Raw genomic sequence first — 129020 nt, 5'->3', positions numbered from 1 at the left:
AATGTTGTCATATACTGTAAAATAAAAAAAAAAGTGGGCACACCCCAAAATGCCACAAGTGTAAGTGCCCCCTGTAAAAAAACAGCCAGTGTCCTGGAAAATTCTATGCCAAAAAAATCACATAAATGCCACTCGCAGCACCCCAATAAATGCCACAAACAATTATGAGAGTGGAGCGGTTTGGCAAGTTAGTTAATATGGTGTCTGAAATGTGAGATAGATAAGCGGGGCAGCCACTTCTCTACCAGGAGAAAGTCGGGACTCTTACAAGATCAGATTCTCTCTGCGAAGATCCAGCTTGGGTGGGGAGTCTTCTAGGTTAATAAGACTGCCTATCTCATGCCCTCAGACTGCAGACAGCCGGGTTCTTTCTCCTCGCCAGTATAGAGCAGGGTACAGGATGGCAGGGTGAGATTCCCATGACACAACCCTCAGAGGCTACCCTTGGTAGATTTGCTCTTCAGTGATCCCCACATCTAACTCAGTCTATGCATTGTCTGTGACATAAATGGGGGCTGGCGGCTAATTTCAATAGTTCAGCCAGGCCCCTTTTTTTGTCTATGCTTTAGCCGTGACACATAAGGGGGCTGGGTAAGTGTAATTTTAATAGCTAAACCAGCTCAGTTTATGCATTGGCTGTTGCACATAAGGGGTTTTACTGACTGCAATTTTAAAAGCTAAGCCAGTCCTCTTCACTGTCTAAGCAGTGGCAATAACACAGAAGGGGACTGGCTGTGTAAGGGGATGAATGAGTGAGGAGACACACACACTAATGCTTAAATTGAGTGTCTATAAATTATCGCCATCTGCTGACCAAAGATAAGAAAGCAGAGAAAATTACACTAGTAGGAACCGAAGAGCGAAGGACACGTCACCCAAGGAAAGAGATTAAAGGAGACCCCAGGTCAAGTGATAGCTGTGGTGCAGTTAATAATTATAAAAATCCCAGGAAGGCAGAGAAGGGGAGGAGTCGGCGCCAGGACCTGTAGCAGCACGGACATGTGAGCAGTGGAGTTGGCTTATAGCGACATTACGAGAGACCCAGACCCGAGTGAAGACTCGAGAGATCAGACCCTGAGTTGAGACATGAGTTTGGAGATGAGTCACGTGAGCAGAGACAGAACTGGGAGAGGTGACTGTGCTGCAGAAGAAGGACATTTGTGTGAGCTGCAACCCCCAGTGCAAGCATACGTTACAGAGGAGGGATCGGGGCCATGCTTCAGGAAATGGAGGTGGTCAGTGTGACGGGTGTGCCAAGTGGCCCATCCATATGGGACTTGCGACCTAACGAGGAGTAACGTAGACTCCTGATGAGGCATCTTGTTAGCGAGTGACGCCAGTGACTGGCTCGTTAGTGACGGTGACGCACCCTATATCTTCACAGCGTGTCCAGGTTCATGCAGTACACATCTAGCTAAAAAAAAAATCACCGAAAAATGATGTACTTACCAAATATATAATTTAAAATTATTTATTATTTACTGTATATAAAAAAATTATTAGGGAGACTAACAACATTAAATAACATTAATTATAAGGGGGGGACTAGTACCTTACACTGGCAAAACACCATCTGATCCTACCTTGCCACGGATGTTGTCACCTTATAGTGCCCTATAATGGCATACTTGAGAATTAGGGATCCATAGACAATTATTTAAAATCAATTTATCATAATTAACCGAAATAAGAACGGTAGTATGTTATAATATACATAGAGAAAAGTGCCAAGGTCCTATGTGCAAGGTATTGATATGGAAAATGAGGTACTAGAAAAGAGAGTGCCAACAACACGTATCAAACAAGAAGGCCGTAACACAATCCTATTGGAAGCTATTCAACATGCAATCATACCAGAATGGTTTATACAGTGGGGCAAAAAAGTATTTAGTCAGTCAGCAATAGTGCAAGTTCCACCACTTAAAAAGTTGAGAGGCGTCTGTAATTTACATCATAGGTAGACCTCAACTATGGGAGACAAACTGAGAAAAAAAAATCCAGAAAATCACATTGTCTGTTTTTTTATCATTTTATTTGCATATTATGGTGGAAAATAAGTATTTGGTCAGAAACAAAATTTCATCTCAATACTTTGTAATATTTCCTTTGTTGGCAATGACAGAGGTCAAACGTTTTCTGTAAGTCTTCACAAGGTTGCCACACACTGTTGTTGGTATGTTGGCCCATTCCTCCATGCAGATCTCCTCTAGAGCAGTGATGTTTTTGGCTTTTCGCTTGGCAACACGGACTTTCAACTCCCTCCAAAGGTTTTCTATAGGGTTGAGATCTGGAGACTGGCTAGGCCACTCCAGGACCTTGAAAAGCTTCTTACGAAGCCACTCCTTCGTTGCCCTGGCGGTGTGCTTTGGATCATTGTCATGTTGAAAGACCCAGCCACGTTTCATCTTCAATGCCCTTGCTGATGGAAGGAGGTTTGCACTCAAAATCTCACGATACATGGCCCCATTCATTCTTTCATGTACCCGGATCAGTCGTCCTGGCCCCTTTGCAGAGAAACAGCCCCAAAGCATGATGTTTCCACCACCATGCTTTACAGTAGGTATGGTGTTTGATGGATGCAACTCAGTATTCTTTTTCCTCCAAACACGATAAGTTGTGTTTCTACCAAACAGTTCCAGTTTGGTTTCATCAGACCATAGGACATTCTCCCAAAACTCCTCTGGATCATCCAAATGCTCTCTAGCAAACTTCAGACGGGCCCGGACATGTACTGGCTTAAGCAGTGGGACACGTCTGGCACTGCAGGATCTGAGTCCATGGTGGCGTAGTGTGTTACTTATGGTAGGCCTTGTTACATTGGTCCCAGCTCTCTGCAGTTCATTCACTAGGTCCCCCCGCGTGGTTCTGGGATTTTTGCTCACCGTTCTTGTGATCATTCTGACCCCACGGGGTGGGATTTTGCGTGGAGCCCCAGATCGAGGGAGATTATCAGTGGTCTTGAATGTCTTCCATTTTCTAATTATTGCTCCCACTGTTGATTTCTTCACTCCAAGCTGGTTGGCTATTGCAGATTCAATCTTCCCAGCCTGGTGCAGGGCTACAATTTTGTTTCTGGTGTCCTTTGACAGCTCTTTGGTCTTCACCATAGTGGAGTTTGGAGTCAGACTGTTTGAGGGTGTGCACAGGTGTCTTTTTATACTGATAACAAGTTTAAACAGGTGCCATTACTACAGGTAATGAGTGGAGGAAAGAGGAGACTCTTAAAGAAGAAGTTACAGGTCTGTGAGAGCCAGAAATCTTGATTGTTTGTTTCTGACCAAATACTTATTTTCCACCATAATATGCAAATAAAATGATAAAAAAACAGACAATGTGATTTTCTTGATTTTTTTTTTCTCAGTTTGTCTCCCATAGTTGAGGTCTACCTATGATGTAAATTACAGACGCCTCTCATCTTTTTAAGTGGTGGAACTTGCACTATTGCTGAATGACTAAATACTTTTTTGCCCCACTGTAAATGGTGGTCCAACAATGTAAGACCTCATCATTTCTATATATCGTTTCTAATTAGCTGTCATTTTTTATATTTACCATAATTAACTTGACGTGTTTCCCCTTTTTGTTTAAGCTTCCTCAGGAGTATAGATTAGGCAATTTCCTAAATATTGACTTGGTCTGCTGGGAGGACACGGTTATGGTTGGTGGTATTATTCGGGGGCCCTACATAGATGATACTGTGAATAGGTGACTCTGCCTCCTTCAACAGATTTGTCCAGGAGCTAAACACTAATAACATTGGTTTAAAATTCACATGTGAAATTGATCCCAAATCCGTACATTTCTTGGATATAAACATCGAAAAGGATGGCAATGGACGAGTGCAAACCCAAATCTTCCAAAAGCCAACAATTTACTTAGGTGGGATAGTCATCACCTCGTTTCCCTCAGGAGGGGGGATCCCCAAAGGACAATATTTGGGGGCTGCGTACGTCCTCCGTGAAGCTCTGCCCACTGCCGCACCTCCTCTGGTCAGCTCCGCGTATGGCTGCATGAGTCCTGCATACCCAATCTTTACCATTAGGTACGCAGGCCATGCCGATGTATGCGGATGCCCCCGCATGTGTCGTTTTGACAGTGCAGTGACCTGCGCCGAACGCAACAAGTTGCATTTTGGTGCAGTTGCCTCACTGTCAAAACGACGCTTGCGAAGGCATCCGCATACATCGGCATGGCCTGCGTACCTACTGGGTAAAGATTGGGTATGCAGGACGCATGCAGCCGTAGGCGGAGCTGACCGGAGGAGGTGCGGCGGTGGGCAGAGCTTCACGGAGGACATACGCAGCCTTCCGCAGCACCTCCATCCGCAAATGTGAAACCAGCCTAAGCAAGTCTTCACTTCAGTCTATGCATTGGCTGTAACACAGAAGGGGGCTGGCTGAGTGCTTATTTCAATAGCAAAGCGAGACTGTTCTGTGCTTATGTACTGGCCATTATGAAGAAATGGGTTGGCTAACTGCTTATTTCAATAGTTAAGCCAGCCTCCTCTGTCTATGCATTGGCTCTAAATCAAATGGAGGATGGTTGTGACTGCAATTCCAATAGCTAAGTCAGCCTCCTCCTCTGTCTATGCATTGGCCATAACACAGAAGGAGCCGACTGCTTATTTCATTAGCTAAGCAAGATTCCTTCTGTGTCTATGTATTGGCTGTGACGCAGAATGGGGCTGGCTGACTCTGCATTTCAATAGTTAAACCAGATTGTTTCTGTGTCTATGCATTGGCAGTAATCTACAAGGGGGCTGGCTACTAATTTCAATAGTTAGGCCAGCCCACTTTTCAGTCTATACATTGGTTGTAACGTACATGGAAGATGGGGAGGGGGTTGACTGCAATTTCAATAGCTGAGCCAGCCTCTTTCTCTGTCCATGATCGGTGACATAGAAGGGGTCTGGCTTAGCTGTTGAAGTCAGTCAGCCCCCTTCACACTGTACTGTGGGAATTGGATCTGCTGGCACCTGAGAACACCTTGATAGGTAAAGATTAAGGCAACTTTGGAATTTAAAGTATATTTGTTAAGTCAATATTTTTACATCACAGAAAAAGTTAAATATATATTTTTTGGAAGTGGTCATTCCCTTTAAGAAATGAAAGCTGATCTCTGGCTGCTATGTAATATGCACTAATATGAAATGTATTTGGACAGCGGGGCCGATATAATATAGCAGATGGCGCGGTTATTATTGACCACTGTTACAGCGATCGATATATAGGAGAGCGTTTGGGGGTGATCAATGCCGATTACCGGCCACGCACGTCTGCCATTAATGAATAGCGTGTTTGTATGGGGCGGGCCCATTTGCCGCTTATCTGGATTAATTCTACACGCCATTGATCTGTTATGGGGATTCCCCTTTAAGTGATTACGTTATTGATCTGTATCTGGTGGTATATGGACGCTCTACATAAAGGAAACTCTAGCCCGACAGCTGAGGGCTACACTGTTTGTGCACTTGGCAAGTAAATTGGATTAAAAAGCGATCTGCATTTGTGGTGACATTTTATTGAAGGCTAAATGTTCAGGAGATGCGATACTAACTCGATTCCCGGTGACAGGGGGGAATATTCATAACCGCATTAAGGTCACAGAGGAAATGTTATTGTGTGTAAGGACGAGCTGTAATATCAGGAGTATGCTACTTAACCCCTCGTGTGCCGGAGACCGCCGGTGAAGAGGATGAAACCCTGGTACCCGGCCATTGTCCTGATCTTATACAGTCGGACGCTGTATACTTCGATGTAGACAAAGGGGGGCGCCACTGTTCAAATATTGCCATAAAATTATTGCCATAGTTGTGGAGGGGCCCATGGACAGATTCCTGCAGGCCATGCTTCCAAAATGTAATATCCAACCATGGGCATGGCAACCATGGAGCCTGACAACGAAGGAGGCCTGACAACTAAAGAGGACCATCTCTTTTCAGACTTACAATGCAGTTTTTGATGATAATGTAAAGGGGCAACAAACATATTGTATAACTGAATGATATGAATGAATGATTTGTGACATCACTTTAATTTTTTCTCTGCTGTGATATCATGTGCGCATTATACCAGGATGTTGTAACGTGTGCATTATAACAGGATGTGACATCATGTCACATCTAGGTATAATGCGCACATGATGTCACATCCTGTTATAATGCGCACATGGTATCACATCCTGGTATAATGCGCACATGATGTCACATCCTGTTATAATGCGCACATGATGTCACATCCTGTTATAATGCGCACATGGTATCACATCCTGTTATAATGCGCACATGGTATCACATCCTGGTATAATGCGCACATGATGTCACATCCTCGTATAATACGCACATGATATTATACCTGGATGTGACATCATGTGCGCATTATACCAGGATGTGATACCATGTGCGCATTATAACAGGATGTGACATCATGTGCGCATTATAACAGGATGTGACATCATGTGCGCATTATAACAGGATGTGACATCCTGAGCGCATTATAACAGGATGTGACATCCTGAGCGCATTATAACAGGATGTGACATCCTGAGCGCATTATAACAGGATGTGACATCCTGAGCGCATTATAACAGGATGTGACATCCTGAGCGCATTATAACAGGATGTGACATCCTGAGCGCATTATAACAGGATGTGACATCCTGAGCGCATTATAACAGGATGTGATATCCTGAGCGCATTATAACAGGATGTGACATTATGTGCATTATACCAGGCTGTGACATCCTGTGCGCATTATAACAGGATGTGACATTATGTGCATTATACCAGGATGTGACATCATGTGTGCATTACACCAGGATGTGACATCATGTGCACATTATACTAGGATGTGACATCATTACTTTTTTCCTATGCTGAGAAGTCACTGGCGCATGGTGAACGTTCTGTGTATGATATCATGTACAGTGATGTAATGTGCACATTCCTGAGATGATCTGTGCACTTACACCACTGTGCATGTCAAATTACTAGGCCATTAATCCTGTACTGTGACATCACTGTGTGCATTCTCTGTACTGTGACATTACAGTGTGCAATTTCTCTGTACTGTGACATGTGTACATTATCCCAGTACAGTAACACTATTGTTCGTGTAATTACACTACTGTGACATCACAATGAGTATTATCCCTGTACTGTGCCATCACTGTTTATTATCCTACTAGACTGTGGCCCGATTCTAATGCATCGGGTATTCTAGAATATGCATGTCCCCGTAGTATATGGACTATGATGATTCCAGAATTCGCGGCAGACTGTGCCCGTCGCTGATTGGTCGAGGCAACCTTTATGACATCATCGTCGCCATGGCAACCATTAAGACATCTACGTCGATACTGTGCCCGTCGCTGATTGGTCGAGGCGTATTCGAGGCAGACTGTGCCCGTCGCTGATTGGTCGAGGCAACCTTTATGACATCATCGTCGCCATGCTGTGCCCGTCGCTGATTGGTCGAGGCCGCCAGGCCTCGACCAATCAGAGACGCGGGATTTCCAGGACAGACAGACAGAAAAACCCTTAGACAATTATATACACTCACCGGCCACTTTATTAGGTACACCATGCTAGTAACGGGTTGGACCCCCTTTTGCCTTCAGAACTGCCTCAATTCTTCGTGGCATAGATTCAACAAGGTGCTGGAAGCATTCCTCAGAGATTTTGGTCCATAGTGACATGATGGCATCACACAGTTGCCGCAGATTTGTCGGCTGCACATCCCAAAGATGCTCCATACAAGGCAGGATGGATCCATGCTTTCATGTTGTTTACGCCAAATTCTGACCCTACCATCCGAATGTCGCAGCAGAAATCGAGACTCATCAGACCAAGCAACGTTTTTCCAATCTTCTACTGTCCAATTTCGATGAGCTTGTACAAATTGTAGCCTCAGTTTCCTGTTCTTAGCTGAAAGGAGTGGTACCCGGTGTGGTCTTCTGCTGCTGTAGCCCATCTGCCTCAAAGTTCGACGCACTGTGCGTTCAGAGATGCTCTTAGGCCTACCTTGGTTGTAACGGGTGGCGATTTGAGTCACTGTTGCCTTTCTATCAGCTCGAACCAGTCTGCCCATTCTCCTCTGACCTCTGGCATCAACAAGGCATTTCCGCCCACAGAACTGCCGCTCACTGGATTTTTTTTCTTTTTCGGGCCATTCTCTGTAAACCCTAGAGATGGTTGTGCGTGAAAATCCCAGTAGATCAGCAGTTTCTGAAATACTCAGACCAGCCCTTCTGGCACCAACAACCATGCCACGTTCAAAGGCACTCAAATCACCTTTCTTCCCCATACTGATGCTCGGTTTGAACTGCAGGAGATTGTCTTGACCATGTCTACATGCCTAAATGCACTGAGTTGCCGCCATGTGATTGGCTGATTAGAAATTAAGTGTTAACAAGAAGTTGGACAGGTGTACCTAATAAAGTGGCCGGTGAGTGTATATAGATACTGTTACATCACTGTGTGCATTATTTTTGTACTGTGACATCATTATGAACATTATTGCTGTACTGTGCCATCACTCTGTTTATTATCCAAGTACTGTAATATCATTTTTCACATCATTACATTACTATGACATCACTGTGAGCATTATCGCTGTACTGTGCCATCACTGTTTATTATCCCAGTACTGTAATATCATTGTTCACATCATTGCAGTACTGTGACATCACAATGTCTATTATCCCTGTACTGTTCCATCACTGTGTGCATTATTTTTATACTGTGACATCACTGTTTATTATTCCTGTGCTGTGACATTATTATGTTTATTATTCTTTAATTATGACATTACTCTATGCATTATCTTCCATAGTTGATGATGAACATGGATACATGCTTATGTTATAGAGGGTCCCATTCCAACCTTTTGCTGGGGGGGGGGGGGGGGGGGGGCATGATTTCTAATTACACCCTTGAATATTCACTAAATATATAGGCCTCTAATGGCTTGATGTACAGGTAGAGCTATTGGACTGTCTTGCCAGAAAGTTCATTGATTTCTTAGATGGAGAATGCCATCTTACTCGATGCCCGGAGTATTGGTGCTGGAGCGCCCCCACGCAAGGGCAATGGGGTACTCGGCACCGGGTCCTTCGGTTCGCAGTGGGGATGTCACGGTGGCCCGACCCGGTCCGTGGCCCTTTGAGGGACGTCCAATAAAGAAAGGAGTTTTTATGGTTTTGGGAAAGGTCTTTAAAGGGGAAGTGTTCGTAAAGCCACCTGTGGTATTCGGTCAGGGTGACCGACGCTGCTTAGGGGTCCGCTGGGGTGATGTTATGGCAGCTTGATGGTATACCTTCCCACAGGTGAAGTGTATCCCCAGGGCTTCCCAGAGTGTAGATGGTGGATGATGTAAGGCGCAGTGAATAACGAGGACACAAGGTTGCAGTCTCTTTACCTTTACTGAAGGCTTCAGTGTCCTCAGTCCAGGGCACCGGATCACAGGGTAGGCAGAGTCTGGCCGGTCTGAAGGCAAATCCAGAGTCTCCTTGTCCAGGTGGAATGCAATAGCCTTCCTATGCGCCCAGTAACACAGTAGGTTCCCACTTGCATAAGCTCTAATAAGGTCCTCACTGTTATTACTCTTCTCTCTCTGTTCCCCGTGGTCGGATAGAACAAAACCCGTATGACTGATGACCTGATTGTATTCTTTTGTTTTCTGGTCCATGCATGGATATACAAACAGATGTGCTTGTATGCTACAGGTACAGGAGTAGACTAACTTCACTGCAGGGTTAATAGCAGGATTCGGTAGGGGCTTTACAAGGGTCATAGGTCACCAGGGTAATTTTGCTGATATCTAGTAAGGACATGTGCTCCTAATGGTTTCCAAACAAAGCTCCAAATACCAGACAGATTTCTCCAAGGGCAAACAAAATATCCATCATTAGGGCTGAGCATCTGGATGAAGAGGGTCAGGTGAGGTAAGGTGGGATGGTCAGTGGGGCATCTAAACATTAAAGAGGAGCTGTCACTTTCCATATGTTTTGGGGTCTTTACACCAAGGTAAAAAAAGGTCACTGTTCTCCTGAATTTGGGGCAGCTTTGCTTTTGTTCCTGCACCTCTCCATTCCTGAGATGCCGTGCTTTTTTCCCTGTATATAAAGCTTAGCTTACTTTGCTTAGCCAACTAGGCGTAATCCTGAAGAAGACGCCCATAGTGGGATATTAAGGATCACACCCACTTGGACAACAAGACCACATTTATATACAGGAAATAGGGGGTCATAATCTCCGGAACAGAGAGGCTCATGAAAGAAGAAACATCGCCGGGTTCAGGGGAACGGCGGCATTTACACCGGGTTAAAAAAAAAACACATATGACCATGATATCTGACGTGTCACTTTATGTGGAATCTTTCAACATATCCCAGTGATTTTGAGATTGTTTTTCTCGTGACACATTATATTTTATGATAATGGTACATTTAGATCAATATGTTTTGCGTTTAGTTATAAAAATATCAGAAATTTGACAAAAAATTATTAAAATTAGCAATTTTCAAGCTTTGAATGATTATCCCTTTAAGGCCACGTTCACACATTCAGTATTTCACATCAGTATTTGGGTAAAACCAGGAGAGGAACAATCAGAGGAAAAGTATAATAGACACACGTCACCACTTCTGTATTTATCACCCACTCCTGGTTTTGGCTTCCAAATCCTGATGTAAAATACTGACCAAATACTGACAGTGTGACCGTGGCCTTACTCAGACAGTCCGACCACATAAAACAGGTAAATGACATTTCCCTCATGACTGCCTTCCATCAGCACCATCTGTACAATGTTCCTTTGATTGTTCGGATGTTAGAAGGTATACAGTTGTAGCAGTGATTTTTCATGGAAATTTACAAAACGTGTCTTTTAGGGACCTGTTCAGTTTTAAAGGGACTTTGGGGGTCCTATATACTGGAAACCCCCCAAAAGTGATACCATTTTAAAAATCACACCCCCAAAACATATTCAACACTGTTATCAAGCAGTTTATTAACCCTTCAGGTGCTTTTCAGGAATTAATGGAAAGTGACATGACAGGAAAGAAAAATGTTATTTTTACCACCTAAATGTCACTAACTTCTGAACTATCGCCGGCAGACTCTAATGCCATGGCAACGATCAGGACCACACAATCATGATGACATTGTGCCAATGGGTTTAAAGCGAAAGTCCCCACACTCTGTTAACCATATAGATGCTGTAGTCACTACTGACAGCAGCATCTAAGGGGTTAAACATTGTGACTGATACAGCAGCAAAGTGTAGAGCTGAACGCTGCGGTATTTTCACCCGTCGGGGGGGGATGCTATTCACTTATATCTCTGGTTAGGTTTATGTCGTATTGGTGGTCACTAAGGGGTTAAAAAAAGGTCTCCGCTGTGAACAAATCCAATTTATTAGACAGGCCGACTGATCATAAGCAGATATGAGAAATCCAGTGATCATCTGTAATCTGTGAAACACCAGCCAGTGTTTCCCTGCAGCGCTTCCGCTGGAGAGATGATGTATTGCAGGATGCCTGTTGAGATCAATGGGTTGTCTGTATAATGAAGGACAGGTCGCATCCTCCAGAGCGAGAGGCGCTCTTTATAGCCGCTCATGACTCTGGCCAAGGATAAGGACCCTAAAAAGAGGAACCCCCCTCTAAGACACAATGGTGGTCACATAGGATGTCACTCCAAGGGCAAATCTGCAAAAAAAATACTGATTAGAATATAATTTTCCAAAAGAGGAGAAATCAAGGGCTTTTGTTCCCCCTGGTGATGGGATATTATAGGTGGGGGGCAGCCGCTCATTTTCCCTGTAGTGGTGACCATATAATACTGGGTTGCGCTGAGTCCGCTAGTATTGTATCGGCTATCCATACTAGATTTTCTATTCCTCATAGGGGGTACTAAATGGCGCCCTCCCCTCCGTGACGACCACATGCCCTTTAATGCTTGTAATGTACAATTCTGTGTCTTACTATATGTTCACCTACCAGTAATAGCTTTGTCATTGAGACGGTATCAGTGGGGATCCAGGAGCTTAATAGAGGGGTTGAGGGTCTCATCTGAACACCGCATGCCTTCAAAATGCATACATCTCCAAATCCCTCTGACGTCCCTCTATGACGGACCCCTAAAGATCTGGCCATCTTTACAGAAGCATAGAGGTAAAGGACTCATTTGGAAATGTCGGCGTCCAATCAAATTGCATTTCATTAATTTTCTGTCCCCCTAAAATTATCGAATCCAAAATCTAGAATCTATACAGTAGGATTGGGGTCAGCTGGGAATGATGCCTCCGTAATGTGCCATCGCTCTGGGCCGGCGAGAGTTAATGCGGCAGCAGTGAGAGGGGACGCGGCAGTCTGTGATATGTCACATAAATCTGGGGAGATTATTCCATCTTCCAGTGATGTCAGAATAATTAGTAACACACAGACATTACTTACGGGAGCATTACCCGTCCCTGGAACCTGCGCTGCCAGCGTCTGTGCTCTTCACACACAGCGTCAAGGACTTTACAGCACCATATACAGCCCGGATGGGCATCTATAACAAGCCTCGATAATGCCCCAATGTGTGCCACCTTACATCGAGGTTCCCGGCTGCTCTGCGACCTGGTCGTGAATGGCAGAATCTGGTAACAGTTTGCAGGGTTCGCCATGGACGCAGCCGGATAGAAACCTATTAGATTGTGTCCCATGAGATAAGCGGCAAAGCTGTGCTGCAGCAGCCGCTTATCCCCCAGTATATTTTATATCTATGATACTCCATTTATGATAACTCCATTCCTTTACCGGTGCATCCTCATTTCACTGCAGAACAAAATAATAATAATCTATGGCGGCCATTGTCCACTCTGGAAATAGCAAGACCTCGCACTATTCTCGCGTCATTCTGGAAACTAGGGGGTGGTCACAGCAGTAAGACCCCCGTGACTGGAAAATTGTGGAATCCACGTATACTATTTATCAACTCCCATATAAGTAGATTTGTCATTCAGATCTTAAAAAGGCCGGCATTGCCGCTATGGGAAACGTAATGGCGGCCATATTGATAAGCACTCTTTTAGCGTCATTGAAGTACCGTAATATGCAGGTCACAGCAACTAGTCACCCTGACTGGACATTGTTGGCAACGCCATATGCCAGCTATACACTCTCATATTGGTAGGATACAGTGGCCTCCTGCTGCTATGGGAACCATAATGGCAGCCATTTTGATTGGCACTCTTGTAGCTTAGTTCTAGTAATCGATGGGAGTCACAGCTGTTAGACCCCCCTGACTGGACATTGGTGGCAATTCATCCGCCCCTGTATAGTTCTCATTCTAGTAGACTTGCCATACAATAGCTGAACATTGCTGCTATGGGAACCATAATGGCGGCCATATTGATTGGCACTAGTCTAGCTTCATGTAGGTAATTTGCAGGTCATAGTAGTTAGACTGGTCAGTGTTAGCAACACCTTGTCATTTATCCACTCCCATACAGGAAGAATTGAGAGCTGTACAGCAGCTGAGTGCTGCCGCAATGGGAACCATATTGGCAGCCATATTGATTGTCACTATTCTAGTAGGTAGACCCCCTGTCTGCACATTGACAGGCTGTCCTTTATATACCAACAATGTCTTTCCCGAGACCGCCACTGAACACTGTAACTAGGTGGCAGTGCCATTCAGAGCGGTTGCTATGGGAACCATAATGGCGGACATTTTGATTTTCATCCAACTTTCTAGGAATATTTAACAGGTCGACTCAAGGACTGGTCATTTTTTATACCATGTTCTTGTCGAGTCTGGCCTGATGTGATGTTTATTTACGTCGGGCATGCTGGGAGTTGTAGTTTTATAGTCCAGATCTACAGTCTGTTCCCTATTTCACCTCAGGATTGTACATGATATAGTGACGTCAGCGACATAGCGTTGGGCCGAGCGGGCCTGAGATTTTGTCTTGAAGTGACCTTCCATCCTTTTCCCCTTTGTAGTGTTGGGGTCAGAGCCTGTAAGTTCTCAGGTGAGGGCAGCGGGCTTCAGTGACTACCTCCACGTAGATGTGCGTGCTCGCCATACACAAACTCATTCCCACAGAGAGCAAACCGCTGCCAGTATCTGTTACTATAGTAACAAGATGAGACTGCGAGATGGGGGGAGCGGACGCCGCTCGTGATGAGGGAGCAGATTAACCAGCGCTGTGTGAGTCTGAGGACAAAATGCAACGTCTTAGCGGCGAGAATTAATGGGGCAATATGTACGAGAGGGGACGCCATTGGGGTATAATATGGAGGGACTGGTGATAGGGGACAGACGAGAGGCTTTGTGGTTTACGGATCCGTGATATGGTGCATGTAAATCCCGATAGGCTCACAGAGGTCGTTTTTCCCACATGCGGAAAAAAATTGACATGTCCCGTACATATAGTGCTGCAAAGAAGCCCCCCAAATGTAATAGGAAACCGTGTGGACCGTGTGTGGCACGACTTTCACTTTTGATAATGTGATAATTGCCGGGGGCAACACCATTTTATGACCCCATATTTAGGTACCTGCAAAATGGTGGAAGGATGTGCCCACACAATCCCCATGATGGTACACGAGGCTGGCATCTACATTGGGTGGCTGCCAATGTATAGAGAAAGTGTAAAGCATCCGCTGCTGCCGTCTGCGTGCCATCCGCCGACCCTCTTGAGGACGACGTCCTTCACTGTAATCGCTGCCTAATGAGGCAACCTGCTGGATGTACAATGGCTTCAGTCTCATCGGGAACACGAGGATCCAAATATTTTTCATCTTTTTAAAATAAGGTAAAATATAGATTTGGATAGCTGACATCTCATGGGGTGAGGAGGAAGAAAAATGGATGCAAAAAAAAAAAAAATAATAGAAAGAATAGATGCAGGCCGCCAGTGTGTACGGCGAGACCCTCACAAGACATCAACCACATGATGGATCTTGCTCCTCGTCCCAAATCTGTGCATAAACATGACACCCATTGTTACGTGGAAAAAGTTACACAATTTACTAATCTACTTTGTGTTTCAATTTTTCCAAAGTCTTCAAATTCCTTGATTGTTGTCAGTAAATGGAAACTTTCTTGCACACGACCAAGGTCACAATGTGTCCTATAAATATGCACTTTACATAGCTGGCTATTAAAGCTCTGTCCTGACACGTGATGAGGATGGGATTTTGCCATTAAACAGCAAGCAGAGATTTTGAAAATGGCAAAAAAGTTAACGTTTAGCAAGCAGCCCATGTAGCAGTGCTAGGTAGGACAGGGTAAGCGTAATGTGCAACGGCAGACAGTGTGTGCATCATATAATGTACAGGCGACAGAGCCTGTGTGTGTGATGTGCAGGCGACTGAACCTGTATAAGTGATGTACAAGCGACAGAGCCTGTGAGTGCGTGATGTGCAGGCGACTGAACCTGTGTACATGATGTACAAGCGACAGCGCCGCGGCAAATTTTAGGCCACACCTCTGACCACACCCATTCATAACTCGCCACACCCATATCCACGTCCCAACCACACCCATTTAGCACTGCTGATCACACTGTTTCACAAAGAATAATTATAAACAAAAAAATATGGCCACACAGTGCTCCATACTGTATAATGGCCACACAGTGCTCCATACTGTATAATGGCCACACATGATGCTCCATACTGTATAATGGCCACACATGATGCTCCATACTGTATAATGTCCACACATGATGCTCCATACTGTATATTGGCCTCACATGATACTTCGTACCATATAATGGCCACACATAGCTACTCCTACACACGCGGCTGCGCTCCGTGCACACGCGCTCCGCTCCATACACCTCGTATACACGCGGCTCCGCTCCGTACACCTCGTACACATTTAGCTCCGCTCCATACACCTCATACACACACGACTCCGCTCCGTACACCTCATACACACGGCTCCGCTCCGTACACCTCATACACACACGGCTCCGCTCCATACACCTCATACACATTCAGCTCCGCTCCATACACCTTTTGCCTTTTGAAAAGATTTTTTATAATTTTTTCTATTTTTTCTCTGGTGCCCCCTTAGGGTCGGCGCCCTAGGCGGCCGCCTAGTTCGCCTATACGTTCGGGCCGGCCCTGCATGATGTGCAGGCGACAGAGCCTGTGTGTGCGTGATGTGCAGGCGACAGAGCCTGTGGGTGCGTGATGTGCAGGCGACTGAACCTATGTACGTGATGTACAGGCGACAGAGCCAGTGTGCCTGATGTGCAGCCGACAGAGCCTGAGTATATGATGAGCTGGCAACTGAACCTGTGTGCGTGATGTGCAGGTGACAGAGCCAGTGCACGTGATGTGCAGGCGACTGAACCTGTGTACGTGATGGGCAGGCGATTGAACCTGTGTACGTGATGTACAGGCGACAGAGCTAGTGCGTGTGATGTGCAGCCAACAGAACCTGAGTGTATGATGAGTTGGCGACTGAACCTGTGTGTGTGATGTGCAGGCGACAGAGCCAGTGTGCATGATGTGCAGGCGACAGAGTCTGTGTGTGCGTGATGTGCAGGCGACAGAGCCTGTGTGCGTGATGTGCAGGCGACTAAACCTGTGTACTTGAAGTGCAGATGGCAGAGCCTGTATGTACGATGTGCAGGCAAAAGAATATTGCATGTAATCTGTAGGTAGCAGGGCCCTGTAGGATCTATGTGTTGGCCTGTGGCTTTGGGCAGAAGGGGATATGTAGCAGAGCAAGGTAGGACAGGGTTAAATCCTAGCAATGAAGGTCTTGATTAGATGAACCTGCCTAGCTTTAACTAAGAACCAGGGCCTGTGTTCACTAAGTGTGTCAGTCTGCTGGATGTAGCAGAGTGGAGTGTGCTGCTGGTGAGTGACCAGCCAAGATGTCAGCTATAGATGGGAGAGAGACGTGCCAGTGTCTCTCTCTGTATGTAGACTGCAAGGGTCAGCTAGGAAAGCTGAGCAGTCTGTGAGCGGGATCTGCAGAGAAATATGTGGAAGCTGCAGCCTGTTCAGTGTGAACTGTGCTCGGAGTTGAACACTTCTGTTTGGTGCTAAAAGTTGCTAGAGCTCAGGTTGAAGGTGATACTGAGACTGGTGGGATTGTGCCTGTTCTTTGCTTGACATTTTCTCTGGGAGAAAGAAGTGTAATGTGTTTGGGTGAGTCTGCACTGACATGTGCCCTGCTAAATGAACGGTTTATTTGCTGTGATACCTTTGTACCCAGAAGAGGATATATTTGATTTTCAATCCCTTGGAGTTTTATGAAAGCAATAAAACTGCACCTGTTTGGACAAAACCACACTGCCTGTGTGACAACTACATAAATGCCTAACTGAGGGAGTGAAACCCTACAATATATATGTATATACTCCTCGAAAATGAAATTGCAACTCCACTGCCGGCAGCTCCTGTGTAATCACCGACCAATGAGGTGCTGTATGGGAGACCAGTCCGGAGAGGCTGCAGCCATGGGAGCACGTTTAGGCCACGCAGGCGGCTCACAGGAGCACATGCAACATGCGGGCTAGTGTTGTCATGTTGAAAAATTGCTCCTGGGACACTTCTCTCATTAAGGTTTTCATGGTGTTTCCCACATGTTCTCAAGACCAGTCTTTGGCTATCATTGCATATAAGACTCATCAGTGAAGAGGACTGACCGGCATTCCAGCCTCAATTGCCATATTGCTCTGCACCATTATAGCCTTTGAGAGCGGCCCAGTGAGGTCAATGGCCTCATGTAGGCGGATGTCCAGCTCGTAGCTGAATGTTGTGTAGACATCTTCTTATGGTTTGTGCAAACCCTGTGTATTACATATACAGTAATTGCACTTGCTGCACAGAAATGATCACTTACCATCATTCCTCAAATCTGACTAAACCACGTGAGCAATGCCATGAACAGGCCTTCACGATGGACCGTCACACCAGTCCTACTTCCATGATCATGATTTTGGGTGACATAATGTACAGTAGTTGGACCCCTCTCTAGTCTTCATTCCAGGAGCACTAACAGCTCGGCCTTACATTGATTTGTTGGTGGAACCTGTGGTGCGGCCTCATCTCCAAAGTGTCCCTCAAACCATTTTTCAACATGACAACATCAGGCCGCATGTTGCTTGTGCTCCTGTGAACGGCCTGCATGGCCTAAATGTGTTCCCATGGCTGCAGCGTCTCCAGGCTTGTCTCTTATCGAGCACATCTGGAACGTCATTGGTCAGTGATTACTCAGGAGCTGCCAGCAGTGGATCTTGATGATTTGCTCGAGTGCATTAAGTGACAGAACTTTCCCAGATGACGATTAATAACCTCAGTGATAGCAGCCGAGGCCAGAAGTGCCTCACTCCATGACTTTTCACACACACACACACACACACACACACACACACACACACACACACACACACACACACACACACACACACACACACACACACACACACACACACACACACATAAAATATGCATCCACGGTGACAATTCTGTTGCTGCGGCTCCTGATATATCGCAGGAGGGCTATACTTGGCTATGACGTGTGATTGATATTTTTGATCATTTTAAGTAAACAGGATGAAACAGATGTTGGTGCGAGAACTGCTCTCCCTACATAAGTGTATGTGTTAAAACATCCATTCATTATCAATTTCCTGGGGGTCATTGAATACTTTTACTTGGGGAGGGGGGTCCAATCAAAGAGTCCAGAGGAGGCCCAGGCCTCAAAACAAAAGCCACCACTGCTGTACATTCTTCTTATCAGGGCAGCCCAGGAGGCAAATTCCGACCCTCCTGCTGTGGATCTGACCTCGAAGAGGCCGGTATTATTGGAGTTATCCTGAAAATGGGAAAATAATGGACAAAGCGTAAAATAGAGAATTACTAAGAAGTGAGGAGTAATTTCCGAAAATGAGAGGTGCGACTGACTTTTAAGTTACTGTTTATGGGGCATCGCATATGGTTTAGGCCTTTTTAAAAATTTCCCTTTTTTTTTTATTAAGTTTTACAATAAAAGGTAAAAAAAAGTTTAGGAAATACTGCAAAGTAAACTCAATGTAGTGCCTGTGAGCTAGAGGTGACACTCAAGCGGGAGGTAACAGGGAAATACTAGTGACCTATATTAAAACTGTCATAGCTTACAAAAAGGTCTGGCTATACTTAGACCCTCTGTAATAATAAAAGACCCCAGATCAGACAAATTAAGTAAAAAATGCCCATACTCGGTGTCCTACCTCAAAAGGTTCCGTTCATGGTAATCTAATTACGCTGCATTCTTTCATTGGAACCCACAGTGATCAGCTGCAATCAGAGTAAACATGGAAAAAAAGTGTTTTATTTCCCTGCAGTGCCCCCACAGGAGAAATGGAGTATTACATCATTATCATCAAAGTCAGGCGCTGTCTATGTGAAATATGGATGCACAGGGTCCTTAAGAGCTTGTAGACCATGATCTTGGACTTGGAATTTTACCTTGGAACTTAGAATTTTTTGACATTTTTTTTTGTAAACCAGGACAGTCGCTAATTTACAATATTGAGTTGAGTGGCATTGATTCCCAGATGTCTCACTTATGCAGCATGTAGATCGTCGACATAAGGTGACAGATGGTGTAACAGGCTAATGCTGCTATATTCTGTCGCTCCTTAACTATTATATTTCCCATATAATGGCAATGGACGTTTCACAGCAGCACAAAGTATTTAAGGAAGTTAAGTGTGCAACTGATATGGAATATGGAAGAAACGCTGACGATACTGATGAGAGACGCAGAAAGGAGAGATTTCGAACGAATGATAAAATCACAAGCAAAACAGCAGCACAGAGCATTTCAGAAAGGCAGTGACCTGATTTTGTTGGAGACTGTGAATGTTATGTTTGGTCAGAGCTGCTTTTCGCACCACCAGTGAGGTCACGATATGTTAGAAGCCAAGAGCCCTGCAGCGCAGAGTATTTCAGGAGTGGAAACATGAAACACAAGACTATGGTTCACGCAATGATAGGTGCTGGATTCACTAACAGCAACCACTAGGGATACATTCTAAATAAGCCAATATTATTTAGGGCCCTACATTTTTGGCCACACACCAGTGACTTTTTATATTGGTGGCATTTCCTGAGGGTTTTCTTCTCCATTTACCTTCCTTGAAATCTACAGGTGACTGGATATATGAATCTTCTAAGACACTTATGTCTCCTCCTTCCGAGTACGATTTGCAAGAAAACAAACAAACAGGAAAACAAGTGCAGTAAAGTAAAGAAATGACATCTTCACAGCAGCACAAAGTATTTCAGGAGAATACATTACAAGTATGATGACGACAGTGACCTGTCTAATTGAAAAAAAAAAGAAAATACACATACAAAAGATCGGAAGCATTTCCTCAATTTAAATCTTTTTTTAAGTAACAAAAAACGAGAGAAAAAAAATAAAAACAGGAAGCAATAAGTATATGCAATAAAGTGCCATGTGTCTAGTCAGCCAGGCCCACAGGAGGAGGAGGTGAGCTGTAACTGTAACTATTTTTAATAGTAGATTCTGTATTATCAACTGTATATAGAGGTCTTATCAGCTATTGTACAGGAGGAGGAGGTGAGCTGTGACATCACCTGTTGTGAATGGTGGATCCTGTGTTATCTACTGTATATAGAGGTGTTATCAGTCATTGCACAGGAGGAGGAGGCGAGCTGTGACATCACCTATTGTGAATGGTGGATCCTGTGATATCTACTGTATATAGAGGTGTTATCAGTCATTGTACAGGAGGAGGAGGTGAGCTGTGACATCACCTATTGTAAATGATGGATCCTGTGTTATCTGCTGTATATGAGGTGCTATCAGTCATTGTACAGGAGGAGAAGGTGAGCTGTGACATCACCTATTGTAAATGGTGGATCCTGTGTTGTCTACTGTATATAGAGGTGTTATCAGTCATTGTACAGGAGGAGGAGGTGAGCTGTGACATCACCTATTGTAAATGGTGGATCCTGTGTTATCTACTGTATATAGAGGTGTTATCAGTCATTGTACTGGAGGAGGAGGTGAGCTGTGACATCACCTATTGTGAATGGTGGATCCTATATTATCTACTGTATATAGAGGTGTTATCAGTCATTGTACAGGAGGGGGAGGTGAGCTGTGACATCACCTATTGTGAATGGTGGATCCTATGTTATCTACTGTATATAGAGGTGTTATCAGTCATTGTACAGGAGGAGGAGGTGAGCTGTGACATCACCTATTGTGAATGGTGGATCCTATGTTATCTACTGTATATAGAGTTGTTATCAGTCATTGCACAGGAGGAGGAGGCGAGCTGTGACATCACCTATTGTGAATGGTGGATCCTGTGATATCTACTGTATATAGAGGTGTTATCAGTCATTGTACAGGAGGAGGAGGTGAGCTGTGACATCACCTATTGTAAATGATGGATCCTGTGTTATCTGCTGTATATGAGGTGCTATCAGTCATTGTACAGGAGGAGAAGGTGAGCTGTGACATCACCTATTGTAAATGGTGGATCCTGTGTTGTCTACTGTATATAGAGGTGTTATCAGTCATTGTACAGGAGGGGGAGGTGAGCTGTGACATCACCTATTGTGAATGGTGGATCCTATATTATCTACTGTATATAGAGGTGTTATCAGTCATTGTACAGGAGGGGGAGGTGAGCTGTGACATCACCTATTGTGAATGGTGGATCCTATGTTATCTACTGTATATAGAGTTGTTATCAGTCATTGTACAGGAGGAGGAAGTGAGATGTGACATCACCTGTCATGAATGAAGGATCCTGCATTATCAGCTGTATATAGAGGTGTTAACCATCATTGTTATTAGGTATCTGATGATAATGAGCCTACAGAAAAAACTCGTCCTAAAATGACTGGAAGTAATAGCCGCAGTGTGCAGTGTGCAGTGTGAAAAGAGCAAGATTACTACCGGTATTTGTTTTTTGCTTTTTAAATAAAGATTGTGATAGGAAATATATATTTAATATAAAAACCTGGTCATTTTCTGATGATGCATTGCCTTTAAAAAAATAATAATAAAAAGGGGTAAAAGAGAAGTTAGCGAATTTAGATATTGGCTGTTATGGGCAGACAATGACAATGCAGAGGTGGCATTAGAGGAATGCCAGGCAGAGTGCAGGAGGGCAGAGGTTGGGGGTGGTGGTACGGCTGCACTCGATTTTTACTGAGCTGGTCATTTCGGCCGTTACACATATATTCAGCCCGGACACAAAATCGCTGGACTGATTAATAGATGTGTGAGTATTTCAGTTAATCAATAGGAGGATTTATAACGTGAGCTGACGGATCTATGTACTATTGTGGTGAACTTGTGACTTGACTGGAGCGAGACAAGCTGAGATTCTCTAATACATGGTGCAGTATTTAAAGGGGATGTCCATGTTTGCACATGCTGTGCAGAGAGCTATGAATGAAGAAAAGATTGGTGTGCACTAGGGTTAAGATAAGGCGAGGTGCTGGTGTAGAGGACTGGAGTGTCCCAAACACTAAGACTAAATTTAATACACCGCACACTCTAAAAGTATCATATGAAAAAAGTGAATTTATTGAAGTGCTTTTAGATATACTATTCAACAATGCAAAGTTTGCGACCAGAAGTCAAACTGACAACGTTTCGACTCTTCCCGAGTCTTTGTCAAGAGGTCGCTGGAAAGAACAAAACATGTATGAACAATTGTACAACATGAGTATAAATACAAAGATCATTATGTTCACAATCGTCGCACACAGAACCCAAAGAAGAGAAAAAACAAGAACATATACAAATATATACATATATACACGACATAGCATTATACAGGTATTGCCTCCTGTCACGGGTGAGAGAAATCCCCCCGTTGTAGGTGCGAGTGAAGATCCGCGTGATTGGAGGTGATCTCATGATAGTTCAAAGGACGGTAGGCACGAGAGGATACCGATGTGAGGTTTACCTTAGCAAGGTGAATAGTGGTGTGGTACGAAAGATATCCTTGTAGCGTATAGATAATCTATAAGGAATAAAGAATGTTAGTAGGGGTTCTAGATGTAGGACAACCTATAGTCAAATATTGAGAAAATTACCTTGCATAATATTTAATTTATAATAGACGGATAGCCCTGCTTAGTGGTACTGTAGATACAATCTGCCAGGAATATATAGGAAAAAATGAATGATAAGACAGAACACATAATGAGTCATGTATAGTGCTGGTGCCGGTAATTGTACCTGTCAGAGCCGGTAAGGGTACTTTATGGTATAGTAGAGGCCCAGAATCAATTGCGATAGTCCTATTGTGCCACAGGATGAAATCTGTAGAGAAAGCACCTAAATGTGCAGAGAGCTATGGCAGACACGGCTGCTTTCTTTCTGCCTGCAGGTGGATATTGCAGCTTTATTGAAGCAAAAGTACCTAAACTGCAATACCACACATAATCTGTGGATGCGGGGGGCACCGTTTCTGGAAGAAAACAACCGTGCTTTCTAATCCTCTATACTACCTTACCCACATGAAGTGAGGACGCCATACTCTACTGTATGTAATACTACCAGGTCCGTGCACCAAGAGTGGCGTTACCCTTTAATGAACTCTTACTTCCATAAAAGAACAGGAGAAACGCTGATCTGGAGGAACAAAGTGATGAAAAGCGAGAAAAAAATACATAAAAGCGGCTTCAGAATCAATCAACCAGCCAATTTCTCAGAAAATGTGATTGATTTTCCTAAAATGGAAGTGAGCAGCTTTTCAAAGAATTTGCAAGTTCTGAAGAAAAAAAGTGGAAAAAAAATAAATTTATATGAAACCCCAAGTAAAATTTTTATGGAGGTGATATTTTGTACTCTGGACACAGCTCAGTGCTCGGTGGCACTTTATTAAAGGGAATGTTCACCTTCAGCCAAGTAGCCGACGGCGAACTTCTCTTACTCAAAGTACAACCATCTGCACAGGAAAAAAGTGCCCAAAGGGCAGGTACTACAATGACCTTTTAAAGAGTATTGCAGTGCTACCATCATAAATGGCGCAATTTGTAGTATTATAAGAATGTAGCACTGGCATACAGTATACAAATAATACCACCATAAAATGTCCCAGGAAGGCCGCTAAAGAAAAACAGCCACACAGTGCAGAAATAATACTATAACACACTATCCAAACAGTATAGCTATACAGAACCTAAACAGCATACCCCTGTATACACTGTACAATTAATACACCTATACAGTACCCATGTAACACCACCATACAATATACAGATAGTACCACTAAACAGTGTTCTAAAGAAAAACAGCCATAAGGTGCAAAAGTAATAATACTATAACACACTATCCAAACAGTATAGCTATACAGAACCTAAACTGAATACCCCTATATACAGTGTGCAAGTAATATTCCTATACAGTACCCATGTAACACTGCCATACAACATACAGGTAATACTGCTAAACAGTGTTCTAAAGAAAAACAACCACAGTGCTGAAATAATACTATACCACACTATGCAAACAGTACAGCTATACAGAGCCTAAACAGCATACCCCTATATACAGTGTACAATTAGTACACCTATACAGTACCCATGTAACACCGCCATACAATATATAGATAACACTGCTAAACTGTTTTCTAGAGAAAAACAGCTATAAGGTGTAAAAGTAATAATACCACACACTACCCTAATAATAAGGCTATACAGAACCTAAATAACATACTTCTGTATATAGTACACATTAACATAGCTATACAGTGTCCATATAATACTACCTAATGCGCCTTATGCAGTGTCCTAATAAAACAATGACACGGTGTACAATACTACCAGACAGCACCCAAATAGTATGGCTATGCACAACCCAAATAATATGCCTCTATTTGCCATTACATTTAATACAGTGTTACCATACAAAGTGCCCAAATAAGACGGCTAAACAGTATTGTAAAGAAAAACAGCCACATAGAGCACAAGTAATAATACCATATAGTACCCAAATAATATGGAACCTGAATGTTGTTCACTGCAGTGCCATATTAACACAGTGCCCAGATGGCAGTACCATATAGTCCTCAAACAATAACACCATACAGAGTTCCAGTAAGAGTGTTCTAGCATGCATGAATAATACCGCTACACACTGCCCATATGATAGCACCAAACAGTGGCTACAAAATAATGCTATATGGTCTGATGGTGCTGATAGACCAAGAACATATAATTAGCATTTACTTTCCTGCGCTGTCAGTATCTCAACAGGGCAGGCCATGGAAAGAGGGGCATCCAAAAATGAACCAAAAATGTTTCAACCAATCGGATGCTTCCATTTCTTTAATCTTTACTCTTAAAATGACAGCAGCATTCTCACTAGTTCCCACAGGAAAAATATCAGAATGGGATGTCAAAAGGGTCATAAAAAAAAAAACAGCGCCAGTTCAGTTTCTGCCAAGGTCAGCTTCACCAGTGCTCCTCCCTCTGGACTTATTTTTACACGTGAACCTAAATATTCCCAAAAAAGGGAAGCTTTAAAGGATGACACCATTAAATGCATTTATAGGTAAAAATCACAAAATCTTTAATTGGGGTTTGGAAAAGTTGGCATCTTTAGAGTTAAGAGCTCCTTAAAGGGGCATTACTGGGATTGTATTCCCAGGGCATAAAAAATGATAAAAAGCTGAAAAAAAAGAAAATGAAAAAATGACTGACCCCTATGAATAGATGTCAAGTATGGGGGACATCAGTCGGGGGACCAGTGTGGCCTCTGCCATGGGACAGATTGCAAGTTCCTGGGCTCAGCTTGTGAATAAGGATGTGCCAGCAGGGGATCAGAGGTCAGGCAGAGATAGCAGCCCCCCACCTCTGACCCTCAATATACATAACCCCAGGCATCGTGCTGGTCCTCACAGCAACAGATGTAAAGCAAATTGATTTTGGGAGGAGGCGCTGCACCCGTATCAGTTACCACCAACTGTTAATCCCCTGGATCTCAGCCCCGCTGCCTGTACACAGAAATCCGACCCTAGGAAAATGGTGCCAACGGGACGGACAGCACTCAGATTATGATGTCACTGATGATGTCATCGGTGCGGACATCAATACGAGCAGACCTTTCCCTCCCATCTCTCTGGGGAAATCAGCTCCAGTGCGGCACAAAGGAGGCCTTTATGGGCTAGTAAATGTGTGCTTCAATTTTCCGTAGAAGCTTTTTATTACCTTTTTCGTTTGCTGAGTGCACAATGGATGAAACAATGGCCGGCAAATCCTATATGGTTGAGGATTTACAATCCGGTTTCAGATGTGGGGCCCCTGTGTAGAGGAGAGGACGGGGGGATACACAATATTAGTGGATATTTGCCCATCAATCCGTCCCTGCCCTACTCACCAGCCTTGCCATCTCTACCTTCTGTCGCCCCCTACAGTCTGGGGCGGTGTCAATAAATTGCAGGACCTGGTCCAATAAATGCAGGACCTTGTCCAGGAGACACTTTGGTAGTCCGTGGCCACTAGACAGAAGCCACCTGTTACCTGATGGCGTCATCAGCTCATGTTGTGATTAACCATCATTGTTGAGTGACACACACGACATCGCGCCAGGCCGGCTGGTCAATAGGAGAGCCGTGGGTTCCGGGAGGCAGGAGACGGCTCGCAGGCGGCTCCCATCCGGCGCCCACGGACTACTGACCTGGTTTCTATGAATTTATTCACTCATTTCTAATTACAAACTTCAAAAAAAAATTGAGCAAATCTGAACAAAAAGCAACTAACCCGCAAGTAACCCATTTTGACGACGAAGATTTTGATACAGAAAATCCACAGTCGGAAATTTGCTGGACATGGGCAACGGAGAGTTTCGCATTAAAGCCCTCAGTCCTTTGTGCCGCTATTCCCCTATTGGATCATGAGTGTGGCAGAGACCCTGGACTGAAGGGGGCGCCATAACTGGCGGATAATATACCCCTTACCCAAGGGCCGATTCTGACATCAGCACTTGGAGACAGGGATGTCCCGTCCAAAGGAAAGATCTAACGGGCAGAAAAAGGCTGTTTTTACCCCTATTTATCGGCGCCCGCTAAGGAACCTTTGGGCTACGCTGTTTTTTTTGTGCTGTAACCCACACAGGAATGTAAAAAGGAAAAAAATTCCTTGTGGTTACAGTTTCCAGCAGGAATCCACGAACCATCCAAGAACCATTCTGCAGGTCCTATAATTTACACCCTGGGATTATCCCAGGCCCGCGCCGTTTATACTTCTGCAGCTCGGGTGTTGTAGTCCACCCCGGTCTGGAGGTCTCACTGCGGGAACCTTTGTTCTCTGCAGATTTGGCCAGATTCCCCCTTTTCTTCCTCCGGCACAGTCACGGCCCCCGTGGTTGTAATTGCTCAGGAATAACCTGCTATGACCATATTGGGTGAAAATCTGAAACCAGCTGATATTTGTCTTGGCTCGCGGCCCGCTCCTTGGCCTGGAAGATTTTGGGAAAGAGACCTATGTTTTGCGGGCTAATTTTGGAAGAAAGTTGTAGAGGAGAAGCAGACTACAGCCCCCTCTCCTCCCACTGGGAACAATATGAAGCGATCTCCTCCCGAGCATCGCTCCAGGTTTAGGTTACCTCACCGTAACCTAATTCCTGAGGCGGCTGGGAGAGACGGATCCACCGGTAAACCTGGTGTAAACCTGTCGTCCTACCAACATAGTGGGATAAGGGGCTGCCCGATACCTCCGATGCCGCTTATCTCTACAGGTACCATGACATGGAACAGCTCACAGGAGGATCTCACGCCGTCTGCAAGATCCACACACATTAGATTATCGGCAGATCCCATCCAACGCCAGGAAGGCTAGGAGCGGAAGACGTTCCAAAAGCCTGATACTATAAATATGACCGATTAATAGGAGATTTCCTATAGGGCAGATATTTAGGGTCATATTCTGCACAGGGACAATTGGGTATTGTAAGGTAGAAAGGCAGGTTACAGGGGAGTACTAGACGTCCGCTAATCCAGAAAGTAGGAAAATCTGACGCTGCAATATGATGTGTACATCATGCGACATCAAACACGATAGATGATAGATAGATAATAGATACATAGATGATAGATAGATAATAGATACATAGATAATAGATAGATGATAGATAGATAGATAGATAGATAGATAGATAATAGATAGATGATAGATAATAGATAGATGATAGATAATAGATACACAGATAATAGATAGATGATAGATAGATAGATAGATATAGATGGATGATAGATAATAGATAGATAGATAATAGATAGATAGATAATAGATAGATGATAGATAATAGATGATAGATAGATAGATAGATAGATAGATAGATGATAGATAATAGATACATAAATAATAGATAGATGATAGATATATAATAGATTGATACACAGATAATAGATATATGACAGAGAGATGATACATAAATAATTGATAGATATAGATAGATGATAGATAGATAGATAATAAATCGATGATAGATAATAGATATAATAGATAGATATAGGACAGATAATATATAGATAATAGATGATAAATAGATGGATAGATACATTGATAGATAGATAGATAGATAGATAACAGATAAAAAGAAAAAAAGAGAAAAGCAGCAGGCAACAATGTATCTGGGTGCCGTGCCTCCAAGGCAGCAACCAATCCTCTAGATAATAGATAGATAGAAAGATAGATAATAGATAGATAATGATAAATAGATTATAGATAGATAATAGATATAGATAAATAGATTATAGATAGATAATATATAGATAATAGATATAGATAGATAGAAAAGATAGACGGATAGATAATTGATAAATAAATAGATGATAGATAGATAGATAGATATAGATAATAGATATATAGATAAATAGATATAGAGATAGATATTAGATAGATATTAGATAGATGATAGATAAATGATAGATAGATGATAGATAGATAGAGATAGACAATAGATAGATATAGATATAGAGATAGATAGATGATAGATAGATATAGAGATAGATAGATGATAGATATAGAGATAGATAGATATTAGATAGATGATAGATATTAGATAGATAGATCGATAGAGATAGATAATAGATAGATATAGAGATAAATAGATATAGAGATAGATATTAGATAGATGATAGATAGATATAGACAATAGATAGATATAGAGATAGATACATATAGAGATAGATAGATAGATAGATAGATAGATAGATGATAGATATTAGATAAATGATAGATAGATGATAGATAGAGATAGACAATAGATAGACAATAGATAGATATAGAGATAGATGATAGATATAGAGATAGATGATAGATATTAGATAGATACCGTAGATAGATGACAGACACCAGTTATTAGAGCGCACGGAGCTGTGATCGGGTGCAGGACTCTATGACTGTTCTGCTCTGTAGATATTAATACTGTGACGGATACACAGAAGGTCCTGGGATATGCAAGATCAGACAGTGATTAATGGAAGAGCGATATTTTTCTCTTCCACATTCCAGACTCTTTCTCTGAGCACAAGGAGCCATCACTGAGGTCGTACACAGGGAGAAGCTGTGTACAGTGCACACAGAAGCATGAGCCATCACACTGTATAATGTACACCAGTGATTTATCCCTCTGCCCGGACAAACACTGGAGATGGATGTCCCTTTAAGAGCACATTCACATAGTGAGAATGCAGCTCGAGAAGTCTCTCAGAAAAGCTTTAGTTGTTTAGGAAGGATGACTTTTGAGAGCCTTAGTAATTGTTTTTGACAAAGGAACATACAAAACATTACATAGCACGGGGCACAAGTCAGAACCAGGAGGTCAGGATTGGAGGATGGTCAGAGAGCGCGAGGTCAGAACCAGGAGGTCAAGACTGGAGGGTGATGAGACAGCAATAGGTCAAAACGATGAGGTCAGGACAGGAGAGTGGTCAGAGAGCGCTAGGTCAGAACCATGAGGTCAGGACTGGAGGGTGATCACACAGCAATAGGTCAGAACCAGGAGGTCAGGACTGGAGGGTGATCAGAGAGCACTAGGTCAGAACCAGGAGGTCAGGACTGGAAGGTGGTCAGAGAGCGCGAGGTCAGAACCAGGTGATCAGGACTGGAAGGTGGTCAGATGGCCCAGGTCCGAGCCAGGAGGTCAAGACTGGAGGGTGGTCAGATGGCACTAGGTCAAAACCAGGTGGTCAGGACTGGAGGGCGGTCAGAGAGTGCTAGGTTAGAACCAGGAGGTCAGGACTGGAAGGTGTTCAGATGGCACAGGTCCGAGCCAGGAGGTCAAGACTGGAGAGTGGTCAGATGGCACTAGGTCAAAACCAGGAGGTCAGGACTGGAGGGTCGTCAGAGGGCGCTAGGTTAGAATCAGAAGGTCAAGACTGGAGGGTGGTCAGAAAGCGCTAGGTCAGAACGAGGTCAGGATTGGAGGGTCGTCAGACGATACAGGTCAGAACCAGGCGGTCAGGTCTGGAGGGTGGTCAGATGGCACCAGTCATAACCAGGAGGTCAGGTCTGGAGGGTGATCAGACGGCACAGATCAGAACAAGGAGGTCAGGTCTGGAGGGTGGTCAGAGAGTGCTAGGTCAGAACCATGAAGTTAGTACTGGAGGATGATCAGAAAGCGCTAGGTCAGAACGAGGTCAGGACTGGAGGGTCGTCAGACCACACAGGTCAGAATCAAGCGGTCAGGTCTGGAGGGTGGTCAGATGGCACTAGGTCAGAACCAGGAGGTCAGGACTGGAGGGTGGTCAGAAAGCGCTAGGTCAGAATGAGGTCAGGACTGGAGGGTGGTCAGATGGCACTAGGTCAGAACCAGGAGGTCAGGACTGGAGGGTGGTCAGATGGCACAGGTCAGAACCAGGAGGTCAGGACTGGAGGGTGATCAGACAGCACAGGCCAGAACAAGGAGGTCAGGACTGGAAGGTTGTCGAACGGCACAGGTTAGAACCAGGAGGTCAGGGCTGGAGGGTGGTCAGACTGCTCCAGGTCAGAACCAGGAGGTCATCCCTGGAGCGGAGGCTGTAACTGAATCGGATCAGAAGCTGCAATGTGGAAATGGTCATTGCCCTTAAAAGAATTGTTGAAAAAATTTCAACTACCGTTGTTCATAAATACCCTTAATTAGATTTTTGGAATGGCTTCTGACCCGCTCTCCTCACCAGTGCCATGGCACATAATGAACAATGCGGGTTGATTAATACTGGGCTGTTTTATGGACTTGCTGAATTCCATATAATTACTACAAATATTCGGGGCAGCTCGTTTGTTTGCAGATATACGAGGTGGTGACAAGTTTATGCATAATCCTATCATAAAATCCTGTTTATTGGCTCATAATCTGGATCATAGCGGCATCTTTATATTTTTAACAAAAACTGATGTTATGACCTACAGATCCATTATCCGGAGGTTAGCACCGATCTAATGCGTGGGCGGACAAGCTCCAAGCACAAGAAAGCTTCTCATTATTGGTTTCTGCATGTCACCATTTTAAGTAGTATAATCCCTCACATAGACCAGAGAGGGCGCTTGTTACTGAAGTTGCAGGTATTGGGCAGTTTTATAGGGAGTCATTTAACCAATCGGTATGGGACGAAATGCAGCAGAACCAATGCAGGAACCGGAAGAGGATGCAACTCAACCACAAGAAAGACTCAAAGATTGGGGAGGCCAAGAAACTTTCATAAAAAGGTTTATCAACGGCTCCCCCTCCGAGGCCTTATTCCTGACACCACCAGAGCAGCCGATGTGACAAGAACTGGATCTTTGCTGGGCAGGAAATGATTTGAGCCAGGGTAGTCATTGGGCTGCGTAATCTATAGGATCCTCTGTTTTTTTTCAGCAATTGGCATGGTCCTTGTTTCAGGGTGATCCCCAGATTGTGGTCACCAAAATAGTCCCCAGTTTGCAACTGAATGAGCAGTGATGCTAAAATAATGTAGAAATGGACCAGGAAAACCACACTGACAAGAAAACAGAAGGTTCGTGGGTCAGGGAGACCAGGAACGGGCAAGAAGCTGTGACATTGAGATAAGGAACGGTCAAGGTACACAAAGAACATAAAGTACAGGAACAGGACAGGCGATGGAACCCAGAGCATAGAGTACAGGAACAAGACAGGAGCTGGAACCCAGAGCATAGAGTACAGGAACAGGACAAGCGATGGGACACAGAGCATAGAGTACAGGAACAGGAACAGGACAAGCAATGGAACACAGAGCATAGAGTACAGGAACAGGACAAGCGATGGAACACAGAGCATAGAGTACAGGAACAGGACAAGCAATGGAACCCAGAGCATAGAGTACAGGAACAGGACAAGCGATGGAACACAGAGCATAGAGTACAGCAACAGGACAAGCAATGGAACACAGAGCATAGAGTACAAGAACAGAACAGGCAATGGAACCCACAGAATAGCGTACAGGAAAAGGACAGGAGCTAGAACCCAGAGCATACAGTACAGGAACAGGACAGGCGATGGAACCCAGAGCATAGAGTACAGGAACAGGACAAGCGATGGAACCCATAGCATAGAGTACAGGAACAGGACAGGAGCTAGAACCCAGAGCATAGAGTATAGGAACAGGCAAGCGATGGAAGCCAGAGCATAGAGTACAGGAACAGGATATGAGCTGGAACCCAGAGCATAGAGTACAGGAACAGGACAAGCAATGGAACCCAGAGCATAGAGTACAGGAACAGGACAAGCAATGGAACTCAGAGCATACAGTAGAGTACAAGAACAAGACAGGAGCTAAAACCCAGAGAACAGAGTACAGGAACAGGACAGATAATAGAATCCAGAGTATAGAGTACAAAAACAGGACAAGCGATGGAACCCATAGCATACAGTAGAGTACAGGAACAGGACAGGAGCTAGAACCCAGAGCACTGAGTACAGGAAAAGGACAGGTGATAGAACCCAGAGTACAGAGTACAGGAACAGGACAAGCAATGGAACCCATAGCATAGAGTACAGGAACAGGACAGGAGCCAGAACTCAGAGCATAGAGTATAGGAACAGGCAAGCAATGGAACCCAGAGCATAAAGTACAGGAACAGGACAGGAGCTGGAACCCAGAGCATAGAGTACACGAACAGGACAAGCAATAGAGCCCAGAGCATAGAGTACAGGAACAGGACAAGCAATGGAACCCAGAGCATAGAGTACAGGAACAGGACAAGCAATGGAACCCAGAGCATAGAGTACAGGAACAGGACAAGCGATGGAACTCAGAGCATACAGTAGAGTACAGGAACAGAACAGGAGCTAGAACCCAGAGCATGGAGTACAGGAACAGGACAGGTGATATAACCCAAAGCATAGAGTACAGAAACAGGACAAGCAATGGAACCCATAGCATACAGTAGAGTACAGGAACAGGACAGGAGCTAGAACCCAGAGCATTGAGTACAGGAAAAGGACAGGTGATGGAACACAAAGCATAGGGTACAGGAACAGGACAAATGATGGAGCCCAGAGCATAGAGTAGAGGAACAGGACAAAAAACGTATCAACTAAATACCCTGTTTTTTTCCATTTTTTGACTGGCACTTGCCCATTACTGTGATTTTTTTTACAACAGAGTATTTTTGACCTCATTGTGCTCTTTTGTGTCTTCAAGTTTCTTGGTGGTGTAAACATGTTCCTACAGACTTGTTCAATGTGCAAGTAGCCCATGTGTTTCTGGTTCTATAATTGTTCTCTTGTTTCTACAAGACTGGGGAGTCCACCACTCCTTTGTGGGTAATTTGCACTAAAGCTGTTCCATCTAGCAGGTCCACAAGGATATTCTCTCTCTGAACCCTGCTTATACAGGTACTATACAGATGATCAGGTTTTTAAATACATCAGATAGGGATTATATATATTAGTTAGGACTGCTCTATTATGGGTATACCTTGACGATTGGTGGAGCAGCTTAGTATACATTTTTTTGCAAAAAAACGTATCAACTAAATACCCTGGTTTTTTTTTGTTTTTTTTCCCATTTTTTGACTAGCACTTGCTCATTACTGTGATTTTTTTTACAACAGAGTATTTTTGACCTCATTGTGCTCTTTTGTGTCTTCAAGTTTCTTGGTGGTGTGAACATGTTCCTACAGACTTGTTCAATGTGCAAGTAGCCCATGTGTTTCTGGTTCTATCAGGAGCATAGAGTACAGGAACAGGACAGGTGCTGGAACATGGAGCAAAGAGTACAGGAACAGGATAGATGGTGAAACCAGGAGCATGAAGTACAGGAATAAGACAGGTGCTGGGACCAGCAGCATAAAGTACAGGAACAGGATAGGCGGTGAAGCCAGGAGCATAAAGTACAGGACTATATATGAGGATCCTGTTTTTAACACTAAATTCTTTAATCTAAGAGACTGAATATCCCAATTGTTGCTAATGCATAAATAATCCTATAGTGGTGGGGGGCACTCCTAGTTAATCAATAGTCAGGGAGCCATCAGAAAGCGACTGCCATCCCTCCAAAGCCATAATCTTATTTAAAGAGCATCAATTACTCCACATTTGTCTTCCCCGATCCTGGACAAGGAAAATCTTATTATGATCTGTGTCGCGGGCATGTCATTGCATCCCATTATTGCATGTTAGCACAAGCTTCAAGGGGCCACACATGATGCAATGCAACCTTCAGCAGGACATATGGTCTACAGCACCTTCGGATGTCGCCGTGCCTAATGTTTCCTATGGAGAATGATGGCTCTCGGGCACACTCTCATGGGGCAAAAAAAAAACGATTATGAAAACATCATATGTGTCCACAAATGGTAGAATAAAAAACTGCAGCTCGCCACATGAAAAACAAGTCTGCTCAATATTGGCCTGTGTAAAAGGAACCGAAAGATGCCCCGGCGGACCATCTCACGTGTATGGGGGGTCCCAAAAGTAAATGTTGGCTTCTCGCAGGAAATGACTCGCTGCCAGAAGGGGCTTTGCATTGTTCATGGCCTTCTCTCAATGAGGTGAAGTCTGGAGGCTATAGCCCTGCTCCTGTACCCAAATGTCCTACCAACTCCCCAAATCCAGAGTCAGCCCCCAAATACGAGTGTGGCCATGATGGATGGAAGGATTTGCCAGCAGCAGTCGGGAAAAGCTCATGTGTAGGGTGGTAGAGATGAGCCGCGTCAGGATGGATCTGAGCCGGGAGGTGACATAAGAGCGGGGGCTAATTACATCACTGGATTTACACTGGCGCTGGCATCAGCCGTGACTACATGGCGCTCTTCTGTCCCAGCTCCCGCAACCTCTACTTCTCTCATACACAAACACACTGAGAGGAAATGGCAAAAGCTAAAAATACTATGCAGCATAAAACCCAACGTAATCTTGATATCCTTTCCCAGTGCCGGAGTCAATGAAACAATGCAAGATTATCATTAGCCACAAGCTGGGAATCAATGGCTCCTTCATATCAATGGATCTCTATTTACTTTGTCACTTCCCCCGGCATTGTTACTGGGGATTGTGCGAGTATATAAATTACATAAGTGTTTACGGCTGTCGGGCAGGACACATACCACAACACTGCAGGACTATCGGCGCTCAAGTCCCTGGTCTTAAAGGACCCCCAATAATGTATAATCATAGAGGGGGGGAACGGGAAAGGAGAATCAGCTCACCCAAGTTGCAGCATGGATCCTGCTGTCTGATTCGCAAGGACAAGTCTGGGAATGGCTGAGACAAAAAAGAGGATTGAAAGTCCAGTGAGGCAGCAGGTCTATACCATAAAATACAAGCTTAATGTAGAAACATGAATTAAAAGTGCATGACAGTTCCAATGTGACTGAAATGTGCGTAATATGGTAGTGTGCGTAATGTTTGGTATAATTCATTGGTTGTATTGTAGGATGTACTCACTGTTTGATGTATATCAATTACTGTGGCCACTCTAGATACAATCAGGTGAAGGTGTTATAGCATGTTGCCAGCTACAATGCCTTTGATCATTTAACCACCCCCTGGTGTGCTGGCCCCAGCTGCCAAATTCTCCCCACCCTGGTCCCATAATCCATCTCTTCTGACCCAGCAGTCTGGACTATAAATGTAGAACCATCCTTAGGGGGGCACGCTAGTGGGGGTGCACGCGTCACATAAGCAAAGCGTCACGGAAGATAAGCGTCGTGATACCGCAGTTATTTCATGGCAGTTAGTCAGGGCAGGAGTCAGGTAACCCACACTCTGTTTTCCCTTCTCACCATGTGCTTTATTCCTATCCTCCTATGCTCCCTTGCAATCCACATTCACCGCCCAATTTCCCCTCCACCACGACTCATATACATCAGCTCCTCACTGCTTCCATCTCCCATGTACAGCTCCCATGCACTTCTCACCTTCCTGAAAAACCTCAGCCCATCTTACTCAAACACACTGCACAAAAAAACTACAAACATTTAAAAAAACTACTTGCTTTTTATCTTGTTACTCCTACTGATTTCGGGGGACATATCCCCCAACCCCGGTCCCCCATCCCCCAACCTCAACTGCTACCCTATCTCATATCAAAACCATACTAACCTTATTAATATTACTTGCACTCCCTCACCTCTCCCTTTCAATTGTGCCCTTTGGAATCCACGGTCTGTATGTAACAAGCTCCCTTTCCTGCACAACTACTTTCTGAACAACTCTCTCAATCTGTTGGCCCTCACTGAAACCTGGATCCAAGACTCTGACACTGTCTCCCCTGCTGCCATTTCCCATGGTGGCTTACAATTCTCCCATTCCCCAAGACCCACTAACAGACCTGGTGGTGGAGTCGGCATACTCTTGTCCCCCCAATGCACGTTCCAGGTTATACCCCCAGTTTCTTCACTTTCATTCCCTTCTTTTGAGGTCCACACCATCAGGCTCTTCCGTCCCCTCTCCCTCAGAGTAGCGGTCATATACCGGCCCCCAGGCTCACCTACCCACTTCCTGGACGACTTCTCAGCCTGGCTGCCGCACTTCATGTCCTCAGAATTACCAACCCTTATCCTGGGAGACTTCAACATTCCCATTAACAGCCCCACGTCCACATCTGCATCCCAGCTTCTATCACTAACCACTTCTCTCGGCCTCTCACAGCTCTCAACCTCTGAAACACACAAAGACGGTAACACCCTGGACCTGGTCTTTGTCCGGCTCTGTTCAATCCCCCACCTAGATAACTCACCACTTCCCCTCTCTGACCACAACATTCTCTCCTTCACACTCACAATTCCTCGCCCACCCCAGCACTCTCCTACCTACCACACATTCAGAAATCTACATGCTATTAATCCTCACACACTTTCAGACTCCTTACACTCATCACTGTCCCCAGTCTCCTCTTGTTCCTGTCCTGATCTGGCTGTACATTACTTCAACGACACTCTTAGAAGCACCCTAGACCAAGTAACTCCCCTCACCCTCAGAACCTCCAAACACAGAGTGAAACAGCCCTGGCTCACATCGCAAACCCGATTTCTCCAGCGATGCTCCAGGTGTGCTGAACGCTTATGGAGGAAAACTCGCACCCCAGAAGACTTCTTGCACTTCAAATTTATGTTAAGGACCTATAACTCTGCCCTTCACCTTGCCAAACAGACCTACTTCACCACCCTGATCTCCTCACTATCCAACAACCCCAAGAAACTTTTTGACACATTTCACTCCCTCCTCAGGCCAAAAGCACAAGACCCTATCACAGACATTTGTGCTGATGACCTGGCCTCCCACTTTATAGAGAAAATAGATAACATCCGTCAGGAAATCCGCTCCCAGACACCAAGTGCAATGACTTCCATTCCTCCCTGCATCTCCCCTGGCTCACTCTCCACATTCGATCCCATCACAGAAGAAGAAGTCTCCAAGCTCCTCTCCTCTTCTCGTCCGACTACATGCACCACCGACCCCATTCCCTCACACCTCCTCCAGTCTCTCTCTCCAGTCGTCACAACTCACCTAACTACAATCTTTAATCTCTCCCTCTCCTCTGGCATTTTCCCCTCCTCCTTCAAATACTCTATCATTACTCCATTACTAAAAAAACCCACCCTTGACCCATCATGTGCAAACAACTACAGACCGGTCTCCAATCTACCCTTCATCTCAAAACTCCTGGAGCGCCTAGTCTACTCCCGCCTTACCTGTTACCTCTCCACTCATTCCCTCCTAGACCCTTCACAGTCCGGGTTCCGCCCCCTACATTCAACAGAAACTGCACTCATCAAGGTGACCAATGACCTTCTGACAGCAAAATGTAACGGTGACCACTCTCTGCTCATTCTCCTCGATCTTTCTGCAGCTTTTGACACTGTTGACCACCCTCTCCTACTCTCTAGGCTCCAGTCACTAGGCATTAAGGACACTGCTCTCTCCTGGTTCTCTTCCTATCTTTCTGACCGCTCTTTCAGTGTTCTGTTCTCCGGCTCCACTTCATCTCCTCTTCCTCTCACTGTCGGGGTACCTCAGGGCTCAGTCCTTGGCCCCCTTCTCTTCTCCCTCTACACAGCCCCAATTGGACAGACCATCAGCAGATTTGGCTTTCACTACCATCTTTACGCTGATGACACACAACTATACACATCAGCCCCTGACCTTACCCCCGCTGTACTACAGAACGCCACTGACTGTCTGTCTGCAGTCTCTAACATCATGTCCGCTCTCTATCTGAAGCTCAACCTCTCCAAAACTGAACTTCTTCTGCTCCCGCCTTCTACTAACCTCCCTAAATCTGACATTTCCCTCTCCGTGGGTGGCACCATAATAACACCTAGGCAGCAGGCACGCTGTCTGGGTGTCATGTTTGACTCCGATCTCTCCTTCACCTCCCACATACAATCTCTTGCCCGCTCGTGCCGCTTACACCTAAAGAACATCTCTAGAATCCGCCCTTTTCTCACCATGGAGACAACAAAAACTCTCACTGTCGCCCTAATCCACTCCCGCCTGGACTACTGCAACTCTCTTTTAATTGGCCTCCCCCTCACGCGACTTTCCCCTCTCCAGTCTATCCTTAATGCAGCAGCCAGGGTCGTCCATCTGGCTAATCGTTACTCGGACGTGTCAGCTCTTCGCCAGTCATTACACTGGCTGCCCATTCATTACAGGATACAATTCAAAGTACTTGTTCTCACCCACAAAGCTCTCCACAGTGCGGCACCCCCTTACATCTCCTCCCTCATTTCTGTCTATCGGCCTAGCCGACCGCTGCGCTCTGCAAACGACTTTCGACTAACCTCTGCACTAATCCGTACCTCCCACTCCCGACTCCAAGACTTCTCCCGTGCTGCGCCAATCCTCTGGAATGCTCTACCCCAAGATATTAGGACCATCCACAACTTGCATAGCTTTAGGTGCTCACTCAAAACTCATTTGTTCAGAGCGGCCTATCACGTTCCCTAATCAGTCATTTTATGTTTGTGTGTGTGTGTAGCCCATTCACTATCTCATCTACCCCCACCCCCTGAAGATGGCTGGACCATCATTGTAAATACACACCTGTACTTTGGATCTCCCCACCTCATTGTAGATTGTAAGCTCTCACGAGCAGGGTTGTCTTATTTTGCTTTATTGCTGTATTGTTAACATTGTTACCTATGACTGTTGTGTTTGAAACTGTTAAACTGTAAAGCGCTGCGGAATATGTTGGCGCTATATAAATAAAGATTATTATTATTATTATTATTATTATTAAATGTGTCAGCTCCTTGGAGCCTTACTCATGGTTATGGGTGTCTAATGGAATAGCAGGGAAGAAATAGGGATGGGGTGGGGAATCTTACATCACCCTATAGGGCAACCAACTCAACCCTAACCCCATAGGGGCATCTTACATAACCCTACAGAGCAACCTACTCAACCCTAACCCCATGGGGGCATCTTACATAACTCTATAGGGCACCCTACTCAACCCTAACCCCTTGGGGCATCTTACATAACCCTATTATAGGGCAACCTACTCAACCCTAACCCCATGGGGGCATCTTACATAACTCTATAGGGCAACCTACTCAACCCTATCCCCATGGGGGCATCTTACATAACCCTATAGGGCAACCTACTCAACCCTAACCCCATAGGGGCATCTTACATAACCCTATTATAGGGCAACCTACTCAACCCTAACCCCATGGGGGCATCTTACATAACTCTATAGGGCAACCTACTCAACCCTATCCCCATGGGGGCATCTTACATAACCCTATAGGGCAACCTACTCAACCCTAACCCCATAGGAGCATCTTACATAACCCTATAGGGCAACCTACTCAACCCTAACCCCTTGGGGCATCTTACATAACCCTATTACACTGTCATGTCAATTAAGTAATTCATTTTATGATTCTTATGATGTAAGTTGTGCTGCTGTGATACCATAATTTCCCACGGGATCAATAAAGTGTATCGTATCGTATCGTATTATAGGGCAACCTACTCAAACCTAACCCCATGGGGGCATTTTACATAACCCTATAGGGCAACCTATTCAACTCTAACCCCATGGGGGCATCTTACATAACCCTATAGGGAAACCTACTCAACCCTAACCCCATAAGGGCATCTTACATAACCCTATAGGGCAACCTACTCAACCCTAACCCCATGGGGGCATCTTACATAACCCTATAGGGCAACCTACTCAGCCCTAACCCCATGGGGGCATCTTACATAGCCCTATAGGGCAACCTACTCAACCCTAACCCCATGGGGGCATCTTACATAACCCTATAGGAAAACCTACTCAACCCTAACCCCATAAGGGCATCATACTTAACCCTATAGGGCAACCTACTCAACCCTAACCCCATGGGGGCATCTTACATAACCCTATAGGGCAACCCACTCAACCCTAACCCCATGGGGGCATCTTACATAACCCTATAGGTCAACCTACTCAACCCTAACCCCATGGAGGCATCTTACATAACCCTATAGAGCAACTTACTCAACCCTAACCCCATGGGGGCATCCTGCATTTTCAAAGGCAATGGGCTGACTGTATGTGGAAATACAATACTATAGTCACAGTCCGAATACAGAAATTTTATATAACAGGATACACCTACGTGTCTAGGTAAAGACTTTGTACCCAGGCCCGACAGATTTAGTCGATGCCTCTGAGCGAGGGTCCTCCATGGGTCTAGCATTTCCCCAGATACATGGGTAGCAGATTTAATCTCTGTCTACTAAGGTTCCTATTTGTCCCATAGGTGCCAGGATGATAGTAAAGTCGTGCTCTGTATGCCTGATAGTAAGCGCTGGGTGCCCAATCTCGGGGGTATAAAGGAACTTATAGGATGTGTATATTAATTGTCTTCCGCATTTGTTGACAAAACTTGTTGGATTTCATAGAATCCTCAGGAAAACCGGGATCGGATGGTCTGAAAATTACCTTTTATTACATAGGTTTTTCCATAGAGAGAAGTATCACCAGGGGTGTAATAGCCGCCCAGCTCCATCTGTTGAAATAATATGGATGTGCAGGTTTGTATTATATATTTCTTTATGATGCCGCTTTTCTGGCATGCTGGGAGTTGTAGTCTTCCGTCTGGTTCCGATCACTGTCATACAAGCCTGGTGCACTTTGCCTTTGTTAAGATTAGCACCCAGATCGCTCTTGATGAGTGACTCTCACTGCGGTGCATGCGGAGGGTCAGTAGAGACTGGTGTAGGTATCAGCGACCCCTGATAAATTGGGGAATTTTTTTTGCAGAGCTGCAGGAGAATGGAGCCTCTGTCTTCGAAGCAGCCCCCTATAGCACTGGAGAGGGTCACATATTCAGCCCCAGGCAGTAGGAGACATTATGGACAATGGAGGGCTCAAACATATAACCCGGGCCCCTCCCTGCTGTATTGTGCAGGGTCATGTGCTCGGCCGCCCAGACTGACTAAGCTGTGCAGAGCTGGAGGGTCCGGCACAATGGCTGCGATGTGCTCATCTGTATCCACAGGCCTATGGGAATGCAAAGCTGTGATACACATCTTATAGGACCATCCGCATGTGTGACGCCTCTGTGGAGGTCTTAGGCGGCATTGGTGGAGAACCCATAGGTTGGACCAACAATCAGATTTACACTATGTTCCAAATTATTATGCAAATTACATTTTTCTCAGATTTTCCTAAAAGGTCGGGGCAAATGACAGTCAGTCTAATAAAAGTCATCACCCGTTAGATTATACATTAAATTTTATTGAGAAACCTCCCAATGATAACAGTATAATCTCCAAAATGAATAAAAACTCAAAATGCACTGTTCCAAATTATTAGGCACAGTAGAATTTCTAAACATTTGATATGTTTTAAAGAACTGAAAATGCTCAATTGTGGAATTTGCAGCATTAGGAGGTCACATTCACTGAACAAAAAAGCTATTTAACTCCAAAACATCCTAAGAGGCCAAGTTACATGTTAAAATAGGAACCCTTCTTTGATATCACCTTCACAATTCTTGGATCCATTAAACTTGTGAATTTTTGGAGAGTTTCTGCTTGTATTTCTTTGCATGAAGTCAGAATTGCCTCCCAGAGCTGCTGTTTTGGTGTGAACTGCCTCCCACCCTCATAGATCTTTTGTTTGATGATACTCCAAAGGTTCTCTATAGGGTTGAGGTCAGGGGAAGATGGTGGCCACACCATGAGTTTATCTCCTTTTATGCCCATAGCAGCCAATGACTCAGAGGTTTTCTTTGCAGCTTCAGATGGTGCGTTGTCATGCATGAAGAAGATTTTGCTCCTGAAGGCACGTTTCTCCTTTTTATACCATGGAAGAAAGTTGTCAGTCAGAAACTTTATGTACTTTGCAGAGGTCAATTTCACACCTTTAGGAACCTTAAAGGGCCCTACCAGCTGTTTCCCCATGATTCCGGCCCAAAACATGACTCCTCCACTCCTTGCTGACATCGCAGCCTTGTTGGGACATGGTGGCCATCCACTACTCCATCCATCTGGACCATCCACAGTTGCTCGACACTCATCAGTAAACAAGACTGTTGGAAAATTAGTCTTCATGTATGTCTGGGCCCACTACAACCGTTTCTGCTTGTGAAAACTGTTTAGCGGTGGCCGAATAGTAGGTTTATGCACCACAGCAAGCCTTTGAAGGATCCTACACCTTGAAGTTCGAGGGACTCCAGAGGCACCAGCAGCTTCAAATATCTGTTTGCTGCTTTGTAATGGCTTTTTAACAGCTGCTCTCTTAATCCGATTAACTTGACTGGCAAAAACCTTCCTCATTCTGCCTTTATCAGCACGAACACGTCTGTGCTCAGATTCAGCCACAAATCTCTTCACAGTATGATGATCACGCTTAAGTTTTCGGGAAATATCTATTGTTTTCATCCCTTGACCAAGGCATTGCACTATTTGATGCTTTTCAGGAAGAGAGAGATCCTTTTTATTTCCGATATTGCTTGAAACCTGTGACCTGCTTAATAATGTGGAACATCATTTTTAAGTAGTTTTCCTTTAATTAGAATCACCTGGAAAACTAATTATCACATGTGTTTCAGATTGATTTCAGTGATCCATTGAGCCCTGAGACACAATACCATCCACGAGTTTATTTGAAAAACAAAACAATTAAATCTTTACGACACTGAAATCCAATTTGCATAATAATTTGGAACACAGTGTATATAGCTGGAATATCCTTTTAAGAAAGTAACCCCTCATCCATTATGGGGTTGTCCCCCAGTAACTAGATGATTGACCCCCTCACTGACACACAGTAGTCAGACCATTGATTTTAATGGTTGACTAAAATTCTCAAGAGCTATTTATTGTGGCAGCTCTGCTCCGACTAAAGGGGGTATGAGCGCCCCCATATAGAGGTCTTTTACAAGGGGCTGACTTTTGACGAAGCATCCTCTGATAAGCTGGTCACGTCCCTCTCTCCTGCTGGAATCCATAGTGATCGACTCAGATCTGTGGGAAAAACCCAGCAAAAAGGAATCAAATGTGCGTCCACTGGAGAAGGGAAGCGTCCCACTCACCTCCCACAGAAATCCCGGGCCCCCTGAGGCAGACACAGGCTTTGTGGGCCATTGGGCTACTATGAGGGGCCTGTAAATCACACTCATTTACTACCGCTATATGCATGTGTTTTGTACAACACCACAGAACAGGTTGGTGCCACGATAACAAAGATCACAGTAATGAATGTAGGAGTCCCGTGTGGTCTCAGCGGAGTCGTCTAATATCTAATAGGGGGTCTGACCCACCCTGGTCCCTGATGAGTTATGACATGAGATGGGGAGGGGGCTCCTTCTGAAAGCTGAAGAGGAGATGTAGGTCACTGGTGAAGGGTGCTGACCTGAAAGATGGGAGGGAAGGGGCTCCAAGAGGACGCAGGTTCAGCTCCCGGCGGTGACCTCAATAACTGACTCCTCATCCCAGAAATAAGGGATTATTGTTGTAAAAGAAATACAGGATTTTCAGGGTCTTTGTTATCGGAGCTGAAAATGGGGTTAGGTGACGGCGTCCACGTGGGATGGAGCAAAGATCGCTCCGAGTAGTGTAGATGTTCCCGGGGCTTCAACCTTAGCAATGCAGAAGGTGTAACCCAGCCTGAATGTCCGCACCACGGGATCACGGAGAATCTCATTCCCAACTCTGGAGTGCATCAGTCCCATGTAAATTCACTGAAGGATAGCATGTATCATTGCAGGTAAAGAGCATGAATCTAAGGATACACTGTAACAAACCCTCAGCAGTGTTTGGTCCACGACAAGCTGTTTTGAGTGCTACACAGGGGCTTACCTATACTGGGTGTAGGGGCTGCAGTCGCACCTGGATCTGGGGGTCTACGGGACCCTAAATGTCTCTTTTAAGAAGAATTTGATATGCAAGGCACATGGATAGGCATCCAGGCGCTGTAGGTGGCATTACATGCACAATATGGGCACTCTGATGGCATTTAGGGAATGAAAAATTCATACCTTGAAATATCCTGCATGTCTATTGCTCCATTCCCTGACAGCAAGCGGCTTGGATGGTATCTGATTCATTCTATCTTCGGCATTGAATCCTGCATATAGCTATATATGTTAGTCATCTTATTATGCATTTGTTTGTGTTTATAGATATTTAACTCACTTTTGCTTGTCCCTATGTAGAGAGATCATATAACTTTTTCAAAGGGGTTTATGATCCTTGCAGACCTGGACATTTGTTTATCTGATCACTACATTTATTGTGTCCTGCTGTCTCAATTGAGTTAGATTGATTGGTAACAAGAGGGGGAGAAACACCCTTTTCCAAAAAAAAAAAAAAAAGTGAGATCTAAGAGCTAGCCGTCTATAAATGTGGACATAACTTGGGGATGCATTCATGCAGGGGTGCATTCGTGCACTATTATTTGTGTACTTTTTTTCCAAGTATATTTTTTTTCTAAGTATGACGCAGTTATAACATGGCAGTTAGACAGGGCAGGAGACAGGTAAGACAATCTAAATCTACTCCCTATTCACTTGAAACAGAACAAATACACACCATATGTATCTGTATAATCTATATCCTGGCTGCTGCATTCACTCACCGCCCTTGCATAAACTCTTTAAACTCCATCCATATCGGCCCCTCTGTCCTTGCCTGTCCTATGTATAGCACTCATGCTCTGTTCACTTTGCTTAACAGCGCAGATCCATTCACTCCCACCATCCAACACAAGAGACGCTCTCACAAATCACTTAACCATCTGCTCACTCTTTCTATCCTCCTTCTCCTAGTCGCTGGAGACATCTCTCCAAACCCCGGCCCCCCATGTTATAGCCAGTCAAACCTCCCAATTGCTACACTCAGAAACCCCTCTAAACTTATTAATATTCCATGCATGCCTTCTGTCTCTTTCATTTGTGCTCTTTGGAATTCTCGCTCTGTGTGTAATAAACTCTCCTTCACCCATGATTACTTCCTTTCTAAGGCTCTTAATCTCCTGGCTCTTACTGAAACCTGGATCCAGCAGTCAGACACAACCGCTGCTGCTGCTCTCTCCTATGGTGGACTACACTTTTCTCATACCCCAAGATCAGACAACAGAGCAGGTGGAGGCGTTGGGCTGCTCCTTTCACCCAAATGTACCTTCCAAGTTATTCCCCAAGTACCCTCACTTGTATTCCCTTCCTTTGGGGTCCATGCTGTCAGACTCTACGTCCCCTTCTCCATGCGAGTGGCGGTGGTGTATCGTCCTCCTGGCCCCTCTCATCAGTTCCTGGATCACTTTGCCACCTGGCTTCCACACTTTCTCTCCTGTGACACTCCCACCCTTATCATGGGTGATTTCAACATCCCCATTGCTTCTCCCCTTTCCCTGTCTGCTTCTCACCTTTTATCTCTAACCTCCTCTTTCGGCCTCTCGCAGCATACTAACTCTCCAACGCATGAAGATGGAAACTCCCTTGACTTGGTCTTCTCCCGGCTTTGCTCAGTGGATGATTTCACAAACTCCCCTCTCCCTCTCTCTGACCACAACCTTCTTTCATTCTCTATCAAGAACTGCCATCCCGCTCAGGTCACCCCCACTTTCCACACTTATAGAAACATACAGGCCATTAACACCCAGAAACTTATGAAGAACTTGCAGTCCTCATTGGCCCCAATCTCCTCCATCTCATGTCCTGATTCTGCTCTGAACCATTACAATGAAACCCTGCAAAGTGCCCTGGATGAAGCTGCTCCTCCTATACATAGAGCAACTCGACACAGACGGCGACAACCGTGGCACACGCTGCAAACACGCTTCCTGCAGCGATGCTCCAGGTGCGCCGAACGTCTGTGGAGAAAATCTTATCTACCCGAAGATTTCATCCATTGTAAGTTCATGCTAAAAACATACAACTCTGCCCTTCACCTCTCCAAACAAACCTATTTCAACACCCTCATCACCTCACTGTCCAATAACCCTAAACGTCTCTTCGACACTTTCCAGTCCCTACTCAACCCAAGAGAGCAGGCCCCAACCACAGATCTCCGCGCTGAAGATCTGGCCAATTACTTCAAAGAAAAAATTGACCACATTCGCCAGGAAATCATCTCCCAATCTCTTCATACCAGGCACTGTCCCCCCTCCCCCACTGCATCTAGTTCACTCTCTGACTTTGAACCAGTTACTGAAGAAGAAGTAAGCAGGCTCCTTGCATCTTCTCGCCCGACCACTTGCACCAGTGACCCCATTCCATCACATCTCCTTCAGTCCCTTTCCCCGGCTGTCACCTCTCACATAACAAAAATATTCAACCTTTCCCTCACTTCCGGTATTTTTCCCTCCTCATTTAAGCATGCCATCATACATCCATTACTTAAAAAACCCTCCCTCGACCAAAACTGTGCCGCTAATTATAGACCTGTCTCTAATCTTCCCTTCATCTCTAAACTCCTGGAACGCCTGGTCCACTCCCGTCTTACCCGCTATCTCTCAGATAACTCTCTTCTCGACCCTCTTCAATCTGGCTTCCGCTCTTTACACTCTACTGAAACTGCCCTCACTAAAGTCTCTAATGACCTACTAACAGCTAAATCTAATGGTCACTACTCCATGCTAATTCTCTTGGATCTTTCCGCAGCATTCGACACTGTGGATCATCAGCTCCTCCTCACTATGCTCCGCTCCATCGGCATCAAGGACACCTCCTCTCCTCCTATCTCTCTGACCGATCCTTCACTGTATGTTTTGCTGGTTCCTCCTCCTCTCACCTTCCCCTTAAGGTACCGTCACATTAAGCGACGCTGCAGCGATAGCGACAGCGATGCCGATCGCTGCAGCGTCGCTGTTTGGTCGCTGGAGAGCTGTCACACAGACCGCTCTCCAGCGACCAACGATGCCGAGGTCCCCGGGTAACCAGGGTAAGCATCGGGTTGCTAAGCGCAGGGCCGCGCTTAGTAACCCGATGTTTACCCTGGTTACCAGCGTAAAAGTTAAAAAAACAAACAGTACATACTCACCAGCGCGTCCCCCAGCCTCTGCTTCCTGACACTGACTGAGCTCCGGCCCTAACAGCACAGCGGTGACGTCACCGCTGTGCTTTCACTTTCAGTTTAGGGCCGGCGCTCAGTCAGTGTCAGGAAGCAGAGGCTGGGGGACGCGCTGGTGAGTATGTGCTGTTTGTTTTTTTAACTTTTACGCTGGTAACCAGGGTAAACATCGGGTTACTAAGCGCGGCCCTGCGCTTAGTAACCCGATGTTTACCCTGGTTATCAGTGTAAAATATCGCTGGTATCCTTGCTTTTGCTTTTGCTGTCAAACACGGCGATACACGGCGACCTAGCGACCAAATAAAGTGCAGACCTTCTAGCAGCGACCAGCAATTTCACAGCGGGATCCAGATCGCTGCTGCGTGTCAAATACAGCGATATCGCTATCCAGGTCGCTGCAACGTCACGGATCGCTGGCGATATCGCCTAGTGTGACGGTACCTTTACTGTTGGGGCTCCTCAAGGATCAGTCCTAGGTCCCCTCCTCTTCTCTTTGTATACTGCCCCTATTGGACAAACAATCAGTAGATTTGGTTTCCAGTACCATCTCTATGCTGACGACACCCAATTATACACCTCTTCTCCTGCTTTCACTCCGACCTTCTTAGAAAACACCAGTGATTGTCTTACCGCTGTCTCTAACATCATGTCCTCCCTCTATCTGAAACTGAACCTGTCAAAAACTGAACTCCTCGTGTTCTCTCCCTCTACTAACCTACCTTTGCCTGACATTGCCATCTCCGTGTGTGGTTCCACCATTACTCCAAAGCAACATGCCCGCTGCCTTGGGGTTATCCTTGATTCCGAGCTTTCATTCACCCCCCACATTCGATCACTGGCTCGCTCTTCTTATTTGCATCTCAAAAACATTTCTAGAATTCGCCCTTTTCTTACTTTTGACTCTGCAAAAACTCTTACTGTTTCTCTTATTCATTCCCGTCTGGACTATTGTAACTCTCTACTAATCGGCCTCCCTCTTACCAAACTCTCCCCGCTCCAATCTGTCCTGAATGCTGCTGCCAGGATCATATTCCTCACCAACCGTTACACCGATGCCTCTACCTTGTGCCAGTCATTACACTGGCTACCCATCCACTCCAGAATCCAGTACAAAACTACTACCCTCATCCACAAAGCACTCCATGGCTCAGCACCATCCTACATCTCCTCTCTGGTCTCAGTCTACCACCCTACCCGTGCCCTCCGCTCCACTAATGACCTCCGGTTAGCATCCTCAACAATCAGAACCTCCCACTCCCGTCTCCAAGACTTTACACGTGCTGCGCCGATTCTTTGGAATGCACTACCTAGGTTAATACGATTAATCCCCAATCCCCACAGTTTTAAGCGTGCCCTAAAAACGCATTTGTTCAGACTGGCCTACCGCCTCAACGCATTAACCTAACTATCCCTGTGTGGCCTATTAAAAATAGAAAAAAAAACCAAAACACATAATCAGGTTCCTTGCATCGTGTTCTCATACACTTTATGCAGTTAATAGCACTCTGTGTCTGTACTGCTACATACTTAGGCAGTGAACTGGTTCATGCAGCTTTACATGAACACCCGAGCCTTACACTATGGCTGGTCCAAATAACTAAAGCAATTGTTACCATCCACCTCTCGTGTCTCCCCTTTTCCTCATAGTTTGTAAGCTTGCGAGCAGCAGGGCCCTCATTCCTCCTGGTATCTGTTTTGAACTGTGATTTCTGTTATGCTGTAATGTCTATTGTCTGTACAAGTCCCCTCTATAAGTTGTAAAGCGCTGCGGAATATGTTGGCGCTATATAAATAAAAATTATTATTATTATTATTATACCTTGACATAAGTGTTGCCTTGTGACAGACGCTTGCTCTCTGTTATCAGCCACCTCAGCTGATTCTGCAGCACAGAAGGTGGTCTCCGCATAGGAGGGGGAGGTAGCCGTTCCCTGTAATGAAATCCACATATGAGATGTCTTTAGCACCGATAAGCTGGGAGCCATACACAAATACATCTCTGTATGTTATTATTAGCATTTTTTTCTGTGTTTAATCAGAGCAGAAGGAAATGGGTGTGCGAGGCTGGAACTGCCTGGGAGTGAAGACAGGCATCTGGAGAAATGGAAAAATAGAGACATATTGAGCCAAAACAATCGCTTTATTACTCATCAAAAAAAATCCTCGGATAATCCCGGCATGAATCTGTGCTGCACAGACAGTGACACGGAGCAGCGCTCAGAACAGAGAGCGGCAGCAAGGAGCACATACGCCCTCTGCTGCTCACATGCAGTACTGCAATTATGTTTATTTCTCCTAATTCTTACTTTGCCCTCCATTTATTTGGGTGTCTAACTCGAAACTGAAAATAAAGATTAAACAACAACCACAAGACGTATATCAGTATAACGGCGCCAACCTGACACTGTCTGCAGGTTACTCAGCACAATCCTGCTGACAGGTTCCCTTTAAAAGGTAAAAGCCATGGTCATTATATATATATATATCCTCTGTATAGAATATAGTGCAGTCTACCATACACCATCTATTACATATGCTAAATTACAAGCCATACTATCACCAAGTGCAGACCCCCATCAGCCCGTGTGATCTGCCATGGTCACGGACATCCCTCCGGTCCCGGTGAAGTACATACAGCTATGGCCACAGTCATGTGTCTATAGGTGTCCTCAGAGGGACCGATAATAGCAATGTCTGACCAAGTCCTTTCAAAGGAAACAGATTTCTGCAGGTAAGCGCTCATTCAGACGTCAGTGATTTTTCATCAGTATTTCTATGCCAACACCAGGAGTCTCACCAAAACACAGAACACGCATCAATCTTTCAATTCCGTTTTTTCTCTGTATGTTCCAATCCTGACGTCTGAATGAGCCCTAATCTGCAGTTGGGGAGCATCGTTCACGCTTCTATGGAGCAGCCGGTATTCTTTGACATGTTCATTTTAATGGAGCTGAGCTGCAATACCATGAATAACCAACACACAAGTGTGGCGCTATATCTGGTAGGAAGCAGCTATGTTTTTCTAGAAGTAGACCTGGGGAAGGGGGAGTGAGTCAGGGAACTAATCCCCATAGGGAGCAAATCAGCCTCAGGTACTTGGGTAATGTATTAATGTTACTGTACAGCTAAAAGACATTTCTAGCATGAATTTACCTGTTCCCCTATGGGCCAGTCCAAGCCTAATTATGAAAACATTTTAGTCATTCTTCGAGTTTCATGGATAGTTTTCTTGTAGTACAACAACTGGTCACACTCACAACTATTCACCATGTCAATACGCAACACTGAGCGCACAATGTATGGAGTGTAGTGTATGGGCACCTAGTGGTTGGAGAAAAGTTTACCAGATACAGGTGCTTCTCATAAAATTAGAATATCATCAGAAAGTTAATTTGTTTCAGTTCTTCAATACAAAAGTGAAACTCATATTATATAGTCACTACAAGCAGAGTGATCTATTTCAAGTGTTTATTTCTGTTAATGTTGATGATTATGGCTTATAGCCAATGAAAACCCAAAAGTCATTATCTCAGTAAATTAGAATTATTATCAAAAAACACCTGCAAGGCTTCCTAAGGGTATAAAAAGGTCCCGTAGTCTGTTTCAGTAGGCTCCACAATCATGGGGAAGACTGCTGACTTGACAGATGTCCAGAAGGCAGTCACTGACACACTCCACAAGGAGGGTAAGCCACACAAAGGTCACTGCTGAAGAAGCGGCTGTTCACAGAGTGCTGTACCCAAGCATATTAATGGGAAGTTGAGTGGAAGGAAAAAGTGAGGTAGAAAAAGGTGCACAAGCAACCGATATAAGTGCAGCCTTGAAAGGATTGTTAAGAAAAGGCCATTCAAAAATTTGGGGGAGATTCACAAGGAGTGGACTGCTGCTGGAGTCATTGCTTCAAGAGCCACCACACACAGACGTATCCAATACATGGGCTACAAGTGTCATATTCCTTGTGTCAAGCCACTCATGGCCAATAGACAACGCCAGAAGTGTCTTACCTGGGCCAAGGAGAAAAAGAACTGGACTGTTGTCAGTGGTCCAAGGTGTTGTTGTCAGATGAAAGTAAATGTTGCATTTCATATGGAAAGCAAGGTCCCAGAGTCTGGAGGAAGAGTGGAGAGGCCACAATCCAAGCTGCTGGAGGTCTAGTGTGAAGTTTCCACAATCAGTGATGGTTTGGGGAGCCATGTCATCTGCTGGTGTAGGTCCACCGTGTTTTATCAAGACCAAAGTCAGCACATCCGTCTACCAGGAAATTTTAGAGCACTTCATGCTTCCCTCTGCCGACAAGCTTTTTTGGAGATGGAAATGTCATTCTCCAGCAGGACTTGGCACCTGTCCACACTGCCAAAAGTACCAATACATGGTTTACAAACAACAGTATCACTGTGCTTGATTGGCAGCAAACTCACCTGACCTTTACCCCATAGAGAATCTATGGGGTATTGTCAAGAGGAAGATGAGAGACACCAGACCCAACAATGCAGACGAGCTGAAGGCTGCTATCAAAGCAACCTGGGCTTCCATAGCACCTCAGCAGCGCTACAGGCTGATCGCCTCCATGCCAGACCGCATTGATGCAGTAATTGATGCAAAAGGAGCCCCGGCCAAGTATTGAGTGCATTTACTGAACATACATTTCAGTAGGCCAACATTTTAAAATCCAAAATCATTTTTCCAGCTGGTGTTATAAAGTATTCTAATTAACTGAGATAATGACTTTTGGGTTCTCATTGGCTGTAAGCCATAATCATCAACAGTAACAGAAATAATCACTTGAAATACATCACTCTGTGTAATGACTCTATACGAGTTTCACTTGTTGTATTGAAGAACTGAAATAAATTAACTTTGTGATGATATTCTGATTTAGTGAGAAGCACCTGTTATTACATTACTTATCCTTAGTTACATCCTGTATTATACTCCAGAGCTGCACTCACTATTCTGCTGGTGCAGTCACTGTGTACATACATTACTGATCCTGAGTTACATCCTGTATTATACCCCAGAGCTGCCATCACTATTCTGCTGGTGCAGTCACTGCGTACATACATTACTGATCCTGAGTTACATCCTGTATTATACCCCAGAGCTGCACTCACTATTCTGCTGGTGCAGTCACTGCGTACATACATTACTGATCCTGAGTTACATCCTGTATTATACCCCAGAGCTGCACTCACTATTCTGCTGGTGCAGACACTGTGCACATAAATAGTCCTCGTATATCGTATGGGGGCAGTTGGACATAAGTTTCCTGGTGAAAAGGTGACATGTCCCAAAATACACATTAGCACGCTTTGTGCAGACCGTGACTAAGCAGAGAAAACACCGGACACAGGGAGGAGGACACAGCCATGTATTTATTCTGTGCCTCTTACATACATAAAAAACACACAGTAATTACAACAATATATACACGGTGACATAAGAACATAAACACTTCTGTCCGATCAGGCGCTTCTCAGATGCAGAGAGATCATCCCCAGGAGCGATCACCGGATCTGCGAGGGGTAGAAGAGAAGAACGTGAGAGTCCAACACATCCACAATATGAGACCTTGTTCCAGAAATCCCCAACATGAAGAGGTTTGCTAGATTTTATCTCCGCTCTCGGATTGCGGTCATTGAACAGAAACCTAATCTGATCATGTGCAGCTGACAGGTTGGCCTCTAGATCGGTACTTACGGTGTACTTATCCCACTTCTTCTCCGGGTCGTAGGGCTCCCACCTGCTTGCTGGGAAGATGTGTTTGTTTTTCTCATACCAGCTACGGAGGACGACTTTCCCAGCATGAGACTGAGGAGAGAAACCAAGGAAGTAGATCATGCGAGTGCGATTCCTGAATACGGGGCTCTATACATATAGGGTCGGACCCTTTGGCACAGTTCGGAGACTTATAGCAGCAATAGGGTTTTCGCATAATTGTATCTGTCACTGTGCAGCCCAAGCTTCCCACATTATCAAATGATGGCACCTCGCTTGGATATTCCGTCGCTATGACTGACCACCACAAATTCCAAAATTAAAGGGGCAACAATAATGAATCAAGTGAATGAGGAACGCCTGCATTTTCCCTGCTAAAGCGGGGGTTCGGTGCAGATATAAACAGTGAGGGGGCCACAAACCTAAAAGGAGAGCCGAGGTCCCTCCATTCTCAGAGATCTAACCAACCCTGTCATAAAGTGTCCTCTCCAGTACAGCAGTTCTTACCTCGTCTTTCTCCACAGTGGCGTCACTCAGCAGGCGGACATCTTCATGCACATCGAAGTTAAACAGGGGCCCTGGGAAGGAATGGAAACACATTACATGTGGACACGATGAAGATGTGAGTGACGCTTAGGATGGCAAACAAGAAGACATTGGACACAGCAGCCAATCAGGGACCCCCACAATCATAAGAAAGTGCCCTGACCGCTTTGTAGTGGATGTAAGGCTGCTGCCAACCCTCTGCCGGCGACATGCATGCTGCTGCGCTGAGCACAGGCTGCCGCCTCTCCTGTGCCTCCACCTGCCTCAGTGGTGGGAGAAGATAGTAACACACAGTATAACTTGTTACTTACCACTTTTACCTCTTGCCTTGGTCACAATAAAATCATAAAAGCTGTGATGCTGGAGAATAAAGAAAAGAGCAGTGAGCTACAGAAATTGTGATAACGCAGGCAGCTCTGCGAAAAGCAAGTGGTTAATAAATCCTGTACATAAGGGTAGGGCTGTAAGAGTTTTTGGAGCTGAAATGGTCTGCCTCAAAAACTCAGCAAAAAGGCTCAGTGTGCACATCGGCTGATGGACACTGGGTGTAACATTTTCCTCTTATACTGATGGAAAGTGAAGTGATAAGGACTCTCCCGCTGTGGGACATTGTAACGGTCAGGGCCAAGGTCACCATATAGACGTGCAGCGGTGCACCAGGCGGCGTCCATACTGAGTGCACTCACGTGTGGGATGATCAGGTCTTCTTTAATGTACATGAGCTGCTCCACTCCTGCCGACCTGGAACAGAAGAGCCAAGTGTTACTAATGGTCTGCGGCATTAGACTCCGATCACTGGGTCTCAGCTGTTATGAGACCACAAGGCCCAGCATGCCCTGAAAGCCACAGTCCGGTGAGATATGTTGGAGTGTGTTAGTGTAAAGACCACTGGTCTGATCTTGCCGGCCCGCGTCTGCTCCTCCACAGACAAGGCTGGGATCCATAAAGAGCAGCCTGTAATCTGTTGATGCTTACCTGAGCTCGCTGAAGTCCTTTCGCAGAATCTCCAGGGCTTTCTGCAGAAACTGCTGCATGGTATTTCCTTTCTTCATCTGAAAATTAAAAAAAAAAAAAAAGTGCATAAATGACCCAGTAACAATCATGCAACCTTATCATGCAATTTAATGTTCTGGTTTCTCATCATTCAAAACCTATTTGCCTGCTGTCACTGAATGGGAACAGTCCTGGCATTATCCAGAGGCTAAAACTTGTATAGACCCCAAGCTGACGACAACTTGTACTTGCTCCATCTGTATCCAGTCTGGACTTCACACTGGTACGTTTTACCTGCACAGACACACTGTAACAAACTCAGGTGTTTTGTGTTGCCCACAACAGTCATTCATATGTCAAAGTCACAGTATATCACAGTCATAGTATATCGCTGGGATATATTATCATTTAAGAATCTATGATGGTCCGACCCTTCAATGGCGCCCCGGTCATATGACTATTGCAGGTAACCAGGTCCGGTAACGTAAACGGACCTGTGCTGCAGTACCGTAAACGGCGGGTGACTAAAGTTCACTGAGCCACCACCCACTGATCATAAAACAATGGCAACTCCAGTTAAAGCTAAGACCTAACCACTAGAGACGGGCGGAGACGAACAGTAAACTGCGGAGTTTGTACCGAACACCTATAGTTCGGGGATGGAACCCAAACACAGACTTCACCAGGAAGTCCGTGTTACTGTTCAGGCTCGGCATGATAGCACAGCAAACACTGCCTCTCATCAGCCGTAAGATTAATACCACCAGTCAAAGCCGCAGATCCCACGCAAATGACAGTGTGAGCCACAACTGGGATCGGAAGTAAAAAGTTTACCTCCGGTCACTGGCGTCAGCTGAAGGGACTTCTGCTCCCACCAGTCTACGCCAGCTGGCGCTAATTACAGCAAGAGCAGGTGACTGATGGGAGTATTCATCAGCCTGTGCTCTAAATAATTTAAAAAAAATTGCGTGGGTTCCCCTGTATTTTTGATAACCAGCCAGGCAAAACTGACAGCTGCAGGCTGCAACCCTCATCTGTCAGTGTTAGCAAGGCTTGTTATCAAGAATACAGGGGTCATCATGCAGTTTTTTAAATTACTTAAATAATTTAAAAAAAAAAAAAACACGGCGTGTGGTCCCCCCATTTCTCATAACTAGCCAAGCTAAAGCTGACAGCTGAGGGCTGGTTGGTAAGGATACGGCTACGGATATTACCCCCCAGCCTAAAAATAGCAGCCAGCAGCTGCCCAGAAAAGGCACTTCTATTAGATGCGCCAATTCTGTCTCTTTGCCCAGCTCTTCTCACTTGCCCTGTAGTAGTATCAAGTGGGGTTCATATTTGTGGGGTTGATGTCACCTTTGTATTGTCAGGTGACATCAATCCCACGGCTTAGTAATGGAGAGTGGTCTATAAGACACTTATCCTTTATTAATCCTATAGTTATATGGTAAATAAAGACACAGCCAAAATAAAGTCCTTTATTTGAAATAAAAACAAAACGCACTTTTCCTTTTTTTTTTTAAAAAAAATAACAAACAGTTATACTGACCAAAACGCCCATTCCATTGAATCCCTCGTCTCCTGCAATAAAACAAAAATAAAAACCATATCCCTCACCTGTTCGTCATTCTGTCCCAGGCCCTAATCCATGTGTGGGGATAAACACTTTTCAACCTAGATGGTGCCAAGATGTGAACGTCCAGGCTGAAAACCACTGGTTAATGAGCTGCTACGAGCGCAGTATCAGTGACTAGCGGTGACGTCATTGGTGTTATTGCCAGTCACTGAGGCTGCATTCCCAGCCAGGCTAAAGAACTGCGGTGCCCTCGGTGAGGTCACTACTACCACAGTGAGAAAAAGTCTCAAGATGCAGTGGTGAGTTCACCGGGAGCAAACCGCTGCACCGTGAGACTTTTTCTCACTGTGCTAGTGGTGATCTCACCGAAGTCACCGCAGTTCTGGGGCCGGCCTGGGAACAGAGCCTCAGTGACCGGCAGTAACCTTGAAGACATCAACGATGGTCACTGAGGCCAAGCTCGCAGCAGCACATTCTCCCGTGGTTTTCAGCCTGAACCGTCGCATCTTGGCACCGTCCAGGTTGAAAAATGTTTATCCCCACACATGGATTACGACGTGGGACAGAACGAAGGACAGGTGAGGGATATGGTTGTTTTTTATTTTATTACAGGAGACGAGGGCTTTAATGGAATGGGCGCTAGGCAAGTATAAATGTGTTTGTTATTTTTAAATAAAAAGCAAAAGTGTGTTTTGCATTTATTTAAAATAAAAGGACTTTATACTTGCTGTATGTTTGTCTACAATACAACTATAGGATTAGTAATGATAGTAATAGATGTGCCTTTTCTGGGGGGCTGCAGGCTGTTATTTTTGGGCTGGGGGGGAGAAGATGGGGACCAATATCTGTGGCCCTTTAACAGCATAAGAATACCAGCCCCCAGCTGTCTACTTTAGCTTGGCTGGTTGTCAAAAATGGGGGGGGACCCCATGCCGTTTTTTTTAACTTATTTATTTAAAAAATGTAAAAACCCTCATGTCATGGATTACGGGGAGGATACCTTTATCATCCCTACCACTCACATCAATTTGTCATGAACTGGGGTTGTTTGGTTGCCCCTGGTTCTTTCTGAAGGGGTTTTATCTATATTCCACTTCCCAGTTCCGGTTTGGAACTTGCAGCTCTCTGGCGCCCCCCTTACCCTCAGGTCAGACCGGGTACTGCACCTAGGATAATTAGTCGCCAGAAAGGCTGCCTTACTTTGTACTGGCTAATGGGCACACTGCAGCGAGGGCGATATAACTACTCCCACTCAGGCGGGAACAATAATCATCAACGCCGCCAGTCGCTACAAAGCCTTCCAACCGCACAGGACAAATCCCACTGCCACCAGCTCAGATTTCTTAATTATTAACGGGTCCGGAGCCAACCCAGATTAGTAGGGTGATTCACTTCAGAGAACGTGACAGTTCGTTATAGAGCAAGGGGAGTCAAAGCTAGTAATTTTATATTTTACTCCAAAAAAGGTAGGCAGTGCTTACAGAAGTATAAAAAGATATTATAAAGAAGACAAGTATCGTTATGTACTGTACAATTACAAATAAAATGGGTTTAAAGTTGAAAAAACACTTACAATTCGTTCAGGTCATTTAATCTCCTGGCTGACCATGTGCTCAGGGGACACATCAAGATGCATAGCACACATCTGTATAGCAGCTAGACCCCGGACAGAAGACACTGGAAGACTGCTGCTTCACTCACTTATTTCTCAGCCTAAAACCAAGGCACTCCCCCCTGTGGTTACCTCACTCAGGGCTGAATCCTCCCCTTTCTTAGAGCTGTGACAAACCATTTTTTATACATAGCTCGCTGTAGGAACCTCGTATACAAAACGACAGAATGATCAGGATGTGCACCACGTTGGGGGGAATCTTTTAAGTGTAAACACGGCGTAGTTACATGACCCGCTTACGGAGAAACCCGCTCCTTGCACTCGTTGGGTTTAGCTCCTAGCTATTTCTGTGAGCTATAGATCTCTCGATGGACATCCGGAATATATAATCCTTATATCTCTAGCCCGAATCGGTGCCAATATACCTAGCTTTACCAGAACAAAGAATCCCATGCTTGCTGTACCAGTTTCAGCCAGTATCAGCTGGGAGGGGGAATGAGGAGTTTTACACAGAGTCTGGCTTTCGCAGCACCAAGCCATAAAAATTCCCGAGGGAGGGGAAATGAGGGGTTTTGGATTACACACGCAGGCATAGTAAACTGCAGCTGAGAGCTCTGTATGTGTAACTGAAGTAATCAAAACTTTCCTATTTCCTGACACCTCAGCATTGCTAAAGCTGACAGCTGAGGGTTGCAGCCCCCAGCTGTCAGTTTTGCCTGGCTGGTTATCAAAAATACAGGGGAATCCACACTTTTTTTTCCAAAATGATTTATATAGAACGCAGGCTGATGGGAGTAGTAGTCCCATCAGCCGACACCAGTGACAGGAGGTAAACCGGTCTCATTATCCGGAGTGATCGGCTTTTACCTTTACTGTTCTGCGGTGTCCAGATCCGTCCCAGTAGCTGAATGTAATCTCGATTTCCTCACCTGTAGAGAGAAGGGAACAGTCAGAATTTACTGTGTTAACGAAAATCACAAAATCTCATGGCGCCCTGTGCTCGCACTCACTCTTGATCTTTTCCTGCTTGCGCTCCCACTCTTGTCTTAGCTCCTCTCGCAGTCGGTTCTCTTCCTCCTGGTGATGGAAAGGTGGGTGAGGAGGTTATCATGAGAGTGACAAACAACTGCCAATATGGATTTTTTATGATGGGCACTAAGGGCTCAGTGCTGCCCTGGAGCAGGTGCTATAACGGCTGGGATCAGAACGCTCAGATCCTGGTCGTTTAACTGACTGTCAGTCAAAAATGACTGACAAGATCATATGGTGTTTTAAACAGGTCACTGGTTTTCTTGGTGACTTGTTCAGGCTCTGGGGTCCCTGATGTATACCTCTTTGGGAAACTTAGAAAAAACAACAGCGGCCTGGTATACTGTGATCCCTTAGAGGAATATTCCCACAATTGAAAGCTATTCCTTATCCTATGGATAGAAGATAAGTCCCCGGCGATCCCAAGTACAAGGCCTACAGAGCTCTGTCTGAATGCTCAGTGTCCGTTCCATTTATTGACTACAGCAGCCACTAATTTCTGGCAGTCCCATAGTCAATGAATGGAGCGGAGGTTTAGCATGACTCCATTGAGACGTGGCTCTGCAGAATCTTCTTCTCAGCATTGCTGGGGGTCCCAGTGGTCACAACCATGGAGATCAGAAAGTGATTATGGAAACATTTTTCGTGAATTTATCGAGGCCTCGAACATCCACTTCAATGGAACATAAAAACTTATGGCTGATGTAATGAAAACCCAAAACAGGGCTGGTCATTAGGGGGTTAAATCCAACTATAGGACTGCAGTATAATGAATAGAGGTTCTGTCGCTACTAGATATTAACTTTCTAGGATATTTTGCCTGCAGCGGTACCCCTCACACAGGAGGGAGTCACCCCTCACCTCCCGATCCCTGTCCGGCAGGAAACTTGTGTCTACATCAGGATTCTTTCCCAGCTTCTTCTTCTTCTTGGGCAGATCTGGAAGGAATGGAAAATGGAAGACCGTGATAATACTGATGACAATAAAAGTTCCTTTAACGCGGCATCCAATAGATGGCAGATTATCAGATATTCTAGATCATCAGACACTATACCTATGTTTATGGTACAGCGGCACAAGTGTCAAGATATCTGGATCATTTACAGATTCTACCTTCTTTTTCGGACTCGTCCTCCTCCATGTAGTCTTCATCCTCTTCCTCGTCTTCCTCATCATCATCGACATTGAATGACAAGCTGGCGATCTTCCTCTTCTGTTCTTTCTTCCTCTCTCGCTCCCTCTGTTTCTCCAGCTTCCTATATAGACAATAAGAGACAACAATCAGTCTACAGATCCCAGGTCACTCAGTGGAGCTCCACTGATGGGATTATAATCTCTGTACAACGCTGTGGATTTGGGTACTGTCACACTCTGCAACTTTCCAACGATCACGACCAGCGATACGACCTGGCCGTGATCGTTGGAAAGTCGTTGTGTGGTCGCTGGAGAGCTGTCACACAGACCGCTCTCCAGCGACCAACGATGCCGAAGGCCCCGGGTAACCAGGGTAAACATCGGGTTACTAAGCGCAGGGCCGCGCTTAGTAACCCGATGTTTACCCTGGTTACCATCGTAAAAGTAAAAAACAAACAAACAGTACATACTCACATTCTGATGTCCGTCAAGTCCCTTGCAGTCTGCTTCCCGCTCTGACTGAGTGCCGCCGTAAAGTGAAAGCAGATCACAGCGGTGACGTCACCGCTGTGCTCTGCTTTTACATTCCGGCCGGGAGTCAGTCAGAGCGGGAAGCAGACTGCAAGGGACCTGACGGACATCAGAATGTGAGTATGTACTTTTACGATGGTAACCAGGGTAAACATCGGGTTACTAAGCGCGGCCCTGATGTTTACCCTGGTTACAAGCGAACGCATCGTTGGATCGGTGTCACACACACCGATCCAACGATGACAGCGGGAGATCCAGCGACGAAAAAGTTCCAAACGATCTGCTACGACGTACGATTCTCAGCAGTGTCCCTGATCGCTGCTGCGTGTCAGACACAGCGATATCGTATGGATATCGCTGGAACATCACGGATCGTACCGTCGTAGCGACAAAAGTGCCACTGTGTGACAGTACCCTTATGTCAGCACTATACAGATAATGCAATCACTCTAGAAATTAATCTTAAAGGCATCAGAAATATAAAATTCCTTTAATACAGCAAAAAAGGTGCCGAATTATCAGATGATCCTTTACTCGGGCTCCTAGTTCACAGCATATTACAGTTCTGTGCCAGATTGTCAGATGCCAGATTACAGGAATTATCTGAGGTTCAGTCCCTTCTACTTACAGCTGCAGATCTTTAAATTGCTCCTTTTTGGCCAGCTGCTTCTCCCGCTCTTTCACCAGGGCCTCCTGTTTAGCTTTCATGTCATTGAGGGTCACCAGACCTGTAGGACAGAAACAAGCCAAATGCGCCAGGTTAAGAGCCTGACTGATCAGGAACAGGCAGACATGTTACACATGCTATGGCACTGCCCTGGATTGTCTGCCTTCTGGACAGTTGTATTGAATCACCTCACCTACTGTATTCTCACCCATCCCTTGTAGATTGTGAGCCTTCGCGGGCAGGGTCCTCTCTCCTACTGTACCAGTTATGACTTGTATTGTTCAAGATTATTGTACTTGTTTTTATTATATATACCCCTCCTCACATGTAAAGCGCCATGGAATAAATGGCGCTATAACAATAAATAATAATAATAATTGAATCGGATTGAATTGGTATATAGGTGTGTCATTCCCAGAGACCCTTTGGTCTGTATATTAGGTTATGTGGAAGAAATAGCAGCGGTATCTATGGTTAAACTGGTATTGCTAGACTGTTATTCATAGCAAGGAAATTGATAGCTCGGTTCTGGATCAGGGAGGAGCCTCCGACTAGAAGAGACTTTCTTACGCAGGCAGACCATATAATTTTATTGGAAAAAAGTATCTATACTAAGAGAAATAAACTAGATGTATTTCAAAAGATTTGGCAGCCATGGATAGAATGGATTTAGAATTGTGGGGAGGATGCATAATGTTATAGATGATGTTCATACTATACAACTGTATTTGAATTGAGGAAGGAATTTCGTATGGGAATTTGGGAAAGCATTAAAGGGGTCTCGAAGGGGGGGATAGGGAGGGAAAAAGGGGGGAGGGAGTTATGTTCATAAAATATATGATTATCTGTGAATAACAGCTTGATGTCATTTGTTATCATTGATTTTCCTTAATAAAAATTTATCTGATTAAAAAACAAAGAGCCTGACTGATCCCTACATGTGCAAAATTCCTTTAATCCGGTACCCAAAGAAAATGATAGGTGCCGGTTTAAAAGATATTGTGGATAATAAGTGAGATCTGGAAGCAGAACCTATAGAGTCTGGAATGACAGACTGAGCAGGGGTCACAAGCCTGTGTACACATAGCCGGCAGAGAATGCTTGGAAAAATATACTGGAAATGTACAGACAATGCAGAGCTCTGTTGCCAGCGATCGGTGCTAGCATTTAACCCCTCCGATGCCACTGTCAGTAGTGGCAGCAGCATAGAGAAGCATCGCACACATCTAGATAAGTTCCTTAAGGGGTCTAGTTTCCAAAATGGTGTCACTTGTTGTGGGTTTCCACTGGTTAGGCACATCAGGGGCTCTCCAAACATGACATGTCATCCGCTAATTATTCCAGCATATTTTACATTCATAAAGTGAAATGGCGCTCCTTCCCTTCCGAGCCCTGCCGTGCGCCCTAACAGTAGATTTCTCCACATATGGGGTAACAGCATGCTCAGGAGAAATTGCACAACAAAATCTATGGTCCATTTTCTCCTGTTACCCTTGTGAAAGTAAAAAACAAAAATTAGGGCTAAAGGAAAATTTTTGTGAAAGAAAAGTAAATGTTTATTTTTTTCTTCCACATTCCATTAATTCCTATGAAGCACCTGAAGGGTTAATAAACTTCTTGAATGTGGTTTTGAGCACCTTGCGGGGTGCAGTTTTTAGAATGGTGTCAGTTTTGGGTATTTTCTGTCATATAGACCCCTCAAAGTCACTTCAAATGTGATGTGGTCCCTAAAAAATTTTTTTTTGACAATGTTGTAAAAATGAGAACTCGCTGGTCAACTTTTAACCCTTCTAACTTACTAACAAAAAAAAAAATTATGTTTCCAAAATTGTGCTGTTGTAAAGTAGACACATGGGAAATGTTGTTTATTAACTATTTTGTGTGACATAACTCTCTGATTTAAAGGCATAAAAATTAAGAGTTTGAAAATTGCAAATTTTCGTTTTTTTAACAAATAAACACAAGTCAGATTGAAGAAATGTTACCACTATCATAAAGTACAATATGTCATGAGAAAATCTCAGAATCAGTGGGATCCGTTGAAGTGTTTAAGAGTTATGACCTCAAAGTGACAGTGGTCAGAATTGTAAAAATTGACCCGGTCAGGAAGGTGAAAACAGACTTCAGGGTGAAGGGGTTAATCCTCTGGTTGGGGAGGACTAATCCTCTCAGTACTCGTCCACACTCACCTACGGTGCTGGACTTCAGCTCGGCCTCCACAGCGTCATAATGTGCAGAGAATTTCTTGTTAATATTTGCTTTCACCACGTTCTCCTGCAGAGGAAAAAAATAACGGAAATTAAAGGTTTTATTCCTTGTTGTCCTCCCGCCATGATGTACACAGCTCAGCTGTACCGTGCCCCGCGCCTTTCTGTGTATGCTGGCGGCATCTGCAACTTTCTAAGTCAGCAAAGTTCAAACTTTTCTTTATAAAACTTTGGATACACCAAGATACGAGCAGGTCTTGAGACCCCCATCAGATGCTGAAAGGAAGGGGCAGATGTACGGACTCAACAGGAAGTCTATGGCTCCATCCACAGGGCGAGGACTTCTACCCCCTCTTCTGATTTACTGGTGGGTGCTCAGGATCCCCGGATCAAAACTACTAAACAGTGACTACAGCATATCCATTCCCTTTAAACAGTCTGCTTGCTGTTAGTGAATGACTACACTATCTTACATCAGGAGGCAGAATCCCCTCCCCCACACACAGCGCTATTTCTGAGGGGAGGATACAATTGTTTACATTCAAACGAGATGGAACCAATTGTGGCAAAGTCTCAGCTGTGAACAAGGCGCAGGCTCCATTCACATCTGTGGTCAAAAGATGGACCCCCGTTATAGGACGGGATGTGACAGCTGTGAACAAGGCGCAGGCTCCATTCACATCTGTGGTCAGAGGATGGACCCCCGTTATAGGATGGACCCTCGTTATAGGACTGTGATGTGACAGCTGTGAACAAGGCGCAGGCTCCATTCACACCTGTGGTCAGAGGATGGACCCCCGTTATAGGATGGACCCTCGTTATAGGACTGTGATGTGACAGCTGTGAACAAGGCGCAGGCTCCATTCACATCTGTGGTCAGAGGATGGACCCCCGTTATAGGACGGACCCCCGTTATAGGATGGACCCCCGTTATAGGACGTGATGTGACAGATCCGTCCCAGAGCCGCGGCTTCTTTATGAACAGCGCTAAGTATCCGAATGTAATCAAGAAGGTTTCCATTGAACATTGCAAGAAAAGCCCACAAAGGAGGGATTCTCAGGACATTTGCAGAACTTTTCTGGCAGAAAAAAGTTGTAAGAGGAGATCTACAATATCTGGGTGTGAAGGAGACTGCTTCCATTCACAGGCAGCAAGCAGAGATGGTGAACGATGGAAAACCCGGCAGCATCGCTGTGTGGATGGCTCTGGAGCCCACACAGGACCACAACCCCCAGTATAACCGGACGGCCGGGCGCCATTACCTCCGCAATCTTCTGCTTCATCTGCTCCAGTTGCTCCCGCTGCTTCTCCCGCTTCTTCATGAGCTGCATGGCTCTCCCGGCCTCGCTGGCCGCCCCCTTGTACTGCGCCATGTCCGGACACCGAGCTGCACCGACACTACGGACCAGAAAACACGAACAGCTGCTGCTACAGCCCGGAGCGTCTAGAGACTACTGACGTCATCAGTCTGCGCGGGCACTAGAGGGAAAACTTGCGGTTTACGTCTGTCTGCGTCACCGGCGCCATCTTGTTGGAGACCAACCTGCTGTAGAAGAGCTACATGAGCAGAATGAGACTTGTAGTTCCACAGCAGTTGGAGAACCTATTCTCTTTCTTACTCATTTTAGATGTTTTAAACTCTGACCTATTATCTGTATAACACTATTGTGTAATCAAAAATGATGCCTGGTTCAAAAAGACAGCAGAACATGACAATTGCTTAGGTTGGTTTCACACTTGTGTACGGAGGGCTGCGTACTTCCTTCTTCCTCCATGACACCACGCCTACGCTCCGCGTCCTGCATACCTATCTTTAACATTGGGCACACAGGGACGTATGCTGTGATGCCTCCGCATGCGCCGAAAGGAACATGTATTGTGCTCTGTATTGAGCACTTTGACCCCCCAGATGCTTCACAGAAGTTTATAACGTAGAGTCGTGAAAATAACCTTCAATATTGTTATCATCATAACTTTTTTTATATTTTTACTTTCCATCCTTAGGGGTTATGCTTGAATCCGTGATCATTTGTTCTGTATACTGTAATACTCTAGTCTTACAGTATCTGGTAGAAGTCGTTGCCTGTGGTTGGGCTTCACATTAGTGCCAACGTGGTAGCATTGTGGTATGTTTAGAAGGCCTCCAGCAGCCATGGCACCCCATGATCAAGTCGCAGGGAGGCGGGCAGGATTGAGCACCTTAATTCCCATTGTCAGTAAATGACAGCGCCATTTAAGGGGTTAACTCCAGCAGTCGCACTTGCTCCTTTCGCCACTGTTGTTGACAGATACTAGCTGTAAAACACAAATGGCACCTGCAGTGTCTGGAGTGGGCTCAGCCTTTGAACCTGCTCCATGGTGTAAAGCATCTATTCGTCATGGAGCGTGAAGGAGTTAAAGCTTCTGGGCTCTGACACAGCATCTGTAACAAGGCACGACCTGCAATGTCCCATTTATGATACTGGTGAGCCCTCCAGACACCAATATTTGGGGGTGGGGGACACTGCCATTTTTGCATCCCTATGTGTACACCCCTAAACACTGCAATGGTTTTCTATTCACTCAGCAATATACACTGTGTGCAGAATTATTAGGCAAGTTGTATTTTAGAGGATTATTTTTATTATTGATCAACAACTATGTTCTCAATCAACCCAAAAGACTCAGAAATATCAAAGCTTAATATTTTTGGAAGTTGGAGTGTTTTTTTTTTTAGATTTGGCTATCTTAGGAGGATATCTGTTTGTGCAGGTAACTATTACTGTGCAGAATTATTAGGCAACTTAATAAAAACCAAATATGTTCCCATCTCACTTGTTTATTTTCACCAGGTAAACCAATATAACTGCACAAAATTTAGAAATAAACATTTCTAACATGCAAAAACAAAACCCCAAAAAATTAGTGACCAATATAGCCACCTTTCTGTATGATGACACTCAGCAGCCTTCCATCCATAGATTCTGTCAGTTGCTTGATCTGTTTACGACCAACATTGCGTGCAGCAGCCACCACAGCCTCCCAGACACTGTTCCGAGAGGTGTACTGTTTTCCCTCACTGTAGATCTCACATTTTATGAGGGACCACAGGTTCTCTATGGGGCTCAGATCAGGTGAACAAGGGGGCCATGTCATTATTTTTTCTTCTTTAGAGACCTTTACTGGCCAGCCACGCTGTGGAGTAGTTGGAGGCATGTGATGGAGCATTGTCCTGCATGAAAATCATGTTTTTCTTGAACGATACCGACATCTTCCTATACCACTGCTTGAAGAAGTTGTCTTCTAGAAACTGGCAGTAGGTCTGGGAGTTGAGCTTCACTCCATCCTCAACCCGAAAAGGTCTCAGCCCATACCAGTACCCCACCTCCACCTTGCTGGCGTCTGAGTCTGAGTGGAGCTCTCTGCCCTTTACTGATCCAGCCTCTGGCCCATCAAGAGTCACTCTCATTTCATCAGTCCATAAAACCTTTGAAAAGTCAGTCTTAAGATATTTCTTGACCCAGTCTTGACATTTTATCTTATGTTTCTTGTTCAAAGGTGGTCGTTTTTCAGCTTTCCTTACCTTGGCCATGTCCCTGAGTAACGCACACCTTGTGCTTTTTGTTACTCCAGTAACGTTGCAGCTCTGAAATATGGCAAAACTGGTGGCAAATGGCATCTTGGCAGCTTCACGCTTGATTTTCCTCTATTCATGGGCAGTTATTTTGCGCCTTTTTTGCCCAACACGCTTCTTCTGACCCTGTTGGCTATTTGCCATGAAAATCTTGATTGTTAAACTTTTAAAGCGTGATCACCGAACAATTTCAAGACTGCTGCATCCCTCTGCAAGACATCTCACAATTTTGGACTTTTCAGAGCCCGTCAAATCTCTCTTCTGACCCATTTTGCCAAAAGAAAGGAAGTTGCCTAATAATTAAGCACACCTTATATAGGGTTTTGATGTCATTAGACAACACCCCTCCTCATTACAGAGATGCACATCACCTGATTTACTTAATTGGTAGTTGGCTCTCAAGCCTGAACCGCGGAGACACCATCACATGTTTCTCAACGCAGTGATCCAGAACACTGCCCCCATCCCTAAAGGGAAATATGCAAATGCATGTAGAGTAGCTGCGGAGACACCATCACGTGTTTCTCAACGCAAGCAGTGTTGGGTGTCTCCGCGGTGTTGGGTGTTTTGGTCTCCCCGAGGTCAATCATCCGTGCCTTTACAGCCTTTTTACTAGGCACTGCTCCTAATAGCCAGTTTCCTACTCCACACTGATGAGGGGCAAAAACCCCGAAACAGCTGTCTGTGGATGGATACCATGCTTGGCATAGGTGGTTTTCCTTTATTGGATGTTTTCCTTTATTGGATGCTGCCCTTCCCGTGGTTGTTCCTTCCCGGGGAAAGACCTGGCTATTCTCTGCTTGCATTGAGAAACACGTGATGGTGTCTCCGCAGCTACTCTACATGCATTTGCATATTTCCCATAAGGGATGGGGGCAGTGTTCTGGATCACTGTGTTGAGAAACACGTGATGGTGTCTCCGCGGTGTTGGGTGTTTTGGTCTCCCCGAGGTCAATCATTCGTGCCTTTACAGCCTTATTAAATATCTACATGACATCTATTCTGATGGTTCTGGCTCTGGATTTAGGCGGGTTTCACATTCGCATATCTGTGCGAAGCGTTTGATGTGCATAGATCCGCATGCGTCTTGCGTACCTATCTTTAACATGGTGTACGTAGGGACATGCGTACGCATGCGTCGTTTCGCGAGGTCCAGCGAACGCAGTATGTTGCATTTTTTGAGGCACCAATTATGCGCAGTTATCCGCATGCGGATGATTGCGGATGAAGTGCGTCAAAACAATGCATTACTGTCTATGGAAACATGCATGTGTTCAATGTGCTTGCGTACTTCGAACTGCGCATGTCCAGGAACTGTTTTGAGACACACCCATTGAGACAAGCCTGGAAATATCGAACGCATGCGCATAAACAACACAAAAGCAGGCAAAAACCCATACAAACAGATGCACACACAGCGTTTTTTTGCCTGTCATGCATAAGCTGATGCAGATAAAAAAGCTTCATAAACATGCGTTTTGGGATGCGTTTGAACATGCAGATGATACGCGGCGCACAGAAACGCTAATGTGAACCTAGCCTTACTGTACTTGGCTGATGAAATGCTTTCCTTTGGGATGTGTGCATAAAAATGGGGCTGCACATGCATGGTCCTTGTGCTGTACGATTTTTTTTCTCGCACCATTGACTTGCATTGGCGAGTGCGATCCAATTCTCGCATCCAATCACAGCATGCTGCTTTTTTTTTTTTCAATCCGATTAGAGGGGAGGAAAAACTCGCAGGTGAGCACTGACTCATTTCATAACATTGGTCAGAGTGCAATACAATATTTTTTTCGCATTGCACTCCTCTGTATTATACGTCAGTGTGAGCGAGCCCTAACCCAAACCTGGTGTGCACAGAAACTTGTGTCCTGGAGTGTACAGCCTAGCAGTTCACTAGAGAAGAAGCTCAGCAGGAGAGATGAAAGAAACATATGATTTTGTAATGGGGAATCCACTGACTGCTCCTCTCAGTCCACCTCTATGGCCACCAGTAGTCATCAGTTTTATACACAAAGACCACAGGACCCAGAATTTCCACAACATTTTAATTGATATTGTTTATGTCAAACACAGTAAATTAATAATATCTACTTGTAAGAAGATCTGTATTTTATAGTAAGGGGGAAGGGGTCAGACAATGCAAAGAAGCCGATAAATAGAGTTTTAGAAGAGAACCAAAGGCTCAAATGAAATTGTACAGACAGCAGTGGAGTAAGCCACATCCGGAAGAAGCAGGACCCTTACATTTAATTGTGGCCACTACAGAACAGGACCCTGTCACCTAATGTTGGCCACCATACAATGGGACCCTTACAATCGTGGACACCACAGAACAGGACCCTTATACCTGATAGTGTAGCGACAATTACAGAACATGATCCTTCAATCCACAGAACAATGCCCTGACACCTAATCGTGGCCACAACAGAATAGTTCTCTGACACTTAATGGCCACCACAGAAAAAGACCCTTATTCCCAATGGTGGTAATCACAAAACAGGATCATTATATCTAATGGTGACCACCAGAGAAAAGCACCCCGACCCTGAATGGTGGCCATCACAGAACAGGACCCTTATATCTGATGGTGGCCACCAGAGGAGCTATGATATAGGGAGCTGAGCATCTTAAGGATCCATATGTAGAGTAGCTGTCTCTACACACAAGATCCATATTGTATTGGGAGGAGTACCATATTGTACCGTGACCACCACAGGAGACGTGTATACTCTACACCGAAAAGGGACAAGATGCAACGTCCGCAGAGAAGACAATATAGGTGACATAGCTTACACAGCTTAGCTGATGAAACAGGTTAGTGGTCAGTGATGACCACCACCCCAAGTGAGGAGGTCCACACACAACAAAGGCTCTATCTCATCATTTAGCCACGTTCACACATTCACTATTTGGTCAGTTACATCAGTATTTGTAGCCAAAATCACAAGTGTGTGATAATATAGAAGTGGTGACGTGTTTCTATTACACTTTTCCTCTGATTGTTCCTCTCCTGATTTCAGCTTACACATACTGAGGTAAAATACTGATAGTGTGAATGTGGCCTTTACTTGTGTTTTCCAGACCCAAGTTTTTTCCGTAAATGATTAAAAATGATTATCAGTAGCCAATGCTTTATGATGATTGCAAATATGGCTACACCTTAGCGTTATGACATAAGGGTGGGACATATGCAAGAAACCCCTACACCGTGAGTCCAGATCTTTACTTTAGGATGACCAATACAGTATACATCTCATAGGGCCCAAAATACAGACTGGCCCAGACAAGAAAAGCAGCCAAAGCCCATAGAAATCAAAGACCTTAGCAACCAGAATCCATAGGAACCATAGTCCATAGCAATCAGAGCTCATAGCTAGCAGAGCCCATAGCAATCCAAGTCCATAGCAACCAGAGCCCATATGAACTCAAGTCCATAGTAACTAAAGCCCATAGCAACTCAAGTCCACAGCTACTGGAGCCCATAGTAACTCAGGTCCATAGCAACCAGAGCCCATAGCAACTGAAGTCCATAGCAATCAGAGCCCAAAGCAACTCAAGTCCATAGTTACCAGAGCCCATAGCAACTCAAGTCCATAGGTACCAGAGCTCATAGCAACTTAAGTCCATAGCAACCAAAGCCCATAGCAACTCAAGTCTATAGCATCCAGAGCTATAGCAACCAGTCCATAGCAATTAAAGCCACTGGAGCCTAAAGCAATCTGAGTCTAAAGCAACTAGACCCCATAGCAACCACCGCCCAAAGGAACCAAAGCCCATAGTAATCAAAGTGATGTTTCAAGCTGGACTAGTTGATATGGTTGTCAGAATGATGGATCTGATCTCGTTAATCTAAAAGGAAATGTCCCGCGGTTGGAATGGATTACTCTCTGCATTGCGCTCACTAATAACAGGAAATACACAAAATAAACGTCACAATCATGGTCTCCTCGGATATTTGTAGTGATGTGTTTCGTGTATTGTGGGCTTATAGTTTTCCTTTTGCCGGAAATGTTAGTGCACCTTTTATTTACACGACAGCAGACACAACTTGCCTCTTGTGCCCATAGCGACCTCTTAGAATGTAGTGTTTGGTTACTATGGGCAAAGTCACAGGACGATCATAGCAACCCATAGCTGCAATACGATTGGCTGTTATGAGCTAGGAGCCTAAAAGGTGATATTTTTTTTTTCTGTTAGTGTATTTCCCACATGGGCTTGTGACCCGTTCACTAATAACTTAAATAAATTAGGAAGATAATAAATTTAGGGTAACTTTTTAAGCCACTTGTTAGAGAAACACTTGAGATGGAGGCCAACGAGGCTTTGGAGGAATAGCGCCGGATTATGGATGTGATATGGAATCCGGTGTCACTGAATGTGTGGAATATGAGAGCGGCTAGCCGTCGTTCTAGCGGCTTGAAAGGAAGGCAACAACATGGGCTCTGGAACGTGCGACTGCGAACGAGCAAACACTAATCTGCTGAAAGGCCTGGCCGGGTAAAGGCGCTCTACGTGTTACCTACTCTACTAATGTTCTGTAGGAGTCTCTCCTGAAGGCACGCTGCTTAGTCCACCTCTTCAGTCTTCATATTAAGACGTCCTCCCGAAAAAAACGGGTCATTGGAAGGAGCTGATTTCCAGTTTTCGCCACCGGAATTTTTTTACATGAAATTTTCTATCCTGAGAATTTAGTCATATGATATCTGTATACATAATAACCTATGATGTAATACGCCTACAGCTGCTCAACGGAGCCCTGCCAATATAGGGAATGTAAGCAAGTGAAATGCAAGCCCATGTCCACCACTATGGCCGACTCTGACATGAACAATTGACCTATGGGACCAGCAAATGATTAAACATTTTAGCCCGGGTTGTGAGGGAATGTGAAAATGCACTGGCAATGTAAACATTTCAACAGGGACTATGTAACCGTATCTGAGAAAAGGACATCGCGGCAGGTTGACGCTCCACCATAGTGTCAGCCCGAGACTTAAAAAGTTAACGTGGAATCGTCAGGATTGAAAAAGGGAAAATGGAAGCTTTAACTATTTGTTCTCACATCCTTCCCCTTGCTATGCCTCCTCCATTTCCAGCGTTATCACAAGCCATGATTCCCCCGACATGCTCGTCTAAACCTTGCGACTGCCCCTGCTTCCATAAAACCCAAGTTGTTTTATCAGTTTTACCTTACTGCTAGCCCACCCCACCCCCCCGCTCCGACAACCCCCTCCCCACGTTCACTGGTCTTCTTCTCCGTAAACGTCATTCTGCTTGCGCTTCATGTTCTCGAAATCAAAGTCTGTTCCAGTCATTCTCTTGTAGATGTCTTTGATGTCGTTGCACGTGGTCTCGAAATGTGTGGTGGCGTCGTAGGAACGGGAGCAGAACACCTGTTATAGAAAGGACAAAAAGCTGATGATGTAAGACAGATGAGTGTCCACATCTCCCAGTACAACACAAAATACCCCGCGTGGGTGGGTCACGTGATGCGGTTTTTTTTTTTTTTTTTTTAGCAAAAATGTTCCCCCTTTAAAGTTAGACTCCTAAAAAATGAAAGGCAAATATTTAATGGGTTCTTTGATCCAGAAGGCTGCTGCATGGAGCTAGTCACATTTGCAATTTGCGGACATGACCGGCACAAGTTTTGACTGGCCAGCTGAACTTAGCCTTAGGCTACTTTCACACTAGCGTTAACTGCAATACGTCGCAAATGCGTCGTTTTGCCGAAAATACGCATCCAGCAAAAGTTCTTGCTGGATACCTTTTTTCCTCATAGACTAACATTAGCGACGCATTTGCGACGCATTGCCAAACGTTGCGTCCGTTTTGCGACGCTTGGGCGTGTGGTAGCGGACCGTCGGGAGCAAAAAACGTTACATGTAACGTTTTTTGCTCCCGATGGTCCGCTTTTTCCGACCACGCATGCGCGGCCGGAACTCCGCCCCCACCTCCCCGCACCTCACAATGGGGCAGCGGATGCGTGGGAAAAATGCATCCGCTGCCCCCGTTGTGCGGCGGAGACCACGCTAGCGTCGGGAACGGCGGCCCGACGCACAGCGACGGGTTGTTCCCGACGCTAGTGTGAAAGTAGCCTTAGGCTTCATTCAAGTTTCACGCCCATGCGCTCTCCTTTATTTTATTTTTTTCACAGAGTCTATGGGGCTGTTCACATGTCTGTGCATTTTTCCACAGTGGCTGCCCACAAAAAAAAAAAAAGAAGTAACATGTCAGTTTTTGATCTGAGTCATGGATCAAACTCGCCCATTTAAATCAATGGGCTAGTGAAAAAAACAGAAAGCACATGGATGCTATCTGAGTGTCATCCTAGTGCTTTCCTTGTATTCCAGTTTAATGGGTAGAAGCTTGGAAGTTTTTTTCTTTTTAACACTGTTGACAAAAAGGTATGCCGCACTAATGGTAAAAAGGGACGGGCCAGAAATCAGATGCAGCAAATTAATGAAAAATGTCCTACTTTTTATCTTTTGCATGAAAAAAATGGAAGTCTGAATGAGGCCTTAGTCTGTCTTTATAGGAGACATTTACCTGACTTTCTGAGCCATCTTCAGTTGGTTCAAACAGATCACTGATAGCGACAAACCTGAAATGAGAAATAGCATTTGTGGGTAAATTGCATTGCAAACATAAATTTATGAGCTACAGCAGCACATATGGATCTGTGACATGTACTCCTTCATGCGTTTTCTATATAAGTTTTGATCAGCCTAAACTATTCAGGGGTCCAGAATCTACTGATTATGATTGTGATTGAGTTTAGGAAGCATTTACCTCCTTTGCACCCATTTTAGGTGCACAATATGCAACCTAAAACTCTAAAAAGAACAGATGTTTCTATATTTATGTCCTTTAGCACTCCTATAAACATAAAGTTTGTTGTGCTCTCCTTACTTTTGGTCTATAGGCTCCAAGAGCTCCAGTGCCGGTTCAATCTCCTTCTCAGGCTCAGTTGTCTCCACTGTGGTGCTGACGATAGCAATGTACTTGCCTTGTGCAGCCACGTTGTGTGCATATGAAATCATGCAGACATAGATATCTATACAGGGGGAGATACACAGGGTTTAAATCATCAGATATTCACAATTCTTTTTGTACTCAGAATCCTACGGACATGCACCAGTCAGCTACCACGGGGCTACATAATATCTCTACATCATTCTTATTTATGTCAATTCCATCTCACCTGATTTTCTATTGACCTGGTTCTGTGGAATGATAATTTGGCAAGAGTTGGCATCATTGGTGTTCTTGATGGGATGGCTGAGGATGCAGATGACGCGGATCACCTGACCAGCCTTACGCACTCGGTCAGAAACATAGCTGGGATCACAGATCAGCTGCTTGCAACGTGCCACCTGAATAAGGAACAGAACAGGAAAGGCATGAATGAAAAAGCAGAACCTTATTATTATACAGACACTTTTATGTGTGAGTTTATTTTAGGGTTTGGAAAGAATTTGGGTAACCATTGGACACCAGTGCAAAGACAGGAATAACATACACATAAGCACCATGAATTCTCATGATTACATTGAAGCCCAGGACTACAGTAAAAGCCACCAAACCAACAGGTTACTGCTCGGGAATCCTACAGACACAGCTCTTCAGTCATTGAGATGATGTTTCGGAGCTTACAAGATAGGAAAGAACTCACTGACTGATCTTTTGCCCATACTCCTTTCAGCTAGTCCACTGTAATCATTCCCGGAGAACTTACCTCTCCCTCTGATTTTACTCCAACTACTTTCCCTTTCTCCACTACAATCTCATCCACGCTCTTGTTTAACATGTAGGTCCCACCGTAGATAGCGCTGAGCCTGCAAAGGGTGGAGGAGAAAGGAGGAGCAGAATTAGGCCGGAGACACACTGGTGCGAGATACGGCCGAGTCTCGGTGGTTAAAAGCAAGCTGTGGCACCGGCACTCCGGAGCGGAGCGTGCGGCTCCATGTATTGCTATGCAGCTGCACGCTCCGCTCCGGAATGCCGGTGCCACAGCTTGCTTTTAACCAGCGAGACTCGGCCGTATCTCGCACCAGTGTGTCTCCGGCCTTAGCTTCATTCACTTACACAAGACACCTGTATAATGAAAGAACAAGTAGAAACATGACTACAGAAGTAGTCTATCTTACATCACGACTGTTTGTCTGCCCCTATATATCTCTTACTTAGGGTCACTCCTTAAGAAGATATAGGGGTTCCTCACCTGGCAAATCCTTGTGGCAGCTCGCCCAGTCCATACAGAGGGTACAGATAGGGGCTTTTTCCGTATCTTGCCAGAGACTCGCTGTACAACTTGATTCGATTGATGGTTTCCAGACATGGCTGATCCAAATACCTATAAAAAGATAAAGCAGCATAGTGGCTACTGAAACCAAACCATGACCAGCTGAAAGGAGACCAAAACCTTACAGCCTTACTATTCCTGGCCGGGGTCTTATAGTGAATTTGTCCCCTTTACATCAGGGCACATGCCAGAAGCTCAACTAAAGCTAAACTAGTGGGTGTCATAGGTACCCTGGATTTCTAAAGGACTCTGTGGGATTTCTCTGGACCTGAGCAATGAGATCCAGTTGTTTTTTCAGCTGCGCAAGGGTGTTCACTATTTCTGTATTTTTTCACAATAACTTGCTTGAAGAGCTCACAATCCCTCTGACTTTGATTTAGACTTATACAAAGTCTGTTACACCCTGTGGGTCCATATCATCTTCTGCAGGCCTTGTGTTAGTTATCTTGATGGAACACCTATTGCACCTTTCCCATAAAGTCACCAAACCTGGCAAAGTCACAGAATCACCAGATGCAAAATGTAAGGCTACTTTATATCAGAAGTGGCAAATACTCACTCGTCAGTTCTATAAAGCGCCAAGGCATGGCCTGTGAAATCAATGACATCCTGCCCTAAGTCGAATTTCTTGTACACATCTCGCATGGTGGTGCTTTTGGGATCCACCCCTTCGAATGTCTTGGAGTCGTTCTCATCAAAGTTGGCTACAAAGACCAAAAACTTGCGGAAACGACGTTTCTCAAACATCCCCATGAGATCTGAAAAAAGGAGACTGAAGATAAAATCTAAAAAACAGCAAATAAAACCTGATTGACATTCTCAGGCCATATGCACATATGTAAGCAGATCGAATGAGCATCCATGTGTTTTCAACAGGGAAAGGGAACTAAGTGACCTCCAGACAACTCTAGAAGCATAATATCTGTCCTAAGAACAAAAGAATCCTGAAATTTTAGATGCCAAATGTGTTAGGCCTTGTTCACACCATCCTTTTTTTTCTGCGGATTTTTCAGGTCCTGATTTGTGAAAACCCGCAGTGCAAAACCGCGGTGGATTTCCCTGCGGTTTTCTGTGCGGTTTCTCCTGCGGATTCCACTGCGGGTTTCCAACTGCACTTTCCTATTGGTGCAGGTGGAAAACAGTTGCGGAATCCGCAGAAAGAAGTGACAAGCTACTTCTTTTTTTCCGCAGAAAATCAGCGCGGATTTTCAAGCGGAAAAAAGGAAAATGGGCACAGCGGATTTGGTTTTCCATAGGGTAACATTGTACTGTACCCTGCATGGAAAACGTCTGCGGATCCGCAGCTGCAAATCTGCTGCGGATCCGCAGCAAAAACCGCAGCGTGTGAACATAGCCTTATTCTCCCAGCAGATGGTAAGTCTTTAGGCCCCCATACACATTTGATAGTTGTCCACTTCCGCTGACGGGTTCACATTGCTTTAATGTGTGTGGACACCTTTAGGCTGTGTGCACACGATGCAGATTTAGTGCGGATCCGCAGCGTTTTTTTCCACGCAGAAACGCTGCAGATCCGCACTGTGATTTACAGTACAATGTAAATCAATGTAAAAAAAAAAAAATCTGTGCACATGGTGCAGAAAAATCAGTGCGGAATTGCTGCGGATTTCAAAGAAGTGCATGTCACTTCTTTTCTGCGGATCTGCAGCGTTTCTGCACCCCTCCACAATAGAAATCCGAATTGGGAAAAACTGCAGAAAATCCACACAAAATCCTCATCAATTCCGCACAAAAAATGCACAAAATCCGCATAAAAACTGCGGCAAACCGCAGCTGTGGATTCTGCCAGGAGATGCGGATTTTGTGCAGAAAATTCTGCACCTCTTTTCTTACGTGTGCACATAGCCTAAGGCCGGTTTCACACGTCAGTGATTCCGGTACGTGAGGTGACAGTTTCCTCACGTACCGGAGACACTGACACACGTAGACCCATAAAAATCAATGCATCTGTTCAGATGTCATTGATTTTTTGCGGACCGTGTCTCCGTGTGCCAAACACGGAGACATGTCAGTGTTCGTGGGAGCGCACGTATTACACGGACCCAATAGAGTCAATGGGTCCGCGTAAAACACGGACCTCACACGGACATTCTCCGTCTGGGGTCCGTGTGGCGTGCCGGAGACAGCGCTACAGTAAGCGCTGTCCCCCCCACATGGTGCTGAAGCCGGTATTCATATCTTCCCTGCAGCAGCGTTTGCTATAGAGAAAATATGAAGAATAGTGTTAAAAATAAAGATCCATGTGTCCGCCGCCCCCCCACCCCCTGTGCGCCCCCCCGCTGGTCAGAAAATACTTACCCGCTCCCTCGCTCCTTCCTGGTCTGGCCGCGGCTTACTGTATGCGGTCACGTGGGGCCGATCATTTACAATCATGAATAGTCGGCTCCGCCCCTATGGGAGGTGGAGCCACATATTCATGACTGTAAATGATCGGGCCCACGTGACCGCATGCAGGAGAAGCCGCGGCCAGACCAGGAAGCAGCGAGGGAGGCGGGTAAGTATTTTCTGACCAGCGGGGGGGGGCGCACAGGGGGTGGGGGGGCGCACAGGGGGTGGGGGGGCGCCGGACACATGGATCTTTATTTTAAACACTATTCTTCATATTTTCTCTACAGCAAACGTTGCTGCAGGGATGATATGAATCGCAGCTTCAGCACCATGCAGAGTGGGTACCACACGCTCCGTGTGGTACCCACTCGCCATACGGGCGGCACACGTGTGCCGCACGTATGGCCTCCGTGAGTTCCCAGGCACACGGACACGGATAACTCCGGTACCGATTTATTCCGGTACCGGAATTATCTGGACGTGTGGGACAGCCCTAAGGCTGTGCTTGCTGACGTGTACTTACTGGAGGCCAGGGCCTCGGTTTCGGTTGAGGGGACTTTGTATATCTTTCCTCCTTTGTACACAAAACTTCCTTCTACCACTTTGAAGTCCAGGTAGCGAGTGACCTCGGTGTACAGCAGCATCTTCACCAGCTGGCCTGCAAAAGAGGAGAGGCAGAAAAGGGTTATTATGGCCACAATTCCTAGCATTCAGCAGCCGGATGTCCTGTCGCTCAGGATATTATTAGGTCGAGCGTCTTACTGAAAGAAATTGTGCAAAAGTTAGAAGAAGTCCTACTGTGATTGAGTGGTTTTGTTGTCACACAGATATTGTATATATTTTATTAGTTTCTTTTGTGGCTGCAACAAGCACCACTCCACCTGTTCGGTACATGTTACACCTGTTCTGTAATATTGACATATTACTGTGAGCAAACAAGACGACATATAAAGGACGAGGGCGGGGAGGTGTTAGCTGACAGGTTTGTTTTGCTTTTGCAATGGTCATTAGTTCTATCAATATGTGGGAAAGCTGGGTAGTAGTGAGCAATTTGTGATTATCCGATTATGTGGTGACATGTCTGAGAAATATGGTGTGGGCAGTTAGTTCAGGTCAGGAATCCCGGCGAGAAAGGACTGTGTTTTCCTGACATGTTAAAACAGCCTCACTTTAACAATGCTGAGTGACAACCTCATGCTCTTTAACCCTTAAAGTACCTGTCCCATACACAACATTTATCACCCATTCTCGGGATAAGAGTATAATCATTGGGGTCCAATCACCAGGTCCCCCACCAATCAGGGTTAGGAAGTTTCCTGTGGAAAAGGAGCAGTAATGCCCATGCCTGACCACACACCCCTCATTGTACATGGAAGTAGTGGTCATGCTGGGCATTATACTGCCCCATTCCCCCAAAGGGCTTTTGTATAGTGCAATGTATTGGGCCTGTCAGTGTAACATGACTGAAGGGCGCTATGATGAAATCTGGAGGCCATAGTTATTCTATTATTTCTATGAATTTCCAGGATCACTATTCTTCTCTGAGAACTCTTCCATGTTTATTTGCTCTTTTCCTCTGCATATGATTAGGGGACTGAGAGAGGATGCTGCTTTCTCCAGCTGGTGTAGACGCAGGAAGCAGCTGGACGCGGAGCACAATACTCCTGGCTGCTATAGATATAGACACAATAAAAAAAAGGAAAAACGGCCATCACAATAATAATGCTGAAAAAAAAAAAAAAGCTACATGCTTTCATAATGTTAACGGGGTACATAGAGGTTCGGTGCCCAGACTTGTTCATCAGTGGACCACACTTTTCACTGCTTCCTGCAGTGCTATTTAAAGGGAATCTGTCACCCCCAAAATCGCGGGTGAGGTAAGCCCACCGGCATCAGGGGCTTATCTACAGCATTCTGTAATGCTGTAGATAAGCCCCCGATGTATCCTAAAAGATGAGAGAAAGACGTTAGATTATACTCACCCAGGGGCGGTCCCACACCTCCCATCTTCATCAGATGACGTCCTCTTCTGGTCTTCACGCTGCGGCTCCAGCGCAGGCGTACTTTCTCTGCCCTGTTGAGGGCAGAGCAAAGTACTGCAGTGCGCAGGCACCGGGAAAGGTCAGAGAGGCCCAGCGCCTGCGCACTGCAGTACTTTGCTCTGCCCTCAACAGGGCAGACAAAGTACGCCTGCGCTGGAGCCGCAGCGTGAAGACCAGAAGATGACGTCATCTGATGAAGATAGGAGGCACCGGACGCGGACCAGCAGCGGGACCGCCCCTGGGTGAGTATAATCTAACGTCTTTTTCTCATCTTTTAGGATACATTGGGGGCTTATCTACACCATTCCAGAATGCTGTAGCTAAGCCCCTGATGCCGGTGGGCTTACCTCACCCGCGATTTTGGGGGTGACAGGTTCCCTTTAACCCCTTCCCGACCTTTGACGCCACGTAGGCGTCATGAAAACCCGTGCCAATCCGACCCATGACGCCTATGTGGCGTCATGGAATGATCGCGTCCCTGCAGATCGGGTGAAAGGGTTAACTCCAATTTCACCCGATCTGCAGGGACAGGGGGAGTGGTACTTCAGCCCAGGGGGGGTGGCTTCACCCCCCCCCCCCCCCCCTACGATCGCTCTGATTGGCTGTTGAAAGTGAAACTGCCAATCAGAGCGATTTGTAATATTTCACCTAAAAAACTGGTGAAATATTACAATCCGGCCATGGCCGATGCTGCAATATCATCGGCCATGGCTGGAAAACCTAATCTGTCCCCCCCCACACCCACCGATCTCCTCCCCAGTCCTCCGATATGTGGTCCGCCCCCCTAAGTCGTCCTGTCCGCTCCCCCGTCCTCCTGCCCGCTCCCCCCGTGCTCCGATGCCACCCCCCCGTCCTCCGATCCACCCCCCATGCTCAGATCCCCCCCCACCCTCATACTTACCGAGCCTCCGGGCGTCCGTCCGTCTTCTGCGCATTCGCAGTGCGCCTGCCGAATCTGCCGGCCGGCAGATTCGTTCCAGGTATATTTTGATCACTGCAATATAACCTATCACAGTGATCAAAATAAAAAAAATAGTAAATGACCCCCCCCTTTATCACCCCCATAGGTAGGGACAATAATAAAAAAAAAGAAAATATTTTTTTTTCTTTTTCCACTAGGGTTAGGGTTAGAACTAGGGTTAGGGCATGTGCACACAGTGCGGATTTGGCTGCGGATCGGCAGCGGATCGGCCGCGGATCCGCAGCGGATCGGCCGCGGATCCGCAGAGGATTGGCCGCGGATCCGCAGCGGATTGGCCGTGGATCCGCAGCGGATCGGCCGCTGCGAATTCGTAGCAGTTTTCCATCAGGTTTACAGTACCATGTACACCTATGGAAAACCAAATCCGCTGTGCCCATGGTGCGGAAAATACCGTGCGGAAACGCTGTGTTGTATTTTCCACAGCATGTCAATTTTGTGCGGATTCCGCAGCGTTTTACACCTGTTCCTCAATAGGAATCCGCAGGTGAAATCCGCACAAAAAAACACTGGAAATCCGCTGTAAATCCGCAGGTAAAACGTAGTGCCTTTTACCTGCGGATTTTTCAAAAATGGTGCGGAAAAATCTCACACGAATCCGCAACGTGGGCACATAGCCTTAGTGTTAGGGTTGGAATTAGATTTAGGGTTGGAATTAGGGCTAGGGTTGGAAAAAGGGTTAAGAGTAGGCTTGTGGTTAGGGTTACGGATAGGGTTAGGGGTGTGTTGGGGTTACAGTTGTGGTTAGGGTTGGGATTAGGGTAAGGGTTGGGATTAGGGTTAGGATTAGGGTTGGGATTAGGGTTACGGGTGTGTTGGGGTTAGGGTTGTGGTTAGGGGTGTGTTGGGGTTAGGGTTGTGATTAGGTTTATGGCTACAGTTGGGATTAGGGTTAGGGGTGTGTTGGGGTTAGTGTTGAAGTTAGAATTGAGGGGTTTCCACTGTTTAGGCACATCAGGGGTCTCCAAACGCAACATGGCGCCACCATTGATTCCAGTCAATCTTGCGTTCAAAAAGTCAAATGGTGCTCCCTCCCTTCCAAGCCCCGACGTGCGCCCAAACAGTGGTTTACCCCCACATATGGGGTATCAGCGTACTCACAACAACCTGGGCAACAAATATAGGGGTCCAATTTCTCCTGTTACCCTTGTGAAAATAAAAAATTGCTTGCTAAAACATCTTTTTTGAGGAAAGAAAAATTATTTTTTATTTTCACGGCTCTGCGTTGTAAACTTCTGTGAAGCACTTGGGGGTTGAACGTGCTCACCACACATCTAGGTAAGTTCCTTGGGGGTTCTAGTTTCCAAAAAGGGGTCACTTGTGGGGTGTTTCTACTGTTTAGGCACATCAGGGGCTCTGCAAATGCAACGTGACGCCCGCAGACCATTCCATCAAAGTCTGCATTTCAAATGTCACTACTTCCCTTCCGAGCCCTGACGTGCGCCCAAACAGTGGTTTACCCCCACATATGGGGTATCAGCGTACTCACAACAACCTGGGCAACAAATATTGGGGTCCAATTTCTCCTGTTACCCTTGTGAAAATAAAAAATTGCTTGCTAAAACATCTTTTTTGAGGAAAGAAAAATTATTTTTTATTTTCACGGCTCTGCGTTGTAAACTTCTGTGAAGCACTTGGGGGTTGAACGTGCTCACCACACATCTAGATAAGTTCCTTGGGGGTCTAGTTTCCAAAATGGGGTCACTTGTGGGGAGTTCCTACTGTCTAGGCACATCAGGGGCTCTGCAAACGCAACGTGACGCCCGCAGAGCATTCCATCAAAGTCTGCATTTCAAAACGTCACTACTTCCCTTCCGAACCCCGACGTGTGCCAAAACAGTGGTTTACCCCCACATATGGGGTATCAGCGTACTCAGGAGAAACTGGACAACAAATTTTGGGGTCCAATTTCTCCTGTTACCCTTGGGAAAATAAAAAATTGTGGGCTAAAAAATCATTTTTGAGAAAAGAAAAATTATTTTTTATTTTCATGGCTCTGCGTTATAAACTTCTGTGAAGCACTTGGGGGTTCAAAGTGCTCACCACACATCTAGATTAGTTCCATGGGAGGTCTAGTTTCCAAAATGGGGTCAATTGTGCGGGAGCTCCAATGTTTAGGCACACAGGGGCTCTCCAAACGCTACATGGTGTCCGCTAATGATTGAAGCTAATTTTCCATTCAAAAAGCCAAATGGCGTGCCTTCCCTTCCGAGCCCTGCCGTGCGCCCAAACAGTGGTTTACCCCCACATATGGGGTATCATCGTACTCAGGACAAACTGGACAACAATATTTGGGGTCCAATTTCTCCTATTACCCTTGGGAAAATAAAAAATTCCGGGCTAAAATTCATTTTTGAGGAAAGAAAAATATTTTTTTATTTTCATGGCTCTGCGTTATAAACTTCTGTGAAGCACCTGGGGGTTTTAAGTGCTCACTATGCATCTAGATAAGTTCCTTGGGGGGTCTAGTTTCCAAAATGGGGTCACTTGTAGGGGAGCTCCAATGTTTAGGCACACAGGGGCTCTCCAAACGCGACATGGTGTCCGCTAACGATTGGAGCTAATTTTCCATTCAAAAAGTCAAATGGCGCGCCTTCCCTTCCGAGCCTTGCCGTGCACCCAAACAGTGGTTTACCCCCACATATGAGGTATCGGCGTACTCAGGAGAAATTGCACAACAAATTTTAGGATCCATTTTATCCTGTTGCCCATGTGAAAATAAAAAAATTGAGGCTAAAAGAAATTTTGTGTGAAAAAAAGTACTTTTTTCATTTTTACGGATCAATTTGTGAAGCACCTGAGGGTTTAAAGTGCTCACGATGCTTCTAGATAAGTTCCTTGGGGGGTCTAGTTTCCAAAATGGGGTCACTTATGGGGGAGCTCCAATGTTTAGGCACACAGGGGCTCTCCAAACCTGACATGGTGTCCGCTAGCGATGGAGATAATTTTTCATTCAAAAAGTCAAATGGCGCTCCTTCCCTTCCGAGCCTTACCATGTGCCCAAACAGTGGTTTACCCCCACATGTGAGGTATCGGTGTACTCAGGAGAAATTGTCCAACAAATTTTAGGATCCATTTTATCCTGTTGCCCATGTGAAAATGAAAAAATTGAGGCTAAAATATTTTTTTTGCGAAAAAAAGTACTTTTTCATTTTTACGGATTAATTTGTGAAGAACATGGGGGTTTAAAGTGCTCACTATGCTTCTAGATAAGTTCCTTGGGGGGTCTAGTTTCCAAAATGGGGTCACTTGTGGGGGAGCTCCAATGTTTAGGCACACGGGGGCTCTCCAAACGAGACATGGTGTCCGCTAAAGATTGGAGCCAATTTTTCATTCAAAAAGTCAAATGGCGCTCCTTCCCTTCCGAGCCCTGCCGTGCGCCCAAACAGTGGTTTACCCCCACATATGAGGTATCAGCGTACTCAGGACAAATTGCACAACAACGTTCGTGGTCCAGTTTCTCCTTTTACCCTTGGGAAAATAACAAAATTGTTGCTAAAAGATAATTTTTGTGACTAAAAAGTTAAATGTTAATTTTTTCCTTCCATGTTGCTTCTGCTGCTGTGAAACACCTGAAGGGTTAATAAACTTCTTGAATGTGGTTTTTGAGCACCTTGAGGGGTGCAGTTTTTAGAATGGTGTCACTTTTGGGTATTTTCTGCCATATAGAACCCTCAAACTGACTTCAAATGTGAGGTGGTCCCTAAAAAAATGGTTTTGTAAATTTTGTTGTAAAAATGAGAAATCACTGGTCAAATTTTAACCCTTATAACTTCCTAGCAAAAAAAAAATTTGTTTCCAAAATTGTGCTGATGTAAAGTAGACATGTGGGAAATGTTATTTATTAACTATTTTGTGTCACATACAGTTAGGTCCATATATATTTGGACAGAGACAACATTTTTCTAATTTTGGTTATAGACATTACCACAATGAATTTTAAACAAAACAATTCAGATGGAGTTGAAGTTCAGACTTTCACCTTTCATTTGAGGGTATCCACATTAAAATTGGATGAAGGGTTTAGGAATTTCAGCTCCTAAACATGTGCCACCCTGTTTTTAACCCCTTAAGCCCCGAGGGTGGTTTGCACGTTAATGACCGGGCCAATTTTTACAATTCTGACCTCTGTCCCTTTATGAGGCTATAACTCTGGAACGCTTTGACGGATCTTGGCGATTCTGACATTGTTTTCTCGTGACATATTGTACTTCATGTTAGTGGTAAAATTTATTCGATATAACTTGCGTTTATTTGTGAAAAAAATGGAAATTTGGCGAAAATTTTGAAAATTTCGCAATTTTCCAACTTTGAATTTTTATGCCCTTAAATCACAGACATATGTCACGCAAAATACTTAATAAGTAACATTTTCCACATGTCCACTTTACATCAGCACAATTTTGGAACCAAAATTTTTTTTTGTGACGGAGTTATAAGGGTTAAAAGTTGACCAGCAATTTCTCATTTTTACAACACCATTTTTTTTTAGGGACCACATCTCATTTGAAGTCATTTTGAGGGGTCTATATGATAGAAAATACCCAAGTGTGACACCATTCTAAAAACTGAACCTCTCAAGGTGCTCAAAACCACATTCATGAAGTTTATTAACCCTTCAGGTGTTTCACAGGAATTTTTGGAATGTTTAAATAAAAATGAACATTTAACTTTTTTTCACACAAAATTTATTTCAGCTCCAATTTGTTTTATTTTACCAAGGGTAACAGGAGAAAATGGACCCAAGTTGTTGTACAATTTGTCCTGAGTACGCTGATACCCCATATGTGGGGTTAAACCACTGTTTGGGCGCATGGCAGAGCTCGGAAGGAAAGGAGCGCCATTTGACTTTTCAATGCAAAATTGACTGGAATTGAGATGGGACGCCATGTTGCGTTTGGAGAGCCCCTGATGTGCCTAAATATAGAAACCCCCTACAAGTGACACCATTTTGGAAAGTAGACCCCCTAAGGAACTTATCTAGATGTGTGGTGAGCACTTTTACCCACCAAGTGCTTCACAGAAGTTTATAATGCAGAGCCGTAAAAATAAAAAATCATATTTTTTCACAAAAATTATCTTTTCGCCCCCAATTTTTTATTTTCCCAAGGGTAAGAGAAGAAATTGGACCCCAAAAAATGTTGTGCAATTTGTCCTGAGTACGCTGATACCCCATATGTGGGTGTAAACCATTGTTTGGGCGCATAGCAGAGCTTGGAAGGGAAGGAGCGCCATTTGACTTTTCAATGCAAAATTGACTGGAATTGAGATGAGACGCCATGTTGCGTTTGGAGAGCCCCTGATGTGCCTAAACACTGAAACCCCCTACAAGTGACACCATTTTGGAAAGTAGACCCCCTAAGGAACTTATCTAGATGTGTGGTGAGCACTTTGACCCACCAAGTGCTTCACAGAAGTTTATAATGCAGAGCCGTAAAAATAAAAAATCATATTTTTTCAGAAAAATTATCTTTTCGCCCCCAATTTTTTATTTTCCCAAGGGTAAGAGAAGAAATTGGACCCCAGAAAATGTTGTGCAATTTGTCCTGAGTACGCTGATACCCCATATGTGGGTGTAAACCATTGTTTGGGCGCATGGCAGAGCTTGGAAGGGAAGGAGCGCCATTTGACTTTTCAATGCAAAATTGACTGGAATTGAGATGGGACGCCATGTTGCGTTTGGAGAGCCCCTGATGTGCCTAAACATTGAAACCCCCCACAAGTGACACCATTTTGGCAAGTAGACCCCCTAAGGAACTTATCTAGATGTGTTTTGAGAGCTTTGAACCCCCAAGTGTTTCACTACAGATTATATCGCAGAGGCGTGAAAATATATATATATTTTTTTTTCACAAAAATGATTTTTTAGCCCCCAGCTTTGTATTTTTACAAGGGTAACAGAATAAATTGGACCCCAAAATTTGTTGTCCAATTTGTCCTGAGTACGCTGATACCCCATATGTGGGGGGGAACCACTGTTTGGGCGCATGACAGAGCTCGGAAGGGAAGGAGCGCCATTTGGAATGCAGACTTAAATGGATTGGTCTGCAGCCGTCACGTTGCATTTGCAGAGCCCCTGATGTACCCAAACAGTACAAACCCCCCACAAGTGACCCCATATTGGAAACTAGTCTTCCCAAGGAACTTATCTAGATGTGTTGTGAGAACTTTGAACCCCCAAGTGTTTCACTACACTTTATAACGCAAAGCCGTGAAAATAATTTTTTTTTTTTTTTTCACAGAAATGATTTTTTAGCCCCTAGTTTTGTATTTTCACAAGGGTAACAGGATACATTAGACCCCAAAGGTTGTTGTCCAATTTGTCCTGAGTATGCTGATACCCCATATGTAGGGGGGAACCACTGTTTGGGCGCATGACAGAGCTCGGAAGGGAAGGAGCGCCATTTGGAATGCAGACTTAAATGGATTGGTCTGCAGGCGTCATGTTGCATTTGCAGAGCCCCTGATGTACCCAAACAGTACAAACCCCCCACAGGTGACCCCATATTGGAAACTAGACCTCCCAAGGAACTTATCTAGATGTGTTGTGAGAACTTTGAACCCCCAAGTGTTTCACTACAGTTTATAACACAAAGCCGTGAAAATAAAAATTCTTTTTTTTTTTCACAAAAATTATTTTTTAGCCCCCAGTTTTGTATTTTCACAAGGGTAACAGGATAAATTAGACCCCAAAAGTTGTTGTCCAATTTGTCCTGAGTACGCTGATACCCCATATGTGGGGGGGAACCACTGTTTGGGCGCATGACAGAGCTCAGAAGGGAAGGAGCGCCATTTGGAATGCAGACTTAAATGGATTGGTCAGCAGCCGTCACGTTGCATTTGCAGAGCCCCTGATGTACCCAAACAGTACAAACCCCCCACAAGTGACCCCATATTGGAAACTAGACCTCCCAAGGAACTTATCTAGATGTGTTGTGAGAACTTTGAACCCCCAAGTGTATCACTACAGTTTATAACGCAGAGCCGTGAAAATAAAACATCTTTTTTTTTCTCACAAAAATGATTTTTAGCCCCCCAAATTTTTAATTTTCCCAAGGATAACAAGAGAACTTGGACCCCAGAAGTTGTTGTTCAATTTGTCCCGAGTACGCTGATAACCCATATGTTGGGGTAAACCCCTTTTTGGGCGCACGGGAGAGCTCGGAAGGGAAGGAGCACTGTTTTACTTTTTCAACGCAGAATTGGCTGGAATTGAGATTGGACGCCATGTCGCGTTTGGAGAGCCCTGATGTGCCTAAACAGTGGAAACTCCCCAATTGTACCTGAAACCCTAACCCAAACACACCCCTAACCCTAATCCCAACGGTAACCCTAACCACACCCCTAGCCCTGACACACCCATAATTCTAATCCCAACCCTAATCCAAACCGTAAATGTAATTCAAACCCTAACCCTAACTTTAGCCCTAACCCTAACTTTACCTCCAACCCTAGCCCTAACCCTAACCCTAGCCCTAACCCTAACTTTAGCCCCAACCCGAACCCTAGCCCTAACCCTAACTCTAACCCTAGCCCTAATGGGAAAATGGAAATAAATACATTTTTTTAATTTTATTATTTTTCCCTAACTAAGGGGGTGATGAAGGAAGGTTTGATTTACTTTTATAGCGTTTTTTATATCAAATTTTTATGATTGGCAGCTGTCACACACTAAAAGACGCTTTTTATAGCAAAAAAGTTTTTGCGTCTCCACATTTTGAGACCTATAATTTTTCCACATTTTGCTCCACAGAGTCATGTGAGGTCTTGTTTTTTGCGGGACGAGTTGACGTTTTTATTGGTAACATTTTCGGACACGTGACCGTTTTTGATCACTTTTTATTCCGATTTTTGTGAGGCAGAATGACCAAAAACCTGCTATTCATGAATTTCTTTTGGGAGAGGCGTTTATACCGTTCCACGTTTGGTAAAATTGATAAAGCAGTTTTATTCTTTGGGTCAGTACGATTACAGTGATACCTCATTTATATCATTTTTTAATGTTTTGGCGCTTTTATACGATAAAAACTATTTTATAGAAAAAATAATTATTTTGGTATCGCTTTATTCTCAGGACTATAACTTTTTTATTTTTTTGCTGATGATGCTGTATGGCGGCTTGTTTTTTGCGGGACAAGATGACGTTTTCAGCGGTACCATGATTATTTATATCAGTCTTTTTGATCGCGTGTTATTCCACTTTTTGTTTGGCGGTATGGTAATAAAGCGTTGTTTTTTGCCTCGTTTTTTTTTTTTTTTTTTCTTACGGTGTTTACTGAAGGGGTTAACTAGTGGAGCAGTTTTATAGGTTGGGTCGTTACGGACGCGGCGATACTAAATATGTGTACTTTTATTGTTTTGTTTTTTTTATTTAGATAAAGAAATGTATTTATGGGAATAATATATATTTTTTATTATTATTTAGTTAGGATTTTTTTTTTTTTTTACACATGTGGAAATTTTTTTTTAAAACTTTTTTACTTTGTCCCAGGGGGGACATCACAGATCGATGATCTGATAGTGTGCACAGCACTCTGTCAGATCACCGATCTCACTGACAGGGCTGCAGGCTTACCAGCGTCTGCACTGAGCAGGCACTCGGTAAGCCACCTCCTTCCCTGCAGGACCCGGATGCCGCGGCCATCTTGGATCCGGGACCTGCAGGGAGGAAGGAGGTAGGAGACCCTCGGAGCAACGCGATCACATCGCGTTGCTCCGGGGGTCTCAGGGAAGCACGCAGGGAGCCCCCTCCCTGCGCGATGCTTCCCTATACCGCCGGCACATCGCGATCATGTTTGATCGCGGTGTGCCGGGGGTTAATGTGCCCGGGGCGGTCCGTGACCGCTCCTGGCACATAGTGCCGGATGTCAGCTGCGATAGGCAGCTGACACCCGGCCGCGATCGGCCGCGCTCCCCCCGTGAGCGCGGCCGATCGCGTATGACGTACTATCCCGTCACCGGGAATTAAGTCCCAGGTCACATTGACGGGATAGTACGTCATACGGGATTAAGGGGTTAAAGGGACCAAAAGTAATTGGACAATTAACTCCAAGGCTATTTCATGGACAGGTGTGGGCAATCCCTTCGTTATGTCATTCTCACTTAAGCAGATAAAAGGCCTGGAGTTGATTTGAGGTGTGGTGCTTGCATTTGGAAGGTTTTGCTGTGAAGTAAACATGCGGTCAAAGGAGCTCTCCATGCAGTTGAAACAAGCCATCCTTAAGCTGCGAAAAACAGAAAAAAAACATCCGAGAAATTGCTACAATATTAGGAGTGGCAAAATCTTCATTTTGGTACATCCTGAGAAAGAAAGCACTGGTGAACTCATAAATGCAAAAAGACCTTGGCGCCCATGGAAGACAACAGTGGTGGATGATCGCAGAATAATCTCCATGGTGAAGAGAAACCCCTTCACAACAGCCAACCAAGTGACCAACACTCTCCAGGAGGTCGGCGTATCAATATCCAAATCTACCATAAAGAGAAGACTGCATGAAAGTAAATACAGAGGGTTCACTGCACGGTGCAAGCCACTCATAAGCATCAAGAATAAAAAGGCTAGACTGGACTTTGCTAAAAAACATCTAAAAAAGCCAGCACAGTTCTGGAAGAACATTCTTTGGACAGATGAAACCAAGATCAACCTCTACCAGAATCATGGAAAGAGAAAAGTATGGCGAAGGCGTGGTACAGCTCATGATCCAAAGCATACCACATCATCTGTAAAACACGGCGGAGGCAGTGTGATGGCTTGGGCATGCATGGCTGCCAGTGGCACTGGGTCACTAGTGTTTATTGATGATGTGACACAGGATAGAAGCAGCCAAATGAATTCTGAGGTATTCAGAGACATACTGTTTGCTCAGATCCAGCCAAATGCCGCCAAACTGATTGGTCGTCGTATCATACTACAGATGGACAATGACCCAAAACATAAAGCCAAAGCAACCCAGGAGTTTATTAAAGCAAAGAAGTGGAATATTCTTGAATGGCCAAGTCAGTCACCTGATCTCAACCCAATTGAGCATGCATTTCACTTGTTAAAGACTAAACTTCAGACAGAAAGGCCCACAAACAAACAGCAACTGAAAACCACCGCAGTGAAGGCCTGGCAGAGCATCAAAAAGGAGGAAACACAGCGTCTGGTGATGTCCATGAGTTCAAGACTTCAGGCAGTCATTGCCAGCAAAGGGTGTTCAACCAAGTACTAAAAATGAACATTTTATTTAAAATTATTGAATCTGTCCAATTACTTTTGGTCCCTTTAAAAACAGGGTGGCACATGTTAAGGAGCTGAAACTCCTAAACCCTTCATCCAATTTTAATGAGGATACCCTCAAATGAAAGCTGAAAGTCTGAACGTCAACTGCATCTGAATTGTTTTGTTTAAAATTCATTGTGGTATTGTCTATAACCAAAACTAGAAAAATGTTGTCTCTGTCCAAATATATATGGACCTAACTGTAACTCTCTGGTTTAACCCCTTCACCCCAAAGCCTGTTTTCACCTAAGTGACACGGCCAATTTTTACAATTCTGACCACTGTCACTTTATGAGGTAATAACTCTGAAACGCTTCAACGGATCCTGGTGATTCTGAGATTGTTTTCTCGTGACATATTGTACTTTATGATAGTGAATACCTACAAAAGAAGGCACCACATACACAATATTGTTTAAAAAGTCCTTTATTAATAACAAATAAACCAACAAAGTGGTCATAAAATTGCCTAATCCGGCAAAGGTGAGACAAAACAGACACAAAACAAAGGCGGACACATAGACCTAAAAATAACAACACATCATGTAAATGCACTAAATGTGTTCCCATGTGTACAGCATTTTGTCACATTTAGTGCGTTTACATGATGTGTTGTTATTTTTAGGTCTATGTGTCCGCCTTTGTTTTGTGTCTGTTTTGTCTCACCTTTGCCGGATTAGGCAATTTTATGACCACTTTGTTGGTTTATTTGTTATTAATAAAGGACTTTTTAAACAATATTGTGTATGTGGTGCCTTCTTTTGTAGGTATTTATTTATGCTTGGCTAACCACGATAGGATTCGTTATTGGTGTTGTGGACTTTATGATAGTGGTAAAACTTCTTCGATATGACTTGCATTTATTTGTGAAAAAAACAGAAATTTGTCAAAAATTATGAAAATTTAGCAATTTTCTAATTTTTCGTTTTTATGCCCTTAAATTAGAGAGTTATATCACATAATATAGTTAATAAACAACATTTCCCACATGTCTGCTTTACATCAGCACAATTTTGGAAACATAATTTTTTTTTGTTAGGGAGTTATAAGGGTTAAAAGTTGACCAGCGATTTCTCATTTTTGCAACAAAATTTGCAAAACCATTTTTTTTACAGACCACCTCACACTTGAAGTGACTTTGAGGGTCTATATGACAGAAAATGCCCAAAAGTGACACCATTCTAAAAACTGCACCCCTCAAGGTACTCAAAACCATATTCAAAAAGTTTATTAACCCTTCAGGTGCTTCACAGGAATTTTTGGAATGTTTAAAAAAAATTGAACATTTAACTTTTTTTTCACAAAATTTTTACTTCAGATCCAATTTGTTTTATTTTACCAAGGGTAACAGGAGAAATTGGACCAAAAAAGTTGTTGTACAATTTGTCCTGAGTACGCCGATACCCCACATGTTGGGGTAAACCATTGATTGGGCACATGGCAGAGCTCGGAAGGGAAGGAGCACCATTTGACTTTTCAATGCAAAATTGGCTGGAATTGACATCGGAACCCATGTCGTGTTTGGAGAGCCCCTGACGTGTCTAAACAGTGGAAACCCCCACAAGTGACACCATTTTGGAAAGTAGACCCTCTAAGGAACTAATCTAGATGTGTGGTGAGCACTTTGAACCTCCAAGTGCTTCACAGAAGTTTATAATGTAGAGCCGTAAAAAAAATTAATATTAATTTTCACAAAAAATGATGTTTTTGCCCCAAATTTTTTATTTTCCCAAGGGTAGCAGGATAAATTGGACCCCAAAAGTTGTTGTGCAATTTGTCCTGAGTACGCTGATACTTCATATATGGGGATAAACCACTGTTTGGGCGCATGGCAGAGCTCGGAAGGGAAGGAGCGCCATTTGACTTTTCAATGCAAAATTGGCTGGAATTGAGATCGGAACCCATGTCGTGTTTGGAGAGCCCCTGATGTGCCTAAACAGTGGAAACCCCCACAAGTGACACCATTTTGGAAAGTAGACCCTCTAAGGAACTAATCTAGATGTGTGGTGAGCACTTTGAACCTCCAAGTGCTTCACAGAAGTTTATAATGTAGAGCCGTAAAAAAAAATTAATATTAATTTTCACAAAATATTGTCTTTTTGCCCCAAATTTTTTATTTTCCCAAGGGTAGCAGGATAAATTGGACCCCAAAAGTTGTTGTGCAATTTGTCCTGAGTACGCTGATACTTCATATATGGGGATAAACCACTGTTTGGGCGCATGGCAGAGCTCGGAAGGGAAGGAGCGCCATTTGACTTTTCAATGCAAAATTGGCTGGAATTGAGATCGGAACCCATGTCGTGTTTGGAGAGCCCCTGACGTGCCTAAACAGTGGAAACCCCCACAAGTGACACCATTTTGGAAAGAAGACCCCCTAAGGAACTTATTTAGATGTGTGGTGAGCACTTTTAACCCCCAGTTGTTTCACTAAAGTTTAGAATGTAGCGCTGTGAAAATTAAAAAATCATTTTTTCTTTCCACAAAATGATGTTTTAGCCCGCAATTTTTTTTCCCCAAGGGTAACAGGAGAAATTGGACCACAAAAGTTATTGTCCAATTTGTCCTGAGTACGCTGATACCCCATACATTGGGGGGAACCACTGTTTGGGCGCACGGCAGAGCTCGGAAGGGAAGGAGCGCCGTTTGAAATGCAGACTTAGATGGATTGGTCTGAAGGTGTCATGTTGCATTTGCAGAGCCCCTGATGTACCTAAACAGTAGAAACCCCCCACAAGTGACCCCATATTGGAAACTAGACCCCCCACGGAACTTATCTAGATGTGTTGTGAGAACTTTGAACCAACAAGTGTTTCACTACAGTTTATCACGCAGAGCCGTGAAAATAAAAAATATTTTTTTTTCCACGAAAATTATATTTTAGCCCCCACGTTTTTATTTTCCCAAGGGTAACAGGAGAAATTGGACAACAAAAGTTGTTGTCCAATTTGTCCTGAGTACGCTGATACCCCATATATGGGGGGGAACCACTGTTTGTGCGCACGGCAGAGCTCGGAAGGGAAGGAGCGCCGTTTGAAATGCAGACTTAGATGGATTGGTCTGCAGGTGTCATGTTGCATTTGCAGCGCCCCTGGTGTACCTAAACAGTAGAAACCCCCCACAAGTGACCCCATATTGGAAACTAGACCCCCCACGGAACTTATCTAGATGTGTTGTGAGAACTTTGAACCCCCAAGTGCTTCACTACAGTTTATAACGCAGAGCCGCGAAAATAAAAAATATATTTTTTTCCACGAAAATTATATTTTAGCCCCCATGTTTTTATTTTCCCAAGGGTAAGGCTGGTTTCACACTTGCGTTTTTATCTGCATGCGTTTTTTAAAAAAACGCATGTGTGAAGAAACGCATGTAAACGCGGTAAAACGCATGCGTTTTTTAGACGCATGCGTTTTTATAGAAAAACACAAGAAAACAAGAAAAAACCAAAAAACCCTAACCCTACCCCTACCCCTAACCTGAAATACGTGGCACTGAAATACGTGGCACTGAAATACGTGGCACTGAAATACGTTTATATACGTATATACGTATATAAGTGCCACGATATTTCAGTGGCCACGTATATAAGTGCCACGTATATAAGTGCCACGTATTTAAGTGCCATGTATTTCACGTAAATGCCACGATATTTCAGTGCCACGTATTTCACTGAAATATCGTGGCACTTAAATACATGGCACTGAAATATCGTGGCACTGAAAGACGTGGCACTGAAATATCGTGGCACTGAAATATCGTGGCACTGAAAGACGTGGCACTGAAATATCGTGGCACTGAAATATCGTGGCACTGAAATACGTGGCACTGAAATACGTGGCACTGAAATACGTGGCACTATGACTGTCAGAAAATGTTCATTAAACGGTTAGGGGTGAGTTTAGGGGTAGGGTTAGGGTTTGGATCCCTTTATCACCTTGATGGTGGTGGGTGACTTTTCAGTGTGTGTTCTGTTTTTTTTCTATAAAAACGCATGCGTTCTTAACGCAAACAAACGCGTTGAGATCGGACGCCATGTCGCGTTTGGAGAGCCCCTGATGTGCCTAAACAGTGAAAACTCCCCAATTCTAACTGAAACCCTAACCCCAACCCTAACCCTAGTCCTAACCCTAGCGCTACTTTCACATTAGCGTTTTTTTGCATACGTCGCAATGCGTCGTTTTGGCGAAAAAACGCATCCTGCAAAGTCATCTGCAGGATGCGTTTTTTCCCCATAGACTAACATTAGCAACGTATTGACACACGTCGCAAGCGTCGTGCGACGGTTGCGTCGTGTTGTGGCTTACCGCCGGCAGCAAAAAACGTTACATGTAACTTTTTTTGTGCCGACGGTCCACCATTTCCGACCGTGCATGCGCGGCTGGAACTCCGCCCCCACCTCCCCGCACCTCACAATGGGGCAGCGGATGCGTGGAAAAACAGCAGCGCGACGGCCCCGTACCGACGCTAGTGTGAAAGTAGCCTAACGGGAAAATGGAAATAAATATATTTTTTAAATTTTATTATTTTTCCCTAACTAAGGGGGTGATGAAGGAGGGTTTGATTTACTTTTATAGCGTTTTTTGGGCGGATTTTTATGGTTGGCAGCCATCACACACTAAAAGACGCTTTTTACTGCAAAAAATAGTTTTTGCATCACCACATTTTGAGAGCTATAATTTTTCCATATTTTGGTCCACAGAGTCATGTGAGATCTTGTTTTTTGCAGGACGAGTTGACGTTTTTATTGGTACCATTTTCGGGTACATGACATTTTTTGATCGCTTTTTATTCCGGTTTTTGGGAGGCGGAATGAACAAAAACCAGCAATTCCTGAAATTCTTTTAGGGGGGGCGTTTATACCGTTCCACGTTTTGGTAAAAAGGATAAAGCAGTTTTATTCTTCGGGTCAGTACGATTACAGCGATACCTCATTTATGTAATTTTTTTATGTTTTGGCGCTTTTACACAATAAAAACTATTTTATATAAAAAAATAATTGTTTTTGCATCACTTTATTCTGAGGACTATAACTTTTTTATTTTTTTGCTGATGATGCTGTATGGCGGCTTTTTTTTTGCGGGACAAGATGACGTTTTCAGCGGTACCCTGGTTATTTATATCCATCTTTTTGATCACGTTATTCCACTTTTTGTTTGGCGGTATGAGAATAAAGCGTTGTTTTTTGCCTCGTTTTTTTTTTTTTTTTTTTTTAACGGTGTTCACTGAAGGGGTTAACTAGTGATATAGTTTTATAGGTGGGGTCGTTACGGACGCGGCGATACTAAATATGTGTACTTTTATTGTGTGATTTTTTTTTTATTTAGATAAAGAAATGTATTTATGGGAATAATTTTTTTTTTTTTTCTTTATTTAGGAATTTTTGTTTTTTTTTGTTTTACACATGTGGAAAATTTTTTTTTTAACTTTTTTACTTTGTCCCAGGGGGGGACATCACAGATCGGTGATCTGACAGTGTGCACAGCACTCTGTCAGATCACCGACCTGACAGGCACATTGCAGAGGCTTGCCGGCGCCTGCTATGAGGAATTCTCAGCAGACGCCGGCAAGCAGGGTCATCTCATGACCCGGAAGGAGTCCTGCGGCCATCTTGGATCCGGGGACTCCTTCCAGGTCACCGGAGCAGCGCGATCTCATCGTGCTGCTCCGGTGTGAGAGCGCAGGGAGCCCCCGTCCCTGCGCGATCCCCCTCTATGCCGCTGTCACTATTGACAGCGGCATCAGAGGGGTTAAATGCCCGCGATCGGCGACAGCGCCGATCGTGGGCATTGCTGCGGGGTGTCAGCTGTCATATACAGCTGACACCCGCACCCGATCACCGCGGCGCTCAGCGTGAGACCGCAGTGATCGGGGCGCCGTACTAGTACTGCGGCTGGCACTAATGCAGTGCCGGCAGCGCCGTACTAGTACGGCGCATGGCACGAAGGGGTTAACAGAATAAAAATTCAAAATGTGAAAATTGAGAAATTTTCAAAATTTTCGCCAAATTTCCATTTTTTTCACAAATAAACTCAGAAATTATCTACCTAAATTTACCACTAACATGAAGCCCAATATGTCACGAATAAACAATCTCAGAATCGCTAGGATCCGTTGAAGCGTTCCTGAGTTATTACCTCATAAAGGGACACTGGTCAGAATTGCAAAAAATGGCCAGGTCATTAAGGTCAAAATAGGCTGGGTCATGAAGGGGTTAATAGTGCCATGGATGGGTTTGCACCTACATTAGCGGCCATGTTGAGGACCGGACTGCCATATAGGCGGGGGAGCAGACTATACTAAATAAGGAGCAGGCTACTCAGTGCTTTCCATATGACAACTCCAATTGATGGGGTGTACAGACTAACTTCAGCGCCTGCAGTGAGCTTGCTAACCCGGCCCCCCCATCTATCAAAGCATAGGGGCCGGGTTAGCGAGCTCCCAGCAAGAACCGAGGTTGGTCCATGCACTCCCGTAGGACCACACGGTGCTGAGTAAGGCTAGTTTCACACTAGCGTTAACTGCAATACGTCGCAAATGCGTCGTTTTGCCGAAAATACGCATCCAGCAAAAGTTCTTGCTGGATGCGTTTTTTCGTCATAGACTAACATTAGCGACGCATTAGCGACGCATTGCCAAACGTCGCGTCCGTTTTGCGACGCTTGGGCGTGTGGTAGCGGACCGTCGGGAAAAAAAACCCTTACATGTAACTCCGCCCACACCTCCCCGCACTTCCCCGCACCTCACAATGGGGCAGCGGATGCGTGGGAAAAATGCATCCGCTGCCCCCGTTGTGCGGCGGGGACAACGCTAGCGTCGGGGACCTCGGCCCGACGCACGGCGACGGGCCGAGCCCGACGCTAGTGTGAAAGTAGCCTAACACGCAGGAAAGCAGTGAACAAAGACAGAGGTCTGCAGGGGTGCACGGAGCGGATCGTTAGGAATCTAATTAGGAGGGATATAATGTGTTAGCATCAGTTTAACAACGGGAAACTTGACGACAGATGCCATTTAAAGGGGTAGTTCAGTAGCTCACTCTTTAGTCAAACCTGTCATCTTGCGTAAAGAATCAAGCCTGCTTTGCCAATGTCAGAATAGGCGAAGAGAGAGAACCCTTTAAGCTGGTCATACATTAGTATCAGTGGGATCTGTCACCGTTTGTATGCATTTCTTTAGGAGATAAGCAGCATCACAGTAGACGGGCACATAACTGTCAGAACTCCCTCGATGTGAGCATGTGTGTGAAGGGAAGAAGTAAAGCCTAATCTTCATAGATGAGCTCTAACGTGGGAGCGGATACACACAGATGCAATCCGGGGATTTCCTCTTCATGTCCTACAATTCCACATCCTGTTTTTAATGGGCAAATGTTACAATCTGCATTCATCCCTCCAAATTTCACACCATGTTTTATAACCTGAGGTCAGGATTACATGTGCAACCTTCTAGATATTTCCGGTGAAGCCATTTGGGTATGGAAGCCTGAGGGTGAAGATGTCCGACCTTCCAATACAAAGGTCAAGACAAAGGGTAGACTAGAAATGATGAGAAAGATACGGAGGCTTCTTTATAGGACAGCGCCCCACCTATACATGGGTGGCGGTGCACTATTAATTCTGTTTATCTGTTCCATCATAGGGAGTGCACCAAGGGACATGAAGGTATAATTAGGACCCCTTAATGGGAGCTGAGACATGAGGATCTGCTGTAGATTTGCAGCATTGATTCCACATTGCAAATCCATAGAAAATTAAAGTAAATGTGGAAACCAACAGTGAAACTGCAGTGCAATCAGCAGCAAAATTTGCAAGTTTGTGCTGGAGCGGCGATGTTTGGATGCGTCCTTCCGACCCTACGCCATGTGTTAGGGTATGTGTCCACGTTCAGGATTGCATCAGGATTTGGTCAGGATTTTTCATCAGTATTTGTAAGCCAAAACCAGGACTGGAACAATTAGAGGAAAAGTATAATAGAAACATATGCACCACTTCTGCATTTATCACCCACTCCTGGTTTTGGCTTACAAATACTGATGTAAAATCCTGACCAAATCCTGATGCAATCCTGAACGTGGACACATACCCTAGTGTAAAGACTCACCATTAGCCATAAGGAATTTGGGGATGAGATCCACGTTCCAGTCACGGCCTCGTCCCATGCTCTCAGCGGGACCATCAGGAATTTCAAACCTTTTATAGAGCTAAAGATACAACACGAAGATATTAGTAAGAAAGAAACTGCGCAAAATGACACATAATAAGTTATCTATATTACTAAAAGGGATTGCTGCTTTCGACTGAATATTTCTTTAAATTGGCTTAAATGGGAAAAAGGGAAAAGTCACCTCACCAATACTAAGAGTACTCCAGTTCTGTCACTGACCAGTTCCCTGCCTCTCTCTTAGGCCTCTTTCACACTTGCGTCGGTACGGGGCCATCGCAATACGTCGGCCCGATGTACCAACGCACGTAGTGAAAATTTATGCACGACGTGGGCAGCGGATGCAGTTTTTCGACGCATCCGCTGCCCATTCTAAAGTCCCGGGGAGGAGGGGGCGGAGTTCCGACCGCGCATGCGCGGTAGAAAATGGCAGACGCGACGTACGAAAAAACGTTACATTGAACTTTTTTTGTGCCGATGGTCCGCCAAATACCGACGCATCCAGTGCACGACGGACGTGACGAACGGCCATCCGTCACAATCCGTCGCTAATACAAGTCTATGGGAAAATGCAGGATCCTGCAAATTTTTTTGCAGGATCCTGCATTCTCAAAAAGCAACGGATTGTGACGGATTTAAAAAAACGCAAGTGTGAAAGTAGCCTTAGGCTACTTTCACACTAGCGTCGTGCACTGCACGTCGCAATGCGTCGTTGTGGAGAAAAAAATGCATCCTGCAAAGATGCCCGCAGGATGCATTTTTTCTCCATAGACTTTTATTAGCGACGCATTGCCACACGTCGCAACCGTCGTGCGACGGTTGCGCCATGTTTTGGCGCACCGCCGGCACAAAAAAACGTTACATGTAAGGTTTTTTTGTGCGTCGGGACCGCCATTTTCGACCGCGCATGCGCGGCCGAAACTCCGCCCCCTCCTCCCCGGACCTTGCAATGGGGCAGCGGAAGCGTCTTAAAACTACTTCCGCTGCCCACGTCGGGCATTTTTGTCACAGTATGCGTCGGGCCGACGCAGCGCGACGGCCCCGTACCGACGCTAGTGTGAAAGCAGCCTTACTCTCACAGTGGCAAAGGAACGTGTGACCAGCTGCAGTCAATCACTGGCTGAGAGGGGTCACTGAGCAGCTTCTCTCTGCATGTCAGGAGATTGGGAGAGTACCGGCTGAGGATTGCTCCGTTTAAAAAAAAAAAAAAAAATGTTGAGGCGCACAGCCCCTTTAATGAGATAAATCACTGATAACAGCATAGAAAAATATTTAGAATTGAGAGTCCTCAGTGGTTGATACCTTTAAATGGCTAACTGAAAAGATGGTAACAAATTGCAAGCTTTCGACACTACTTACGTCTCTTCATCAGGCACAGACGATGCCTGATGAAGAGACCTGAGTAGTCTCGAAAGCTTGCAATTTGTTACCATCTTTTCAGTTAGACCATTAAAAGGTATCAACCACTAAGAACTCTCAATTCTAAATATTTTTCTATCTACTGGCTAACACGGTACAAAGATATTTATCTTTCCTGTGATAACAGCATAGTCACTAGGAGGCACACATATAAGACGAGCAAGGACAGATGATGTGCACTATGGTGATCGCGTGCACTATGACACGGCAGCAGGCCTGTACCTCTTCCAGGGGGGTGATGGAGGAACTCTCTCCGCCATAGTACGGGTTCCTGTCCATATGTAGAACTTTCTTTCCATTAACAGACATGATCCCGGACAAAATGCATTCCTGCAAAGAGGAGAACAGAAGAAAAGGAAAGTAAATAACCTGGACGGGTAATAATCAGACTTACTAATGAATGACTGCGCTGCTACTGCTTAACAACAAAGGACGGAGAACATAGGAATATCAGAATCTACGTGAAGATAAGCTGTATTGGGATACTACAATCACCAGCAGGCCCAGAAAACCATGTTACTGTGTAATTCTCTATAGTGATCACCATGTTACTGTGTGATTCTCTATAGTGATCACATGTTACTGTGTGATTCTCTACAGTGACACCATGTTACTGTGTGATTCTCCATAGTGACGCCATGTTACTGTGTAATCCTCTATAGTGATCACCATGTTACTGTGTGATTCTCTATAGTGATCACCATGTTACTGTGTGATTCTCTATAGTGACACCATGTTACTGTGTAATCCTCTAGTGATCACCATGTTACTGTGTGATTCTCTATAGTGATCACATGTTACTGTGATTCTTTACAGTGACACCATGCTACTGTGTGATTCTCTATAGTGATCACATGTTACTGTGTGATTCTCTATAGTGACACCATGCTACTGTGTGATTCTCTATAGTGACACCATGTTACTGTGTGATTCTCTATAGTGACACCATGTTACTGTGTGATTCTCTATAGTGACACCATGTTACTGTGTGATTCTCTATAGTGACACCATGTTACTGTGTGATTCTCTATAGTGACACCATGTTACTGTGTGATTCTCTATAGTGATCACCATGTTACTGTGTGATTCTCTATAGTGACACCATGTTACTGTGTAATCCTCTAGTGATCACCATGTTACTGTGTGATTCTCTATAGTGATCACATGTTACTGTGTGATTCTTTACAGTGACACCATGCTACTGTGTGATTCTCTATAGTGATCACATGTTACTGTGTGATTCTCTATAGTGACACCATGCTACTGTGTGATTCTCTATAGTGACACCATGTTACTGTGTGATTCTCTATAGTAATCACCATGTTACTGTGTGATTCTCTATAGTGACACCATGTTACTGTGTGATTCTCTATAGTGACACCATGTTACTGTGTGATTCTCTATAGTGACACCATGTTACTGTGTGATTCTCTATAGTGACACCATGTTACTGTGTGATTCTCTATAGTGACGCCATGTTACTGTGTAATCCTCTATAGTGATCACCATGTTACTGTGTAATCCTCTAGTGATCACCATGTTACTGTGTGATTCTCTATAGTGATCACATGTTACTGTGTGATTCTCTTCAGTGACACCATGTTACTGTGTGATTCTCTATAGTGATCACCGTGTTACTGTGTAATTCTCTATAGTGATAGCATGTTACTGTGTGATTCTCTATGACACCATGTTACTATGTGATTTTCTATAGTGACACCATGTTACTATGTAATCCTCTATAGTGATCACATGTTACTGTGTGATTCTCTATAGTGACACGGCACCATGTTACTGTGCAATCCTCTATAGTGATCACCATGATCACCATGTTACTGTGTGATTCTCTATAATGACACCATGTTACTGTGTAATCCTCTAGTGATCACCATGTTACTGTGTGATTCTCTGTAGTTATCACATGTTACTGTGTGATTATAGTGACACCATGTTACTGTGTGATTCTCTATAGTGACACCATGTTACTGTGTGATTCTCTATAGTGATCACCATGTTACTGTGTGATTCTCTATAGTGACACCATGTTACTGTGTAATCCTCTAGTGATCACCATGTTACTGTGTGATTCTCTATAGTGATCACATGTTACTGTGTGATTCTTTACAGTGACACCATGCTACTGTGTGATTCTCTATAGTGATCACATGTTACTGTGTGATTCTCTATAGTGACACCATGCTACTGTGTGATTCTCTATAGTGACACCATGTTACTGTGTGATTCTCTATAGTAATCACCATGTTACTGTGTGATTCTCTATAGTGACACCATGTTACTGTGTGATTCTCTATAGTGACACCATGTTACTGTGTGATTCTCTATAGTGACACCATGTTACTGTGTGATTCTCTATAGTGAGATAATATAATGAGGGGGCACCATAGAATAAATAGAACACTGGGATCCAACCTTGACCTAAGAGGAAGACATATGAAAAGAAAAGAAAAAGCAAGGCCAAATAGAATGGGGATCACCAGACTATATAAATAAGTGCAATAAATACATCTTTATTCAGGTGTAACACTGGACAAAAAACACATTTAAAAACATCTAAAATCAGTTTAGAAACAACAGTGCCTACAATAAGGCGTGTGCCTATGAATAAACAAGGGGAGAAATGGAAAAGATATGATATGGGTGTGCAAAACAACAAAAATCCTCAGGATCCTATATGGACAGCATATATAAAACACATCCCTCAATAGAGAAATCACATATAGCCTCTAAGAATCACTGGTAGAACAAAGATATTAGTTGTATAAATGCATAGGCAAAGAATATATACAATATATTGGATAACAGAAAGGAGGACTGCTATCAATCCACAGTGTGTAGCAAATAGTGAATATATATAACTGAATACCACTCAAACATATGACAAAAGCTCAGGTGGTTCAGTATTCAAAGCATACACACATCAATGCCCACTAAAGCTGCTGCACTCCAAATAGGCCAGTCAACTACATGCAAAAGTATACACACCCATAGTCTCCCCACGAGCTCAAGAGCCGGAGGGTATAATAACCCAATATTAAAAATATATAGGCACAGCAAGGATGAACAAATACCCGACGCGTGTCGCCACTAGCGTGGCTTCATCAGGGGTATGATCATACCCCTGATGAAGCCACGCTAGTGGCGACACGCGTCGGGTATTTGTTCATCCTTGCTGTGCCTATATATTTTTAATATTGGGTTATTATACCCTCCGGCTCTTGAGCTCGTGGGGAGACTATGGGTGTGTATACTTTTGCATGTAGTTGACTGGCCTATTTGGAGTGCAGCAGCTTTAGTGGGCATTGATGTGTGTATGCTTTGAATACTGAACCACCTGAGCTTTTGTCATATGTTTGAGTGGTATTCAGTTATATATATTCACTATTTGCTACACACTGTGGATTGATAGCAGTCCTCCTTTCTGTTATCCAATATATTGTATATATTCTTTGCCTATGCATTTATACAACTAATATCTTTGTTCTACCAGTGATTCTTAGAGGCTATATGTGATTTCTCTATTGAGGGATGTGTTTTATATATGCTGTCCATATAGGATCCTGAGGATTTTTGTTGTTTTGCACACCCATATCATATCTTTTCCATTTCTCCCCTTGTTTATTCATAGGCACACGCCTTATTGTAGGCACTGTTGTTTCTAAACTGATTTTAGATGTTTTTAAATGTGTTTTTTGTCCAGTGTTACACCTGAATAAAGATGTATTTATTGCACTTATTTATATAGTCTGGTGATCCCCATTCTATTTGGCCTTGCTTTTTCTTTTCTTTTCATGATTCTCTATAGTGACGCCATGTTACTGTGTAATCCTCTATAGTGATCACCATGTTACTGTGTAATCCTCTAGTGATCACCATGTTACTGTGTGATTCTCTATAGTGATCACATGTTACTGTGTGATTCTCTACAGTGACACCATGTTACTGTGTGATTCTCTATAGTGATCACCGTGTTACTGTGTAATTCTCTATAGTGATAGCATGTTACTGTGTGATTCTCTATAGTGATCACATGTTACTGTGTGATTCTCTACAGTGACACCATGTTACTGTGTGATTCTCTATAGTGATCACCGTGTTACTGTGTAATTCTCTATAGTGATAGCATGTTACTGTGTGATTCTCTATAGTGACACCATGTTACTGTGTGATTTTCAATAGTGACAGCATGTTACTGTGTGATTCTCTATGACACCATGTTACTATGTGATTTTCTATAGTGACACCATGTTACTATGTAATTCTCTATAGTGATCACATGTTACTGTGTGATTCTCTATAGTGACACGGCACCATGTTACTGTGTAATCCTCTATAGTGATCACCATGATCACCATGTTACTGTGTGATTCTCTATAATGACACCATGTTACTGTGTAATCCTCTAGTGATCACCATGTTACTGTGTGATTCTCTGTAGTTATCACATGTTACTGTGTGATTATAGTGACACCATGTTACTGTGTGGTTCTCTATAGTGATCACCGTGTTACTGTTTAATTCTCTATAGTGATCACATGTTACTGTGTGATTCTCTATAGTGACACCATGTTATTGTGTGATTCTCTATAGTGACACCATGTTACTGTGTAATTCTCTGTAGTGATCACATGTTACTGTGTGATTCTCTATAGTGACACCATGTTACTGTGTGATTTTCTATAGTGACACCATGTTACTGTGTAATTCTCTATAGTGATCACATGTTACTGTGTGATTCTCTATAGTGACACCATGTTACTGTGTTATTCTCTATAGTGATCACCATGTTACTGTGTGATTCTCTATAGTGATCGCTATGTTACTGTGTAATTCTCTATAGTGACAGCATGTTACTGTGTAATTCTCTATATAATGATCACATGTTACTGTGTGATTCTCTATAGTGATCACATGTTATTATGTAATTCTCTATAGTGATCACCATGTTACTGTGTGATTCTCTATAGTGATCACCATGTTACTGTGATTCTCTATAGTGATCACATGTTACTGTGTGATTCTCTATAGTGACACCATGTTACTGTGTGATTCTCTATAGTGACACCATGTTACTGCGTAATCCTCTATAGTGATAACCATGTTACTGTGTGATTCTCTATAGTGATCACCATGTTACTGTGTGATTCTCTATAGTGACACCATGTTACTGTGTAATCCTCTAGTGATCACCATGTTACTGTGTGATTCTCTATAGTGATCACATGTTACTGTGTGATTCTCTACAGTGACACCATGTTACTGTGTGATTCTCTATAGTGATCACCGTGTTACTGTGTAATTCTCTATAGTGACAGCATGTTACTGTGTGATTCTCTATAGTGACACCATGTTACTGTGTGATTTTCAATAGTGACAGCATGTTACTGTGTGATTCTCTATGACACCATGTTACTGTGTGATTTTCTATAGTGACACCATGTTACTATGTAATTCTCTATAGTGATCACATGTTACTGTGTGATTCTCTATAGTGACACCATGTTACTGTGTAATCCTCTATAGTGATCACCATGATCACCATGTTACTGTGTGATTCTCTATAATGACACCATGTTACTGTATAATCCTCTAGTGATCACCATGTTACTGTGTGATTCTCTGTAGTGATCACATGTTACTGTGTGATTATAGTGACACCATGTTACTGTGTGATTCTCTATAGTGATCACCGTGTTACTGTGTAATTCTCTATAGTGACAGTATGTTACTGTGTGATTCTCTATAGTGACACCATGTTATTGTGTGATTCTCTATAGTGACACCATGTTACTGTGTAATTCTCTGTAGTGATCACGTTACTGTGTGATTCTCTATAGTGACATCATGTTACTGTGTGATTTTCTATAGTGACACCATGTTACTGTGTAATTCTCTATAGTGATCACATGTTACTGTGTGATTCTCTATAGTGACACCATGTTACTGTGTTATTCTCTATAGTGATCACCATGTTACTGTGTGATTCTCTATAGTGATCGCTATGTTACTGTGTAATTCTCTATAGTGACAGCATGTTACTGTGTAATTCTCTATATAATGATCACATGTTACTGTGTGATTCTCTATAGTGATCACATGTTATTGTGTAATTCTCTATAGTGACACCATGTTACTGTGTGATTCTCTATAGTGACACCATGTTACTGTGTGATTCTCTATAGTGATCACCATGTTACTGTGTGATTCTCTATAGCAGTGGTCCCCAACCTTTCTGACCTTGAGAGCCACATTCAGCTTAGAGAGGGTCGTGAGCCACATTCAGCACTGAGAGAGGGTCGTGAGCCACATCCAGCTCCCACCCCCTTCAAAGTAGGGTCAACCAAAGCCCCCATTACAGGTATAATGATAACAGGTATAATAATAACCAAAGCTTTTCCACAGAAATCAATCCAAAGCAGTAGACTGAGATCCAGGGGTTCCCACAATGCCCCCATTCAGTATTCTCCCAGCAAGGACTCTCAACACACTGTCACATCCAGCTTTGAGCACCTCCTCTAACAGGTAGTACCATCCTCCAGCGTACCATACCTAAAACATCTCTAAACCCCAAAGACTGTTACTGTGATTCTCTATAGTAATCACCAAGTTACTGTGTAATTCTCTGTAGTGATCACCATGTTACTGTTTGATTCTCTGTAAGGATCAGCATGTTACTGTGTGATTATCTATAGTGATCACCATGTTACTGTGTGATTCTTTAGTGATCACGTTACTGTGTGGGTCTCTATAGTGATCACCATGTTACTGTGCGATTCTCTAGTGATCACACGTTACTATGTGATTCTCTATAGTGATCGCCATGTTATTGTGTGATCATCTATAGTGATCACATGTTACTGTGTGATTCTCTAGTGATAACATGTTACTGTGTGATTATAGTGATCACCATGTTACTGTGTGATTCTCTATCGTAATCACGTTACTGTGTGATCCTCTATAGTGATGACCATGTGACTGTGTGCTTCTCTAGTGATCACCATGTTACTGTGTGATTCTCTACAGTGATCACCATATTGCTGTGTGATTCTCGATAGTGATCACGTTACTGTGTCATTTTCTAGTGACCACATGTTACTGTGTGATTATCTATAGTGATCGCCATGTTAGTGTGTGATCATCTATAGTGATCACCATGTTACGGTGTGATTTTCTATAGTGATCCGCTATATTGATGACCACGTGACTGTGTGCTTCTCTATAGTGATCACCATGTTAATGTGTGATTCTCGATAGTGATCACGTGTTACTGTGTGATTCTCCATAGTGATCACCATGTAACTGTGTGATGCCCGATAGTGATCACGTTACTGTGTGATCATCTATAGTGATGACCACGTGACTGTGAGCTTCTCGATAGTGATCACGTCACTGTGTGATTCTCTAGTGATCACATGTTGCTGTGTGATTATCTATAGTGATCGCCATGTTACTGTGTGATCATCTATAGTGATCACCATGTTACGGTGTGATTCTCTATAGTGATCACGTTACTGTGTGATCCGCTATACTGATGACCACGTGACTGTGTGCTTCTCTATAGTGATCACCATGTTAATGTGTGATCCTCGATAGTGATCACTTGTTACTGTGTGATTCTCCATAGTGAGCACCATGTTATTACCGATATGTGATGCTCCATAATGATCACCATGCAACTGTGAGATTCTCGATAGTGATCACCATGTTACTGTGTGATTCTCTGTAGTGATCACACATTATTTTGTGATTCTCTAGTGATCACATGTTACTGTGTCATTCTCTAGTGATCACCATTAGTGATGAGCGAATATACTCGCTACTCGAGATTTCTCGAGCACGCTCGGGTGTCCTCCGAGTATTTTTTAGTGCTGGGAGTTTTAGTTTTTAGCGCCGCAGCTGAATGAATTACATCTGTTAGCCAGCATAAGTACATGTGGGGGTTGCCTGGTAGCTAGGGAATCCCCACATGTACTTATGCTGGCTAACAGATGTAAATCATTCAGCTGCGCCGCTAAAAACTAAATCTCCGAGCACTAAAAAATACTCGGAGGACACCTGAGTGTGCTCGAGAAATCTCGAGTAACGAGTATATTCGCGCATCACTAATCACGTTACTGTGTGATTCTCTATAGTGATCACCATGTTACTGTATGATTCTCTATAGTGATCACACGTTACTGTGTAATTCTCTAGTGATCACGTGTTACTGTGTGATTCTCTATAGTGATCACGTTACTGTGTGATTCTCTAGTGATCACGTGTTACTGTGTGATTCTCCATAGTGATCACGTTATTGTGTGATCCTATATAGTGATGACCATGTTACTGTGTGCTTCTCTATAGTGATCACCAAGTAACTGTGTGATTCTCTAGTGATCACGTTACTATGTGATTCTCCATTGTAATCACCATATTACTGTCTGATCCTCTATAGTGATCACCATGTTACTGTGATTCTCTATAGTAATCACCAAGTTACTGTGTGATTCCCCATAGTAATCACCATGTTACTGTTTGATTCTCTGTAAGGATGACCATGCTACTGTGTGATTCTTACAGTGATTGTCATGTGACTGTGTGATTCTCTGTAGTGATCTCCATGTTACTGTGTGATTCTCCATAGTGATCACGTTATTGTGTGATCCTATATAGTGATGACCATGTTACTGTGTGCTTCTCTATAGTGATCACCAAGTAACTGTGTGATTCTCTAGTGATCACGTTACTATGTGATTCTCCATTGTAATCACCATATTACTGTCTGATCCTCTATAGTGATCACCATGTTACTGTGATTCTCTATAGTAATCACCAAGTTACTGTGTGATTCCCCATAGTAATCACCATGTTACTGTTTGATTCTCTGTAAGGATGACCATGCTACTGTGTGATTCTTACAGTGATTGTCATGTGACTGTGTGATTCTCTGTAGTGATCTCCATGTTACTGTGTGATTCTCTGTAGTGATCTCCATGTTACTGTGTGATTCTCTATAGTGACACCATGTTACTGTGTAATCCTCTAGTGATCACCATGTTACTGTGTGATTCTCTATAGTGATCACATGTTACTGTGTGATTCTTTACAGTGACACCATGCTACTGTGTGATTCTCTATAGTGATCACATGTTACTGTGTGATTCTCTATAGTGACACCATGCTACTGTGTGATTCTCTATAGTGACACCATGTTACTGTGTGATTCTCTATAGTAATCACCATGTTACTGTGTGATTCTCTATAGTGACACCATGTTACTGTGTGATTCTCTATAGTGACACCATGTTACTGTGTGATTCTCTATAGTGACACCATGTTACTGTGTGATTCTCTATAGTGACACCATGTTACTGTGTGATTCTCTATAGTGACGCCATGTTACTGTGTAATCCTCTATAGTGATCACCATGTTACTGTGTAATCCTCTAGTGATCACCATGTTACTGTGTGATTCTCTATAGTGATCACATGTTACTGTGTGATTCTCTTCAGTGACACCATGTTACTGTGTGATTCTCTATAGTGATCACCGTGTTACTGTGTAATTCTCTATAGTGATAGCATGTTACTGTGTGATTCTCTATAGTGATCACATGTTACTGTGTGATTCTCTACAGTGACACCATGTTACTGTGTGATTCTCTATAGTGATCACCGTGTTACTGTGTAATTCTCTATAGTGACAGCATGTTACTGTGTGATTCTCTATAGTGACACCATGTTACTGTGTGATTTTCAATAGTGACAGCATGTTACTGTGTGATTCTCTATGACACCATGTTACTATGTGATTTTCTATAGTGACACCATGTTACTATGTAATCCTCTATAGTGATCACATGTTACTGTGTGATTCTCTATAGTGACACGGCACCATGTTACTGTGCAATCCTCTATAGTGATCACCATGTTACTGTGTGATTCTCTATAATGACACCGTTACTGTGTAATCCTCTAGTGATCACCATGTTACTGTGTGATTCTCTGTAGTTATCACATGTTACTGTGTGATTATAGTGACACCATGTTACTGTGTGATTCTCTATAGTGACACCATGTTACTGTGTGATTCTCTATAGTGATCACCATGTTACTGTGTGATTCTCTATAGTGACACCATGTTACTGTGTAATCCTCTAGTGATCACCATGTTACTGTGTGATTCTCCATAGTGATCACATGTTACTGTGTGATTCTTTACAGTGACACCATGCTACTGTGTGATTCTCTATAGTGATCACATGTTACTGTGTGATTCTCTATAGTGACACCATGCTACTGTGTGATTCTCTATAGTGACACCATGTTACTGTGTGATTCTCTATAGTAATCACCATGTTACTGTGTGATTCTCTATAGTGACACCATGTTACTGTGTGATTCTCTATAGTGACACCATGTTACTGTGTGATTCTCTATAGTGACACCATGTTACTGTGTGATTCTCTATAGTGACGCCATGTTACTGTGTAATCCTCTATAGTGATCACCATGTTACTGTGTAATCCTCTAGTGATCACCATGTTACTGTGTGATTCTCTATAGTGATCACATGTTACTGTGTGATTCTCTACAGTGACACCATGTTACTGTGTGATTCTCTATAGTGATCACCGTGTTACTGTGTAATTCTCTATAGTGATAGCATGTTACTGTGTGATTCTCTATAGTGATCACATGTTACTGTGTGATTCTCTACAGTGACACCATGTTACTGTGTGATTCTCTATAGTGATCACCGTGTTACTGTGTAATTCTCTATAGTGATAGCATGTTACTGTGTGATTCTCTATAGTGACACCATGTTACTGTGTGATTTTCAATAGTGACAGCATGTTACTGTGTGATTCTCTATGACACCATGTTACTATGTGATTTTCTATAGTGACACCATGTTACTATGTAATTCTCTATAGTGATCACATGTTACTGTGTGATTCTCTATAGTGACACGGCACCATGTTACTGTGTAATCCTCTATAGTGATCACCATGATCACCATGTTACTGTGTGATTCTCTATAATGACACCATGTTACTGTGTAATCCTCTAGTGATCACCATGTTACTGTGTGATTCTCTGTAGTTATCACATGTTACTGTGTGATTATAGTGACACCATGTTACTGTGTGGTTCTCTATAGTGATCACCGTGTTACTGTTTAATTCTCTATAGTGATCACATGTTACTGTGTGATTCTCTATAGTGACACCATGTTATTGTGTGATTCTCTATAGTGACACCATGTTACTGTGTAATTCTCTGTAGTGATCACATGTTACTGTGTGATTTTCTATAGTGACACCATGTTACTGTGTAATTCTCTATAGTGATCACATGTTACTGTGTGATTCTCTATAGTGACACCATGTTACTGTGTGATTTTCTATAGTGACACCATGCTACTGTGTGATTCTCTATAGTGACACCATGTTACTGTGTGATTCTCTATAGTAATCACCATGTTACTGTGTGATTCTCTATAGTGACACCATGTTACTGTGTGATTCTCTATAGTGACACCATGTTACTGTGTGATTCTCTATAGTGACACCATGTTACTGTGTGATTCTCTATAGTGACGCCATGTTACTGTGTAATCCTCTATAGGGATCACCATGTTACTGTGTAATCCTCTAGTGATCACCATGTTACTGTGTGATTCTCTATAGTGATCACATGTTACTGTGTGATTCTCTACAGTGACACCATGTTACTGTGTGATTCTCTATAGTGATCACCGTGTTACTGTGTAATTCTCTATAGTGATAGCATGTTACTGTGTGATTCTCTATAGTGATCACATGTTACTGTGTGATTCTCTACAGTGACACCATGTTACTGTGTGATTCTCTATAGTGATCACCGTGTTACTGTGTAATTCTCTATAGTGATAGCATGTTACTGTGTGATTCTCTATAGTGACACCATGTTACTGTGTGATTTTCAATAGTGACAGCATGTTACTGTGTGATTCTCTATGACACCATGTTACTATGTGATTTTCTATAGTGACACCATGTTACTATGTAATTCTCTATAGTGATCACATGTTACTGTGTGATTCTCTATAGTGACACGGCACCATGTTACTGTGTAATCCTCTATAGTGATCACCATGTTACTGTGTGATTCTCTATAATGACACCATGTTACTGTGTAATCCTCTAGTGATCACCATGTTACTGTGTGATTCTCTGTAGTTATCACATGTTACTGTGTGATTATAGTGACACCATGTTACTGTGTGGTTCTCTATAGTGATCACCGTGTTACTGTTTAATTCTCTATAGTGATCACATGTTACTGTGTGATTCTCTATAGTGACACCATGTTATTGTGATTCTCTATAGTGACACCATGTTACTGTGTAATTCTCTGTAGTGATCACATGTTACTGTGTGATTCTCTATAGTGACACCATGTTACTGTGTGATTTTCTATAGTGACACCATGTTACTGTGTAATTCTCTATAGTGATCACATGTTACTGTGTGATTCTCTATAGTGACACCATGTTACTGTGTTATTCTCTATAGTGATCACCATGTTACTGTGTGATTCTCTATAGTGATCGCTATGTTACTGTGTAATTCTCTATAGTGACAGCATGTTACTGTGTAATTCTCTATATAATGATCACATGTTACTGTGTGATTCTCTATAGTGATCACATGTTATTGTGTAATTCTCTATAGTGATCACCATGTTACTGTGTGATTCTCTATAGTGATCACCATGTTACTGTGATTCTCTATAGTGATCACATGTTACTGTGTGATTCTCTATAGTGACACCATGTTACTGTGTGATTCTCTATAGTGACACCATGTTACTGCGTAATCCTCTATAGTGATAACCATGTTACTGTGTGATTCTCTATAGTGATCACCATGTTACTGTGTGATTCTCTATAGTGACACCATGTTACTGTGTAATCCTCTAGTGATCACCATGTTACTGTGTGATTCTCTATAGTGATCACATGTTACTGTGTGATTCTCTACAGTGACACCATGTTACTGTGTGATTCTCTATAGTGATCACCGTGTTACTGTGTAATTCTCTATAGTGACAGCATGTTACTGTGTGATTCTCTATAGTGACACCATGTTACTGTGTGATTTTCAATAGTGACAGCATGTTACTGTGTGATTCTCTATGACACCATGTTACTGTGTGATTTTCTATAGTGACACCATGTTACTATGTAATTCTCTATAGTGATCACATGTTACTGTGTGATTCTCTATAGTGACACCATGTTACTGTGTAATCCTCTATAGTGATCACCATGATCACCATGTTACTGTGTGATTCTCTATAATGACACCATGTTACTGTATAATCCTCTAGTGATCACCATGTTACTGTGTGATTCTCTGTAGTGATCACATGTTACTGTGTGATTATAGTGACACCATGTTACTGTGTGATTCTCTATAGTGATCACCGTGTTACTGTGTAATTCTCTATAGTGACAGTATGTTACTGTGTGATTCTCTATAGTGACACCATGTTATTGTGTGATTCTCTATAGTGACACCATGTTACTGTGTAATTCTCTGTAGTGATCACGTTACTGTGTGATTCTCTATAGTGACACCATGTTACTGTGTGATTTTCTATAGTGACACCATGTTACTGTGTAATTCTCTATAGTGATCACATGCTACTGTGTGATTCTCTATAGTGACACCATGTTACTGTGTTATTCTCTATAGTGATCACCATGTTACTGTGTGATTCTCTATAGTGATCGCTATGTTACTGTGTAATTCTCTATAGTGACAGCATGTTACTGTGTAATTCTCTATATAATGATCACATGTTACTGTGTGATTCTCTATAGTGATCACATGTTATTGTGTAATTCTCTATAGTGACACCATGTTACTGTGTGATTCTCTATAGTGACACCATGTTACTGTGTGATTCTCTATAGTGATCACCATGTTACTGTGTGATTCTCTATAGCAGTGGTCCCCAACCTTTCTGACCTTGAGAGCCACATTCAGCTTAGAGAGGGTCGTGAGCCACATTCAGCACTGAGAGAGGGTCGTGAGCCACATCCAGCTCCCACCCCCTTCAAAGTAGGGTCAACCAAAGCCCCCATTACAGGTATAATGATAACAGGTATAATAATAACCAAAGCTTTTCCACAGAAATCAATCCAAAGCAGTAGACTGAGATCCAGGGGTTCCCACAATGCCCCCATTCAGTATTCTCCCAGCAAGGACTCTCAACACACTGTCACATCCAGCTTTGAGCACCTCCTCTAACAGGTAGTACCATCCTCCAGCGTACCATACCTAAAACATCTCTAAACCCCAAAGACTGTTACTGTGATTCTCTATAGTAATCACCAAGTTACTGTGTAATTCTCTGTAGTGATCACCATGTTACTGTTTGATTCTCTGTAAGGATCAGCATGTTACTGTGTGATTATCTATAGTGATCACCATGTTACTGTGTGATTCTTTAGTGATCACGTTACTGTGTGGGTCTCTATAGTGATCACCATGTTACTGTGCGATTCTCTAGTGATCACACGTTACTATGTGATTCTCTATAGTGATCGCCATGTTATTGTGTGATCATCTATAGTGATCACATGTTACTGTGTGATTCTCTAGTGATAACATGTTACTGTGTGATTATAGTGATCACCATGTTACTGTGTGATTCTCTATCGTAATCACGTTACTGTGTGATCCTCTATAGTGATGACCATGTGACTGTGTGCTTCTCTAGTGATCACCATGTTACTGTGTGATTCTCTACAGTGATCACCATATTGCTGTGTGATTCTCGATAGTGATCACGTTACTGTGTCATTTTCTAGTGACCACATGTTACTGTGTGATTATCTATAGTGATCGCCATGTTACTGTGTGATCATCTATAGTGATCACCATGTTACGGTGTGATTTTCTATAGTGATCCGCTATATTGATGACCACGTGACTGTGTGCTTCTCTATAGTGATCACCATGTTAATGTGTGATTCTCGATAGTGATCACGTGTTACTGTGTGATTCTCCATAGTGATCACCATGTAACTGTGTGATGCCCGATAGTGATCACGTTACTGTGTGATCATCTATAGTGATGACCACGTGACTGTGAGCTTCTCGATAGTGATCACGTCACTGTGTGATTCTCTAGTGATCACATGTTGCTGTGTGATTATCTATAGTGATCGCCATGTTACTGTGTGATCATCTATAGTGATCACCATGTTATGGTGTGATTCTCTATAGTGATCACGTTACTGTGTGATCCGCTATACTGATGACCACGTGACTGTGTGCTTCTCTATAGTGATCACCATGTTAATGTGTGATCCTCGATAGTGATCACTTGTTACTGTGTGATTCTCCATAGTGAGCACCATGTTATTACCGATATGTGATGCTCCATAATGATCACCATGCAACTGTGAGATTCTCGATAGTGATCACCATGTTACTGTGTGATTCTCTGTAGTGATCACACATTATTTTGTGATTCTCTAGTGATCACATGTTACTGTGTCATTCTCTAGTGATCACCATTAGTGATGAGCGAATATACTCGCTACTCGAGATTTCTCGAGCACGCTCGGGTGTCCTCCGAGTATTTTTTAGTGCTGGGAGTTTTAGTTTTTAGCGCCGCAGCTGAATGAATTACATCTGTTAGCCAGCATAAGTACATGTGGGGGTTGCCTGGTAGCTAGGGAATCCCCACATGTACTTATGCTGGCTAACAGATGTAAATCATTCAGCTGCGCCGCTAAAAACTAAATCTCCGAGCACTAAAAAATACTCGGAGGACACCTGAGTGTGCTCGAGAAATCTCGAGTAACGAGTATATTCGCGCATCACTAATCACGTTACTGTGTGATTCTCTATAGTGATCACCATGTTACTGTATGATTCTCTATAGTGATCACACGTTACTGTGTAATTCTCTAGTGATCACGTGTTACTGTGTGATTCTCTATAGTGATCACGTTACTGTGTGATTCTCTAGTGATCACGTGTTACTGTGTGATTCTCCATAGTGATCACGTTATTGTGTGATCCTATATAGTGATGACCATGTTACTGTGTGCTTCTCTATAGTGATCACCAAGTAACTGTGTGATTCTCTAGTGATCACGTTACTATGTGATTCTCCATTGTAATCACCATATTACTGTCTGATCCTCTATAGTGATCACCATGTTACTGTGATTCTCTATAGTAATCACCAAGTTACTGTGTGATTCCCCATAGTAATCACCATGTTACTGTTTGATTCTCTGTAAGGATGACCATGCTACTGTGTGATTCTTACAGTGATTGTCATGTGACTGTGTGATTCTCTGTAGTGATCTCCATGTTACTGTGTGATTCTCTGTAGTGATCTCCATGTTACTGTGTGATTCTTTATAGTAATCTGATTGAATAAATATATTGGGGTAGTAATTTGTAAGAAATCATATAGTACCCCCCAAAAAACTATTTTATTAAATCTTATTAAAATGCTACCAACCTGTGGCTACACCAAACAAAATAAACACACCGTTGAAAAACTAGTGTGGGGGGATGGACATTCCCTGCATGATGTCTATGCTGAAGTCTGCCTGTCTGTGGGGGTTGGCGCCCTAGGGGATGTGTATTGGCGCCCCCGCTCAGCGAGGGCTGGCCCTGGGGTCCCTGGATTGACCCTGACGATCCAATTGGGTCACTCTACCAACACAATCATGTACTGAAGGTACCCCTATAATCTATACATACTGTAGATCACACCTATGAATAGGGAGTCCTATACCCCACACTGTGCAATAAAAACAATGGAGAACATGTAATTAGGGTTTGACGGGGATGCAATGCACTTTGCGCACTTGCTATAGATAATTTGTGAGAAAAGTTATTAAATCTCTTCTCATGGATTACTGCATTTACCATCCACCTATACCGTGAGATATATTAATATAATGTTAATGTTGTCAACCATAGGATCACGGCTGATCTAGTACTCTGATAGATTCTCTGCGAACTAGATCACATATATACATATATCACAAACAGACATAATTCTAATAACAAGAATCAATGCCAACCAATTCCAGTGTGCACAACCAGCCTGTAGCCGATAAACCTCTACCGCATTCCATAGGGAATATAGCACATAGGTGGGTACATTCAAGGAAAATTGGTACTCATCGTCAGGTAAGGTGCCGTCCGCCTAATGTCTGTATAGCCTCAACCCGTTTCGCCTCTCTGGCTCATCAGGAGGCCCGATTTCTTGCCATGTGTCTCGATGGTTTATGATCAATATCATAATACCAATTTTCCTTGAATGTACCCGCCTATGTGCTATATTCCCTATGGAATGCGGTAGAGGTTTATCGGCTACAGGCTGGTTGTGCACACTGGAATTGGTTGGCATTGATTCTTGTTATTAGAATTATGTCTGTTTGTGATATATGTGATCTAGTTTGCAGAGAATCTATCAGAGTACTAGATCAGCCGTGATCCTATGAATGACAACATTAACATCTATACATATATAAGAGGCATCGTGATTACTCGCTAATCCCGCCCCCTGCACAGTAGCTCCGCCCCACCACATCACCACACATAATCCTGCCCCCCACCCCATTACCACACACAATCCCGCCCCCACCACATTACCACACATAATCCGCACCACATCACCACACACAATCCCGCCCCCCCCACATCACCACACATAATCCCGCCACCCCACCACATTACTACACATAATCCCGCCATCCACCACATTGCCACACATAATCCCGCCCCCCACCACATCACCACACTATTGTTATTAACTTCATTTTAAGTTAATTTACCACCTGCGTAAGCGCTATTGACTGTTGTCATTATTTACTTTAGTTTAATCACCAGCAGCGTTAATTAGATAGCAATGAGCGTGCCGAGCGTTAGCTGGCTGGAAACATCTAGTTATATTAATATATCTAACGGTATAGGTGGATGGTAAATGCAGTAATCCATGAGAAGGGATTAAATAACTTTTCTCACAAATTATCTATAGCAAGTGCGCAAAGTGCATTGCATCTCCGTCAGAAGCCTAATTACATGTTCTCCATTGTTTTTATTGCACAGTGTGGGGTATAGGACTCCCCATTCATAGGTGTGATCTACAGTATGTATAGATTATAGGGGTACCTTCAGTACATGATTGTGTGGGTTGAGGGACCCAATTGGATCGTCAGGGTCAATCCAGGGACCCCAGGGCCAGCCGTCGCTGAGCGGGGGCGCCAATACGCATCCCCTAGGGCGCCAACCCCCGCAGACAGGCAGACTTCAGACATCATGCAGGGAATGTCCATCCCCCCACACTAGTTTTTCCACGGTGTGTTTCTTTTGTTTGGTGTAGCCACAGATTGGTGGCATTTTAATAAGATTTAATAAAATTGTTTTTTTGGGGTACTATATGATTTCTTTCTTTATAGTAATCCCCATGTTAGGGTATGTGTCCACGTTCAGGATTGCATCAGGATTTGGTCAGGATTTTACATCAGTATTTGTAAGCCAAAACCAGGAGTGGGTGATAAATGCAGAAGTGGTGCATATGTTTCTACTATACTTTTCCTCTAATTGTTCCAGTCCTGGTTTTGGCTTACAAATACTGATGAAAAATCCTGACCAAATCCTGATGCAATCCTGAACGTGGACACATACCCTTACTGTGTTATTTTTTTGTAGTGATCAGCATGTTACTGTGTCATTCTTTGTAGTGATCACCATGCTACTGTGAGAATCTCTATAGTGATCACTATGTTACTGTGTGATTCTCTATAGTAATCCCCATGTTACTGTGTGATTTTCTACAGTGATCAGCATGTTACTGTGATTTTCTGTAGTGATCACCATGTTGCTGTAAAATTCTCTATATTGATCACCATGTTACCGTGTGATTCTCCATAGACAATGTGATTCTCTATAATGATCATCATGTTACTGTGTGATTCTCTATAATGATCATCATGTTACTGTGTGATTCTCTATAGTGACCGTCCAGTTACTGTGTGATTCTCTATAGTGACCGTCCAGTTACTGTGTGATTCTCTATAGTGATCACGTTACTGTGTGATTCACTAGTGATTACTAGGTTACTGTATGATTCTGTATAGTGATGGCCACGTTGCTGTGATTCTTTATGATTACCATGTCTCTGTGATTCTCTATACTGATAGCCATGTCACTTGTTTGTTGTGATTGCTATGTTTCTGTAGAGTGATTGCCATGTCACTGTGATTCTCTATTGTGATGGCTGTGTTGCTGTGATACTACATAGTGATGGCCGAGTTGCTGTGATTCTCTATAGTGATCGCCATGTCGCTGTGATTCCCTAAAGTGATGGCCGTGTCGCTGTGATTCTCCATAGTGATGGCTGGTGTTTGTGATTCTCTATAGTGTTGGCTGTGATTCTTTATAGTGATGGCTTCATCTCTGTGAATGTCTATAGTGATAGCCATGTTGATGTGATTCTCTATAGTGACGGGTGTGTCTGTGATTCTCTAAAGTGATGGCCCTGTGTCTGTGATTCTCTATATTTGAAAAAACTGACCGTCACATCCATACATAGACTAAGTGTGAACAGGTGCTGAACCTAGAGTAACCAACTCATATACAGTCAAGTAAAAAAGGCAGCACACTGCAGCGCTAAGACATGCAAACATGAAACATGAAAACTGAACTGCAATACTGCACTAGAAATATGAAAAATGAGAGCGTTTAGCGCATAAAAATGGCCAATTTTATGTGTACCTGATAGCCCCTTTACGGCATCTCTCGTATATCAGGTCCTACGCTTGCCTACCTCGCTGAGAATAAACGTCTCCATGTGAATGGGTACCTGTGAAAACCTCTTCCTAGACTCATATTCTCTCTCTCTGTGGAGGGGTACTGGACCTACTGCGATTAAAACACCTGGGCTAGGAGGCGGAGTGCTCAGTCAGAAGGCTAAATAATATATTTGAAAAAACTGACCGTCACATCCATACATAGACTAAGTGTGAACAGGTGCTGAACCTAGAGTAACCAACTCATATACAGTCAAGTAAAAAAGGCAGCACACTGCAGCGCTAAGACATGCAAACATGAAACATGAAAACTGAACTGCAATACTGCACTAGAAATATGAAAAATGAGAGCGTTTAGCGCATAAAAATGGCCAATTTTATGTGTACCTGATAGCCCCTTTACGGCATCTCTCGTATATCAGGTCCTACGCTTGCCTACCTCGCTGAGAATAAACGTCTCCATGTGAATGGGTACCTGTGAAAACCTCTTCCTAGACTCATATTCTCTCTCTCTGTGGAGGGGTACTGGACCTACTGCGATTAAAACACCTGGGCTAGGAGGCGGAGTGCTCAGTCAGAAGGCTAAATAATATATTTGAAAAAACTGACCGTCACATCCATACATAGACTAAGTGTGAACAGGTGCTGAACCTAGAGTAACCAACTCATATACAGTCAAGTAAAAAAGGCAGCACACTGCAGCGCTAAGACATGCAAACATGAAACATGAAAACTGAACTGCAATACTGCACTAGAAATATGAAAAATGAGAGCGTTTAGCGCATAAAAATGGCCAATTTTATGTGTACCTGATAGCCCCTTTACGGCATCTCTCGTATATCAGGTCCTACGCTTGCCTACCTCGCTGAGAATAAACGTCTCCATGTGAATGGGTACCTGTGAAAACCTCTTCCTAGACTCATATTCTCTCTCTCTGTGGAGGGGTACTGGACCTACTGCGATTAAAACACCTGGGCTAGGAGGCGGAGTGCTCAGTCAGAAGGCTAAATAATATATTTGAAAAAACTGACCGTCACATCCATACATAGACTAAGTGTGAACAGGTGCTGAACCTAGAGTAACCAACTCATATACAGTCAAGTAAAAAAGGCAGCACACTGCAGCGCTAAGACATGCAAACATGAAACATGAAAACTGAACTGCAATACTGCACTAGAAATATGAAAAATGAGAGCGTTTAGCGCATAAAAATGGCCAATTTTATGTGTACCTGATAGCCCCTTTACGGCATCTCTCGTATATCAGGTCCTACGCTTGCCTACCTCGCTGAGAATAAACGTCTCCATGTGAATGGGTACCTGTGAAAACCTCTTCCTAGACTCATATTCTCTCTCTCTGTGGAGGGGTACTGGACCTACTGCGATTAAAACACCTGGGCTAGGAGGCGGAGTGCTCAGTCAGAAGGCTAAATAATATATTTGAAAAAACTGACCGTCACATCCATACATAGACTAAGTGTGAACAGGTGCTGAACCTAGAGTAACCAACTCATATACAGTCAAGTAAAAAAGGCAGCACACTGCAGCGCTAAGACATGCAAACATGAAACATGAAAACTGAACTGCAATACTGCACTAGAAATATGAAAAATGAGAGCGTTTAGCGCATAAAAATGGCCAATTTTATGTGTACCTGATAGCCCCTTTACGGCAAGCGTAGGACCTGATATACGAGAGATGCCGTAAAGGGGCTATCAGGTACACATAAAATTGGCCATTTTTATGCGCTAAACGCTCTCATTTTTCATATTTCTAGTGCAGTATTGCAGTTCAGTTTTCATGTTTCATGTTTGCATGTCTTAGCGCTGCAGTGTGCTGCCTTTTTTACTTGACTGTGATTCTCTATAGTGATGGCCATGTCACTGTCATTCTCTATAGTGTTGGCTGTCATTTTCTATAGTGATGGCCATGTCGCTATGATTCTTTACAGTGATGGCATTGTCTTTGTGATTATAGTGATGGCTGTGTCGCTGTGATTCTCTATAGTGATGGCCACATCGTTGTGATTCTCTATAGTGATGGTGGCATCACTGTGATTCTCTATAGTGATGGCCGTGTCACTATGATTCTCTATAGTGATGGCTGGGCCCCTCTATAGCAATGGCTGTGTCATTGTGATTCTCTATAATAATGGCCATGTCTTTGTGATTCTCTATAGTGATGGCCGTGTCTCTGTGATTATAGTGTTAGCTGTGATTCTCTATAGTGATGGTCTTGTCACTGTGATTCTCCATAGTGATGGCCGCATCTCTCTGATTTTCTATAGTGATGACCGTGTCGCTGTGATTCTCTATAGTGATGGCAATGTCTTTGTAATTGTTTATAGTGATGGCTTTGTCGTTGTGATTCTCCATAGTGATGGCTATGTCTCTGTGATTCTCAAGTGTTGACAGTGTTTCTCTATAGTGATTGCCGCATCTCTGAATCTCTACAGTGATGTCCGCATAGGTGTGATTCTCTTTAGTAATGACCGTGTCGCTGTGATTCACTAAAGTGATGGCCATATAGCTGTGATTCTCTATAGTTTTCGCTGTGTCTGTGATTATAATGATGGCTGTGTCTCTGTGATTCTCTATAGTGATCACCGTGTCTCTCTGATTCTCTATAGTGATGGAAGTGTCTTTGTGATTTTTATAGTGATGGCTGTGTCGTTGTGATTCTCCATAGTGATGGCCGTGTTTCTGTGAATCTCTATAGTGATGGTCGCGTAGCTGTGATTCTCTATAGTGGTGGCCATGTCTCTGTGTTTCTCTATAGTGTTGGCTATGTCACTGTGACTTTCTATAGTGATGGCCACATCTCTGTGAATCTCTGTAGTGATGACTGCGTCGCTGTGATTCTCTATAGTGATGGCCATGTTGCTATGATTCTCTATTGTTTTGGCTGTGATTCTCTATAATGATGGTTGTGTCGCTGTGATTTTCTATAGTGATAGCTGTGTCGCTATGATTCTCTATAGTGATGGCCATGTCGCTGTGATTCTCTATAGTGATGGCCATGTCGCTATTTTTCTCTATAGTGATGGCTGTGTCGCTGTGATTCTCTTTAGTGATGGCTATGAGTTGTGATTCCCTATATTGATGGCTGTGTCGCTATGATTCTCTATAGTGATGGGCATGTCTCTGTGATTGCTGTGGCTCTCTATAGTGATGGCCGTGTCTCTGTGATTCTCTAAAGTGATGGCCATGTCGCTATTTTTCTCTATAGTGATGGCTGTGTCGCTGTGATTCTCTATAGTGATGGCTATGAGTTGTGATTCCCTATGTTGATGGCTGTGTCGCTATGATTCTCTATAGTGATGGGCATGTTTCTGTGATTGATGTGATTCTCTATAGTGATGGGCATGTCTCTGTGATTGCTGTGGCTCTCTATAGTGATGGACGTGTTGCTGTGATTCTCTATAGTGGTGGCCGTGTCTTGAGGTCGCTGTGCTTCTCCATGGTGATCCATATCACACCTGCCTCTGTAGTGATCTCACTAGCCCTGCTCATGTGGCTGTGTTACAATGTGCCGGACAGATCTGCATGAATTGATGTGTACAGCTGGAATTCCAGGATGTGAAATCCTCCCTGACAGAGAAACCTGATCCCAGTGATCAGCGAGCGCAGAGCGAGGGGCCGGGCCTTGTGCACCACCTCCGAACCGAAGCCCTGATGTCCCCCATAATCTGCACCCTGGCACACCGCACCCTGATCCTCACCCCCCTCCATGCCAACCTGATGCCACCTTTCGGGGAGCTATAATAAAAGGGTGGGTCCTGCTTTATGTTGAAATTAACCTGTTCAGCACCAAGGAGAGAGCACAGGCCACGCAGCATCCAGTCATATGTTGTAATGCAAAAAATATGGAAATGCAAATCCCAGATATCTGCATGCATCTCTCTAATTACAAGATAAAATGCAAAATGCACGACACAAACGCTGGGCACAGCGCGAGGGGGGCCACACAAGCCCCCATTACACATAATGCATGGTATAGGGTACGTCTAGTGCAATGTGCTCTATGGGGTAGGGCAGGGCACAGGGTAGTGCCCAGGGGATGCAATAACATGCTAAGAGCCTGTATGCCAGTGAATGGCAGAGCCGGCTGCACAATGACAATGGCTGGCACAGCACTGTGGGCTGCCCCTGCCCGCCAGCATACTCACTGTCAGGCCGGTGCCCAGCACGATGACATCGTACTCCTCATCCATGGTGCAGGTGTCTATGTGCCCAGCACAACTCAGCAAAGCTGCAGCCCAGCAATGAGAAGGACCAAAGATGGCTCCACTACACAGCACCGCCCTGTGCGCCTCCGCGACGGCAAGAAGTCCCTGCCTGCAGCCCCGGAGACGCGGCTGTGTAATACTGGCGGGCGGGGAGAGGAGGAGCGGGAGATGGGTGGGGAGAGGTCACACAGTACCGGGGGGAGATAAGGGGGCTGCTGGTATCTTCTATGGAGGAGTGAAGTCTGTCATGTGAGGATGGACAGGGAGGATGACCTGGTGCTGCGGCTGCGGATCACTGCGCGGCTGCATCATCTGCTGTGGTGATGCTGTGATGTGTCTCCGTCCTGTGCTGAGCCTTATATAATGGCCTGACAGGAATCGTTTGTCACCTACTGCCCTCACACTGGAGCGCTTTATTCTGGAGGAAACGTTAACGAAATATTTGCCCTGTCAAAAAGTTGTTTGTTTTTTTTTTTTAAAGTACTCACTCGTCTATCACCTCATAAATAATGTCCCCACTCATAACCTCTCACCTCATAAATAATGTCCCCCCATAACCTCTCACCTCATAAATAATGTCCCCCCTCATAATGTCCCCCATCATAACCTCTCACCTCATAATGTCCCCCATCATAACCTCTCACCTCATAATGTCCCCCCTCATAATCTATCACCTCGTAAATAATGTCCCCCCATAACCTCTTACCTCATAAATAATGTCCCCCTCATAACCTCTCACCTCATAATGTCCCCCCTCATAACCTCTCACCTCATAAATAATGCCCCCCCGATAACCTCTCACCTCATAATGCCCCCCTCATAATCTACCACCTCATAATGTCCCCCCTCATAACCGCTCACCTCATAATGTCCCCCTTCATAATCTATCACCTCGTGTCCCCCCATAACCTCTTACCTCATAAATAATGTCCCCCTCATAACCTCTCACCTCATAATGTCCCCCTCATAACCTCTCACCTCATAAATAATGCCCCCCGGTAACCTCTCACCCCGTAAATGATGTCCCCCCTCATAACCTCTCACCTCATAATGTCCCCCCTCATAACCTCTCACCTCATAATGTCCCCCTTCATAATCTATCATCTCGTAAATAATGTCCCCCCATAACCTCTCACCTTATAAATAATGTCCCCCTCATAACCTCTCACCTCATAATGTCCCCCCTCATAATCTATCACCTCGTAAATAATGTCCCCCCATAACCTCTCACCTCATAAATAATGTCCCCTTCATAACACCTCATAATGTCCCCCCTCATAACCTCTCACCTCATAAATAATGTCCCACCGATAACCTCTCACCTCAAATAAAAATGTCCTCATCTCATAAATAAAAATGTCCCCCCTCACAACCCCTCGTCATAAATACAAACTGTCACCCCCTTATAACCTCCTCACCTCATAAGAATGCCCCTCCCCCTTCATAATCCCCTCACCTCATAAATAAAAAAACAAAATGTCCCCTCTCATAATCCCTCACCTCATAAATAAAAAATGTCCTCCCCTTATAGCCCCTCACCTCATAAATAAGTACAAAATGTCCCCTCTCACCCCTCTATGCATATTTTACCTCAGTGGAAGAGGGATGCTGCCGGACCTTTGAGGGCCACTTTTTTCAGATTGCCCTCTAAACATGGGTGTGTGATAAAATGGATGTAGCGCGGTCACCATGTGTGTATACATTGCGATTCTGAACATATATGGCTATCTGGCCTTGTGTACGTGTTTAATGGATGTCATACAGAGGAGAACGCAAGAGAAAAATCCTCTATTTTTAAGGAACAATTTTTTTTTCCTTCGGCTTTATCCCAAAAAATCGAAAAAATGACGCATGTGACTGTCTCAGAGTGCTTGGAATGTGATTTTTTTCCCCACCATGATGGGTCCGTGGCACATAGACTGATACGCTGGTCTGAACAAGCCCTTGGGCAGGTTTTACACCAGATCGTGCTTGGATCACACTGCCAGGCCCAATCTCTGGGGCGCCTGACCCAAGCTAACTGCCATATAGACATATATAAGGTTGTTGAGTTTAGATCAGGGGAGCCGCGGTCAGTCCAGAAGTCACAGACCGTGATGGCTGGATGGTGGAGCAAGGAGCTAACGGCTCCCTGCTCCACCAACGTTGCTAATTCCAAAGACACAATTATAGTTTGAAATGGCCTCCATGAGTGTCCCTCTGGATCCAGGACACTTGAGAGATAGGAATTAGTAAGTTAGAGAAGCGGAGGGATGCCATAAGACTCCATTTACGTGACATATACATGTGCCATGGGGGCCCTCTCCTGTCCTCCATGGGTATATATTGCCCAGAGCCATAGATGGCTATACTTGCTGCATTACATGGCGCTATCCTTCTAATACATGGCTGTCTGGAGGCTTACAGAACGTCTTTGTTCCTGCTCACGGAGGAGGCTTTAGGACAAGGATGCCTTTCTATAGTGTCCCTAATAGGTTGTATACAGAGGAGCTCGCCTCATGAGACATCCTGTATACCACTACTCTAGTTACAATGCCCAAAAGCAAAGCACGTCAACCGAAGCCTATATTGAAGGGTGGGTGACCCCTTTTCTGCCACAATGTCAGAATTACGTTGGACATGGTATTGTTATACATTTGCCTTATACAATCCTATGGGAACACTGAAGCAGACCTGTTGTCACAATGTGCTACCCTAGTTAAGGCCAGTGACAGGCTGGTGTATGCCCGTGCCTTTAAGTCACTCTGATGCCAGCCTGTATGATAGAACACCCCTATCGCGCTGGACCATAGTGATGGCAAACAGCTCAGGTTTCATCTCCATTACATTTCCAATAACACGGTTTCCAGTACATTACTCCTCTCAAAGGGGATATACATTTTTACCTGACTTGTCAGGCGGGTCTTGTAGGGTTAAACACTGAGACGACTAATTTAGCTTTATAGGATATCATATAGACCCTTTCATTTAATGGAGGAGCAGTCAATTGTATAGCACCTTCTGTGGGACCAGGGCAGGAGGACACTAGATGCCAGTCTACAGGGAACATAAAGACCTCACATGGGGGTGGGCAATACTTATACTGGCCCATTACAAATCAATAATGGCTCCTTTAGGAAGATTTAAGCAGGATGGGACAAAAAAGCTGTTTGGTTGAGTAGATGAACACATCATTGCAGAATACATTCTCCAGATCTCTGCTTGCAGTCAGTGAATGCACACATCCAACAGTTACATCTAGAGGTGTCACACCTGTCCTGCTTTTGTTCTAACTATGAGGAATCAGGGGTGCAGGTCTGGTTGTCCAGGTGATTGGTCCTAGGTCACTGGTCGCCCCCATCCGCCCCAGAGCTAGTCCTGGCACCTCTGTCAATTAGCAGAATGAGATCAGAGAATGCAAAACCTAGATGTGCACCACCACAAAGCCCATATGCATGCACACCCTCCATTCTGTACTAAGTAACCCATGACGGACCCCTGCAGGGGTCAGTGGGCTGTAAGGCACCGTCCCATCCTCATACCATCATATATTCCAGAGAGAATGACAGATGGCCTGTACTTAGCCCGAGTAATCAATACATCAGCAATGGCCACCAGTGCAGAAAAAAAGCAGAAGTCAAAAACATGATCATGAGGTCACTATATGATTCCAATGATAAACTGGAGCGGGGGCTGCAATCGAGCCCTTTGCTCAGTTGTGTAGGGAGAGTGTATGCAGCTTGGGACCCCATGGGTACCACTGAGGAGAGTGAACATTTTTGTTTGTTTGTAGCATCACAGAACAGTATTTATCTCCTATACACAAATGTAGCAGAGCTGAATTGGTTCTTAATCTATTATGTTTAAGGTTATGTTTAAGGGTTCAAATATA

General features: G+C 44.0%; 2 protein-coding genes and 1 long non-coding RNA gene across 3 annotated transcripts; all 3 read right to left on the bottom strand.

The window, feature by feature from the left end:
• Positions 1-22555: 22555 nt before the first annotated feature.
• On the bottom strand, positions 22556-23160 carry LOC143809295 (uncharacterized). Its single transcript, XR_013222200.1, has 2 exons — positions 23092-23160; positions 22556-23018 (listed from the first exon to the last, which is right to left on the bottom strand). It is a non-coding gene; the product is annotated as an uncharacterized LOC143809295 (long non-coding RNA).
• A 30143-nt stretch (positions 23161-53303) lies between these two features.
• Positions 53304-65494, bottom strand: FAM50A (family with sequence similarity 50 member A). The gene is made up of 13 exons (XM_077284196.1): positions 65224-65494; positions 63943-64027; positions 61715-61814; positions 60535-60677; positions 60283-60359; positions 59403-59469; positions 59260-59321; positions 55187-55263; positions 54898-54952; positions 54523-54571; positions 54173-54243; positions 53648-53758; positions 53304-53463 (listed from the first exon to the last, which is right to left on the bottom strand). The coding sequence occupies exons 1-13, from the start codon at positions 65332-65334 to the stop codon at positions 53455-53457; spliced, it is 1017 nt and encodes a 338-aa protein (XP_077140311.1). The 5' UTR covers positions 65335-65494; the 3' UTR covers positions 53304-53454.
• A 4114-nt stretch (positions 65495-69608) lies between these two features.
• GDI1 (GDP dissociation inhibitor 1) lies at positions 69609-125414 on the bottom strand. The gene is made up of 11 exons (XM_077284195.1): positions 125090-125414; positions 101305-101412; positions 99604-99703; positions 78752-78886; positions 76442-76640; positions 75802-75933; positions 75316-75415; positions 74782-74953; positions 74490-74634; positions 74127-74181; positions 69609-72973 (listed from the first exon to the last, which is right to left on the bottom strand). The coding sequence occupies exons 1-11, from the start codon at positions 125132-125134 to the stop codon at positions 72821-72823; spliced, it is 1344 nt and encodes a 447-aa protein (XP_077140310.1). The 5' UTR covers positions 125135-125414; the 3' UTR covers positions 69609-72820.
• Positions 125415-129020: the final 3606 nt, after the last annotated feature.

Source organism: Ranitomeya variabilis, chromosome 2 (assembly GCF_051348905.1).
Source record: "Ranitomeya variabilis isolate aRanVar5 chromosome 2, aRanVar5.hap1, whole genome shotgun sequence".
Classification (NCBI taxonomy): domain Eukaryota; kingdom Metazoa; phylum Chordata; class Amphibia; order Anura; family Dendrobatidae; genus Ranitomeya; species Ranitomeya variabilis.
This window is presented reverse-complemented; position numbering and strand designations above follow the sequence as displayed.

Excerpts from the sequence above, each read along its gene's own strand:
- FAM50A (XM_077284196.1), bottom strand. The coding sequence starts at position 65,334 with ATGGCGCAGTACAAGGGGGCGGCCAGCGAGGCCGGGAGAGCCATGCAG. Across the intron at positions 55,264-59,259 it reads GACACCGCAGAACAGTAAAG|ATGAAGAAAGGAAATACCAT; the intron begins GTAAAAGCCGAT and ends TTTAATTTTCAG. Across the intron at positions 53,759-54,172 it reads CCACTGTGGAGAAAGACGAG|TCTCATGCTGGGAAAGTCGT; the intron begins GTAAGAACTGCT and ends TTCTCTCCTCAG.
- GDI1 (XM_077284195.1), bottom strand. The coding sequence starts at position 125,134 with ATGGATGAGGAGTACGATGTCATCGTGCTGGGCACCGGCCTGACA. Across the intron at positions 76,641-78,751 it reads AACCGAGGCCCTGGCCTCCA|ATCTCATGGGGATGTTTGAG; the intron begins GTAAGTACACGT and ends TCCTTTTTTCAG. Across the intron at positions 75,934-76,441 it reads GCGCTTTATAGAACTGACGA|GTATTTGGATCAGCCATGTC; the intron begins GTGAGTATTTGC and ends ATCTTTTTATAG.